At 35.6% G+C, this 119,813-nt stretch overlaps 10 protein-coding genes and 1 long non-coding RNA gene across 19 annotated transcripts; 6 read left to right on the top strand and 5 right to left on the bottom strand.

Annotated features, from left to right (window-relative positions):
• Nucleotides 1-4,848: 4,848 nt before the first annotated feature.
• On the bottom strand, nt 4,849-12,384 carry LOC130715388 (ubiquitin carboxyl-terminal hydrolase 23). Its single transcript, XM_057565483.1, has 11 exons — nt 11,975-12,384; nt 11,773-11,887; nt 11,472-11,582; nt 10,486-10,658; nt 9,284-9,610; nt 8,933-9,058; nt 7,604-8,116; nt 7,419-7,517; nt 6,773-7,340; nt 5,660-5,753; nt 4,849-5,286 (listed from the first exon to the last, which is right to left on the bottom strand). The coding sequence occupies exons 1-11, from the start codon at nt 12,236-12,238 to the stop codon at nt 5,127-5,129; spliced, it is 2,550 nt and encodes an 849-aa protein (XP_057421466.1). The 5' UTR covers nt 12,239-12,384; the 3' UTR covers nt 4,849-5,126.
• A 9,987-nt stretch (nt 12,385-22,371) lies between these two features.
• On the top strand, nt 22,372-24,551 carry LOC130710580 (BTB/POZ domain-containing protein At2g24240-like). Its single transcript, XM_057559900.1, has one exon. The coding sequence runs from the start codon at nt 22,982-22,984 to the stop codon at nt 24,308-24,310; it is 1,329 nt and encodes a 442-aa protein (XP_057415883.1). The 5' UTR covers nt 22,372-22,981; the 3' UTR covers nt 24,311-24,551.
• Nucleotides 24,552-25,521: 970 nt separating this feature from the next.
• On the bottom strand, nt 25,522-31,573 carry LOC130710581 (omega-6 fatty acid desaturase, chloroplastic). Its single transcript, XM_057559901.1, has 10 exons — nt 31,391-31,573; nt 31,237-31,291; nt 30,273-30,511; nt 29,950-30,093; nt 29,650-29,801; nt 29,077-29,199; nt 28,765-28,942; nt 27,461-27,579; nt 26,350-26,464; nt 25,522-26,058 (listed from the first exon to the last, which is right to left on the bottom strand). Exons 1-10 carry the CDS (start codon nt 31,427-31,429, stop codon nt 25,897-25,899), a joined length of 1,326 nt encoding a protein of 441 aa, XP_057415884.1. The 5' UTR covers nt 31,430-31,573; the 3' UTR covers nt 25,522-25,896.
• A 6,040-nt stretch (nt 31,574-37,613) lies between these two features.
• Nucleotides 37,614-47,941, top strand: LOC130710473 (formin-like protein 13). Of its 3 annotated transcripts, XM_057559754.1 has the most exons (18): nt 37,618-37,934; nt 38,136-38,833; nt 39,109-39,330; nt 39,417-40,882; nt 40,978-41,098; nt 41,655-41,726; nt 43,094-43,192; nt 43,295-43,336; nt 43,531-43,611; nt 43,701-43,751; nt 43,870-43,951; nt 45,182-45,276; nt 45,471-45,542; nt 45,629-45,745; nt 46,134-46,202; nt 46,283-46,349; nt 47,008-47,368; nt 47,469-47,941. In XM_057559754.1, exons 1-17 carry the CDS (start codon nt 37,862-37,864, stop codon nt 47,169-47,171), a joined length of 3,591 nt encoding a protein of 1,196 aa, XP_057415737.1. In that variant the 5' UTR covers nt 37,618-37,861; the 3' UTR covers nt 47,172-47,368; nt 47,469-47,941. The 3 variants fall into 3 exon arrangements, with proteins under 3 accessions (XP_057415739.1, XP_057415738.1, XP_057415737.1); XM_057559755.1 differs by lacking the exons at nt 47,008-47,368; nt 47,469-47,941 and having other exon boundaries at nt 37,615-37,934; nt 45,629-45,747; nt 46,283-46,347; XM_057559756.1 differs by lacking the exons at nt 46,134-46,202; nt 46,283-46,349; nt 47,008-47,368; nt 47,469-47,941 and having other exon boundaries at nt 37,614-37,934; nt 45,182-45,271; nt 45,629-45,705.
• A 1,076-nt stretch (nt 47,942-49,017) lies between these two features.
• LOC130714093 (RNA polymerase II C-terminal domain phosphatase-like 4) lies at nt 49,018-54,669 on the top strand. Of its 2 annotated transcripts, none has more exons than XM_057563969.1 (9): nt 49,018-49,260; nt 49,521-49,677; nt 50,405-50,484; nt 50,931-51,043; nt 51,553-51,733; nt 52,801-53,090; nt 53,854-54,039; nt 54,124-54,162; nt 54,247-54,669. In XM_057563969.1, exons 2-9 carry the CDS (start codon nt 49,529-49,531, stop codon nt 54,538-54,540), a joined length of 1,332 nt encoding a protein of 443 aa, XP_057419952.1. In that variant the 5' UTR covers nt 49,018-49,260; nt 49,521-49,528; the 3' UTR covers nt 54,541-54,669. The 2 variants fall into 2 exon arrangements, with proteins under 2 accessions (XP_057419952.1, XP_057419953.1); XM_057563970.1 differs by having other exon boundaries at nt 49,019-49,260; nt 50,408-50,484.
• Nucleotides 54,670-62,489: 7,820 nt separating this feature from the next.
• Nucleotides 62,490-64,144, top strand: LOC130710477 (CBL-interacting serine/threonine-protein kinase 6-like). Its single transcript, XM_057559759.1, has one exon. The coding sequence runs from the start codon at nt 62,710-62,712 to the stop codon at nt 64,000-64,002; it is 1,293 nt and encodes a 430-aa protein (XP_057415742.1). The 5' UTR covers nt 62,490-62,709; the 3' UTR covers nt 64,003-64,144.
• A 1,387-nt stretch (nt 64,145-65,531) lies between these two features.
• Nucleotides 65,532-74,931, bottom strand: LOC130711378 (uncharacterized). 4 transcript variants are annotated; one of them, XR_009010685.1, is made up of 4 exons: nt 74,010-74,931; nt 73,206-73,887; nt 71,751-71,828; nt 65,532-66,403 (listed from the first exon to the last, which is right to left on the bottom strand). It is a non-coding gene; the product is annotated as an uncharacterized LOC130711378 (long non-coding RNA). The 4 variants fall into 4 exon arrangements; XR_009010686.1 differs by having other exon boundaries at nt 73,206-73,308; nt 73,398-74,880; XR_009010684.1 differs by lacking the exon at nt 71,751-71,828 and adding an exon at nt 73,015-73,092 and having other exon boundaries at nt 73,206-74,849.
• A 5,328-nt stretch (nt 74,932-80,259) lies between these two features.
• LOC130715611 (cytochrome c oxidase subunit 6B-like protein new16) lies at nt 80,260-81,467 on the top strand. 3 transcript variants are annotated; one of them, XM_057565730.1, is made up of 4 exons: nt 80,271-80,389; nt 80,497-80,634; nt 80,737-80,812; nt 81,163-81,467. In XM_057565730.1, the coding sequence occupies exons 1-4, from the start codon at nt 80,306-80,308 to the stop codon at nt 81,168-81,170; spliced, it is 306 nt and encodes a 101-aa protein (XP_057421713.1). In that variant the 5' UTR covers nt 80,271-80,305; the 3' UTR covers nt 81,171-81,467. The 3 variants fall into 3 exon arrangements, with proteins under 3 accessions (XP_057421711.1, XP_057421713.1, XP_057421712.1); XM_057565729.1 differs by having other exon boundaries at nt 80,272-80,389; nt 80,737-80,894; XM_057565728.1 differs by having other exon boundaries at nt 80,260-80,389; nt 80,737-81,467.
• Nucleotides 81,468-96,729: 15,262 nt separating this feature from the next.
• On the bottom strand, nt 96,730-99,714 carry LOC130715028 (bHLH transcription factor RHL1-like). Its single transcript, XM_057565021.1, has 6 exons — nt 99,177-99,714; nt 98,964-99,083; nt 98,592-98,657; nt 98,125-98,190; nt 97,817-97,885; nt 96,730-97,383 (listed from the first exon to the last, which is right to left on the bottom strand). Exons 1-6 carry the CDS (start codon nt 99,591-99,593, stop codon nt 97,027-97,029), a joined length of 1,095 nt encoding a protein of 364 aa, XP_057421004.1. The 5' UTR covers nt 99,594-99,714; the 3' UTR covers nt 96,730-97,026.
• An 8,064-nt stretch (nt 99,715-107,778) lies between these two features.
• On the bottom strand, nt 107,779-112,167 carry LOC130711898 (NADP-dependent glyceraldehyde-3-phosphate dehydrogenase). Its single transcript, XM_057561671.1, has 9 exons — nt 111,883-112,167; nt 111,396-111,589; nt 111,168-111,296; nt 110,335-110,454; nt 109,969-110,105; nt 109,694-109,849; nt 108,776-109,154; nt 108,254-108,370; nt 107,779-108,122 (listed from the first exon to the last, which is right to left on the bottom strand). The coding sequence occupies exons 1-9, from the start codon at nt 112,025-112,027 to the stop codon at nt 108,009-108,011; spliced, it is 1,491 nt and encodes a 496-aa protein (XP_057417654.1). The 5' UTR covers nt 112,028-112,167; the 3' UTR covers nt 107,779-108,008.
• Nucleotides 112,168-117,342: 5,175 nt separating this feature from the next.
• On the top strand, nt 117,343-118,650 carry LOC130713172 (uncharacterized). Its single transcript, XM_057562962.1, has 2 exons — nt 117,343-117,876; nt 118,642-118,650. The coding sequence occupies exons 1-2, from the start codon at nt 117,343-117,345 to the stop codon at nt 118,648-118,650; spliced, it is 543 nt and encodes a 180-aa protein (XP_057418945.1).
• The last annotated feature ends 1,163 nt before the right edge of the window (nt 118,651-119,813 follow it).

The following is a 119,813-nucleotide window of genomic DNA, read 5'->3' as shown; positions in this document are numbered from 1 at the left end:
TAAAATTAAACATTTAGTATGAACAAATTAAATTATTCAAAGTTTGTATCCTTTGGCCCTCAAGATAAGGTAATCGTAAGCTAGTATCCAAATTCCTTAACACCGTGATTTGTGCTGGGACATTATCCAATGGCTATTCAGGGGAAAAGGACTTACCACAATTGTTTCTACATGTGTCTCATTGAGCCATTGTCCTCTCTCTCCATGAAAGTTTTCAGGGACTTGATCTTTATGTGCAATTAATGTTACTGGTACAAGGATAACTCCCGGTTGCTACCAACATCTTAACCATATTTCTGCTTCCAACCCACCTCTCTTGGTCCATAAAAAGAAAAGAAGAAAAAAGTTGCATGCATGATGATGATGATGATTTTAATGGATTAGCTAGGTTTCAAGTGGAATAGGGTGTATTATTTTGACTTGAAAACACAGCAAAAGGTTCCATTCTTCCCTATTCTCCAAAGTGAGTAATTTTTTCCACCTTAGTTAGATACTTTATAGGTTGCAAATACATAATGCGGGGCCATTCTCCATGTCATGCTCTAGGGACAATGGCATTGGCAGTAACCAATAATGTCCCATGTGGACCCTTTAGCAGGTAACCATTCTTGATTTGATTACCCTAAAGTATATAAACAAATAATCAATTTCACTAGGTGTTTTGAGCCCTACGGCCACTTTGTCTTATCACGTGAAGCAATCCAATAAATATTGTCCATAACATGGTGTATATAGCATATTTGTTTTCATGTTCAAATTTTTTTAAAGTATTTATTTCATAATAATCAATTTTTTCTTCTCAGCATCTTTGTACATTATTTTAATCTTGTTCTTTTTATAATGGTTTAATTAACTATGTAACAATTAATAGGGTTGTCACACTTGACTGTTAGAACCTGAATTTAAGTCTCACTCTCAAAGATTTGGCGCTCCAACATGTCATTGGAGTGAGCTCCACAAAGGTGAAAGACGGAAATCTCATATTAATATACACAAATTAAATGCGTTTCATAATATCATCTCGTTTTGACTAGAGTTGATTTTGTGGCTCAACTCTTTACCAATTTTTGTGGTCCACTGTCCTTTTTTCTCTCTAGGACTCCACTAAATTATTTGAATCTTCTCTGGAGAAATGCTAGCACATGAGACTTTAGAAGGCAGAGCTGACTTCATACCCTTTATTTTACAAAGACAAATTAATCTTGAAATACAAGGAATAATACATTACACACAGCAAAGTATTTGGTGTTTGCACATGGCAAGTTGGCCTCTCAATGAAACATGCTCCAAGTTGAGCCAGCACTCAATAAATATTGAAAAATGCTAGCTAGAGTTAGTTTATTTTTTCCAGTATTCTCTCATTAATTGGTTAAAATTTAAATGATATTAACTAAAAATATGAGATACCACACCCTTAGAAGTCGAACCCATATGAACTTCAATTAATTATTAAGAAGGTATCGAAAAGAAAGTGTGAAAGTAATTAAGTGTTAGGTGTGTGTGAGAGAACGTGAGTGAAAGAGATAGTGAAGATTGCATTAAGAAGCCGCGGAAAATGAGTGCAGAGGATGAAATGAAGCTGGACGTCAGTGGCTAATGATTTGCATTGATTAAGGATGATGTTTAATAAGTATCATGAAATACAAAAGCGACAAAATAACTATGATTAATCATAACATGGCCACTAGTATTTTTAAGAGGACATTTATAAAATATTTGTTTAATTTATTTCTTAATCATGGCACCACACTTATACTTCAAACTATGTCACATATGAATAATGTTCATGTACGACACAGGGACCACATCATGGACTCACGAGATCCATATATCAAAAACATCATTAATATGTATATGTAGATAACTAGATATATCGAAGTAGCACTATAGACCCAAGGCACAAAGAGTGCTATAAGCAATCCCAGGTAGGGGTGCACATGAGTTGGGTTGGATGAATTTTGATCAAAATAAAATCTGAACCGATCAAAATTGTATGGGTTGGGTTGGGTTGGATTTCACGAATTTCTTCTTGGGACCCGATCCGAACCAACCCGACGAAGTTTGGATTGGGTTGGATGGATTTATTGGGTCCATATATTAAAATAATAATATATCTGAAGTATTAAAAAATTATTATAAATTCAGAAAAAGTTATAAAAAATACTAAATATGTTATTATACTAAATAGCATGAAAAAGACACAAAATGTTATAGAAATAATACCACATAAATGACATATAGCCAAATATCATGAAAACATAAAACTTAATTACTAAATGACATGAAACAATCTAATACTATAAATAGTATCTAAAAAGTAAAAAACAACACTAAATGTCATGCCATGACACTTAGAACTTATATGTCTATAAACATGTAACAAATAACTACGAACAAATACTCTAAGTTCAAATATGACAAATAACTACAAATACTTAAGTCTCAAAGTTTCAAAAAGTCATCACTCCGACACTAGCACTCTAAGTATGAGTAAAATTATAAAAATTATTATTATACGTATGGATTCTGGGTTGGGTTGGATGGATTTGAACTGAATCCGAAATCCGATCCGAACTTGGTTGGGTTGTAGTAAAATTCATCCGACTAACCCGATTGCCCGATCCAACCCGCATTTTTTCTATTGGATCAGATTGGGTTGGGCGGGTTCATTGGATTTACCCGGCCCATGTTCACCCCTAATCCCAGGAGAGAGAGAGAGAGGGGAGGGGGGAGGGAGAGAGAGAGAGAGAGTAAGCATGATTTCATCAATGGTGTCTATGAGTATGTTGCATTGTATGATTTCATTCGGCAGAGCGTGTATATGTGATTTCATTTTGCAGGTCATGAAAATTGTAGGAATCTTATATGTGAATACTCATGAATAAGAAAGTAATTCTACCATGCCCTTGATGATAGCGAACCCTTTTAATTACTCATAAGCAGCAGTTTACCCTATCCTCAAACATCACTCATGCCAACACATCAAGATTTTCTATATCTAGTGGTGATTAGTACCCTAAATACGTCACTAGGTGTTTAGTATTATTAGTACCCTAGTTACTTTTTATTATTATTACTTCAATAGAAGTTTTTTTCTTTTGATTTTCTCATATTTAATATTATTTTCTAATGAGTTAGCTTGACCTTAAACAAGGTGGACTCAAAGAAGAATTGTTTTGAAATGACTAACGATGAAGACCAGTTGCCACCTCAACTTGATGATGGAGATGATGCAATTAATGGACTTAGAAGCAAGTTTGAATATTGTTTTGTAACACAGTTTTTAAATTTTTAAAAAACGAGACACTACTACAAGCAATTTGTTGCTTACCGAGCCGTTTAGAGACAGTTTTTTCACCAACTTTTCTCTTCTTATTTTATCTCTTCATAATTTCTCCAATACAGTCAAACATACCATTAGTGATAGTACATGTATATAAGAGGCTTGTTTATGGGGTCCATGATTTTATTTCTATGGAAGATTGATTAATTAAATTTGTTATATGTTTTCTTCATAAGTATGATTGTCTTAATATAAGGTCTTATAATTAGGAATTTTTTTTTATAGGCAATAGAATAAATATGTTGAATAGAAGTACAAGGGGTACTTCAACCCAATACAAGAGGAAGAAAATATAATATGATTACAAGATAATAGCAGCACAAAAATTGCATAGACAAAAATATATGCAAACCCACCCCCAACCCCTCCAAGGAAGAGAGATCAAAGGAAGAGGCCTCATTAAAACCTTACTAGGAAAAACCCTCTTGGGAAAACCTAGTGAAGGAAAAAGAGTACCTCTTACTAAGATCAGAACGACACTTCCAAGGAGTAAAAACCAACATAAGCAGAATACATCAACAACACAGCTGCCCCTAAGACTTTCCAAGACTGCTAAAAAGAAGAGACCATCACAGGCCTTCAAACCAATCTCCACAAAGTAGCAGAGTATGCCTGGCACATTGCACCTTAATCACCAACCTCAAATACCCCCAAAGCCTTGGAAAAACAAAGACCAAGCACTAAGCACTTCCAGGAACGAGTGAGTATATTATGTAGCAAAATTGAAGATGTTGTCTTTAAAAGCTGGTGGAACACCAAATGAGGGTTAAGTTAATGCTTCACATTGAATGAGTTTGTCTGATCATGGCAACAAAAATTGTATTAAGAATAAACAAGGATGCAGGCTGCACTACCCCATTTTAAAGTCAACGTTCTTTAAGATGGACATGTGACATTTGACCCAGTTGTACTCTTCATCTTCAGGCAGGTTTTAAATTCTTGACAACAGTGTACTAATAACTAATAACCCTCCATGAATGAATGTTCTTGGAGTATAACGATAGTTAGATTAACGCAAAAGTATAATAATAAATAGTTTAAATTATGTACGGAACCTTTTTTTAACTCACAAATTACATCATGTAATGATAGTAGCTTAAAATTTAAACCATAAAAATCATTTATTAGGCGAGAATGTTATAGATTCTTAAACAAAATTAGTCATACCATCAAATGGAGAGGATATTCTACAAAGACATAAATATATATAAACTAAACAAAACTAAAAAAGCTAAAATTTAAGCGTTACAATTAATTCGCTAATTTATTAATTAGAATAAACCTCCACTCCTAGACTTTGTAGATTTAGCGCATACAGTTCAGGTTATACAATAACTAAGTGTCTTATAAACACTTACAAAAATTAAGATATTAAAACTTGAACAAAAACATATTAAAACTAAAAAATCTAGGAATTCATTAATTATTATATTTTCTAAACTAATCACACTCAAACCAAATGTTCTAATACAACTCAAGTCCTCACACGCAAGATACAGATAAACTTAACAAAAAAGAATTCATAAACAAAATTTCTTAGCCACAGAAACGTAGCTGCTACTACAACAGCAATACAATGGGTTTCATTTCATTTCTAGAACATGTAGCTAATACTAATACTTGTCTAGGGAGAGAAATGTCCCACGGGTTGCCCCAGAGATCATCACAAAATTTTGCACTGAAGAAAAAGAATAATGTAGGTGCTCTCTTCACAATATTTTCAGCATTTGACAAATCAATAATTGATACAAGAAGCTCACAGGCGGCGATAGAAGTTTTGGAATCATATCCTAAATGGAGGGTTCGCTGAGCTAGAGTGGTCTAACTTGGCCCTTTTCGACTTGAATTTCTCAGTAGCAATTTCTTGGAAAATATTTGGTCCATCAAAGCTGTGTTTGAAGGTCCTTAACTTCTTCCTCTTCCCCTTATCTAATTCTTCATCCCTGTAAATTTGAATGTAGCAAAATTCAAATTTATACATGAACGTTCATATTTTGATTCATTTGCAGCCACTTAAGCAATCATTGCCTAAAGGACTAGTCAAATAAAGGAATCTAACAAGTACAACGCAACAAACAATGCAGACAATCACATCATAGTTTGACACAGAAGAAGCCTAAAGAACATTTTAAGCTTTGATTATCTAACAAAAGCAATTCAATATGTAGAAGAAAAGATTTAATATGTCTGGAAAAAAAAACACATTGTCTCTCTTGAAGGGGAAAAACTATACTCCAAGCATGGCAGAAAAATGAGTGTGCAAGGGTAGACAATAAATAATAGAAGGTGAAGAAAAAAACATATGGCTGAACTTACCATTCATCCCCAACATATCCAATGTCCTTAATTTTGTCATTCCTTGAGTCCATGACCCGAGATGAAGCTATTTCTACATCATCCCAACGTGCAACTGTAACCAATAAAGAAGACACGTATTATATATAGAGCCTGAAGGTGTCAATATTGGCAAAGTACATTCGAGTACTTAACCATAAGAGAGCAAACTGAACTAAATTAATTAAAGCAGTTCCATATGAATCAAGGGAAAATAATAGCATTTAGTATGCAAATGAAAGATTCACATTCCAAATATAAAGTTCCATCTGAACTAAAATGTTCGTACAAGTACTGAAATTGTTTGTTTGGTTTACTTGAACCATTCCCAAATTCAATGATATCATTTGATTAAGTGTGTATATCTCCAAAATTACTGAGCGATTTCTGAAAACCCACATATATAATTAATTATAAGCCAAAATTAGAATTTAGATAAAGCCAAAACTACAAAACCCCAGTACCAACACCACCACCAGGTTCAACATTGCTCCTGCTGATGCTAATGCTGCTACTGTTGCCTCTGTCCCTATTGGCTGCTACCATCTTAGATATTGACCCATCTTGAAAGTGATTGGGGTTTAAAATATGTGAGCAATTTTTCCTTGTCATTGCCAGGAGAATTCAAAATGACGAGGATTCAGAATAGGAAAAAAATAAAAATACCAACCCCAATATGTCAGTATCAGGAAAATAAATACCTAGGCTCCTCTCTTGACTCCCCAATCATAGATAGGTATTAAACATTTTCGATAAGTTAATTTAGGTATTTTGCAAGCAACAAAAGTTTGCATCCACAGTGGCACCTTATGGGTTAGGCTACAAAGCTTAGGTTAAATTGTCAAGCCATTATGAGAATATCAACAGTAGGGCTATTTACACCAAATTCAATATTAGACGATCTTAGAGAAACCAAAATAAAATGTTCAAAAAACTAGGATACTAATATTTTCAGGACTACTTTAGTGGAATACTCACTCACTAATATTAAGACAGCTCATCAACAAATATGTCAGCCAATAGTAAGAATAAAACATGGATATGGAACACAAACGTGCAAATAAAATCTAGAGGGAAAAACAAGAGTAAACTTACCAACTGTCTCCTCCAATCCTCGAGTAAGCATACTCATTAAACTATTATGCATTTGATCTCTTTTACCATCTTGAAGACTATAAGCTTGTGTAGCTGCAAACTGATTTACAACTGTACTACACCCAGATGACTGAGGGGTTGCAAGTAAAGCACAGTTCTCATCAACTCTCTTTCTGAATGTGTCAATTTCCATCGGAGATTGATCATTAAACTTTCTATAACCAGCCTTGGTTGCTTTACTTTCAAGACAACTTGATACACGGACATGTTTAACCAACTTTTCTTTATATGTATTCTTCATACTCAACTTGCGGCATTTACATCTTTTATGATTTTTCTTCTTCCATTGACCTGTATATGTCATGTAAAGGAAGATGGGCCGAAGATGCATGCTCGATGCCTGATACTTCAGAAATTTCTTTTTAGATTTTTTCACATACTTTTGTTTAAGTCTCTCCATATCCAACGATCTACTTACTGGCTTGTTAAGAACCAGTGCTTGAGAAGCAACCACATTTTCAACTATACCAGCTTTTGTAGGCATTGAGCCAGTTGCAGAAGCTCCAGCCTAGAAATAAAAAAGTATGGTCAAACATGAACATAATAAGGCTCAAAGCAATGGGCAAATAGGGGATAGTGTAACAACCTGACGGTTAACTTCTGGTTGAATTAATGAAGTTATAGGGCTGGTGCTTATTGACAAATTTGTACTTGAATCTTGAGCATCTTTTGTGACAAAAGTTTTCTAAGTCGAGAGATGATTCACATATCAGTAATCAAGAAAAATGAAATAGTACTAATTAAGCACTGGAAGTATATGGAAAAAATTACCTCAGGATACTGACTAATGAAGTCTGGCACTATTGAATCTTTAGTGTCGTCTTTCAAAATTTCATTCTTATTGCACATATTAGTTTTGTCAACAACAGGTGCAGCCAGACATTTCAGATCAGTAGAGACATGATTGTCTTTTTTGGATTGATCTACTGATGACATGCCTTGTGGTGAGTCCTTCTTTATCTGTGCGCAGGAAGAAAGTTCAGATGCAGGTTTCTTATCTTGCTTCCTGCTTTCTGCTAATATCACACTAGATTTTTGCTCCTTCAAAACAGATACCTCTAACAAATCAGCATTTGACATATTCTTCATAGTTTCAGCAGACAGGGAAGGTTCTACAAGACCATTTGGATATTCTTTCGATACATGATTTGAAGTTGAAGAATCTCTAATTCCATTCTTCACGATGTCAAGGGACTTCCTTGAAACAATACTTTTACGATCACGAACATAAAACAGCATATAAGCTTGTTGATTCAAAACTTCCCGCTCACTAACATGACTAACCTGTTGCAACAGTGCCAGGTGAGTTAAGAAATGGTAAGTGAAATCAATCTGAAGGTAACAACAAAGCACCTATGTCTCTGGTTTAATGATAGTACTAATCCAAAGAACAATCACCAATATGATAATTCTATGCACCCCCAATTTCATAACAAGTAATTAACCAAAGTGTAGTCGAAAAACAGCAGTATTTATTCAGTTCTGAGAGAAAGCAAGTCAGATTTGGCAAGAATTAGGATGTATATGTAGTTTCTAGTTCAGACAAACCGATCACCTAAAGGCTTGCATTTAGTTTTTGTTTCTCAATTAAATAAACACCGATGCAACAATAACTTTCTGCATGGTAATAATTTCTTCTCTCAATAACATTTCTTTTTAGCTCTCCACATCTTTGAAATAAAACATGGTGCTGGATAAAAATTATATAAGCATATTATCAGCATCCAATCATCATTCAAGGTATGCCACATGTTATTAAAGATGCAAGCATAATAGGGGCCAAAACGAGTACTGAAACCAGAATGGCAAAAAACCACCACCTAAAGCTTGAAGTTCTTTTTTAAATGGAACTAGCATCAATGCAACATAACATCAAGAATAGAGATGCTATTCTACACGGAATATTTACTTTTAGTTTATCCTTCATCATGAAAATGTCTGATCCATATACCTGACCCTATGAGCATAAGGCTTTGGTTGTTTTAGTTTCCCATATTGGGAGGACTGGCTGCATTTTCTTAGTTTATTGAAATGTATGAAATTAATGCAAATAACTATAAAAGTCATAAAGCTAGATTAGAAAAAGTTATTCTTTAGTACCCGGTTGTCGTCCAAGGTATACCACATATTATTTGAAGTGCGAACATAGCAGAAATAGTGGCCAGAATGAGTGCTAGAACCAGAATGAACCAGAACCCCATATAAAGAGTACTTCAAATCTTCATCCTGTTGGACGAAAGAAATTTAAAAGTGAGAAGTATAACATAACAAAATTTCAGAGACAAATAGAAAGCAGTCAAACAAAATATTTGTTGAGCCTGTACAATTGAACATAATAAATCCCTTCAAAAAAAAAACAAATATTGAGTGCATATAATCTTGCACAAAAAAACACAGATATACATATAGAAATTATATGATTTATATCATTAGGAAGAAGAATTTGCTTACATATGAACCACTGACAAAAGGTTTTAAATCCAGTGCACAGCCAAACTGAACCTTCTTTTTAATCTTTTGCCCAGGATCATGAGCGTGAAACCGCTTTAGATGAATGGTTAGCACATAAGGTGCCTTGTGTATTGTTAATTGTTTGAGAGCTCTAACTTTCTTCTTGCATCGTTGACAATTGTATTCCCTCTCGCCTCCATCCAACCATTCTTTGGCTGTGAAATTGACAAGTGCTTTTTGCACTGAATCTGCCCTGGATATTTCAAGACTTAAATCTAAGAATGGATCAAACTTGTTGGAGCTAGAAGAACACTCTTGGCACTTCACCTGGAAAAAGCAACCACTAGGTATCAGAACTCAGGAAAGAAAGTATAGGAGTGCAACGTTCCAGTGTTTGGTACAAGTTATGGGAAAATATTTTTGAGTATAATGCATTTCCAGGAAAAGAGTTTACTTTATCCACATTTCACCTAGTTTCTATTCCCATGATTAAAGATCATAAGAGCATCTCCAATGGTAGTATCTAATGTTAAATACATACTCATATGAGTATGTGTTACCATTGGAGTACATATTCAATTCCAACATGGCAAAGATGAGTATGTGGGAATAGATACTCTACACTAGACTTGAAAAGTGAGCTTGTATTTATTACAAGCACTTACCATTAATATAAGTTGCAAATATAATTAATTAAAATGAAGATAAATAATAAAATATACAAATGTGATGTTGATAGTGGGATCCATTATAGAAACTTTTAAGAGTTGTTGGGTTGGAGTAAAAAGTTAGTAGAGTGGTATAGATGATGTGACATTATGGGGAATTGTAAAAAATGAAGTGTAGCTATTTTAGTGAGTATGATGGATGTAGATGCTCTAATCTTATATTTCCATGGGAATGAAGTTACTTTGAAGATAACTATCCACTTCTACCACATTCTATCATTTTTTTCCAATTTTTGGGTTATTTTAATTTTTGAATTAAATAATTTAAAAATATTCCTGGGAATATTCACTATATACCAAACAAATTTGTAAATTTTACCAGGGAATAATATTCCTAGTAATAATACTCCCAGTGATGTAACTATTGTTAATATAATTCATTACCTTGAGACAACATTGGGTGAACTGTTTTCAAACCTTAATTAGCAATGTCAATGCTCTTAAAAACTAAGCCACAAATCGAGAAATAAATACCTGACTCCGAAGACGCCCGCCAAAAATCTTATGAACCAAACTTTTATCATAAGCACTAGGTGATTCACTTGGTACTCCAGAAGGTAGGCAGCATTTATGCATGGACTCAAGTAAGTTCACCATATACTCATGTGCATCCTCCTGCCTTGCATTTCTAAAATTACGTGATATGCCTGATCTCATGTCAGGAAGTACAAAATTCAACCTAAAGAAAGGGGACAGTGCATTTCAACCCAAAAATGTATGCAGGGAACAGGACAAACACATTAAAATTCACTCTAATGTCAACCCAAACATTATTATGTTTTGGCTAACATATGAAGCACATGAAATAGTGACAAGGATAAATAAATAATGACAATACGTTATATGTTTGATCTCATGTCAGGATGTGCAAAATTCAAGCTAAAGAAAGGGGACAGTGCATTTCAACCCAAAAATGGATGCAGGTAACAGTACTGATAGACAAACACATCAAACAATCACTCTAATGTCAACCCAAAATTATTATGTCTTGGCTAACATATGAAACACATGAAATAGTGACAAGGATAAATAAATCATGACAATTTACTAAGCCTCTTAGGCTCATAAGCAGTCAAAATAATAAACCCCATACAAGTGATTCATTCTTTTTCCTGCTCAGAAGTTGAAGAGGGCAATCGGTAAACCACAATGAGAAGCATGAAGGAAAACCTCATGGCTTGGTAAATAAAAGTCAAGAAGTTAGTTGCCATGTTTCTCGAATAGACTAATTAGATTATGGTAACTTCCAATCTTAAGATGTTGATATGAGAAAATGTGAAGTTTCATGCTAAGAAACTCCTAGGTTCAAACTTCAAAGGAATACATGCACCATAAAAACAAACTTACAAGTTCCAAGCCAACTATTCTCCTTGGCTAAATGGAATACATGCTCAAACAATATAAATCAAGAGAGGACACCATTTCCTAATTCATAAATCAAACACATAACATAAGGATACAACGTAGATTTCCAACCAGGGCTTGAGGAGACAATATCTTCCCAGATGCTTGCAGTGCACGACTAACATGATTCTGTATTGCACAGAGAGCGCAAAATCCAGCAACGCGGCCTACAATGATAGTAAAATGAACATGCACATGAATCATTGCCAAGTAACATGGAAAACCATGAATACTTGACTACTTCAACTAAAGTCATTTAACAATGACAAGCACACCAAAGCAAAAGTGAACCACAAATGCCAAAGCTCTCCACCAACATAATCTTAACAGAAAATGAAAATGTGGAGAGTTGCTCACATGAAGTCTTATGCTTGCCACTTTGCAGGTATGCAGCTAGAGGCTCTGTGTATGTCAAACATTGTAGTACTGAATTCAGAAAGCAAGTGTTTCCCAGATTTTGCAACCCAGCTCCCTGAAAATTATGAACAAATACTTTAATCTTCTTCACAAAATATACAAAATCAAAAACTAACAATTTTCAAAGAGATGCGAAACTCACTATTCTTCTAAAGGTCATCATCCCGAAGCTGAGCTCTGGATCTAAGCCAAAATCTGAGTATTCCGAGTCATGCTTTTTGAGAGCGGAAGCGGAAGAAGGTTTACGAGCTGCTCCAGAGGTTGAAGGATTAAGCGTTTCAAGGTGAAAATCATTGGAAAACCCATTGAAGGGTTTTCTGATAGGCACGAATTCAATTTTTCTGCTAAAAAGAGAAGAAGATTGTGCTGGATCCGGCGGCGGAGTTTCCGTTTGAATCTCCGCCATTCGTCACACAATTCGGAATCGGTGAGAAACGCGAATTGATCCAGAAAACAGTTCGAACAGGAGAAAGACAAGGTTCAGAATCGTAAGCGCAGGTTTGAAATCTGTAGAGAGAAAATGAAGAAGATGCTAGCTACTATTAAACCCTACAAAACAAAATAGAGGCAAAACAAAACCCTCTCCCCAAATTCTAACGGGTATGGGCCTGGGCTAATAAATCCTCTACCCAATGGGTTTTGTGACTTCTGTCTGAAACGCAAACTCATGTTGCTGACCCACATACCACTCAATGAGACAGTTCATGGAAATTGATTTTATATTTCTTCAATTTTTTGGAGTTTTTTTTTTAAATCAAACCGAAATATTATTAAGGGCCAACCGGCCTAGAAGTAATTACATCCAAATTAACCAAACCAACAGCGGCATCAGGAACTTCTTCCACTCATACTGAATTCGCATAAGTGGAAGCGTTCTTAGTCAGAAAGTCTGCGAATTACCAAAGTGTCTAACAAAAGACAAATAATACATATCAAAGTACGAAACATAAGAACGACAATCTCTAATAATATTATCCAAATAAGATCTTCCTACCACTTCCTTCTGCCACCATTGCTGGAGTAAGTGGATCTCTTCTCAATTTTAAATATAACATTAAATAAAAAGCTGATATTTTCAAATCTTTGTAATTTTCAAATGTAAAAAAAATTCTTTGAGATTGAATTGGGTTGATTGTGAAAAAATATTTTATAGTAGCAGTGCATAAATAATCTCAAATAAGATATTCATATAAATAATATATTAATATACTCTTAAAAAAAGTATTCAATGACACATCAAAAGTTTAGTCACTCGGAATCAAATTTATTAGGGTAAAAGACAAATGCTGATAGTGTAATTTTTTTATATTGTCAAATTGTGTCCATCAATCAAGTTTTAAGAATGAAATTACATAATTAAATTAAGTAAAAATTGATATTATCACATACTTAAGTGCTAAATTTCGATTCCCCTTAAATCACGGTCTTTAATTTGAATATTTTGGATGGAAAAAAAAAACTTGTTAAGAGAATACAATTCATTATGATGTGGATAATCCCGGCTCGAGTATGATTGTTTTTAAAGGAAGATAAAAATATATGCATAAAAATTAATCTTAATTTATTACATACTAGTGTTTTTTTACCCGCGCGTTGCACGGGGAATATATCTATTGTATTTGATACATCGATTCATATTTTAAATTATAAATATTTAAGATGCTAAGAATGTAAGAATAATCATAATAAAGATGTAGATATTTAAAGAGCACAAATTTTGAAAAACACAGAAGTTAATAAACCAAAAGCTTTAATTTTTGCATATGTGAGGTATAACTGAATTTTGTTTGTGAAGATGTATACTCGTGTTGCATAAAGGGTAATGCTTTTGTGTTTTAGATATATAACAATACATAAATATATAATTATTTTTTAAATTATTAAAAATACACTTAAGTTATAGAAAATGATTTTTTTTTAACTCGTACAAATTTTCATTTTCATGTAAAATGTTTCTCCCCGTGAGATCTCGTAACTCTAATTTGTTAGCACTAATAAATTCATGTCATAATTTTATAGTACATATGTATTAATATTTTGTATTCCTCTTACTTTTCTTATTATCAAATTATTATAGTTATATACTTATATAAATATACACTCTTAAAATTTTGAAAATAATACTAAAGTTAATTATATTAAATTTATTCTATTAAAATAATATCAATTAATTAGTTTAGAATATAATGATTGTATAAAAAAAGTATAATGATACTTTTTATATAAAACAAAATCTCACGTAGATAGCATTATAGTACTTTAAAATTAAAACATACAATTGAAAATTATACGCAAATACAAACAACAACCACTTTTAGGTTTCAGAGTAGACTTAAATGCAAATCATCTTACTCAATGGATTCTCATTTATCAGAGAAACAAAATCTTATAAATTTCATAAATCAATATAGAAGGGGAAATTCTAGTGTTTTCTTACCCGCGCGTTGCACGGGGAATATGTCTATCGTATTTGATACATCAATCAATTATTTGATTATTTAAAATATATTAAACAACATATGAAATAGAAGGGTCTCAAATGCTAAGCAAAGTGGACCAAAAGACTTGTCATCTAAGCCTGATTGAGATCAAGATGAAATCGTTTCACATTCTTCATGAACATGAAAACAATGACACAAATAATAGATATAAAGAATCACCAATAAAGCAAACGATAAACACATATTATGGAAAAAAAAAAAAAGGATGTGATAGTAACACTAATCAGGATTGTAAAAGATAAATCATAAAGTATGACATCATTTTGTGCTTATACCAAGTCATCCAAGTTTGAGTCAATATTGCAAGGTACCTACAAAATTTATGAAATATATCGGAATTTTTTTTTGGTTTGTTTGCTCTGTCCTGTTTTCTTTCCGGCACTTTCTAGGTTTTCCTATCTTTCTGTCTTTGGGTTTCTTCTGTTTGGTTTTTGTCTGGCTCGATCTTTGGGTGTACTTTCGGGTTTTTTCCGCCGGTGTTGGTTGGTTTGTATTTCCTGCTTAAGAGTTTGCTCTCAAGCCTTTTGATATTATATATATATATATATATTTATCTTTCAAAAAAAAAGTTTGACTTTTTTATTAGTAGTTTGTCAACACTACTTTAGTTGCATATAATAATAAAATGTGTAAGAAATATATATATTGATTCGTCTACTTGAAATTTGTCTTCTAAAGGAGAAGAGCCGAAATATATAGGGAGTTTATGATCTTTTATAGTATATCAAGTAACAATTTTGTGTCTAAGGGTGACGACTGTCCTATTACCACAACGTGATTCCACCCTTAGTACATTCATTAAAAAAATATTCTTTTTTTGAAAATGGAAGAAATTGCACGTGTTTATTTTTCAAAAAATTCAACGTGTCAATACATTAAATAACAACTGTGATTTTGTTACATATTTACTTTTTAAAAAAAAGTGATTATTAAACAATAGATGAAATAGAAGAGTCTGAAATGCTAAGGAAAATGGACAAAAAAGAATCACCAATAAAGTAGATGATAAATACATATTAATCATGGAAAAAAAAAGAACGTGATAGTAGCACAAATCTGAATTGTGAAAGATAAATCATAAAGTATGACCTCATTTTTTTTATTTCAAGTCATCCATGTTTGAGCCAATATTGCAGGGTGCCTACAAAATTTAAGATATATATCAGACTTTGTACATACTTGTTTTAATCAATAAATAATTATTTCATTGTAAGGGAAAATAGAACGAACCTTAAACCGACAATAATATTTTTGCATCAGATGTTCATCAACTTATAAGATGTCATAGACATCATGTTAACAATGAAATAAAGTTAGGTCACTTAGAAGTCAGTTTGTATTAAAAAAACTATTAAGATAAAAAATTAAACTAACCACTCATATGTTCTCAAAAACTTCTTGGTAGACAACATTGCGCTTGGAGTTTGAAACTACCCCTTGCTTATCCCCTGGTGTTTTTTACCCGTGCGTTGCACGACAAATTGATTGTTGGAGTTGACATTAATAAAAAATATAACAAAATGTGATGAGTATAGAGAAATACGTGTGGTATAGAGTAAATTATATAAGTTGTTTGTATGAGAGCTGTGATAGTAGAGAAAGAATGACGTAGATTCTCTCCCATCGTTGGGTTAAATAGAGAATAAGAGAGGGAATTAGTTTGCCATGAATCGACATTTAAATAAAAATAAAAATATCAAAACAATGATAGGCTTAATAAATTAATAAGATTACTCCCTCCCAATAACCAAAAAAATTAATAAGATTACAATTGGAAAGCTAAAAAAATTGATCAAACTTTGTTCTATGTCTACTCAAAATGAGAAGATTGAAAAAATACATTGGACCCACAAAATCTGCCCCTTTATCTCTCATCCCTTGCCAATCAAACACACTAACTCTTATCTCTCTCTCCTCTATTTCTCTATTCTCTTTCACTACCATATCAAACAAAGCATTAGAGAACCTAGTTGAATAGTTTAGCAAGGCTATAACAAAATGGCATAGGAGTTCTTGGAAAATAATTTTAAAATTTCTTTAAATTATTTTTCAAATCTTATCCAATATAGCTTTTGTTTGAAAGTAACATATCCACTTTATTAGCATTCTTTGTGTGCAATCACCCTCCTCTCTCTCTCTCTGTCTCTCTATTCTCCTGCCTACAACTCATTTCCTTCTTCTAGCTTCTCATACCTTATTTCAAGTAGTGCCTTGATTTCTTTAAGGCATTTGATTCAAATTAGCCTAATTGAACCAACCAAAACACATAAAGAATAAAATTAAAAACAGACACATAAGTAGCTTCAAACCAATACATTAATCTTATGAATCAAATGCTAGACATAAAGAACTTTTAACTAAAAGGATTCATTCTCCTACCTCAGAAATTAAAAGCATTAAGCCACATGCTTTTCCTTCCCAAACTCTATCTCGAGCCTTTAATGTACTTCAACAATTCTTCTCTATTTTTTTTTTGAAATCTCCTGCATTCTTCATTCCTTAGCATAGTCTGAGAAAACAAATCATAATATGTCATAGATCAAGAAAATCATTTCAACCTACAATATTATATCAAGAAACTGATTTTGGAGCAACACGCGTAGGTAGATTGGCGGAACCATCACCTATAACCCGAGTCAAAATAAGATTAGACATAAACAAAACTATGCAAAGAAGGAATTTGAAGAGGAAAAGGGAGAATGCTCACCACTTTTTCCGGCCAGCTCTCCAATTGAATCATGGAACGTGACAAAGAGGGGAGTCGAAGCCATCATTATAAATTTAGTAAGGAGTAGTAGTAAATCTTCTTTCAAAATATAATTTATTTAAATCTTAGATAATTAGGGAAAATATTTTAAAATTCAGGTTTCAAGATAAAATAGTACAACATAAGAGAGGCTATCTAACAAATTGACAATAAAAACAAAACAAAATCTTTAAAAAATATTTAATAAAAATACGATAAAAATTCGGATTTTTTTAGAGTATTAATTAATTTAAGATAAAAATAAACAACCTAAATCCTAATTGATTTATACTTTAAAAATAACTCTAAAATAGAATAAAATATTTCCTGTAGAATCACATACAAAGGAGAATCAAAAAACATAAAAAACAAATCAAAATATTGCAAAATTCCATATAGAATATAAAATGGACTCACCATCCATGGCTTCCAAAGAATCTCTTTTGGTGGAATATCTATAAAAAAAAACCTGAAGAAAAGAATTTGAAATTAGCATGGCAAGTGATGAACGAAATTGACCTTGAAGTCAAACATGAGTGAATGATAGTTAAAGGTAAAGGAAAATAAAATTGAAAAAAACCATAACATATTATGCAAGCAAATGAAGAAAATAATTTGAAACCTCCATCTGCAACCTTCCCAATCAGTCCAAGGGCAGCAAATCGGAGGGATGCGATTGCAAGTCGATGGCAAAGTGGTTCCGTTGAGAGATGAGACGATTTTGTGGGGGTGGTTCCGTTCAGTTGAGAGATGAGATGAAAATTGCATGGAGGGGATGAATTCCATGGAGGAGATAGTGGAGGTAGGCAGGGTTTTAAGAGGGTTTTTGCTGATGGGATGTATTATTGATTTAAATCACTTATTACAGATTTTATATTAAGATAAAATCATGAAATAAACAACATAAATCCTAATCAAATCTAAAATTAAAAAATGTACCAAATAAATATAGGTAAAAACTATCAAAATCTAGCAAATCACAATAAAAACTCATAAAATCATGAATTAATTAAAAATCCGAAAATTCAATAAAAATACCATAAAAAAATAAATAATAATATAAATTAAGATAAAATACAGAAATAAACAACATAAATCTTAATCAAATCTAAAATTTAAAAATGTACTAAATAAAAATAGATAAAAACTATCAAAATCTAGCAAATCACAATAAAAACTCATAAAATCCGGAATTAATTAAAAATCCGAAAATTCAATAAAAATACCATAAAAATTAATTAATACTCTAAAAATAAATCAAAAATAAATTAAGATAAAATCAAGAAATAAAAAACATAAATCCTAATCAAATCTAAAATTTAAAAATGTATTTTTTTTTATTAAGGAGAAATAAGGTAAGGAAAAATCAGGGCACATGTGGCAAGTGGGGCCAAGGAGAAATAGCTTACATGTAAAATATTAGGTGAGAATTACATGTTAGAAGTTGTTCTTTTCTAATATATATAAAATTTAAAAATGTTCTAAATAAATATAGATAAAAACTATCAAAATCTAGCAAATCACAATAAAAACTCATAAAATCCGAAATTAATTAAAAATCCGAAAATTCAATAAAAATACCATAAAAAATAATTAATACTCTAAAAATAAATAATAATATAAATTAAGATAAAATACAAAAATAAACAACATAAACCCTAATCAAATCTAAAATTTAAAAATGTACTAAATAAAAATAGATAAAAACTATCAAAATCTAGCAAATCACAATAAAAACTCATAAAATCCGGAATTAATTAAAAATCCGAAAATTCAATAAAAATACCATAAAAATTAATTAATACTCTAAAAATAAATCAAAAATAAATTAAGATAAAATCAAGAAATAAAAAACCTAAATCCTAATCAAATCTAAAATTTAAAAATATTTTTTTTATTAAGGAGAAATAAGGTAAGTAAAAATCAGGGCACATGTGGCAAGTGGGGCCAAGGAGAAAGAGATTACATGTAAAATATTATGTGAGAATTAATCTTGGAGCGACACGTCACTAACTTGGCCTGTGAGAGCGACGCGTCATGCTAGAAGTTGTTCTTTTCTAATATATATAGATATAGATTTCCCTTAGGGTATTATTTTTCAATTTTTGTAGGGTTTTATATTTCTCCTCTTTTTAGATTTTTCCCGATGGGGTCTTTGGTGGGTCAGTTACAAACTGACTCACAGTGCTTCACTTATAACTTTAGACTGTGATGACAGTAATACCCTTAATTATTATTTTTAAGACAATAATATCCTTATCTTTTCTTCTCTTACTTTTTACATTCCGGTGAACCCACCACCACTAAAGCCTCCACCATTCCGGCGAACGCACCACTTTCGGCGAACCCACCACCACCAGAGCCTCCACCTCGTCCTTTCTCTTCAGATCTGTCACCACCAACAGTGACATGCACAAAAAAAAGCTCAATCTTTTTTATTATTAAAGCTTTATTTTGAACAAAAGTAAGCTTGAATCTTGTTCATTGAAGCTGTTTTGAACAAGAAAGCTTGATTTTTTTTCATTTTTGGTGGAAGGTTTGGAAAAAGGTTCAATCTTTTTCATGATTGATGCTTTATTTTGAAAAAAATAACTTCAATCTTGTACACTAGCTGTTTGTGGAAGGTTGGGCTTAGGAGCCTTCAGACCCAGAACCAGAACCAGAGCCTTCAACAACACCCTCTACCACCGCCATTTCAAAGCCGTTAACCTCCACCGGCGAAATCGAAGCCGCTCTCAACCACCTCTGCGCCGCCGATCCTCTCTTAGCCAACTACATCAACTCCCTCCCCCTCCTCACTTCTCAAACGACGTCGTAGTCACCCCCTTCTTCTCCCTCACGATCGAAGAGCATCATTTTGCAGCAACTTTCCAACAAAACAGTCTCCGCCATCGAATCCCAAGCGTTCGACTGCGACACCATTGTTGCAGCATCAGGCATGGGTATTCTAGTCAGATCTGGTGGGGAAGTGGTTGGGGCATTTGGGTATTCTAGTCATTTCAGTAAATTTGTTTTTTAGATCATATCCGTTCAATTTTTAATTATTATATCCAATGGTATTCATTCAACTGCACCACCATGTGACAGTTTTTAACTGTACCACTAAAGCCAACACCATTTTTCCCTCTTTTTTTATTCATTCTCTCTTTGTGCCATGTTTGATGAATCTTTTGTCATGTGGTGCATAATATTGTGAACAATCATCTATTCATCTATCAAATGACTCACTTTTCCACGACAACCACTGGAAGCTCTGTAGTTGTGGACTTGGTGCGAAACTAATTAATTGAATAGCTTTTATAATTCAAGTGTGTCTCAACTTTAAGTTTCACGTTTTTACAAGATTAAAACTTAATAGTATAGTTGTAACAAAAAAAACTTAATAGTATAGTAAAAGTAGACAATGGTTTGATGAAGTGCACCGTTAGCACTTAGTACTTGATATGAAATGTTTGGTCATATCCACCCAAAGTTAAGATAAGACGAAGATAAAATATGATCTCCACGGTGCCTTTGAGTTGAAGAAAAATTCCAATCATGTAATGTCTATTTTAAGTATTGTAACTCTAGAGACAATCCAAAGTTTGCAATCACAAAACCTTTTTATGAAGCATTCGCTCTCATCCTCATTCCTCTCTGCCCCTATCTAAAAAGTTAATTTGGAAAAGAAGATAGTGACTTTCAGATAGCCACCAAACTTTGTTAGAAGATCAAACTATGTGTAGTAGTGATATATGGTTCGAAATCTTCTTGTCATGCTATCATAGGCAAGGTCCACCATGCCATGTTCACCCTCATTCCACAACGTCCATGAAAATGAAAGGAAAGATGTGCAATACCTACCAAACCCTCTTCCATCTTTTTCTTGCAAAGGATAAGCTCATTTAACACTCTTATGCATGCATTTACACTAATTACATTTCTTTTTTAATCTTTGATTGTTACTTTTTGACTGTTTCAAAAGCTCTAAAGAAGTGTCCAATACTCAAGTAGTGTGAAAGTTTTGCCGTCTACGGCCCGCTACTACTAGTTGAAGAGGTGGGACAAAGGATAGGAAAAAGCTTAGGAATTCAAGGCAATAAAAAAACTAAAAAGGAGTATATGATAACACACTATGATTTTTGTACAGTTTATAAACTCTTCAAGTGTTTCGAGGACAGTGATTAACAAAATTTAGTTGTCTTAAAATAAAGTTTGAATAACTTTTTATATTTAAATTCTCCTGTTACTCCAATGGGAGACTTAGACTTATGTTATCATTAAAGGACAAAATTGAAAAGTCAATATTCATTTGATAAACACTGACGTAGAAACTTATCTTGTTTATTCCTAGTGGATGAAAGATTATCATCGAGTTAAGAGAAAAATTCTCATGGTGTGTACTTTTTAATCTAATATATTAGTGAAAATTGGCAACTCAAATGACATACAAACGATGGTGCAATTTCCTTGCTTCCATTAGTTGCAAGATAAAGAGCGCCTTCCAAATAGGTTTAGAAAAAGTTCTGTATGGACATGATTCATTAATAGTAAATTGACCTGATTAGTCTCAAATTCAAAGAATAAGACAGATAGATTACCTTGCCCATCTAACCTGCTTAAATAAGATGGTATACAAAATTGATCTAGAATCACGAGTCCTGGATTTTTGTTTTAAGTGACAAGAGGATTGCTATGAGTCCAAGATATAGAGTTATACTAACAAGTGTATGATTCAAGTGACACATATTTGATTCGTCTTTCGTAAAAATTTAGGTTTGAGTACGACATTTGGAAAAGATACTTGCTAGGAGAACTAGTAAGAATGTGGATATTCATGCTTGAATAAGAATGTCTCTAATGTATTTGTTTTAGGTTAAAAAAAAGTATACAACTATGTTAAAATCTCAAGTCTCTGAGTCTATCCTAAGGTGAGTTTGAATTTCCTACGTGAAGTCGATATGAACTCACATTTAACTTGCATGACAAAATTCAACTTCTCCCATCAACGTTAAACTCAATGTGACAAGTTTTAATTTCTTTCTCCTCAGGCCTCAAACTAAACATTATGAATTCTAAAATATACTAATCAATTTTAAAAGTCCATAGACGCGTTTTTCTTTATGCCCAAAACCGCGCAGGAAAACTGGACTTCGTGATAAGAACTCAGAGAAGCCAGCTACCATAGTCAGCAAAGCAAGAGTGTCATTATCCCCTGCATCCATGCTCACCCTATTTCCCACCAACATCATCTCACAATAGCCGTTCGATGAGATATTTAATAGGACCCACTACACCCACACACAATGGAAGATCAAATCAAATAGCCAAACAAAACAGACGTGGAAATTGGAAAAATCCAAATAAATCCAAAATTTTCCCTAAAGAAAAGGAAACAGAGAGAGAGAAGAAAAACAGAGTGATTTATCATTTATTTAGAGGGAGAGAGATCAAATCAAAGTGAGTCAATTTCCGTTTTGAATTCCAACCGCTCCAACCCAATTTGATTCCTCTTTCACCAATTTTCAAAACCCTCTTTTATAAAAGCCATCATCTATCTTCTCTTCTCCCTTCAATGCTCATCCATTTCTGGTTTTCCCTTATCCCCATAATCATCATCATCATCATTCATGCTTTGCTTAACCACCCCTATCCTCTGATCTTCTCACATACCCATTTCCCTTCTCTTCAATTTCAATCCTTCATTCATAATCATTCACTTCCCTTCACGGCTTCACCTAAACACCGTTCCTCTTTACCTTCTCACAATCCCCTGTTTTCTCCTCTGTTTTTCCCCTGTTTATAGTAAGAAACCTGAAAGTTGAAATTGAAATTCCCGTGATTGTCCAATTCAACGGATTGAATTGAACCCAATCCCCATCTGGGTTTTCCAAAAAGTTTCCAATTTTGGAGGAAACACATCATGGGGGTTCAAAACGACAGGGTGAAATTCAACGTGGGAGGCAGAGTTTTGGAAACAACAGCAACAACGCTCGCCAATGCAGGGCGCAATTCCATGTTGGGCGCAATGTTGGACGAGAATTGGGATCTCTTGCCGGATAACGGGAGCGTGAAATTCATCGATCGCAACCCGGATTGCTTCGCTGTTCTCCTGGATCTGCTCCGAACCGGCGAGCTTTACATCCCGCCGAACCTCCCGGAGAAGCTTCTCTACAGGGAGGCCTTGTACTACGGCGTTCTCGACCACGTTCGTACTGCGAAGTGGGGCCAATTCGACGGCAACAGGTTGAGGTTGTCTCGGTCAGTGCAGGGACAAGCACCTGGCGATGGAACCGCCATTCGAGCTGGGCCTGATGGTGGTTGTTGTGTAGCACATGGTTCCATGGTTCATGTTTATAATTGGATGTTAGATGAACACCCTCCTCTTAATCTTGATTACCAGAGAGTTAATGATGTTGGTTGGGTTGACCCGGATAATATAGTCATCGGAGTCAGCGAAAGGCTTGGTCGTGGTGATGGTGGGATGGGTCTGTTTACCTCACATACAGGGGAGCTAAGGTACAAGTTTCAGGTTAGTCATGAGAATCAGGTGAAGAGTTACACTGCTGGTGCTTTGAGTTTCAGTTCTGATTACAAGATATTTTCTAGCTGTAAAGGGAGGAGCAATGAATATGGAGTTGGTGTTTGGGACCAGGTTACAGGGAAGCAAATTGATTTTTTCTATGAGCCTGTAGGTTGGTCTCTTGGTGATGCTGATAGGCTTCAATGGATGGAAGGTAGCAACTGTTTGTTAGTTGCTACAATGTTTCCTAGGAAGGACAACTGTTACATTAGTCTTTTGGATTTCAGACAGAAGAGGATGGTGTGGTGTTGGTCCGACGTGGGAGCTCCGTTGGCCGTGGATGAGAAGCGGGTGAGGGACGCCATCGCGATGGAGGACAATAACTCCATTTGTGTGGTGAATGAGTTTGAGGACTTGGGGTTCATGGATTTGAGAAGCTCGGCCGCCGCGAGCGTTAGGTGGAGCTCCAGGAGTAGGTTGATGAAGGGGAAGATGCCTGAGGAACCATGTTACCCTAAATTGGCTTTGCATGGAGGACAACTTTTCTCCTCCATGAATGATTGCATTTCTGTGTTCTGTGGCCCTGAGTGGGTTTTGACGTCCAGGCTCCGGCGGAGCTATGGTGGTTCGATATGTGACTTTTCCATTGGAGGGGATAGGCTTTTCGCGCTTCATAGTGAGGAGAATGTGTTTGATATATGGGAGACTCCAACACCTCCAATCATATGATTTAGTTTATACAACAGCTTGTTTAGTTTTTATGGTTAGTTTTCCCATAACCAGATTGCTTCTGCAATTTACTATATAGTGCTGAGTCTAGACCTTGTATATACACGAGATTGAGTAGTATTTAACCTGGCATACATTGTATAATTGTATTGTAGCTTTACCACTACTATAGCTTAAAGGTGTAATGGGGTTTGTGCATATCAACAGAGAAGATTATATAAGGATTGCTTATTTTCCTTCACTACAGAATCAGATTTCATATATACATCACTTCAGATCTTAAATTGATTCTAAATGTTGGCCTCAGCCCTCATTTATTTTGTCTCTTTCAATAATTCTGTGAAGAACCCTATGTCATGTAAGTATCTCCCAAGTGACAGAATCGATTTTAAAAAACAGAAGCTGATCCAAACATGCTATGTGTAGCTTATGGAGTGACTGTATTTTGAATTGTATGTCACCACAACCGTACATGCATGCATTTCCTTTTCCTATCACATTACCCATTATATCTCTCATTTCTTCTTTTTCTCTCTTGAGTGTGGTGTGAAGATAAACTTGCCATTTAGATGGTCATATCCTCTTTACCTTCTTTTGACCTTTTCCTTTTACAATATCATGGTGGACCAGTAAATGTGGTGAGTACCTTTACTAGCCTTAGAAGGATGAAGGGAATAATTAAAATTCCCTTTGCATGTGAGCAGTTGTAAGTTGTAAACGCCCTAACTTAAAGATTTACTTTGAATAGAATTTCTTCAGCTAAAGGTGTCCCTGGTGGGCGAGGTGGGTTGCAGCTTTTAGGTAACTTTACCTTCCCTATTAATATCACATAAAAATATACATGGAACTCTTTCAGCTGCACCAAATTCATCAAAACCATCCTTTAAATCCAAGTTCTCGAGTTATTATTAGATATGATAACGGGTGGTGTAACCAACCAGACCACTTTCTTCCATATCTAAGTTCTAAATATTAATTTAATCAAACTTGGAGATTATGTAGCAGAAAACAACAAGATCGATGGGGCTCTCAAACTCAAGGCCTTTCCACAATTAAATACTTGTTTATGTTTTGAAGATCGTTCCACTTTGAAGTTTGCAAACAGTTATGGTTGCAGAAAGACTTTTTCTTTAGACCAGAAAGCAAATAAATACTACACTGTCAGCCATGTAGAAATAAAAGATACCCCATCAATAAGAAAACAGTGTCAGTACTCAGAACAAGGCATTCAGCTCAAAACATCACATTCCACGTGTTATATTATCCGTTAGACAACTGTATATGCATAATATAATGTTGCTTCAACGTGACAATCTAACAAGAATCACGCTGTTCAGATTAAAGTAAATCTATAACATCTACTTTAACCTTAATGAATGCTTCTCAGGGGCTTGGCTTTGGACAATCCGCAACTTCATAATATGATTACCCTAGAACTTGAACTTTAAGAGAGACCCTAGCAATCTTCCCTTGTTATAAGTAATTAAAAAATAGAACCATGATAGAACGCGTAAAAGGAAAATGAATGGCATACCTACCTACTTTGACACAGATATTGGTACAAGAATAAGCCAGCTCAGATCAACTTAAGCATAATCAGGCATGACATTCTTCAAAAATTTAATTGGTTGAGAATCTTCAGGGGCAAGTTCATCAAAGGCAACATAATTTTGCTCCTTATCATACACATGGCACACCGTCATGATTGTCTTCATCAATCGCCAATTCCAACTAGCCTCATTCAGATACTGTTAATCCAACACAACAAATTAAGATAAAAATCATTAGCAACAATGCTACTACTCTTTTAACCATATGGAACTGGGGGTTTAGTTGGACTTCATAATGTTTAGAACTGATTAACTGTTTAAACAAGAACAGAATTGTATTACTGGAATAAACAACACTTACAAATCTTTTTCTTTGGACTATATCTTAAGAAGTTTCAGTGGCAAAGCAAATATGCTTTAATATTTTCATTACTACAAAAGACTAGAAATGAACAAGCAGAAAAAAGATATTGACATTATTGATCTTACCTTTCCCCAATTTTCTTGGAGAGACTTATGGGCTGCTCGTAAATTATAGCTTGGTATTCTTGGGGATATGTGATGTGGAATATGGACATTGATATCATGGCATAGAATCTCAATCCTGTTCAAAAAAGAATTGAGAATATTCAAGTTAGTCAATCCTATGGCTATCAAGTTAATTTTGCAGACCTGCATTTTGAAGATAACACAGGAAGAACAGGGGAAAACAAAAAAAAAAACTGTTTATAGCTTCATAAATGTGAGGCAATGCACATGGGGTGTAACATACGGAGAATCAGATGATTTTAAATTAAAAATATTCACCAACAGGAGAGATTTATATTGATATCAGGAAATTGTAAGCATTAAACATTTCAATTGTGATTTATAAATGAATTGATAATAGCAACCTGGGATGGCATTCATAAATGATAGATTTGCACGTATAATATAATATGCAAGCACTTTGTAAAGATATTCACACCAAATAAGATCTACAATTGCAATACACAAATTACTGATTGTACTTTCAGATAAAATCATCCTATGAAGTCATTGTTGAAATATAAAGATCCTTTTTTTCTATTTTATTATTTTTTCTTGGCCTTTTCCCATAGAAGAATGCTACTAAGTACAAGAAGAGTGGTGCGAATGAGTGCGAGAAGAAACAGAAAAATATAAAACAAGTAGGGGGGAAAGGGTGGAAGGATGAGGAAAAGGTGAAAGAAAGATAAAAAGGTGATTTTTTTTTTTGTGTAACTAACCATTTGAACAGAAGTTAAGAATCACTATTCGCATCAGCAAACATTTTCCTTATCCATAACACTGGTGCGCACACAAGGATTAGGTAGGGAAAGACAGATAAGTTATGCAAAAATATTCATAGAATTGAAGATCAGTCGTCTTCAGAAAAGTAACAAAAGAAAAGGGAAATGCTGCCAACACTCACTCCAATACACTTTTTCCGACACTCTTTTCTGTTTGGTGAAATTCATGTCCACTAAATTATATAGGTCTCACTCTAAATTGGTTGGAACCACATGAATTTTAGACAAAAAAAGAAAAAGTATTGGAAAGAACAGGCAAAAATGAAAGGAGCAGAAAAAATATATTTTACCATTGAGGGTAATCACAATGAACAGTTCCATTTAGCTGTGCTTGAGCAGCATTCCACTTTTCTGAGTCTTTGAATGGTATGTGTGGTGCAGTATGATGTACCATGGTGAAAGTACTCATCTATGAATGTCAAAAAGCACCTCTTAGATACATGACCAGAGTATTAATAGCATCAAGAAAATTCAGATCCGGCCACGGCCCTCAGCATTTTGGGGGGAATATAATTAAATTAATAGAGATTAATAAGTCAGCACGATTGCTACATATGGTAACAAATGAAAGACCTGTTGAAAGATTATACAAAAAACCATGATGGTGTAACTAGTGGTTGAAATAGGCTAGGCTTAGGCTACGCCGAGCATGTTACCCATCATAGGCTATATTTTAGGCACGTCTCTGAAAACTTAAAATACTGACCTAACCCGAGAACCTATTTAGAGGCTTATAATACATGAAAGCCTACAAATAGGCCAATAAACTTCTCTTAAACTAATAAAATGTGCAAGTATATATTATTAAAGTTAAAACCAATAGGGCTACAAATATAAAAGTCAAGATACTTCAATGACAAACTTTGAACACAACGCTCTCATACAATAAATTTCATCTATGATTAAGTCATTGTAAACATTTTCAATGAACAAAGGGAAGTTGGTTTTATGTTCTGGGTATTAATTCTAGACTCATTCATTTGCCTTGAGTTGCTTGATACATTAAGATACAGCATACTCATCCAAGTTTACACTGAAAATAATCTTCTTCACTCCTGTCAATATGTTACCAACTTCGTTAAATTTTTTTCTTATTACTTATTTATATCTCTTACATTTAGACTGAAAACTCATTTCCAAATTGATAGAACAATCCAATTTAATACAAATTTAGTGACTACACTGGCTATTTTTCATTAAAATTATACTGGGTATAAAATACTAGTTAAGTGTAAAACCATGGTTTGGAGGGGCCAGTGCCCCAGCTGGGCCTCCTCCATCCAGCCCTGGCCTATAACGTTTACACTGCCCTCAATTTTCTGGCTGCATGGTTATACTTTGGTATTGTTTCATTCCCTAAAATTGATAGATAGTTTTATATATCCATTCAAGCCAAGCACTAACTTCTAAAGAATACTAAATGAAAAACATAAATCAGAAGTTTGATCCAATGGCTGATTATTGACTACATCTCCCCCCTGACTAAATATACAGTCACCACTAATCATCCAAAAATATATATATAGAAACAAAATCAACATAACCAACGGTGTGATGAACAAAATATCAATATCTGTGGAAGAAGTAAAATTACCCAGAAGTGGTAGCCCAACCATGGCATCAACCAGAATTTTATCCATCCCATGATTCCAGTCTTGTAAATAATTAATGGCCATCCAATTCCTATAAAAGCAAAAACGCAAGCTAAACTTATCTTCACCCTCTTTACTTCATTTGGTCTGAACTTCTTCAAATCAAAGTGCAACAGCAACCTGTTAGGATGCACATTGATATCAAGATTCAGCATAAACTAGAGGCCATAACATATGAAATCCTGGCTACTCAAGCTAATGAAGTGCTACTTGAGGAACTGTATAAAGATATTTCAAGGAATAGTTGAATATACCAGTGAGCTACAGACATCCAACATCTAATTGGACCATATCCATATATTATTGCTTTCCTCAAAAGTGGATCTGAGTCAAACTCATCCTTCGAAACAGGGTTCCAAGCAGTATCTTCATTCAACCTGTGACAATAGAGATGCCTTACAGTTGAAAGTAATGAAACAACAAAGCTACTGCTTCAGTCTATAACATGGATGTTATCATTACATATCTCATACAGTTTATGTATACTGTATATATAGCCTGTATTGTACGCTTTCAGCATTAGTACCACCTGACTTCGGGTACTGTGGGACAGTGTGCATGTATATTGGAAAAAGAAATATCACATCATGCAACAAAATGATCCAACACACCACAATCAACTTTAGTCTACTGAAAATCTTCTAAACTTCTTTCATTGTCTAATCCATTTCAAATATAAATTTGTAAGGGTTGATTTGAGAACAAAAACTATGTTTTGCACCACATTGAATTGAAATATTAGCCAGACCCTCTACATCGGATTTTGATGCTACAGATAGTGTACAAGATGCACCTAGAAAAACAAACTAGAAGGAAACACTGCTTACATATTTGTTTTTGCATGGTGCTTGTCATGCTTAAACCGCCACGGCTCGTATGGATAAATAAGTGGCAAAAAGGCCAGAGTTCCAACAATGTCTTCTACCAATTTGTTCGTTGAAAATGATTTGTGAGCGCAATCATGTCCAATGACAAAGAACTGTATGCAAAAAAAGGAAAGAGGATCTCAAAACTTGAACAAAAAAATAAGGCTTTAAGGGGGGAAAAGTTGTTGAGAGACAGGAATGAGAAGGATTTGTGAAACCGGTAAGGAATAACCATAAGGAAAATATGCATATCAAACTAACCCCAGTTACTGCAGTTCCCGTCCATGCCCAAGCCAGAGGAAGTAGATACCAGGGTGCTTTGGAAATCATAAAAAGCCCCAAAGCATAGGAAGTGGCAGATATCAAAACAGTTTTCCATGCCTTAACATCATCAATCTCAAAGACCTTAAAAAATATCAAGAAAAAAAAATATGCATCATGATCATCGATTATATATGAAGTGGCATAAAGATATAAGAATCATACATGGACCTTGACAGATTCTCTTTCTCACAATGTGCAGAAGATATTATTGGCATAAAGATAGAAGAATCATACATGACATATATTTTAAGAAAAATCACCTTCTTAGGAAGGGAACTGATGACATCCTTTAAAGTGACATTGTCTGGAAGATCCTCTCCAATTTTCCTAAAACCATAGCTTTCGGCTAGTTGTTTTCTGTACTCCGCACTTTCAGCTGGAGCTGGTTCTACCGGAATTGCCACAGCTCGTATGACAGCAACTTTATTCCTAGGAATTAAATGTCTTTGATGCCTGAACCCTTTATGGATAAGCCCATCAACCTTTATATTAAATATGCCTGTGGAGTGTGGAGGATGACAGTTAGTTATTAAAAAGGCTTCCATATCATTCATGCCCATTAAAAGTTAAGCTAAAGCTCCAAATTTGTTACACAGTACTATTTGCTGAGGGCAAGACCCATGTATTAAAACATTCTTAAACTCTTCCACAAAAAAAGGTACATATAAGCAACTTGGTGCAGGAAATCCCTATTCAAAGGACTTAGTAATACTAATCAGTGATACCACATTACCACCAGGTAACTGCACAGCTAGCTTTTGTGGTTGGGAAAACAAAATGTGAATTTAATCACTCTATGAAAATTGGCTCCAGAAGTAATATAATTTAATAATTTATAAATGTTGTTAAGGACAAGCTAACATTGTAGCAGAAGACACCGTTTGGCATATCTGGAACCTTCTAGGTCATTTTCATGATTTCATCACATTCATAAACACAACAGGAAGAAGCCTTTGTAGCTTACACAAAGTCATTAACCTATAGCTAGAATAGAATTCAAATTCCAATTTAAGTTGCTTGCATTGAACCCAGGAAGTGTTAGATGCTTCTTAATTTCTCAGTTCTCACCATCCAAGCACTCTCCTTCCAGGTTCCAACCCCTTGAACTCAATTGCCACAATGACCAACAAAACAAATGCAATTTGCAATGAATACAATAGTGAACTTAAACAAATGGGTTTGTTAAATGAGAGTATAAGCCAACAACATGCACGCAAAACTTACTGGGTGAACACTGGGCAGCAATGCTCCTCCTCAGAGCTGGCTTCTGCTGAGAGCCCTAAAAAACCAAACAATGGTAAGACAAGACAATAACAGCACTTCAAACTTCAAAATTCACATAGAAAAAAACACAAGAGAAAAAAGGGAAAATGAGAACCTTGAATAGTAGCAATGAATCTGCGAGCGTGCAAGCCATTGTAAGCAGAAATTAAGGTTTGGGCTCAGTGGGATGGAATGGAATAAGCCACAGGGAAAGATAACTCTGTTTTGTTTATCTTTTCCCTTTCGGATTTGCAGAAAAGGGTCGTGGCTTGAATTGGACCAATGTGGTTTACATCATTACATGTGATAGAAGAAGAGAGCTGAGCAAGTGTTTGTTCGTGGGCCCGCCGAAATGTGGACTCAGTTTCAAAGACCATTGCAGCCGCATTAATATTTAATTAATTTCCTCAACACTAGTGTTCTTTACCGTGTGTTACACAGCGATTAATCTTATTGTAAAGTAGTAATAAGTTTTAACTTAGACTTTTTTCAGTAAGTATAATAGATATGGAACCGAACATATATTACAAACATGTAGATGAATAGACCACAGTAAATATATTAATTTGATGAAGTTGTAGATACCTCACAATATCAACACTTAAATAGTAATAAAAACCAAGTTTTTAAGTAATGCGTTACATTGAAATTGAAATAAGATAAACGTAACAATGACAGCAACATGAACCCTTATTAGAAGTTGTAGTACATGATTAATGATAAAAACTTCATAACCGATCTTGTTGTCAATCAAGTATATTTGAACTATAGAACCTACAAAGGGAAAAAAAAGTGTAAGTGTAATAATCAGTAACCAATACAAATATAAATTGTATATAATTTGAAAATGTTAAACTAACCTTATAGAAACGTTAATAAACCGTCAAATTAGATGATCAATAAACTGCTTGATATCTTTTTATGTTGTCAACAATAAAGAGAATAATCATATCAGTTTTCCTATTACTAAAAACTAATGGAGTTTTGTCAATAATGTTGGATCCTACAACAAAAATTATAAAATTAAATGATTCATACTGAAATTTAAACCAAAGATATCGATTATAACCACTCTAAAAAACAAAACAAAAACCCATATACATTACCAATGATTGGAGAATTTTCATCGTTTGAATGGGATTGACATGCTTTAGCCCTTGGTTTTTTTGCACTGCTATTGATAACTTGTTGGGAGTGGCGTTTTGAAGAGCTCTTTGTAGGAGTTGAGAATAATTTTCTTGAAATTGAAGCAGGTGTATGTAGAGCTTGAGTATTGATACAATTAAGAGCATTTATAATTTCACACATAATACTAATACTATCCCACTGATATCGGTGGCACATCATGTTATGAAAATATGTTTTTAACGTGATATGCAGGTAGCAATTTTTTTTTTTAGCTTGACACATTGATTTTCCTGAGTGAAGCTCTATTTTTAAGAATTTTTCCATTTTTTTTTAATTTGAAACAAATCAAGCAGAGACCAGATTTTGAAAAAAAAATGCTTTAATTCAATTTTGTATAAAATATTAAAAAAAAACGAAAATTTATGTCAAATCAATTTATTAAAACAAAAAAAGTTCTTTAGTCTAATCTGTTAGAGTCCATGACCTTGCATAATGAGTAATTATAGGAAATGAGTAAGTATTTTCAAATTTTTTTGAAAAATTATAATCAATGATATATGTATTCAAATTTTATGTTAACAATTAATGAGGGGCTCAAAAACAATAAAAATAAAATCAGCCTTCAAAAGGATTTCAATAATGAGTCTCTATAAAAAACTGAAATCAAAATGGGCTTCTACTATTTTGGTCCAAATCAATAAGAAGGTGACACTTGTGAGGCAAAGAGGGGGGTTGAGTGAGAGTTATTCTTGGAGTACCAAATCATGTAGGTGGGGCTCACAACCTTCATCTTTTCTAAAGTATATAGATAGATGAAGGTTTGGGGATTCTATATACACCATCCCACACCTATGCACACTATCCCAGCTTTTTATCAAAAGTCTAACATAGCCCTAGCCCTAGCTTTTAATTTTCCTTACCATTAAGAGCATCTCCAATGGGAGTATATAATGTCAAATACAAACTCTCACTAATATCTATTACCATTATAGCATATTTTTAATTCCAACATGGCTAGTGAAGGTATGCGAGAGGGGTGTTCACGGTTTGGATTGGATCGGTTTTGAGGAGAAAACTCATCCGATCCGATCTCACCGGTTTTATGATTTTATCATCCAATGGATTTTTTACTAAATTCAAATCCGAACCAATCCGATCCAATCTATAGCGGTTTGGATTGGATTGAATTGTTCGGTTTTTGTTTCACTTTTTTATACCTTGAAATTGTGTTGTATAAATTTTAAAAATATATAATATATGATAAATACAACGATACATAATTTATAACATTAATATAACATTCATAAATTATAACATAGTCAACATATTTTTAAATTATGATTAAAATTGTTTACTTTGATGCATGTATATAGTTCAAATAATTACTTGAACTTTTTTTATTAAAACGTAATTTTATAAATAAGCATATGTGATATAATCAATATATATACAATAAATATGTACTATGTAAGTGTAAATGGAATGATATATGTATAACTAAAAGTATACATATTTGTGAATGTTCGGTTTGGATTGGATTGATTCGGTTTTGAAAATTAAATACGAAATCCGATCCGATCCAATAAATAATTTCGGTTTTTTCAATTTTCAGTCCGTTCGGTTTGATTGGATTTCCGTTTTTTTGGATCGGTTTGTCGGTTTTGTTTGGATTGGTTCGGTTATGAACACCCTTATGTGAGAGTAGATACTCAATTTAGTCATGAAAAGTGTGTTTGCATTTATTATTGCTTAATGTAAAAGGTTTAAATAAAACTTGCAATTAATAAAACAATTTTTTTATATAAACTTTTAAGAGTTGTTGGGTTGGAGTAAAAATTAATAAAATGATGTAGATGATATGACATTATTGGGAGTTGTAAAAAGTAAAATGTTAATACTTTAATGAATATCATTGTTAAATGTATATGAGTTTGTTTGGTGCGGTTTAGGGGGAAATCAATTGGTTTGGTTTGATATAGTTTTCATAAATTTTTTCACCAAATTCGAGCCCAACCAAATTGATAAATAATGGATTGGCTCGGACTTCAGATCATCTCATGATCAGTTTAACTAATATTCACACAAAAACAAAAGTTCAGAAATCGAAGATAAAATCAAACCAATGAACACCCATTCTCCTTCCCCAATCCCCATTCTAGGTTACAGTAGGTTGATCTCCATTGTTAACCATCAACTCTAATACTATTTGTTATGATCTGAGTTATTCTTTCCTCCTCTGGCATGGGAGGGAGTGCAATTTTTTTTAGTAACAACATTTGACTAGTAGACCATAATAGTGAAAGGCATCACATATTTCTCTATGAATGATAATTAGCCAACATTAAACATATACTCTCTAGCTTGAGGGTTTATCAAAGAATGCAATAGATAGTAGGCTTATATAAGGAAGCTAACCCATTATCTTCTGTATACATCAGAAAATAAGACGAAGTTAAAACAAACTAAAGAACGCTCATATAATCTATCAACAGAAGAGTTTTCAGCTCAACATGGGAATTCTCTAAAATTCTAACACACCAAGTGAAAAGCCGAGTCCTTGATCTAGCAAGTCAGTTTGCAGTCGTGTTGCACTTTCTCAGGATCCAAATGGATAGGCGCCTCCCAATCACGCCTCAGCAAAGCTAATGTATCTAATGCAGTACTCAAAAGTAATAGAACTGTCATCCTCCATAGAAATTACAGGTTTCACATAATCAGATTCACACTCTACATGCCTCCAGCCATTGTCCCAGGCGTGTTCGAGCCCATGCTTCAGCGCCATGGTTTCCGCGATACAGGAACTGGCCCCAAGCTCATGTCCTCCATTCCCACGATCCATCTACTAGTATCATCACACATCAAGAAACCAAAGCCCACACACGACTCTCCTCAATTTAGCTGCCATCTCCATTCAACTTGACTGCTTCTTGTTTGAGGATGGTCCAAACCGAGGATAATTGATTCAAACCGTCCTCAAGCTAGCTCATCATTGAATTAATTATTTTCTTTATTTAATTTTTCCCTACTGAACCCGCTATATATTTTGTCATTTTTGTAATTCCCTTACGGTTTATAACTTTTAGTAGTCTATAGAATTGCACACAACCAATTTTGTTGTGGATATACAGCCTTTATATGTAATCAAAAAGAGAGAACCAAGGGCCTGTTTGATAGCAGTTTTAGTTTTCAGTTTTAAAAACAGTTTTCAGAAACAATTCTTAAAAACAGTTTTCAGAAACAATTCTTAAAAACAGGTTTTCAGAAGAAGAAAACAGTTTAAATGACATGTTTTCGAACATTTAGAAAACTGATATCTGAAAACTAAAAACTGAAACTGAAAACATCTTTTACCTGTTTTGGTTTTTTTGTTTTAAAAACTGAAAATGAGAACTGTTTTCAAAAACTGTTTTTGAAAACAGGTCTTACCAAACAAGTTTTCAGTTTTTAAAAACTGAATCAGTTTTGGAAACAGTTATCAAACAGGCCCCAAATGTTCATACAAAAAATTTATGTTGTCTCCTCTGATTTACCTCTTATTTTTCTTTCTCTCAATCTTTTTCCCACCAGAATGCATAGTATTAAATGTTCGTAAGAACTAGTTTTAATTATACGAGTACATATTTTATTTCAATCAATAGGAAGTGGACTAGCTATGGTTTGTTAAACAATTGAGTAAAATACACTCACCCCCCTCAAGATTTGCAAGAATGACACTCCACCCCATTCTTTTTAAAAATCTACACTCCACCCCATTTTTTATAAAGGCAAATTTTAGTGACGAAAACAAATTCCTCACTACTAAAAACTAATTACTAATTAGTAAAAATTTAAATAAATTTAATGCATATACACTATCATACATTAATTTATGAAAATAATTTTACTGAATTAAATTTAAAAAAATCATTCACTCTGTCTGTTAAGTCCACGTCACATCTATCTCCAAATCATATTTCTCACCACAAACGGCCACCACCAAGCCTTTACTCCCTTTAACACGGCTCCACTGTCCCACAATGTGAAACCCCATGGCACCTCCATGCCTCAAAGTTTTGTTGCAACCTGAACCCCAGAACGTGAATCGCACATCCCTAAAGCCACTTGTTCAACTACTTCTTGTGAATTTCACCCCTTGAAGTTGTGAGCGAACGCTCTGTTGGTCTTAGATATTGTTGGATTTTGTTAAAAACGATGCTCCACCGCCTCGTTGGGCTCTAATAACCTCAGATCCACTTCATATTTTCATAATTTTGTTTCTCTATTTTCTTCACCCATTTGTGTTGCTTTTTTGGCCTACAACCCAATTTTGAAAATTGGAGGTATAAAGAGATTATTTTGATTAAAATTGAATTATTACAAATATGAAAACACAAGCATGTTTCACTATGTTCGAGATATGGTTTGTAAATCGGGCAGGTGTGCTATTGCATAATTTGCATTATGAATTTACGGAGGAAAAACGCGATTGAGAGAATGAGGAGGATTGTGATGTTTTCATTTTTAAATTTATTGGATTATATTGATTTTTTTTTTGAAATTATTGATTAACAATTTAAATAATAACTAATTATTAATGAAAAATATTTTTCGTCACTAAATTTGCCTCTATATAAAATGGGGTGGGATGTAGATTTTAGATAAGAATGGGGTGGAGTGTAATTCTAACAAACCTTAAGGGGGGTGAGTGTACTTTACTCTAAACAATTAGTTCATTGCATTAGTTGAATTAAATTGTCGGTTGATAGTTTCCTCTCCTTGAATCTGGGGGAATGGGAGCTGAAACTTTTTGTTTCCACGCATCTAGTTTACTTTTTTAAAGAAGAGTAGGTTTCTTACTTTCATTTCAATAAGGGTAGAAAAATAAATGTAGCACATTTTAGAAGTCATGTTTAAGAAAAGATAAGGTATTTTAAAAGTCATGTTTAATGCATTAAAAGTATACTATTATTTAGGACCGTGTTCCCTTGGTTTGAGGTAGACAGACCAAAAACACTAATCCTGCAAGAATCGATACACGTGTCTCTATTACACCATGAGGAAAATGCCAGAAATGGAAAACAAAAGTAACAGTAAATTACCCGTCAAGGATATTGATAATACACGTGTCGCCTGGACCCATCTCCACGTCACAAATTCACTGTGAGTCGGTTGGTTAACCATAACTACAGTCTCCACATAATTCAGCTACGAAACAAAACTAACGGACCCATCTTCATCCCCTTCATTTCCTTTTCACTGAGAAAGAAAGAAAAAAACAAAATCAAACACAAAATCACTTTTCTTTTCTCGCATTTTCCCTCAATAACCGCTTCTTCCCGATTTCCTTCCTTAACACCTACGGAAAATCGCATTTTCCTTCCGCCGCATGGAATTTTCCTCCCCCGCAATTTCCACATCCATCATCATCATCGCCGCGTGAGATAGGGTTCTCCTCGCCGTAACGTTCCGGTAGATAGACATGGCTATGCTCCGCAAGCTCTTCTTCCGCAAGCCCCCTGATGGCCTCCTCGAGATCTGTGAAAGAGTTTACGGTACTTTCTTCCCTCTTTCTCATCCTCAAATTCCTTCAATTGCACGCATCTGAAAAAAAACCCGCGAAAATTGATCTCGTTATGCTCCCGCGTAAATCATGATTCAACGAACATTAGGTTTCTGTTTGATTTTCATTTTGAATGATTTACGTTATTGTTGTGATATTGATTATTGAAATTTGAAATTGACTGTGAATGTAGTTTTTGATTGCTGCTTCACAACGGAAGCATGGAATGAAGAGAATTACAAAGTGTACATAGATGGGATAGTTGGTCAGCTTAGGGAGAATTCGCCTGACGCTTCGATTTTGGTTTTCAATTTCCGAGAGGAAGAGACCAAGAGTCAGATGGCGAATATATTGTCTGAGTATGACATTACTATCATGGACTATCCGCGGCACTACGAGGGTTGTCCGGTACTCAAAATGGAGCTGATTCATCACTTTTTGAGGTCGGGCGAGAGCTGGCTCTCGCTTGGGCATCATAATATATTGTTGATGCACTGCGAGAGCGGCGGTTGGCCTGTTTTGGCTTTTATGTTGGCTGCATTGTTGATTTATAGAAAGGTTTATACTGGGGAGCAGAGGACTTTGGATATGGTTTATAGGCAGGCTCCCCACGAGCTTCTGCGTTTGTTGACGCCGTTGTATCCCATTCCTTCTCAGCTGAGGTATTTGCAGTATGTTTCTAGGAGGAATGTGGCATTAGATTGGCCTCCGCTCGACAGGGCGCTCATGTTGGATTGCATCATTCTCAGAATCTTCCCAAGCTTTGACGGCGAAGGTGGTTGTCATCCCATGTTCAGAATTTACGGACAGGATCCTTTTAGCACAGATAAAAGTCCTAAGATGTTGTACTCAATGCCAAAGAAAAGCAAAAATGTCCGGGCTTACAAGCAGGTGAATTTACGTCATGTTTTCACATGAATTTCTTTGGGTGTTCCTGAGTCATCTTTAGGTCAAATTTCAACATCTTAATGCACAGTTCTCTTGATGAACCAGTTGAGCTCAGGATAGACCCATTCTCATTAAACTTTTATGCATATTGATATGATGAAATGCTTATTGTTCTGGTAAATATTGTATATCACCTTATTATATCCTGTGAGTGAGATGCACCTGGAACTAATATGAGTTGTGTAACTATTATGAAATTCCTTGCTACTGTGTTGCAGGGAGAGTGTGAACTAATTAAAATTGATATCAATTGCCATATTCAAGGTGATGTCGTGATTGAGACCATTAACTTGAATGGTGACATGGACCGTGAAATGATGATGTTTCGAGTAATGTTCAACACAGCTTTTGTTAGATCTAATATTCTGATGCTTAATCGGGATGAAATTGACATTTTATGGGATGCTAAAGATCACTTTCCAAAAGATTTCAGGGCTGAGGTACAACTTGTTTTCATCTATAATCATGTTTTTAGGTCATATATTTAAAATATTAAATTTGTTTTTTGGTTTTTGTTTGTATTAAGATCCTTTTCTCAGAGATGGATGCTGCTGCAGCAGTTATTGCGAATCGCACCTCATGCTTTGAGGAGAAAGAGGGGCTGCCTATTGAAGCATTTGCCAAGGTTCAAGAGATCTTTAACCATGTGGACTGGATGGACCCCAAGGCCGATGCTGCACTAAATGTGCTCCAACAGATAAGTGCTTCGGCTATAATAAATGACAAGGTGGATACAATTTCTGAACAACATGTGGAAACTGGCACTTCATCACATGAAAAAGGTCCTAAAATGCCTCAAGGGAAGTCAAATGAAGCAATGAAGTCTCTATCCTCGAATAAGCAATCTCCAAATAATGATACAAGTAGAAAAGAGGAAAAGACAAATAATGATGGTCCTACTTCACAGCGGTCTAGTACATCTGACAACAACTGTCAAGAGACACCCAGCACACCTGGAAGAACCTTAGCATCCAGTAATTGTCTGACAGGTCCTACAAATCGTGACATGAAACAGCAGGCGTCTGATCTTGCCTCATCTGGTTCTGTGGATACTTCTCTTTCCCCTCGTACGCCTCCTTTGCGGCCTCCCTCGACTAGTCGAGTTAAAGAAGTTTATGATTCCCCTCCCCACATGGATTCGCCTCCTAATCATATCTATCCTTCTCAATCAAGACACCAATCACAAGATAAAAGCCATTCACCTATTTCCAGACCTGCACCTGTTACTAAATTGTCACATGCTTTTCATAGTGAGTCACCTGTTGACCCTGTGTTGCATCCTCCAGTTTCATCAGCTACATCAATTCATCCATCCTCTCCACTTTCTTCCAAAACACCTACAAGTGAGATTCCACCTGTTAAAACAAGACTTGAGTCTTCCCCTCCACAACCTCCAACTCCACCTCCTCCTCCTACCCCTCCACTAAGAGATAAAAAACTAGTTAGAGCTGGACCTCCACCTCCACCACCTCCTCCACAGAAGGAACTACATGTTCGAGTTGAACCCATTCCTCCTCCTCCTCCTCCATCTTCTATTAATGAGAAGCCACATGTTAGCGATGGACCCCCTCCTCCCCCTCTGCCTCCTCTAATAGAGGAGCAATCTGTTAACTTTAAAACCCCACCTCCTCCGCCTCCTCCTCGTCTTTCTGGCGAACCTGCAGGTCCTACTGTGGCACCATCACCACTAGCTCCTCCCCCGCCACCACCACCAGCACCTTCTACCACCGCACCAGCTGCACCGCCACCTCCAATGCCCTTTGGTAAAGGAGGTGTAAAACCAAGTAATGCTTTTCCAGGGTCTCTTAATGTGTCAGACACAGTGGGACCTCAATCTAGTTCACCCACTGGTTCAAAGGGGAGAGTTTTATCACGTACAATCAGCTCAAGGAATAATACCAAAAAGTTGAAGCCATTACATTGGTTGAAACTATCTAAAGCAGTGCAAGGAAGTTTGTGGGATGAGACACAGAAATCTGGTGAAGCTTCCAAGTAATGTTGTTGGCTGTGGCATTCCATTTTCTGTGACAGATTATGTTTCTATCATATGTGTCTCACCTCACGCTGCATATATTATCTTAATGTAGAGCCCCGGAGATTGATATGTCTGAGCTTGAGAGTCTCTTCTCAGCAGCAGTCCCAAGTTCAGGTGCCAAGAAGTCAAACACTCAAAGCTCTGCCAAGCCTAAATCTGATAAAGTGCAATTGGTAACTTGACTTCAGTTTATAGTAGCTAAGAAAGTTCTTACGGATACTTACATAACTTACTTGTTTGTATCTGAATGTGATGGGAAATGCTGGACAAGTAATTACGAGGAGCTATATCTATTAACTGGTATAGCTCCTAGTAAATATAAATAGTGCTTATCATTTTATGCTGGTGCCACATAGCCATAGAATTGTAAGATGGGTCATCTGTCAGCTTGTTGTTGATGGAAACTTCTAGAGATGACAAATTGAATTATCAAAATTGTTGCGCATGAAGTTAATTTGGGAAGCTCTAGGATGACATTGCTATTGCTATATAACCTACCCATCTTGAAACTGGTGGTGTGTGCTATTTTCTTCCCCTATACATGTTGTGGAACTATGAGAACTTACTTCTATGGTTGATAGCATAAATGATGAATATTTATCTGTATGGTGTTCTTAAAATAGACTTTTTAATCATTTTCTCCCTGATGTATATTTGGCCAAGGCACAAAGGCAGTAATATCATCTTTTCTATTTTGATCTATTAGATTGATATTATCACTCCTTGCAGATTGAGCACAGGCGAGCATATAATTGTGAAATCATGCTTTCAAAAGTGAAGGTGCCGTTGCATGATTTAATGGTAAGATCGGTACATTAACTGTCTCTGACAAAGTAGTTAACCAACTAAATAATATGGAGTGCTATTTAATAAGGAGGTTATGCATTAGTTTCCAATTGGAAGACAGCTTCATTCAGAGTCTATATATATTTTACTACTGATTTGGATATAATGGAGTCTAACAACGTTGGCATCATTCCCGTAGTACAGCCATAAAGAAGAGGGTCCTCGATCTTCTCTATCTCATCTTGATTTTCAATGTTTTTATTTGCTTTTTTTTTATAACTAAATAGAAAATAGTATGTCTTCAGTTTATTGGAAAATGAAACTCGACCTTACCCTTTTCAGTTATGTTTGACACAAATGACGATCTGAATATTTCAATGTAACTTCTTTCTTACAGGCTGAGAACCTGCTGTAGCAGATTTAGGGTTTTGTACTTTTGTTAAAGAAAAGTGTTTATTTTCGAATTAAAAGATAGTTTAATAAACTAAAACAATTATGTTTTATGAAAACAGGAATAAACCTGAAAAATGCTGTACAAAGTTTTTTTCAAAAGCTTAAAATAGTAAACTATAAGAAAATATGTAAAAAAGAAGTAATATAGAATTACTTTTTGAGCTTAAACAAACGGACTTTGAAATTGCTGATAAACTGGAATTGTTACTTGTTGGAAAAATGTATGGAACAATTTGCTGGTACTTTGACTTCAGATATTTAGAAACGTGGTTTCTGAGTGAGAGATAATAGCCAAAGAGAAGTCATGTTCATTGCATCATTTGAAATAATTGTAGAACTTTATCATTTTTCTCAAACCATTTTGTTGTTTTCTAAGTTCAGGTTGTACATACACTGATATCATTGTCTTCATCAATAACAAAATCCACTTCAGAAAAAGTTTATTTTATGATCACAGAGAGTGCTATCTATATATGCCCAGATAATGGTTGTACAAATAACTATATCATTAATTTTTTTTGTTAGAACAAAGATTGAGTTGGGAAGACTTGATCTTTCAGCTATGTTGCTGTGTACATTGTTTACGGCCTTGCTTTAAAAAGATTATTAATTTTTTTTTTTGCTTATCACATAAATGCTAATTTAGATATTTTGTTTAACCCTATTATGAAGTGAAATATGCCAGTTGTTATTGTTTCTAATCAAGAGGGAAAATTATATAATCTACAATTGCGATTGTGCCTTACCATACTTTTGTTTCTGGTGTGCCTAGTCCAGAAGAATAATACAGGACTTGTGCTACCCTCTATTCTCATTTCTGTTCTTTTCATTTTATAGTCTTGTTCATTAAATGGAATTGTCTAGTTGACGTGATAACTGCTGATGCGAGTTTTTATTGATTAACAATGGTTTGTTTGAAATGTTCACAGAACTCAGTGCTAGAACTGGAAGAGTCAGCGCTAGACAGTGATCAGGTTGAGAACCTTATAAAGTTTTGTCCTACGAAAGAGGAGATGGAAATAATCAAGGTTGGTGGATCATGATTCATGATGGTCAGCAATTACACTGAGCTCTAGTACCTTAACACGATGAGCCTCCTCTTTCTTACATTTTTTTTTACTTTGGCGTAGAGTTATGATGGGGAAAAGGAGAAGTTGGGGAGATGTGAACAGGTATATCAGGTTTCTTAATTTTTGGCTGAGCATTATATTTTGGATCTCTTCTGTTAGGCCACAGGATGTGTGAATACTTACATTTTAGCATTTTGTAAGCAAGTGTGACTGCTATCTTCATTGTTGGAGACTGCATTTCTACTTTCTCTGGCATGAATCTGAATTATTATATCTTCACAAATTTTCCATTATAGTTCTTCATGGCGTTGATGAAAGTACCCAGGGTAGAATCCAAGCTCAGAGTTTTTTCATTCAAGATTCAGTTCCACTCTCAGGTTGAAATATTTCCATTTACGTTCATCCTTGCAAGAAAGTATGGATTTAAATTAGTTTCCACTTTGACGCTGTTGATATTTTTATGTAGGTTTCGGACCTTAGAAATAGCTTGAATGTTGTGAATTCTGCTTCAGAAGAGGCATGATATCTTCCTTTCTACTGAAACATCTTTTTGGCAGTTTGATTTCCTTTATTGTTTTTCTAAACGAAAGATGTCATTTTGAATCCTGTGATGATTTTGTCTTTTTATTTTCCAGATCAGGAATTCCGTCAAATTCAAGAGAATAATGCAAACAATACTTTCTCTAGGGAATGCTCTGAACCAAGGAACTACAAGGGGTATGTTAAAATAAGTGTACATAGAAGTAGATAGATGCAACCTGAATATGCAGGTTTAGATAGCAAAGGAAAGCACTGTGAGTTTTAAAACATGTCTGATTTACAGCCTAGATGCTTGGTACACCTCCATTAGACTCCTTTCTTACTTTTTTTATATTGTTATCTTGTATGTGAAAATATAACCCATGCACCTTATTTTTGTTTTCTTGCCCTTTCTCCTCCTGGATAGCATTTGGTATACAAATTATAACAGGATAGAATATGACACGAGTTCTGTATAATATTTGGTCCATATTGAAAATAGAACAAAACAAGATATATGTTAGTGGAACCAAAGAGAAAGGAACAGCACAAGTTGTCCAATTCGATGTGTCCTTGTACCAAATGCTATCTTGTTTTCTTTCCTAACCATGATGGGATAGTAAACCGTTGTCTACCTGGAGTTTCCTTTTTCTCTTGGAGGGGCAAGGCTAATGACCCATTTGTTTACTAGTTCATTTCCAAAAAAATATTTTAGTGCTCCGAACCCTTTCATTTTTCCTTGATAAATTTTATTTTCTGACGTCCAATATAAATAATTATTTTCCTAATCATCTGTATCAGCCGTAGCAATGTTGAGAACATCATGTCATAAACGTTGCTGCTACCTTAATTAATAAATTCACCTGCAGTTTCTAACCAATGAAGGCCAGTTTAGAGAAAACTGAACCAAATTAGATGGGTACAGTTTTTATTGGTCAGGCTTAATCAATATAATAATGCTAAAACTTGGTTTTGGTACTCTTAAGGTTTACCCTGAAATGTAGGAATTTACAGTTTCTGAAATATTTTTCTATTTTTACTCTAATAAAAATGAAATATTAAGGGAATTGAATAGTGGGCTGCAGTTATTTAAACAAAAATTAAATGCTAATTTTATAATTTTAATATAAAATTCAAATACCAAAAAAGCAAGTTGTATGATGAAAGAGTTCATTTTAATTATGGACTTCTCTCTAAGTCTGGATATGCTGAGAGCTGAATATTGTACATTTTGCATCATATTTTCATATTCTTTTTAGCTTTCAACTGGTGTCATTGTTCATTTCCTTTTTATCAACTTCATGTGTTTTCTGTAACCCATTCTGTGACTGCTTATCGTAGAACATTACAGTTGTTACTATTGGTCTTCAGAGTTTAATCTGATAGTTGAGAATTGAGATATGTTTGCACTCTCCAATCTCCATTTAGGTTCTGCTATTGGATTCCGATTAGATAGCCTTCTCAAACTCACTGAGACACGTGCACGGAACAACAAGATGACTCTCATGCATTATCTATGTAAGGTACACGTTGCTATTTATTACTTCTTAATTTTTCTTTTTTCCTTTCTTTTTTCTTTTAATGATTGGGAGTTTCTTCTGTTCTATGATTCAAGTGAGATATTGAGTTGGGTAATATTTTGGAGAACTTCACACGTACTTGATTGGGAGAAGTTTCCATCTTCAATGCATTTATCTGATACTATACTTATGAATAGGTGCTGGCTGACAAATTGCCCGAAGTTTTAGACTTCTCCAAAGATCTTACTCACCTAGACCCAGCAGCAAAGGTTCTGGACTTCTCCAAGGCTCTTTAGTTAATTATGTTGATAGGCATCCCGTATTTATCGATACTGTCTTGAAAAATTTGATCCAGATCCAATTGAAGTTTCTGGCAGAGGAGATGCAAGCTATAAATAAAGGATTAGAGAAAGTTGTACAGGAATTGTCAACCTCTGAAAATGATGGTCCTATATCAGAAACTTTCCGCAAGGTGTAGGCATCATGCTGTTACTTCTCACTACTTCTATATGTCTATCATAAGTTGCATATTCACCAACTCTTGTCTTTTCTTTTTGTTCTTCTTTTATATTAAAAAATAAAATCGCCCTTGGTCATTTACACTTCTTCAAGTTTCTGATTTCCACAAATAAAAAAGGTCCTACAGTTATTTGAGTCATGTATGTATATAATCTAAATGAAGTCAACTGAGTTTGCACTCATGTTTGTGAAAGTCCCCAATTGTGTAGGCAGATAATGAGGCTTGTCTGTGATTGGTCTAATATGAGAGTTTGTATGTTCTGGTGTTAGGAGAATGTTCCCAATTTCATATACATAATTGTCTACATTGTCAGTCTTTAATTTTTTTCTTTTCTCCCCAGAAATTGAAAGGGTTCCTGTGTTCTGCTGAAGCTGAAGTCCGTTCATTGGCTTCTCTATATTCTGGCGTGGTATGCTCTGTAAGACATATTTGGAGCTTTTAAGACTATATAAAGGCTGTGCTTTATACTTAAAGGGTCTGTGTTTACAGGGAAGGAACGTGGATGCACTGATTCTTTATTTTGGTGAAGATCCAACTCGCTGCCCATTTGAGCAAGGTGTGTGACTGTTTAAACTTAAAATATGAATTCTTTTTTCGTAGTTGATGAAGTAAGAACTCTCTGCTTGGATTGTGAATGGTAATGTTTACTTCTTAGCTTTGTACTTTACAAAAATTAACCCCAGCGAGTGGGAAAAGGCTTAGGCTTCTTTTGTTGTTGTTATTGTACTAGACGAGGAGTTTAATTTTCAAATAGTAAGTTGGTGCATAAAATCTTCACTTGATGCCTGGCTGCATATATGTGAATTTTCAAGATTTGATTCTATTACTACTCCCAGTTTCAATGCAATGTTTTTTTTTATGAACTACTGTGATGGTAACATCCCAACAACAAAATTGAGTACTGACATTGCTTTTTGAAATGAAAATTTATTAGTTTTATGTTGGTGCTGATTCTTCAAGTCTAACTTTGTGTTGAAATTTTATTAGAACTAATCTTCCTTGCCGATGTCGATTTTTAGTAAGGTTTCTTTTGCCAATTCCACTGAAGCCGGGAAACTGACACTATTGACCGTTATGGAAGAAATCATTAGCGCTGTTTGCCCCCCTCTTTCATTTGCTTGACTTTGCGTTGACTGAATTATACAGGGGCAAATAGTTTCTCCTCCTTTACTCCTATATAACTAATTTTTGTAATTATTTTGAATTTCCTGCAGTTGTCACAACTTTGCTCAACTTTACTAGAATGTTCAACAAAGCCCATGAAGAAAACTGCAAGCAACTAGAGCTTGAAATGAAGAAAACAGCAGATAGTGAGAAAAAAAAGTGTGAATCGGAAAGGATATTACCTACAGCAATCCGGACTGGCAATGTCAAATAAGTGATAGTTTGACATAACTAGCTGAGAATTAGTATATTATATAGTCTAGCATGACTAGGAATTTGAGTGGACAAAAACGGTTTTGGTGTTTGGTGATTTTGAGGAACATGTATAGTGGCACTGGCACAGTGTAGTAGTAGGCTAGTCGCTGACACGGATAAACAAAACGGAGAACTGCAATACACAGCAAAAGAGAGGTAACTCTTGAACCCATAGCTTGCTCACTTTGGTTGTACACTTTTTCCTGATTGACATCTTCTTTCCGCCAGACTAATTTTTCTATTAATTTTTTTTTAGGTGTTAGACAGATATCCTCCGTAGGAGACAATTCAGTTTGAGTCCAGAACATCCATAACTTGATGAGGCTAGTTTTCCCGGCGGAGGTTTCTTCTATTTGATAATTGTGAATTATAACAGAGACGATCTAGTTTGCATGAGCTCTGTTATTTGCCAGTCAACTGTATATATCTTCCCTCTCCGCTCAAAAGCTGGTCGAGTGTAAGTATTTCAGGAATCGCGACATTTGTTATTATTTTTCCTCTGCCCCTTTGGCTGGCTTGGTTCTCTCCGGTAGCGGCACTGATTTCATATCGGTAGTGCAGACCTTGAATATCTCCTTGTATAGCTTATATAAATTTTCTGCTTCTCTTTCTCTCGTCAGGATTTGAATAGAAAGTGTATGACGTGATTTTTTTAGGAAGAGAGAATGAATGTTAAATTTAATATACAGGGTGTGAATAATACTAATTATTAGTGCTTGTTGTGTTTTTTTTTGAACCTTTTCTTTAAACCAATGTTTAAAGGAGTTTTATTTTCTAATGTTAGAAAGTTTCATCATGTTATTTTTTCACTTAATAAAAATGTTTCTATATTGTCAAACGTGTAGATAAACTAACACGTGGTTATTGTGGTTTAGGCATAAGTCTTGGGTTCAGGTTTGAGTCTATGTGAATGCAGTTGCGTTAAATGTTTTGTAGGGAATACTTTGTTGTCTATATCTGACGGTAAAATTACTTGTGCGTTATATAAATCAAAAGAAAACTTAAACATTGGCTAATATATGTATGAGATAGTCATGGCTATTGCGTAGCTACCGTAATGTCAAAAGATTCGGGTGGTTTCTATGTGGTTTTGGCTTCCGCAGAAGCGGAGGCTTTGAAACAAGTTGTTGGCTTGGTGAAAGATCTTGGGTTTTAACGTAGAGGGTGATTGTCTCATTCTTGTGCAACAATGGAATGTTTCTATTGGATTGACTTCCTACTCAGATGGTGTAATCCATGATGATGATCGTGTTAATGAATCTGCGTACTTTAAAATTTAAATCATTTTAGTTAACTTTTGTCCTTGAGCTTAGTAATTCAGTAGTTGATTGTTTGGCAAAACTTACTTTTTACTGGCATAGGAGAATTTGGTTTTAGGTTTGTTGAATCCAAATCAAATCTAATCATATTTATTTACTGGCACAGTAAAATTTAAATCCAAAAAGCAAGTTTCGGAGATTAGATCTGAATTTCTGATGTAATCCTTCTCTTGAATAATAAGTTTATATGATTTGGATTTCCTATATATATATATAACATGAATTTAATAATAATACACCGTTATAGTGTAAACATTTCTTACACATATAACTAATAATGGATAGCCAAATAAGAAAATAAGCTTTAAATTTAATTTAAAATAAAAACGAACATAATAGCTTTTAAACACGCGACATTTAATTATTGAACGTCCGATAGTGTACGACCATTAAACTCATATAACATTTGGTTATATTTGTTTTTCAATCAAAGCAGTTAAAAAAAATAAAAAAAAATAAATAGGGCCATCGAAGAGTCCCCTATTTTTAACACTGACCAAACAGAAAACAAATTTAAGGGGACGAAGTAGCGGTGAACTCCTCCTCAAACGCAGAGAGCGTCGTCGCCGGTGGAAGCTACTTCACGGCGGAAACCCTCTTCTTCCCGCGGCACCACCGCGATCTCCGTTTCATCCACTTCATCACCTTCACTGGTCTGCAATCTTCAAACGACGATAACCTCCGCGCTCTCACTCCTCTCCGACTCCAACCCTTGCTTTGCTTTTCAAGGTCGATTTTCTTTTTCCCTTAATCCTGCGTCTTGTTTATTCTATTAACTAGTAGCAAAACACATTCATTTTCCTCTTCCACATTCTCAATACTCTGTTTCTTCGTTTCAAATTCAATCCCCATTCATCAGATGCCTCAGTTTTTTCTTTCTTGCTTTAGGTTTTCACCTGTCTTTTTTCTAATTGATTGTGCTGTGGTTTTTATAATCTCTTTGTTACTTGGTTTTTCTTCCTAATTTGGTTTTGTTGGATGGATTACAGTGATACAGATGAGTATTGTTACAGATTCTCCAGTACATTCTTCATCAAGCAGTGATGACTTCATTGCATATCTTGATGATGCACTAGATGCGGGTTCACCCAACTCATCCTCCTCTGACGAAGAAGCTGAAAACGGAGACGAGTTTGAGAGTGTTAGGTACTTCTCATTACCTGTTTCATAATAGTTGTAATAAGAGTTGTATCACACATTCACACATATCAGGGTCATTGTCTAGATACACAGGTCTACTGAAAATTTTGTTTCTTATATAGTGCAATGGTTTATACATGTACTTACTTTATCCCATCTACTTGAACAAGTTTTGTTGTTGCCGGATACTGTGGTTGTTAAGACTCTAGAGTTTATACATTACTAAGTTGCTCACTAGCTACTTTCGAGGGGTTTTAAATTGATTTTCTTTTATCAAGAGTTGACAGTTTTTTATGTATTGGGGTTGATAACTGAGTTTCTGAAAAATCATAAATAATAAACTCAAGGTTTTTATTACATTTAGGGCATTGGTTTTACTATGGCTAGAGCCTAGAGGTATGAAATGATGATCCGAACAAGTGATCATTACGATATCCTTCTTTCCCCATAAACTATGTTATATAAGAAATGTTGCTAATAGTAACGCCTTTTCTTCATAGCTACTCATATTATAGGCCTTACCTGTGTTTTATTTTCAGTATCTTTAGTGTTGTTTGAAAACCTATTTTTCTGGTTTGTGGAACTTTGAACCAATTAGCATTGACCTGACTGAAAGACTGTCTGTGTCTTTGGTCTCTTAAGAGAGATGATATTGTAATGGTTTGATTTTTTTCTGTTTCATATTTTTTGTCTAATTTGTCTACGTTACAACTTACACGCATATGAATTAAAGCAGAGTCAAAAGACAAAAAGTTGAAATCACTGAGGAAATTGAGGGGTCTACATCAGAAGGAACCATGGGACTGAATTTAGGTAATTTTGATTGTTTTAATTTTTTTTCATTATCTTTACTGGGAACTAGAATCCTTTATATCACATGTGTAGCAGGGTGTAATTTTCAAGAACTTATTCATACACGGCTTCATGTTTAGAGCTAAAAACCTGTTTTCAAGTTTCAACCAGTCCAGCCTAGACTTGCATTGCTATATGTAATTTGCTTTACTAAACCATTTTTTTCCACTTCATCGAGAAACAGTATTGATTGTTTATCTACTGATGGTGGCATTTCTTATAAGTACATGGATAAAAAGATTTCTTTTATGGGTAACTGGATAGCTACTAGACCTATCTGAAATTTATTTGTAATGGCGCAGACTCTGCATACCAATTTCCCATGTTTGTGCATTTATGATTAATTTGTTTCAGGTTTTATCATTTTTCGTGAAAGTGTTGTAACTTTCTCTTTCGTCTTGTTGTAGAGGCCTCTGTGGAGGGTGAATGTACACATCCTGGATCATTTGGAGATATGTGTATACGTTGTGGGCAAAAGTTGGATGGGGAATCTGGTACTACATTTGGATACATACATAAGGTATGCATTTTTTTCAGAAATGCATATTGTAGAATTTCAAACTTAGCTTGGGATAGCTGTCCCTGCTGCGCCTCAGTGTTTTCACATATTTTTAAAACCAACTTGAACTGAATGGTTAAAGTGTTATTGATCATGTTCAAGACCAAAAAGTGTAGTGGTGAGCCTGTATAGCACAACTCATTCAGGATATGTTTCTTTCTATTGGAAGTAATTGTTACTGTAAGGAGTAAAATATGTTGTTTTTGGGCATTCACAGATGAATGGTTTAGCTGCTTTGCACACTTTGCACAGTTTGATGATGCTATTTTGGTTTTGTATATGTTACAACATATCCTCTAGTATTTGTTATAGAAATCATATATTCATTTTATGACTTGGTTAGCATGATGGTTGGGTGGGTTCACATGACCTCTTTATGTATTATAGCCAAACAATAATTGATAGTTTATTAAATGTGGTGGTTTTTTTTTTGATAGGCATTAAATGTGGTGGATAATATTTTATTGCAGGGACTGAGACTTCATGATGAGGAAATTTCTAGATTACGCAATACAGACGTGAAGAATCTGTTGTGTCGAAAAAAGCTTTACTTGGTTCTTGACCTAGATCACACATTGCTTAACTCCACTCACCTTGCTCATTTGAGCTCTGAAGAGGTGCATTTACTTACCCAGGCAGATTCTCTAGGAGGTACATCTCAACCATTGTTCTTTTGCTTTTGGTAATTAGCATCTGTATTTTAAATGAGCAGTTTTGCTCAGTTAGTTTTTTTTTCCATCTTTGTTTTTCCTCATATATCAATTAATCTATTATTTCAGAGCAACTTTATCCTACTATTATACAATGAAAGGCCCTGGAATTAGCATAAATCCTAGATGTATGCTTTAGTGCTACAGTGTTGTGATGATTATCTGTTGGCAAAACATTGGCATTATATTACTCTCTTGGTTTACTAATTTCTAAAGTCAATGTAGCAAAAGTGTGGTGGAGGAATGAGAGTGAGTCTATTCTGCTAACCATGCACTTGTATTCATTGAATGCATTCTGAAAGTTTCTAATAGGTACCCAAAGTTAATTGGTAGTTGAGTTAGTTGATAATAATTCTGTTAGTTTTAGGGTGTCAGTTAGAGCGTGAGAGAGAATGTTATAAATAAGAGTTAGCAAGAAATATTATCTTTGCGGAATTGTTTACATTAAGAATAGGGAGACCTCCTCGTCTCTCAAAACACAAGGAGACTTGAGTGTAATTATGCGTTTATTCCTGATTCCAGGTATTACTCCATCTTGGACAGGGTTTGGGAGTTAGGGATTCATCAATAAAATTCTATTTTTCTTCATTTTTGACCTGGTTCTTATCAGTTTCCAACAGGTCTTGTGGTGTGTGATTTGTTTTGAAAAATTGTTCAATAAGGATTTTTGTTATTCTGTGGATGCTAAAAGACAAAAATATCCTGGTGTTATTTTACATTTGCTAGGACCATGTTGCAACTTGCAAGTCATTGTCGCATCACTGCATCATCATATAGAACAACATTTCATATATATATGAGATAGAGTCATGCTGTCCTATGAGTGAGGACTCTTCATTAATGAGAGTTCATTGAATGAATTTGTATGCTAAACTTAAATTCTTGCATTTTGTTAGATTTAGGGCTTTTCAGACTTGCTACAACCTTTTCTTGATTTTTGATGTTCCGGGTTTTAATTGGCTTATTACATATGCTGCCTTTCTGAACTTCGATACAATGAAACTATAGATGTCTCTAATGGTAGTCTCTTCAAATTGGAGCATATGCATATGATGACCAAGTTGAGGCCTTCTGTTCGGACATTTCTAAAAGAAGCAAATGAAATGTTTGAGATGTACATATACACCATGGGTGATCGGCCCTACGCTCTAGAGATGGCTAAGCTGCTTGATCCTCGAGGAGAATACTTCAATGCGAAGGTGATTTCTCGAGATGATGGGACTCAAAAGCATCAGAAGGGTCTTGATGTTTTGCTGGGGCAAGAAAGTGCGGTTCTTATTCTCGATGACACGGAACATGTGAGTGCATTGCTAATTTCTGACTTGTTACGTTAAATCACGTAATTGGAATGTTGTTTGATGGTAGTTATTTAATATGAAAGTTAGTCCTACAATATTTTTACATATATATGAACATAATTAGCTTATATGTCTTAAGGTCAATTCCTTTTTATACATAATTAATTTATTTCTAGGGGAAGAAATATAGTCTTTCACTGGTTAGTGACATCGAAAGCCATTCAGTCTTTCATCATCAATTAAAGCAGTCTGATAGGACTTACAGCTTCGGATTACTTCTAACTGAAAATGTTTCAATTTGAGTGAAAAAATGAAATACAGTTTTGTATATTTGAATTAAAGTAACTACTCTATAATTTTTTATGCTGGAGACATGCATAAGAAGTATTAAATTATGTTTCTTTGCATTTGCATTAGGATTTCTCAGGAATTAAGCGTGCTAAAACTGTTATCTGCCCTAGTTTTTTATTAAAAAGAGGAGTGTGGCCATACCACCTTTCTGGCTCTAAGGGTCTTTTGGAAACCATTTAACGACGTTGTCTACATCAATATGTTAGTCCATGATAAACTTTTTCTTTGTTTGTATTTTTCTAAAACAATAGTTTCTTATGAGTTGTATCCAGTTACTGGTGTCTACAATGATATTGAATCTAATCATTGTAGAAAGTTCATTCTGTATAGCGAGCTCGGTATTTGGGAGTTTATTGACTAAAATCACTCCTTTTAATGGTTATGTATGAAAATTTGCTTCCAAATGTTGTAGGTATGGATGGAGCATAAAGATAATCTGATACTGATGGAAAGATACCATTTTTTTGGTTCAAGTTGTCGGCAGTTTAATTTAAATTGCAAATCCCTTTCTGAATCGAAGAGTGATGAAGATGAAACTGATGGAGCACTTGCAAGAGTTCTCAATGTGCTCAAACAAGTCCACTGCACATTCTTTGACGTATGCCACTTTCTCATTATCTCATCCTAAGTTGGTTATTTCTGACATAACACTAAATTTGTGGTGGTGGGGTTCTTTTTGTAGAAACTTGAAGAAGATCTTGTTGATCGAGATGTAAGGAAGGTAGTTATGATTAACTCAAGCTTTTATAATCTTGATGTGAGATTCTATTAATGTAGCTCTTACAATCAAGTCTATTTTTTCCAGGTTTTGTCATCAGTTCGAAGTGAAGTCTTAAGCGGATGTGTGATCGTTTTCAGCCGAATTTTGCATTCAGCATTACCTGCTCTCAAGAAGATGGCAGAGCGGATGGGAGCTACTTGTTTGACAGAGCTTGACCCCTCTGTGACACATGTAGTTGCTACCGATGCTGGAACTGAGAAGTCCCGGTGGGCAGTGAAAGAAAAGAAGTTTTTGGTTCATCCTAGATGGATAGAAGCTGCAAATTATTTTTGGCAAAAGCAGCCTGAAGAGAACTTCGTTGTTAAAAAAATGCAGTAGTCACTTATCAAACATTGCTCTGCTTATAGTTTTTGTTTACAGTTTACATGTTTTAGTGGTCATCTGATTGTGAACAGTCATCAGCAATTCAGTAGAAAATACTAACAGAAACGTTAGCTTTTGGACTAATTCCTTCTAGGCATGCTTTGTTTGAATTATATTCTACATCCCTCCTGCAATTTTTTTTTAAATGGATCATCTTAAAATGAGATTAAAAATGAAATAGATTCTAACTTCACAGCTTGTCGACAATTAGAATTCAACTCCGCCATTTGAGAAATTTTGTTTTTCATGTAAGAGTGAAATGTGTAAATCATTATCATTTAATAGCACTTTTAATCTCTCTAATATAATTGGTGTGTGATTTTAGGCCCCTAATTTTTAATGTATAATTAAATCCCTCAATCGGAGTTTGAAGAAGGGGAAGGAGTCCTCGATGGAGGAGGATTTAATCAATCACATAGTTTGGGCTCCTAGAATATGGTACCCATGGGGCTTTCTATTTGATTGTATTGAATGACCCAATGAATTGGGATTTTCCTATTGAGTCAGGTCATTTCGGGGCAAGCAAATCATATCGAATCTTTTATGATGAAGAGGATGAGAAGAGAATGATTCGGAGTTCTTACAGGGTGGAACCATGCAGTACCAGACACAAAATATATCTTCCAAAGAACAAGACTTTTTTCGAATAAGCCAATTCATTTGGGACTCCACGTATTCACTTTTTTTCCTATTAAAATCACCCTTTTGTCTCTATGGTTTTACATTGAGAATTCTTTGCAGATAGATGAAGAGATGTCAAGGGAATTTCTTACTTTTCAAAACCCTTTTTAATTAGCCCAAACAAAGGAAAACAATGTAATTCCATTTCATTCTCATCCATACCATCACCATACATCAATCCAAACATTGCCTGCGCTACTAAAATTTAATACTAACATGTCACATTAAGAAAATACTTTTCTAATATGCACAATCACATAAAATAGTATCATTAAGAAAATATCTTGAGACATGGCTAGCAGTTGAAACAAAGCTCAAAACATACCGGTTAGTGCCTTTCTAGGCAATTCTAATCAGAGAGATTTTTCCTTTGTAAGCTATAAAACATGCAAGGAAGAGATAAGCCCAAGCATAAAATAAACGTATCCCTAAACATGTGCCGACAATGATAGAGAAGTTGAAGCTAAACATGCACATGGCAGATTCTCAAGCTTTCAGCCTTGAGCTTTCTTTATGGAGAAAATGGAAGCTAAACTTTGCATTATCACTTAAATGTATCATTTTATAAAGGAAGGACATTGATAGAGAAAGATGTCCAATTCGTCAATCTCAAATCTCAATAAGCGAAGGATCAAACGACAAGAGTTTCACTACTGAGCTCAGATTCTTGTGCAATGAACAGATGTGGATATTTGAAAATATAAATAATAATGGGAATCATACAGAAATTGTAAAAGGAAAATATGCAAAAAGATTAAATGGAAAAACATGGGGTACTAATACAGTATATGGCTATTATATACTCCCTCCGTTCCTTTTTAAGTGTTGTTTTAGCATAAAGCTAACCAAGATAGTGAATTATTAGAGTTGTTTTTCTCATTCTACCCTCTTACATCCCAATCATAAAGTCATAAAGCTCTCCAACCAAGATAGTGGATTATTAGTTTTTTTTCCACTCTCTCATATCATTAAACCATCTACCACTCTCAACCAATCATAAAGTCATAAAAGTCTTCATAGTTATTAAGAAAGACGAATTTTATGGGAAATGTGAAGTGGAGTTATTGAAAAAGTAAGGGTATAATTGACAAAATGAAACCTAAAACATCAAAACAACAGTTAAATAAGAACAAAAAATTTGTTCTAGAACGACACTTAAAAAGGAACGGAGAGAGTATTATACTATATGTCCTGAAGGGTGAGATGGAGGGTTGAAGGGTTCGAACCCTGAGGAGAAATAATAATTTACTAACATTACTAACAACTAACATTTGCCTATAAAAAAATTACATTATACTATATCTTATCATAATTTAACTTATCATTTACATAATTCAAAATATGACTTTTTAGCTGTCCATAACACAACAAAATAAACTTACAAACAAAATTAGGTTACCAACCTCGGTGACTTGCAGTAGTTCAAAAAAAAAAAAACCTCGGTGACGTGCAGAGAAAAAATATTGTATAAATTAAAAGAAAAGTATTATTGTTGACAAAAAAATTCGATTTTTTCAAAAATTACATAAAAATGTTTTTTCATATAAAATTGAAGAATATATCATGAAGTTCTTCCGCATGTAACAAAAAAAGAATATATCATGAAGGAGAAAATTATTTAAGATTATGAAAAAGACATTGATATGTGCCGATTTTCGTAGAAGAAAATACTAATAAATTAAATCAATATCAAAATAGTATACTCTCGTTCAAAAAAAAAAATAGTATACTCTAATTTCAAAAATAAATAAACAAGGAGTTAAAACTTGATTAATTTATATGAAAACACGACATGGATGTCGAAAGGGGTGACGTTACGATGTATCATATTTCTTGGTTTCCATGTACAGTATTTGATAATTTGAATTTGAATAGACTCAATTTGTGGCTCTCAATCACCTTTGTTTTATTGTATTTTAACATTGCCCACCACTACTTCATCGGGTTTGGATCCTCTCATGTGTAAAAAAACTTGAGAGTGTCAAGTTTCATCATCTCACCATTTATTTTATTTTATTTTATTTTTCATTTATTATCTACACAAAAGTTAATGGTGAGATGGTAAAACTTGACACTCTCAAGTTTTTTTACCCTTGAGAGGATCCCGGCTCCTACTTCATCATAGTTGGGCAATGGGACAATCAAATAAGTTCAACATAAATGATTATTTACAGCACTTGTGATTATTTAGATACATCCCAATTTTATTAGAATAAATTCAACATAATTGATACAGGGTTTACTTAAGATGAGACTAAAAGAGAATGCATAATTATTACGGGCGACTTTTTTTAGTTAATCATTTGTGTCAAAAACTGCATCAATTCATGTACAGCATCATATATCATATCCCCAAATATTGTGCATAAATTACTGAGAATAATATTTTCCTTTTTTGGTTGGGTCCACTAATTATCTTTGTAAATTATATCAGGTACCTTCAAACTAAATACAATGAGTGACTGATGAGTCCAGTATTTGAAATGCTAGTTATAGGTTTGAGCTTTCAATTGTCTCTATGTAAATTTTTTTGTAACTGTTCGTTTAGGTCGATAGTTTTCTCTGCATTGGACTGGAGCACTGTTCACTCTCTCTAATTTTTTGTAACAAGAATTCTTAGTTGGTAGTATATTAATTATGACCAGAAACAAAAGATCACTGCTCCAGAGGGTGACTGAACGAGGCAATGCATGTGAGGATATCAAAAGCCTGGACAGGACATCCTAAGCTAGCAAATGGTTACAAACATAACACCACCAAATTATCATTAACATTACCTTTATTCATTTGGATAGAAGATGCATGGCTATGAGGACAAGCAAACAGGTCACTGAATGTATCTTTTCATCACATGGTGGCATCTCAATCGAGCTGTGCCTATCCCAGGCCAGCATGCAACTTCAGACCCCATCGATCATGGCCCCGTTTGAAAAAACAGCTTAATTAAGCGCTTATGGTCATAAGCGCTTATGACATAAGCGCTTATTCATAAGTTATTTTTAAAAATTTATTGAAATAAATTAAAAATAAGCTGTATATAAGCATAAGCTGTTTTTCATAAGCTGTCCTGAGTAGCTTATGAAAATAAGTTGAAAATAGCTTATGGCAGGCCATAAGCTGTTTGCATAAGCTCTCCCAAACACTTGACATAAGAGCTTATGCTGTCAGATAAGCTCAAATAAGCTCTTCCAAACTGGGCCCATATATATGCGCCAAAAGAGTTATTCAAGAAATCTTTAGTACTCTAACAACTCAATAAGAATACTAGTTTTTAATTTTCATATGATATAATTTGAATATACCACACCAATTCGTTATATATGGATGATGAGATTCCATTGATACAAAGCCAAATTCAGCTAGCTAGCAAATCTCCACACAGGTCTACTACAAGATAAATATCTGTTTTATATTAGAGATAATGGAAAGAATAATAATGATACTCAAACGTATAAACAGTAGAAATGCTCAAGTACCCTGAGTAATTAATTTTCTTTTTATATATATCTCCTTTTTCTTATTACTTTTTCACCATATATAACATTCATTGTTTTTATTCTCTTATTTCTCATTCTAAGTGGGTGTCTGCACTAAACAATTTGTCTCTAAAAATAGAATAATAAAGAGACTTTATATACCATAAACTAAGAAGAATTTGGTGCATAAATTAAAATAGTTTTCTCGCAAAATTATTTTACCATACTTCTATTTGGTGTATAAATTAAACAACTTTCTATTTGTGTATTGTATAATTAGCTTCAACAAAGCTAAAAGAAAGTCGTATGTGAAATAAATTTTAAAAACAAAATTCGATAATTTAATATAAATACTAGTAATTTATTTATTATCATTTTTATTATTTAATTTTCTTAACTTAAAAAACAAAAAATAAGACTCCCTAATTCATTTCCAGACTATTCCTTAATCCTTTAATTGAGTTGAGGGCTGCCTAACATGGTAGCAGGTCACGCCGTATGAGACACAGTAGAGGAAACAACGACGCATATGCATGGTCGTTGTTACTTTGTCGCACACACATGTCTCTTTATTTTTTAATTACTTAAATTAATGATCTACCAGTACCAATCAGGAGCATTGGCTCCACTCATTTGCTAAAAATGATAAAAGAAATATCTAAGCAAAAAAAATTAATTAAGTAGATCATTTGCATGGATTAAGTCAATGAACTTTATTTAAATATGAAACATTAAATATCTCAAATAGTTCTCTGTTTGCTAGCTACTAATGAATATACGAAAAAGAATATAAAGAATTTAAAAGAGAAAGCGTGCATGAGATGATGATGTTCTTAGTTTTTAGTGATGAAGCCAAGTTGCAGCTGAAATTGAGTTTGAGATTGACAGTTACGCCTACAACCAACCATAAGAGACACTAGAGTTGCTGGTAAAAGCAAAAATGTGTGTGGAGTCTGTGGTCTCTGTGAAGCAAATAATTTACATGTGATTGAAGTTGATTCTAACTTTGGTCCTAATAAAAAGGACATGTGTTGTTAGCCTTTACAAAATAGTTATATATACCATACTAATATATGTATGTTAGTCGTTAGAGTCAGGCTTTAAATTTGAGAAATGGAACAAATTGAGACCTTAATAACCTTAATAATTAAACAGCCTAAGCTTTGCTAACAGAAGCATTTTGTGCAGATTTTTTAGCCTAAGTTAAGATCCTAAATCATTGAATAAATATATTGTGTGATCATCTGATGCCATCAATGACCTAATTTAATTACTTTGTATCATACAAAAATTGTTTCCAGACAGTGGGGTGGGGTCATATACTTGTGGTTTTGGTTGCAGAGAGCTCTTCCGTGACTGTCACAAATTAAAAAACTGACCATCCATGGAATTAGTTCTTGTTCTGGCCATAAATGGAGGGCTCCACTGCAAGCCCACCACTCTTGTTTTCTTCTGCAAATAACATCATTCACTCCACATTATACGCATTCCAGAAATCAAACACACATCATTTCAGTTCATTATTCACAATTCGCAGCTTCTCATCTCATCTTATCTCATCCCATCCATTAGTTACGAACAGCACACTATGCAAGAAATTTTTTGTCTCCTCTGTTTTCATTTGTAACAGATTTATTTTTGCATTTTTCTTACCAATTAAGGCACTAAACTAATTAATTACCTCAGTTTTATCTTGTTTCTTTTGGATAAAAGATCTGTGTGCACGATCACATGTCAATCTAAAGTTTGCTTACATAATCATCTAAATGAATCATGTCAGATCTAAAAATGTTGTTCTTAATTAAAGTTTTTTTTTTGGAAAGTGTTCTTAATTAAAGTTTAAATTGCAACTAATTGTTTTTCTATATAACATAATGTAATTGATTATTAGTGTAAAACTGTTTTACATTTTATCCATTTAACTCTTTCTTTTTTAAGACACTTTAGAAGCAATAATATTGTTTTTTTAATCATTCCTTTAATAAAGCATTAAAAAAATAATGCGCTTATACTTTTGTGACAGTCAAAATCATCACCTACATTCTGCACATATGCCTCCATCGGGCATCCACTCTTGTGGTTGTCGGTTATATGCTTCTACATATCTATTGACTCTAATTAGTTTGCACCATAGCTAGAGGGAATTAATTGTTTTGGCACACAAACGTCCACCGAGCATCTCTCTAGTGGTTGTCAGTTACAATTGTATATATCTCTTGGCCCCAATAACCATTTGTGTGCCAGAGCTAGAGGGAGATGTGAACAACACTCATTCTTGGTCGCTTCTCTCACACTTTCGATCGTTGATAATCATTCTGCATTATACTCAGGTATTGTCACCAACATAAGCGACCTCACTCAAACCCATAATCAAAAATGTTTATGTCACTTTTTTTTTGTGATAAAGTAGAGGGCTTAAGTCCGAGAACTAACAGGAGCTAGAAACTCTAGCATCATTTCTAAGCATAGGGAATAACCATGGAGGGACATTCTCTCCATTGAAAACTAAGTTTTGGGCTTGATGTCCCATGTTGGGTAATTTGTCTGCACTCATATTTGCCTTCCTGTTTATGTTGTGGAAAGTGACCTTCACCAGTCTTGAAGCTAGATTGTGAATTCGCTCAACTATCATGTAGCAATGGTGGTCCCTCGGGCAGTTGATAGTAATTAGTTCCACATCTACCTTTGAATCAACTTCAATTTCCAAGTCTTTGGGCTGGAGATCCTGGACAACTTCAAGGTTTTTCAGTACCCCAACCAGTTCAGTTTTGAGCGGGTTCCCTTCAGCAATTTCGCAACAGAAGCCTCTGATCAAGCTACCATTCCAATCACGAATCAGACCCCCACATGCAGAAGTGGAGTTTTGGTGCCTGAAAGAGCCATCCGTGTTCAATTTCCACACGCCAAAAGCCGGTTTGGACCAGGTTTCTGGGTTGTCATTGAGAGGAGAACTTAGGATGTTATCCATAAGGGATAAGTTTTTAGTTACCTCTGTTGCATAGTTGGAGATTATAATTGAGAGATTGCCCGACATAGTGATGTGGTTGTTGAAGATAAGGTCACACCGGTCTTTCTAGATTTGTCAAGCAGGCCAAAGAGAATGTTCCATTTACTACCTTGCTTGTGGACATTACTCATTTTGAGATTGGATTCAAGCCAGTTGGAGAGTCCTTGGCTATAGAATCTGCTCCAATCTCTAGCTGGTAGGAAACAACTCCATGTTTATGTCACTTCATCGTGTCTTGACAAACGTCTTTTTTCTCCATGCCCTCAAGTATAGATGCATATCTCGAGGCCAATGTGTACTAGCTAGTCCTAACCTTCCGAATGAGACGATCATCAGAAGACTCAATTGTTGGCAAGCCACATCGTAAACAACACGCATTACGTCCTCGATACGTCTGAAACCCACCCCCATAAATTAAAGACAAGTCCGAAAGATCTCAAGGTACGCCTATGTTTAAGCTTCTCACCTCAAAACAAGCTTCTAACTTAGGAATCAAACTGCATTTGCAGGGACCCTTCTATGCGATTTTAACAACAAAAGTCCAGCAACATTCTACCTTCCTCAACCCTATTGTGCCAGAAAGTTCATCCATCCTTCCTCAATCAATTATAAAACTTTGTAATAAAAAATTAAAAAATAAACAAAACAAAATTGGTGTCGGCAACTAGGAAAATACAAAACCATGAGGCAGCCGTACACGTGTCAATCATGACCCACTCAAGGGACTATAAAATGGCAGAAACACCAAACATTGAACTGCAATGTTGGACTGTTGAATTAGGGAATGCAGAGCGATTATGAGAACCCACTGTCTTTCTCCCACTGAAGTAAACGGTGGCAGAATCACCGGCAGAAATTGCCACCGCAAACACGTCGAAGACGGTTGATCACAAACTCTCAATCCACACAAAAACCACCACACAACACAGTAGTGTATAGTAGTATCTATATATAGTGTTTATGGCTGACAAGTGTTGCAGCAACGAAGCTCACTCTGCTGTGCTTCAAGGCAAGTACGAGCTGGGTCGGGTTCTCGGCCACGGAACATTTGCCAAGGTGTACAACGCGCGGAACCTGAAAACAGGGAAGAACGTGGCCATGAAGGTTATAGGGAAGGAGAAGGTGATCAAAGTAGGGATGATGGAGCAGATAAAGAGAGAAATCTCCGTGATGAAGATGGTGAAGCACCCCAACATCGTCGACCTCCATGAAGTCATGGCCAGCAAGTCCAGGATCTACATCGCCATGGAGCTCGTCCGCGGCGGCGAGCTTTTCAACAAGGTCGCCAAAGGCCGCTTGAAGGAGGATCTCGCTAGAGTTTACTTCCAGCAGCTCATCTCCGCCGTGGACTTCTGTCACAGCCGCGGCGTCTACCACCGCGACCTCAAGCCGGAGAATCTCCTCCTCGATGAAGACGGTAACCTCAAGGTCTCTGACTTCGGCCTCTGCACCTTCTCCGATTTCGGACTGTTACACACCACGTGCGGCACGCCGGCGTATGTCTCGCCGGAGGTGATTGCGAAGAAGGGCTACGACGGCGCCAAGGCGGATATATGGTCTTGTGGGGTCATCCTCTACGTGCTCCTCGCAGGGTTTTTGCCGTTTCAGGATGACAATTTGCTCGCCATGTACAAGAAGATTTACAGAGGAGACTTCAAATGTCCACCATGGTTTTCTTCTGACGCGAGAAGGCTCATCACGAAGCTTCTAGATCCGAACCCGAACAGTAGAATCACGATCTCCAAGATCATGGAATCATCCTGGTTCAAGAAGCCAGTTCCCAAGAGCGTGCAAGCGAGGAAGGAGGAAGAACGGGAAGAGGGGTGGGAGTGTGAGAAGAAGATGAAGGAACCAGCGACGATGAACGCGTTTCATATAATTTCTCTGTCGGAGGGGTTTGATTTGTCGCCGCTGTTTGAGGAGAAGAAGAGGGAGGAGAGGGAGGAGATGAGGTTCGCGACGGCGGGGACGCCGAGCAGGGTGATTTCGAGGCTGGAGGAGGTGGCGAAGGCGGTGAACTTTGATGTTAAAAGTAGTGAAAGCCAAGTGAGGCTTCAGGGGCAGGAGCGTGGGAGGAAGGGGAAGCTGGCGATTGCGGCGGATATTTACGCCGTGACGCCGTCGTTTCTGGTGGTTGAAGTGAAGAAGGATAATGGTGACACCTTGGAGTATAACCAGTTCTGTAGTAAACAGCTTCGGCCTGCGCTCAAAGACATCTTCTGGACTACCCCTGAGAATTCAACACCTGCTTAGATTCAATGATTGAAAAATAGTGTTGTATGATTCTAGATTAATTAGACCATTTATCTAGCTATGGTTCATTGTTTTTGTTGATGTTCTTGTTGTTTAATTTAGAAGCTTCAAGTTTTAAGAGATTGTTTAATTTTCTTGTTAATTCTCAATAGCATGTAGGTTCATCACTTTCATTTCATTGTGTGTGTAAATTAGATTAGACTTGTTGAGCTGGCTGGCTTTTGTTGAATTTGCTTTGACAACATTGACTAGTGCCTGCTTCATTATTGTTATGTCCTTGACTCATTGGGGCTAATCGAATACAAGTTGCATTCGTCTTCTTGTGGCATTTATTGAGAGCCCTACGTCTGTGATAAGGAATTGGTTTACTTCACCATCCATAATTCAATATCACTTTATTAGGTGTAGGCAGGGTAGAGTGGATTATATGCTTAAGGCCAAACTTACATTGAACGGCTAAAGTCCTAAACACGCTTCTAGTCCCTCAAAAATAACGAATATTAATTTTAGTCACAAAAAATAATTACTAATTTTTAATTTGGAAGTATATATTGTTATTTTTTCAGTTGATAAAAAGGATGATGCACCCGGTGTAAAGTTTTTTTACACCGTCAACCAATCAGATTTTAAGGATGTGCCACGTCAATTAATGAAATTAAATGAAAAGAGAGATTTTTTCACATCCTTGAAATCTGATTGGTTGACGGTGTAAAATTTTGGTTGACGGTGTAAAAAAATTTTACACCGTCGGTGCATAGAAATTAAACTCTTTTCAGTTTATGCCGCTAAGTTTTGCTTATGCATAATAGTGACTCAAGAATCCTAATTAGACATTATGAACTCACCCATTGACACAATTTAGTGCCACAATGGTTGTGAGGAATATTAAACAACTAATTACTCTAAAAGTTTATCTTGTAGGGTTAGAGCTATATGAATGGTTTATATTATTTTCTCATATACACCCAAACTCGTTTGAGGTTGCCCGTAGCCTGAGAATGCACAAGCCAACACACTATGTGATCTAATTCAACTTTCTATTAGAAGAATTGAGAATGACAAATATCAAACCCTAGACCGCTTAGTTATAAAAGTTTTAATAACATGTCAAAAATAAATAATCCTAAAAGCTTAAGGTGTAGTGTAAAGATCACATGAATGATTTTATATCATTATTTCTAACGAGGAACACATCAATCTCAATAGTACTTCAAATAAGATTGTGTGACTCGTAATTGACTACATATCATATGTCATATGTAAATGCCAAATAAGATTTAAAAAGTCCTACAAAATGAATGAATCACCATTTTGTGTGTGCCATATGAACAAAAGTTAATGGCGACTAGAAAAAGATAACATTGCAAATTTCCACACATTTTTCATTATGCTGGCTAGGACCACAATGGGTAAGATAGCTCTGATGTAAAATAATTGACCGTCTTTACTCCGTGGGCACAATCCTATATGGCTAACTTTATCATTTAATTGATGTGCATGACACTGTCTGATATCAATGGAAGACTTGATGACATTAAAATCTAGACCTGGTTCAGGTTTCAACTCAGGTTGCACCTTTTCAACCAAGTTACTTACTACTCCTTCATTCACCACAAGGGAATCATGTGGATGCTTCAATCACTTAACTTCTTACAATTTTAGAAAAAAGGTGAGTAAAACATGTAGTGGCTTGTCTTCTAGGGACAACACTCCACTATTCAAATTAACGTCTGTACCCAAGAGCATCCTTATCTGATGCATCATATACAAAAAGTTAAGATCATTACTTCTAACATCTTTGCAACGAGTCATGACTCATTACAAGCTTGTGTAGATAAGACGTATGCACCATCCATATTGAACATAATCTCTCCTTTTATATTAATCATTTTGGAAATCTTGCTAGCAGTCACCGAACTTGATAGCTGCACACTGTACTATTAGCATCTGCAAGGTCTTAAAACCTGGGAACTTCACAAGAGGTTCATTGCCATGTTAGCAATTTGGACTTTTGTCTGGATTCTGGATAAGGAATAGGGAAAACGCCCCACAACCACACTTCATTATACGGAAAAGAACCCGAGGCTATCATGTCATGCAAGCTAAGAAATTGCATGTAGCAGTACTCTAACTGTCCTAACATCCTAAGGGCAAGCGGAGAGAGCGACTAAGTCCAATCCATAACATGGAATTTCTCACTCCACCGCTATCATCTCTATATAAGGAAACCACCTCCATTGCCTTGACTGACTCGTAATAAAGACGGCTATACTCGCTCGTGGCTCTATAGCAAGCCTTGTTCATAGCTCCTACTAACATGCATTTGAATATTCATCTTCTGTGCTCGTATATTCTCCCAACTTGCAGCATGATTAAAAGTTTTGCACTTTTCCATCAGATTCTGCAGCAAAAACTTCAAAGTCAACTTTAATTTTGATGGCACATGTTTGCGTGTGTGAATGTCAAAAACTTAAAGACAAAGGCCAGGGAAAATTCGCTTTCACAATGTTTTTCTTATGTCAAATGAAATTGAATAAAACAGGAAACTTAAGACCTGATAAAATTGCTTATAATACTCTCCTAACTCCTAAGTAACCACAAAGGGGTATACATTATCAGATTCAAGCACATATCAAGTTAACAACCAAACATGTTATGATTTTCAATGGGATAACAATTGCTCAAATTTGTTGCATATAGTGAACAAAATCAGACAAAAGCTTATATTCTTGCTCCATTCCAATTCAAATCCAGCTGATAGGTCAAGAATTGTTTCCATCAGGAAGTAAGTTGTTTTAGTCTACATCACTTTGATAAATATGCACTATGTACTTTTCTTGGGTCAAATGTGCACTATGTACTTTAGTAACAACTAATACACACAAGGAATTGTCGGCTTATTTCAACAAGTTCAGCAAGGTAGCTTGTTAGATGAATGTCTAAGGGTGTGTTTGGATTTCAGTTCATTTGCTTCTAACCCACTTAGCACACATTCCAAAGCACAAAAAGTAAAAGCTAGTATTTGTTTCATTGGGTTGAACTTGAAAGTACTTTCAACTTGAAATAACACAAATACAAACACACTAAGAGCATGTTGGGAAACCAATTTTCTCCAATGTGAAAGCACATTCAATGAGTTTCAAGAGAAAAAGTAAAAGGGACTTGGTTATTCTGTTACCTTGAAAATCTTTTTAGAGCAATATAACTTGCATCCAAACACACAAAGTCTTCACCTGATATGTGAAGCTTTGATAGAACTGCTAGCTTTCAAGAGGCTAGCACTCTCCACAACTAATTCAGTATATGGCCTTCCCTTCTAACTTCCCTTTCCTCTTATAGGAATGGTAACTAACGGGTTGTAACAACCAAGCATCTTAACTAACTAACAGCTAACAACAAACTAACTGTTACAATGATCTGTTAAGGCCCAATAATCACTTATGTTTGGCCACCTGTTTAACAGGTCCAGGCCCACTAGTTTCTAATTTCGTATTTCTCCTATGATACAATTTATTGATAGGTGGCTTAATATTGATTCTATCAAGCTTTTAGATGAATTGCTCCCTAAATTATAATGAGATTAGCTCTTTCCACCCTATTCCTTTGCTAAATTAAATTTCAAAACAAGACAGTGTAAGTTAGAAATGTGTTGTATGCTCAAATTAGGTTAACATAATAGCTTAAATTCTAGGAGGCCCTTAGGTGCAGAACCATGTTTGGTATAGTGTGTATTTTAGCTGAAGATAAAGGAACACTTATACCAAGGGCTTTGTATGCCATGTATCTCCATTCAGTAAGGATAAGGGGGAGAGAAAGTGTCATTGAAGGTTAAAAACAACCAAGAAACTTTACTTGATATTTGATAAACTCATGATTCTGACGATTTAGTTGCAATATACAGATTATAACAACCCTGGTTGTTCAACTAGACTGAAGCCAGTACCAGTTGTAAAACTCTTTTTAAGAACAAAATGCAATTGCTAGAGGGTAAGGTTTCTTCAATCCAAAATTCGTGCAAGAGGAACTTCATCCCCCCCCCCCCCAAAAGAACTAAATCAAGCTTTGGTGATGGAAAAAGCTACATAAATAATCTGCCAGAATAAGCTGGGATGCTAGCTGATGACTATTGTTGATCTAGCAACTATGTCTGATAAGTTTCAAGTAGTCCCTACCACTATGTTTGATCTAACAAGTTACCTTTGAATCACGCTAAATTGAGAGTAATTTTTTAAGTTATTTAGAACACTCTTTCATAATTATATATGCTGACCCTGAAATTCAGAGATATCCTCAAATCATAATCCCAGTAATCAGCACCTAAAATTATCAAAGTAACTATCAAGAATACAAGATGTCCCTCAGCACTGCTTTTAATATACTAACCTAAGGTCATAAATGTCTATAACCTAAGAGTATCAAAGTGACCATCAACAATACAAGATGTCCCTCAGACACTCCTTTTATCTAATATACTAACCTAAGAAGGTCATAAATGTCTATAACCTCTTGTCATGTAACATTACAAACAGGCCTCTTCCTGACTTAGTAAGACACAAAGATTCAGCTAAGTCTTTTTTATTATTATGTTCTTAGTCAGCACTTCATTTCTAGGATGAAGATTATGAACTCAGTGATAAGTTCTTTCCTCACAAGCAATGTCTTAAGTGATGTTGTAGTGCAAACAGGCATACAACACCCACAATAGACCTCTAAGACTGATAAAAGACAGTTGATACGAACAAAAATCAAAGTCCCTTTCAAAATCAGGATAACAAGGATCAGCCAGCTTGTTTGTTGGGGAGAAAATGACACTATTACAACACTTAAATAGTGATTGGACGGGTCACAGAGGATGGTACTGCTCTAATACCAAAACTGTTAGAACAACAACACTAATACAGATCAAGAGTAGAGAGAAACGCACAAAAGTTTTGTTCACGCAGTTCGGCCAAATTGCCTACGTCTGCGACTATAGAGCAGCTATAGTTCCGTTTATTGATTCGTTCTGAATACAATGTTAGGGTTTCAGTGCTACACGGACCCCAACCCATTGCCCCTATGACACTGCCTATGAGCCATACTCAACAAAAACAAAATTATAGGATTTAGTTTTTTAAGGTATACAAAAGGAAAAAAAGAAGTACAAAGAATAAATTGTATTGACTATTGAACATATGTCATATATTGGATGTGATATTATAAAAGGCGAAGCACCTAACCTCATTTATTGGTAGCCTCTTGATTCTAGTTAAATGGAGAAACAAATCAAGACTCGTAATCCTAATTAGACAATGAAGCGAACCAGTATAAATAAGAAAGTAAAGAAACCAACTAATCCCGAAGAATATTCTAAATAACCTTAAATTACTCTAAAAGATATCTTCTAATATTCAGACATGTATGAAAGCTTAAATTTGGAGGTAGTTGCTTTGCATTACTATTTCAATGGGAAAAAGTGGAAGAATTAGAAATTTGGAATTCATCAAAGAAACATGTGCCTTCAAATGCATAAAGAATTGTTGCATGTTACGAAAACGAAATGTAAGAATAAGTTCAGACACAATTATGGCAACATTTCTATTGTGTTTAAGGTTAATAAATTTTAGAATATAAAAAAGTGATATGCATCTAACGGTCAATGAGTTATTCGTAAAAATAAGCTCCGTAACATTTATCATTTCTCATGCATAAATATTTTCCTTCCCACTCTAATGGCAAAGTAAGATCAATAGTTAGTACCTTCAAAAAAAAAAAGATCAATAGTTAGTTTCCAAGCAATGCTAGATATGCTTGAGAGATAGACAAAGAGAGAGGGTGAGACTAACTTTAATCATCTACTAGAAGAACTTATACCTAAGTTAACCTAGGGCCATAAAATGTCAAAAACTTCAGAGTAAAAAGCTTTTGATATAAATATAATACCTTTTATAAGTAAAAAAATAATCTTTATGGATTTAGCTCCTTCAAAGTGAAAAAGACCAAAAGTTATGGATGCACTTTAGATAATAAAGAGTACAATCTTTATGGATTTAGCTCCTTTAAAGTGCAAAAGACCAAAAGTTATGGATGCAAATTAGATAATAAAGAGTACAATTATAACCATTGATGGGAAAAGCAGTGGTTGAAATTTTAGTAACCTCATAGTTTGTTTTGCATGAACATGTATTTCAAAGTTTATACTTTATAGGCTTAGAAACAATGATATGTATTAAACTATTAATATGTTCAAATGCACATCAAACAAGCTCTCACCAATACTTAATTATAATAAATAATAATATTTCAATGTTTGAATCTTTGAGCTAGTCAAATGGCATAGAATTTGACTTCAAGATACTGGCTAAGCGTACACAGAAAGGTACTATAGAAAGGGGTTGGAGCAAATTCCATAAACAAAAATGGAAAGTAGAAAATACTGCATTTGAAGCAAATTAGTAGGATAAACAACTAGACAAACTCCATGATTACAACACAATGCAAAATAGTTTGCACCGTGTGGCTATACTAGTATACTACATCAACTGCTCAGTGCTCACTACCATTAGCATAAACTTATAACTGATACTGTTCTTTACTACTCAATTACTTCAAGGCAGCCTATACAAGAATAACTCAACCGCTGTCAATCATCTTCAAATTCTTAGTGATGTCACGATCATTAGATATAACTGAACCTGACCAACATTTTCTAACCAGCACTTTCTTATAACCTCTCAACTCCAACAGCCCATATATACTCAATAGTTACTTATTGTTACATTTTTTTTCTGAAGTTAACCTAAAGAAAAGAGGTTAATTACAAGAATTTCAAAATCAAACTTTTTAAGAATTTAATCATATTTAATAGTTTTAACCTTTATTTTTTCACCTTCCTTCAAAAGGGTGAAGCATCCATATCAACACTTCCATTATAAGTTTGATTACTGATGTATACAAAGAACAAAATTCCTCCATGTTACCATTTCCTTAGTGGGCTAAGATCTTGGATAAACAATAAATGCCAAACTAGAATTTCAAAATGAAGTTTGGAACTTGAGAAAATACTTCATTCATTAAATCCTAAGCAAACTTGAGTTATAATCTGCCTAGCTTAGCCTTCTCCATTAAATCATCATATTCACTTCAAACTTGAAGTCTCCATTTGAGAGACTGTTCAAAGTCACTACTTAATTACCAAGTACTTCAAGCAAAAAAGGTAACTAAGATATTTTGTCTTAACCAAATTATGCCAACTAGTTGTGCCCGTGAGAGTAATCTCTCGCTCCACGGTTAACCCACTAAGTGGTAGGGGGTTGGCCAATGAATTTTTCTATTCACAAAATTTAGGAATCGAAACACCAACCACTTGCTTAATTAAGGACAAGTGCTGAAGTACTACGCCGACCCACTTGGTTATGTAACCAAGATATAATCCAATTTCAAGTTTGCATGATTTTATGACATCATCCTGGCCAGTTTCCCTCTTAGTTTTACATTTTTTTCAGTGTTAATACATGGTTTAATTGCAGCAACAATTCTAGGCACACACAACAATTTCAGAAGCTTTTTTCTTCATACAATGAATGGTGAATTGGTGGTTTTTCTAGATATATTTAGCTGTAGTAGATGCTACACTTTTCTAGGATAAACATTGTAGTATCCATGAGGGGATTTCTCAACCATGTTCATGCCACTCAATCACCTTCATTCCTCCTAATTTCCTTTCTCTATCCATGAAACTAAAACCCAAACCACAAAAAAATGGTTACCTGAGTGATTACAGTGCTTCAAGTTCTTCTAACCTTCCGAGACAGATTTTCAAGAGCTTTCCTTGACAATCGCTACTCCTATAAATTAGAGTAAAATACACTCACCCCCCTCAAGATTTGCAAGAATGACACTCCACCCCATTCTTTTTAAAAATCTACACTCCACCCCATTTTTTATAAAGACAAAATTTAGTGACGAAAACAAATTCGTCACTACTAAAAACTAATTACTAATTAGTAAAAATTTAAATAAATTTAATGCATATACACTACCATACATTAATTTATGAAAATAATTTTACTGAATTAAATTAAAAAAAAAACATTCACTCTGTCTGTTAAGTCCACGTCTCATCTATCTTTAAATCATATTTCTCACCACAAACGGTCACCACCAAGCCTTTACTCTCTTTAACACGGCTCCACTGTCCCACAATGTGAAACCCCATGGCACCACCATGCCTCAAAATTTTGTTGCGACCTGAACCCCAGAACGTGAATCGCACATTCCTAAAGCCACTTGTTCAACTACTTCTTGTGAATTTCACCTATTTAAGTTGTGAGCGAACGCTATGTTGGTCTAAGATATTGTTGAATTTTGTTAAAAACGATGCTCCACCGCCTCGTTGGGCTCTAATAACCTCAGATCCAGTTCATATTTTCATAATTTTGTTTCTCTATTTTCTTCACCCATTTGTGTTGTTTTTTTGGCCTACAACCCAATTTTGAAAATTGGAGGTATAAAGAGATTATTTTGATTAAAATTGAATTATTACCAAATATGAAAACACAAGCATGTTTCACTATGTTCGAGATATGGTTTGTAAATCGGGCAGGTGTGCTATTGCATAATATGCATTGTGAATTTACGGAGGAAAAACGCGATTGAGAGAATGAGGAGGATTGTGATGTTTTCATTTTTGAATTTATTGGATTATATTGATTTTTTTTTTGAAATTATTGATTAACAATTTAAATAATAACTAATTATTAATGAAGAATATTTTTCGTCACTAAATTTTCCTCTATATTAAATGGGGTGGGATGTAGATTTTAAATAAGAATGGGGTGGAGTGTAATTCTAACAAACCTTAAGAGGGGTGAGTGTACTTTACACATTGTTTTTTTTGAAATTATTGATAAACATTGTAGTATCCATGAGGGGATTTCTCAACCATGTTCATGCCACTCAATCACCTTCATTCCTCCTAATTTCCTTTCTCTATCCATGAAACTAAAACCCAAACCACAAAAAAATGGTTACCTGAGTGATTACAGTGCTTCAAGTTCTTCTAACCTTCCGAGACAGATTTTCAAGAGCTTTCCTTGACAATCGCTACTCCTATAAATTATGCACCCAAATAACAAGGATGAAAAAATGAGTTTATCAACAAAAAATTAAAGTGAATCAAGCAAAAAATCCCTGAGAATCTGCAGATTTGAGAAACATCTAACCTGTTTAAGCAAGGCCGCTGCTTGAATTCCTTTTACTCATGGTAGCAAACAAATGCATATCTACCCATAAGATATAGTTGAGTTGCATCATTTGATTCTGGCCCTTCAAATTCAAGACAAAAAATAATATTAATTATTATTATTATAAAGCCATAAACTTTACTTTGCTCCTTGCTTCTCTGAAGAGCCAACCTAAAAAGATCAGCAAATAAGAACAAAAAGGGTGAGGATTGAGATAACACAAATTCTGGACCAGATGGGGAGAAAACCAGCATGGTCTCCAAGAACCAGTACAAGAATGATACTCCCTCCGTCCCTAATTATAAGCTAAAGTTGTAAAAATCACACTTATTAAGAAAGCCTTAATTGATGCATTGGTTTTCAAAAAAAATGTACAACTTTCTATGTTTACCCCTATTTATGATAACACTTTTTCATCATTGTACTACTAATGGTGGTGCTCCACTACCAATAAATGCAAGGGTGAATATGGAAAGAAATATTAACTTATGTTAGCTTATAATTAGGGACGGAGGAAGTAGGTCATAGGAGAGAAAGACAAGAAGAACTTCACTTTTCCGTTAAGGGATGAACAGTGTCTCAAAATCCGTCGTAAGGCGTACCTTGATGAACTCCATTTGGGAAGGGAAGGACCATTAAAAGTCACGCTCTGAACCTCCATCTATAGCACAGATATATATATATAATAATATTATTTGATAAGATAAATAATAGTTAATATATGGAGTTGAACTTATAAAATAAAATAAATTAAACCATAAACAAATAAGGATGAGACCAGACCATGGCAGATGAAACACCAAAGAAAATATGGCAGATGAATGGATCAAGACCATAGAATGGTCTGTGCACAGTTGAAACAACAACACATAGCACACAACTCAAAGACACGCTTCACACATAAAAATGAAGGATGATCATCATCCATTAACTGCAGTGACTCAGAGACAATTCGGAGAATGAATGAGACAAGTATATATGCACTATAAACGAAGCTTACAAGTGTGCCAAAATATCTTAGAAAATTAAAAACAAGGAATAGAAAAACATAAAAACATGAGATGATCAAAGAGAGGAAACAGTGAGAGAGAAAAATGAGAAGCTGACAGAAAGAGAAGTGAGCACGTACCCGCAACTGTATGCCCTCATACAATAACTACGAGCGTGTGCTCACTCTCTTCTGTCAACTACTCTCTCTACTATATCCCTCTTTTCTAATTACTCAAAATATAGTAATTTTGATTCAAAACATGGTCATATCCATGTTAATTGACTGTTTATTCTGCAGTACTCTAACTTGAAAGTTGAAACTAGGATGAATATATCAGAGTTTTCAGAATTCTGGTGAGGGAGTCAGATCAGATCTGTAACCTCATGTCCTCCTACATTTGGCAAAATGCACATATCTATAGATGCAGCACCCTTAACTCTAACCACTCACTCAACCAGCAACTAAATACTACCTATCTTATCTATTGGAAATGAATTAGGGTTGTTTTAATTTCTTTTCTTGCTTGCTTTGTGTCTCTGTCCCTCATTTCCTTTTCTCTACTGCAACAACCAACATTGCTCCACCTTAATATCAAAAGTTCGAAACCCTTTTGGATTTTTCTTTTTCCCTTTTTTTTTTTTGAAAAGTGACCTTTTTGACTTCTTGTGTGTAACTCTGCAGCGTCTACTCTCCATCTAGAAGGGATTAACTGGGAAAGGATAGGGGTGATGCATGACAGTGAATGTGAAGTGATGATAATGAAGTCCTTTTTTTCTCACCAATTATCCCCACAATCACTAATTATAAGATTAATCTCATTGAGGCTCTCACATCATCTATATATATATGTAAATGAGACTTGAACTTTTTTGCATTGATTACCTTACATTTGTATTAAATACATTAGATAATAAAATACAAAACTAAAAAAATAACTACATCCACTTTATTATTCATTATATTAATTAATAATTGTTAAACTTTTCAATTTCCAAATTAAAAAAAGAAATTCAATTTCCCATATTTTAAAATAATTTTTAATATTTTTAAATTTAAACTTTTTTTTTGACAACCTTAAATTTAAACTATTAATTATAACTTGAAAACAAATTTTGAATAAATAATAATTTAAATTGACTACCTTTACATTAATAAAAAATATATAGTAAAATAAATTTTACATTTATTACTAATTGTAAAAAATTTCAAATTCTTATATGTTAAAATCAAAACTATTATTTTAATTTTAATTACTAATCATACGTTGGTGGATTTTAAAAATTAACCAATAAAACTTATTACTACATTTTACGTATAAATAAAAAATTAAGTATAAAAGTTAGATATCATCTTAATAAATGATATATTTATATATATAAAAGAATATTGGACTTGAGTTCTACATTACTGGAAAGATTAATTAAATTTTTATTTTCATTTCAATTAATTATCAACATAAGGTTGAAAAAATGAAAAGATAAAAAAATAGCACAAAATAATATTTTAAATAAAATAAACATGTTAAATATTGAAATTAGTTAATGGTTGAATGCTTTTTGTAAATATATACTTTGTAAATTACTTTTAAAATCTGAAATTATTATGCATGTTGTTTAAATTAACTATGTAGTTTTGTATTATTTTAAAAAATAATTTTAAATTTACTTGTGATTTTTTTAATAATGATAGTAATAACCTATTGATGAATAGTTTATGTTATTAATTTTATTTTTAACTATTAATTGTTAATTTTCATTTTCTTACACAAAAGAATAATTTATTACGTAGCACTTAAAAATAGGTAGAATATTAACTATCAATCATAAATTTATAGAAAAAATTAATAAATATATTTATATGTAGACAACATTAATAATTTAAATTAAATAATGGGAAAGATAAAATTTATTAATGAACAATCTAGAAAAATAGTTTCAAAATTAAATAAATGTCTCTATAAGATATTTACTATTAACTATACTGCATGTGTGTATTATTTGAAAAATAATTTCAAATATATTTTTTGATCTATTATACAGTAGTAAAAAAAAATTCTCAAGTTTTCTTATGTTATTAATAATATTTTCCTTTTCAATTTTTTTTATTAAGTTTCAGTAATATCCTTTATTTACATAAAGAGAACTCTAATACAAGTAATTAAATGCATCAAAGAAACTCTAATACTATATATTTAGATGTCTAAACACAATAATTTTTTCTATTATATTTTTATTGAAGAAATGTTTTAATATTTATTATTTATATAAGTACACTATAGTAATTTTCATATAATATTAAAAAATATCGTAAATAAACCCGTGCAACGCACGGGTATATAATATCTAGTATTAAGTGAGTAGGCCTCTCCCAACAAATTTTTCTCCATACACGTCACTCAGGAATCCAAATCTCGACTAAATGCTCGAAAAACTCAACTATCTATATCAACTTTGCTATATTGTTGGTGATGAGGTTTTTTCATTTGGTGTACTTTAGCTGATTTTCTAATACTTTGTATGGTTCCTGTTCTAAAAGAGGCTGAAACAACAAGCAGGACAAGATAATTAATTGGTTCCTGTTATGAAGGGGAGGTTCCTTTCCATTTAGATTTTTTTAAGCTCAAAGTATCTACATCCAATAGTAACTAATTTCCACATAGTAGATGCTTGCGTTATAAGATATAAATAACAAGTCATTAAATATACATGGGCGAGGATTGCATTATAAGCTGTAATTGTCGTTGTTTGACATCTTTTTTCTTACTTTTCTTCATTTCAATATATTCATAATTGCCTATAAAAAAAATCAAACTCATGTTTAAGTCACAATGTGAACAACCACCACATTCGTAGTTAATGCAGTTCAAGATCACTTGTGAATTGGGATGCTACATTTTTATGTGTATTTCATTGGTTAAATCATAAGACTAGTTTTTTGGCTTTGCACCTCACACTTGATAGGAGAGAATACTAAGGCGCTTGAGCAATGACCTAGTTTCCTAGTAGTGTTGTCTCTACACTATACACACATGGTGTAGCTAGGAACATATTTCACATACAAATTTAATATAATCAAGTATTGTGAAACTTCAACACAAAAACATTTGCCTAATACATATTGTAACTAATTTGTATAGGACATGGTTTGGATATTGACATTGCTTAATATAGACTTCTAAATTCTTGTGGAGTGTGGACCATATGTATCATATGAACCATATGAACCACTCATATAATTAAGCATGTTGAAGGATTAATTAAGATATATTTTCAAATTAAATCTAAACAGTTGCTAAATCAATAAAAATATTAATATGAAGTGAATATGATGTTACATTTTTATTAAGTGAAGTGGTTAGAAGGTAGATGAGTATATTGGTCAACTAAATCATGCTTTGTGGACATACAAGCTAACACGCGGTTAATGTAACAGTTTTTTAGCGCCACAAAATACAAAAAGTTAACAAGAAACACAAAATATAATTATGGTCATCTGAAACAGTCACTATTGCATCTTACGTTTTTTTAAAAGCTTTCAAATTTTATGGTGATCACTAGCTTTCATAAACTTACGTGTTAAATTGGTTTCAAGTTTCCACAAACCCAAGGGTTCAACCAGTATGACCCATGGGATCAAGATTCTCCCATATCACATGATAATATCAAGCAAAACATTATGTCTATTTCTTTCTTTATAAATGTCTAAAGCATCACATCTCACTACAACTTTTTTGTTTTTTTTTAACACTGGTTTAAGCAACAAGTAAAAAATACTGTCTAAAATGCATCAGGGTTAGTTCGTGAGTGTTTTTTTTTTGGAAAGAAAAATTTATATTAGATGAATAGTTGATAATACAAACAATACTCATGCACCCACAAGTAAAACTTTTGAAACACAGCACCTAATAAACACCTGCACAAATTGCAAGATAAACCCCAAGCAACATCGACACTAAATGACCAAAACGAGGAGGAGCAACTGTCGGGGATTGCCATACATTTTAGGCAATGTGTTTTTTTACAACACTAAATAAGTGTTTTGCATCTTATAATATGGAACAATTTTTACGTGATAAATGTTGCATTTCCTCACAATATTTACATTTTCTCACACTGTTATTATAGTGTACGAGAAACTATTACTAAATGAATCAGAATTGGTAACGCCAAAACATAAGATCAAAGAAAACTATTGCGTAATGTTTAATAAACATTTTTCGTATTTTTAGCTAGAACTATTGCGGAAAGTAAAAAAAAATGTTGTTGGATATGTTTGATACATATAACAAGAAATATCAAAGTATAAATTTAGCATAAACTATCACTCATTCATGATTCATACACCCTCTCTTCATTTTCATTCCACCGAATATCTATTTCTGTATTCTCTTCCAATTAAATCATGACTCGTATTCTTTTTCTTTTTTATTTGTCTTTTCTCCCCTCTTCATGCGAATGAAACTTTCGTCTTTTAACATAAAAAAAAAGTAACATGATGCTAGAATTTATACATGGAATAATATTACCTACACACCTTTTTTTAAGGTGAAAGAGGAGGAATGAGGAGAGAGATAGAAAGAAAGAAAAAAATAAGAGAGAGAAAGTATGAGATGTGATAGATGGTAAGAGGAGAGAGATAAAAACAAAAGGAGGTGAAAATGAAGTGTTTTAAAAATGAGGTGGGTATATATATTACTGTTTATACATGAGATGAGAGACCATGATCAATGTGAGTGATAAAGTTGATGCATCATGCATGGTTCGACAACAAGAAATTGGAAAAATGACATTGGCCGTAGGATTGTTATTATGGAGGGACCCTCCAGTTTGTCGTTTGTGTGCATAGGATGGTACTCCGTCAGAAATCACAGTCATAGATGCACGGCCACTCTATGCCCATTTCCTCTTTTGAAATATCTAGCTTCTTGAAATTACACTTATCTTATCTTTAATTTTTTATCAAGAAAATCGAGAGAGAGGAGACTGTAAAATAATTATTGTTAGATTTTTGAAGTACTGCTATGATTTGGTCTGCTGTTATTGTTTTTTTGATTAATCATCAGCCATTATAGATGTACTTTTTTTTGGGTCAAAAGCCAATGATATATGTACTTCATGCATGCATTTAGCTTTTGCAGCCGTGGGTCAAAATTATTGGACACCGGAAGCCGCGGAAGGACTCTATGAGTGTGTGTTTAGAAACATTTTTTCAACCTACATTAGTACCAGGCCGGTCCCGACATTTTGGAGGCCCTGTGTTAATAATAAAAATGGAACCCTAAATTATTTTTTGGAGAAAGTTTAATAGGTGCACAAAACTTAAAAAACGCTTTTTACAGCGCTTCGGACCTCTAGCCGCTGTAAAATAGTATACAGCGGTTCGAAGCGCTGTAAAAGATGGACTATTTACAGCGCTTTCTTAAAGAAAAACGCTGTAAAAAATATTCAAAATTTTTTTTTGAGGCCCCCTCATTTTGGAGGCCCTGGGCTGTGGGCCTGCTTGCACAGGCCTAGGGCCGGCCCTGATTAGTACACATACACATACACATACACATACACTGATACACATACACATACACATTTCAATACTAAAAAAGTAATTGTTTCAACTTTCCACAGAATAAAAGAATTGGATTTGTTGAAAAAAACTTTCATATCCAACTCAACTCCTACCTGTAGTGCGAGCAATGTAAAAATAATTTACACGTATATTCAATTATATTTCTTTTTTCCCTCCTTTGGAAAACTAACAAAAAAAGAAAAACAGACTACGGAATCGACAAAGAGTCATTCATCATGGTCGCTTTCAGCTCCACATCAGGTCTATCAACCACCCTAATGGCCGTCGGTTGATAGCTGGTCCTTTTTTTTTGCCCATTAAGTTTTTAACTTATATTATGCTCTTCAACTAATCTTTGGTCTTTGACAAAACAAAAACTAATTTTTGGTCAAATGTTCTTGGACTAATGTTCTTCACATGAGAAACCTTGGTCTTTTTAAAAGCCCAACCCAGCCCAGCCCAGGATAGTGTGTGTATATTGCAAGTCCTTCTCCACAGTCCCTATTTTTGGTGTCACTGTTGTGTTCCCATGGCGCTGGAAGCTTACGCTGCAGGAAACCACGACAAAATCAACGCTGATGTCCTCTCCAAAGCTAGGGAAGCTTGCTACAAGGTAGAAATCTATCTTCTCCTTTTCTCCTTCCACGTAAATGGGTTTCTGTGATTTCTTCTTCTTCTTCTTCTTCTTCATTTACATGTGTATTAATGGTTTTGAACAAGGCTCGTGATGCTTTCTACGCGTGTCTGGATAAGGAATCTGACAAGAAACCCACAGAGATTGCATCAGTGGGCTTGATTTACCCTGCAGAATGCAAACGATCGAGGGATGAGTTCGTTAAACAATGCCGATCTTCATGGGTAACAATAACATATAACCCTTTTTGGCTTGTTTGTGAGTTTTGATATTCTGTTACTAAAACTTGATGCTTTTCTTCATTGGGTATGTTGATCTTGTGCCAGGTGAAGCATTTCGATAGGCAATACTGCCAGAACAAGAGGGTTCAGAGGCTTTTGGATGACAAAGGTTCAAGGAGAGGTCCGTTGTCGCTCCCACAGTCTACTTTCAAACCCACTGCTTAATTTCAATGAGTCATTCCAATTTCCAGCAGTAGTAGTAGGTTGTTCTGATTTCCCTGATAGCTTAGTTATACATGGTTGGTTCTTTGGATGTACATTCATGTTGCTGAAAGTGAGAAGTATATGTTTAGTACTAATTACTTATTTGCTAGTCTTCCTAGTCGCTACGGTGAGCTCTTACAATTGATGTTGGGATTAATGATATTTCAAGAAAAAACAATCAAACAGGAAAAGAAACATCTGTCTCTAGGAGTTACAACTCGTAGTGCAGAATACTCTTATTTAGGTTGAATTTATTCATGTTGGCAGGGGTATAGAATATACAGATCGTCTTGGCCCCTGTCGAAGATGGGATATCACTTCATGGTCTTTGTATGGGTGGATGTGGAATGCTGATCTGAATTAGTAGCAAACAGAAGTTCTTTGCAGTATTTTTGAATCTTGAGCATTGCTTTAATTTGTGGGTCTAGCATTATAGTGATTTGTTTGGTCCTGATAACGTGTATTTGTTGCCTCGAGACTTTTGACTATTTGTAACGTGTAATGTAATAAACCTTAGGTATCTTTGCATTAGTTAAGAAAAATATCTGAGATAACACACATCAGGTTTAATATTTTAAGCTTCATGGTTCAAGTCTCTTTTTGCATTTGAGAAAGGTGAATAGTGTTCCTAAAGATCCTGGTTTGAGGCTTTAATGATTTGGTGGTTCATGTGAATGCATTAACTATGTATAAATTTTTTATTTTCATGAAAGCATGCCTATCTAATTCATCTATGAATGCAATGAACACTCTCTTTGTCATGCAAACACTTGGATCAATGACTAGTTGGTAACGCAGAAGAAATGTAGCTAAAATAGATGAAATATTGTATCGACTATTGATTCTATTAATACATAAAAGTATGCGGACTTATATTTTACTTGCATTACCAACTAGCTTCATAGAGTGTTTAGACATATTTCCATGGTTTAATGAAGTTAGACATCCAAGAATGATATTTTGAGGTTTGCCATGCTGATGAGGAATTTTGGTATAGAGAATTAGAAGATGGTGTTAAGGTATGGAGAGACTAGAAGCAGCTGTCTAGCTTCACTTAACTTCGAAGATACAATAACTTTTTCTCTTTTAGCTTCATAACTACGCATTTATGTGGGTAAGATCTAAGACCTTACTAGCCCCATGGACACTTAGGGTTAGGGAAATGCTTAGGGCAGCATGCACATTGATGGGTAACCTTAGTAAAGTTATTATTAGTGTATGTTAGTGTTATATATCTGTTAGTATATTTTAGTAGCTGTCGGTAAGGGAGTTAGTTAGTTAGTTAGTTAGGAAGTTAGTTTAGGAGCTTTGATGATTAGAGAACTTATGCATGTTGCCTATTAATAGGTAGAGGGGGTCGATAGGGAGAGTTATCTAAACAATTAAGAGAGTATTGGGACCTTTAGGCTTTAGAAGGCTTGCAGGTCTTGAAGTTCTGCAGTATCTACCTGTTTAAGATGGGTAATCTCTATTTCCGTTAACAAGATACTCAGTTTTTGTCAACCCTCAATCAGAGAAGAGTTTTGTTTTGTTATTTCTTCTGGGAAATATAACTTGGAGACTGATGCTAATTTTGGAGCTCTAGATGTTAACAGAATTCTTTCAAGTGATAGTGGACAGGTGGTTCTGTATTTAGTCTTATTTGATATAGTTTTAGTTTTACAGATATTTGATTTTTAGTGGTAGCAACTTTGTTGTATGCATCTGTGAGAAATAGAGGGAGTTTTAGTTTTGGTCTCATTGAAAAGACATTGCATTTTGGTCCTTACGATTAAAGAAAATATTGAATTTGTTTCTCACTTGAGACAAAGTTTAGATGCAGCTCAAGTGGATAGCTCAAGTGGTAGGAGCTGGGGTTATATGGGTTAGGTAGGGGGAGGTTCAGGAATCGATTCCTGGTTGGTGCAATTTATCTTTTCGATGTACAAAAAAAAAGTTTAGATGCAGTGCTTGTGTGTTTGGGAGATGCCTACGTGACACATGACATGATGTGTGACGCATTAGTTGAGAAACTACAACCAAATTTTGTCAATTTCAGAGGGACAAAAACTTACTTAAACCTACAAAATTAAATTTCTCCTCCACCCAAAACCTATTGCCCTCCCCTTCTTTCTTTCTCATCATCACCAATAACACTCAAACTCACACCAAGAACCCAAAACCTATAACCCATAACTCCCTAATTTGACCAATAACCCTTTCCCCTTCAGAATATACTAGAAACCTCTTCCCTCAACATAGCAGTCCCCACACACATATGGAGAGAGAGAGGTGGTGAGTGAGATGATGGAGGGAGAGGGTGAGAAAGGATGCCATAGGGGCGGGTGGGAGTTATGAGTTCTACATTTGAGTGTTCTTTGTGATGGTGGGAGATAAAGTAGAAGAGTAGGAGGGTACGGTTTGAGTGGAGAAGAAAATTTCATTTAATTGGTTAAATAATTTGTTGGTCCCTCTAAAATTGACAAATGTTCAAGTTTAGTCCTCAACTGACACGGTACCCATCACGCCACGTGTCATGTCACCTTCCACAAACGTGACAGATGATATGGGTGTGCAAAGTAAGTGCATGTCAGACCCGCTAGTGCTTCGAGTGAGCTTAGCTTCTGGTAATGACCAAACCCAATATTTCCTCAAATAGTAGGGACAAAAATGCAAAGTATTTTCAGTGAAGGACCAAAACCCATACTCGCTCTATTTACGGGGAAAAGTATATAATTAAACATAAAATATATCCAAATACTTTAATTAAAAAATAATTTATTTCATCAAATAATTAATTGGTTAGCTGGTTTTCTAGGTTTTTCCTTTGGTTCTAGCCCCCTGCTTGTTAAGCTTTTGGCCATCAAACATGGTTTTCTTCTAGCTTTTGGCCATTAAACTTTATCTTCTCTCATCATAATTGTTTTGAATAAGATTATTTCTATTACTTACTCACTCTTGGAATATTTCTTTCAAGCACATTCTGAGGGCTGTTGACATGCACTTTTCCTGACTAGTTAGCTTCATTTGGTTTGCATACGTAATAATGTGTTCTTAAAAATTGGTCTCTTCTGCCAGAGGATTTAGTTACTTTTCTAGTCTCAGATATGTGGTGTTGTGCTACTTATGAGGAACTTTTGGTTTTTTATTTTATTTTCCTTCTTACTCAAAATAAAAATACCGGGGTGCAACGTATACTGAACTGGTTCTAACTATAAACAAACAAGTTTTTATATTTATTTTTATTCGGATTAGGATAAATTATTTTTATTCTTGTCTCCTTCCTCTTGTTCCAAAGACCACTCGCTAACGTGGGATCCTCAACTTTAAACATGGACTTACATCAGCTTATTTTATGTTCAAACGTGGGAACTTCAATATCTACAATGTCCCCTACTTCTGCGGACGCCACTCATTTGTTGCTGCCCATTATCTAGTTTGTTGATTTGTTCCCATTATTATCAACTAATGAGTTATCTATTGGCTATTGGTGTTTAGTAATTGGAACTAATTATAATATTAATAAAATATGTTTCTTTCATTTGACTATTTGAGCATATCTGTTGAAATAAACAACATGTATACAATTATTATTAGAAAGATGATCATATTAAAGTTAAACTTTGATACATTATCACCATAAATTCATTCAAAATATTCTTTCAACCATAGAAAAGAAAAAGCATAGGAAAATAAAGTCAGCGTCGTGCAAAATAATTAAACGAGGACTGATTTAGACCGCCATTTCTAGCATTACCTACCTTCACTTCCGTAGGCTGATTAATCCTCGATTACCAAAGTGACTAGCATTTATTTTTGAAGTCACTAAAGTTACCAACTTAATTAAGTTCGGCAGATGATGATTAAAATAAAGCACTGAGTTATAAACACCATTACGCAACTAAACATGCTCATAAAATATCATGATAATACCAAATTGCCCAACAACACAAATTGAGTATTTCATGTAGTTACCAATCACCCACCAAATCGACGGTGTGAATGAAACATGTAACCTTTTGAGATGAAGTAGTTAGTTATTACCAACTAGGTCAACGCATGCTGATTAATTAAGTGTGTATCGAAATATTGTTTTGGCTTAAGAGTAATTTAATTTCAAGCAATTTAGTAAATTTATAAATAATGAATAAATGATAAAATTGTTCCCCGCACACTAGCTCTTCAATTTCGATATGAACCCATGACCCTTTGCCTTCAATTTCGATGGTGGTGGCGTTCACATTCAAATTGGATGGACATCATGGCAAAGACGGAACCCCTTGCCTTCAATTTTGATGGTAGTGACGTTCGCATTCCAATTCGATGAGCATCAGGGAAACGACGAAACCCCCTTCAATTTCGATGGTAGTCACGTGCACATTTCAATGCGATGGATACCATGGCAACACCGAAAATTTCCCTACGCATTCAAGGCAAGTCTTTCGCCTTCGCCTGAACCCAGGACCCCATACCTTCAATTTCAATGGTCACCATGACAATATGAGAGCGAGGGTTCAAACTATTTGTGTCAAAGCATGTCCCTATTATCTTATCATTACTTTATAAATTTATTACTAGATCGCCAATTTATAGAAGTATTAAGTAGTGATAGGTAAATATAAAGAGCAACCGTCAAACCCTTAACTTTTCTTTATTCAGAAAAAAAATATTTAGTTGAAAATACGTAATTAATTTGTTAAAATTCTTTATAAATTATTATTTTATTATTGGAATTCTGAAATATTTAATATCTACATTTTTTAGATTTAAGGGTCATAAAGTGGATATAAGAGTGTAATAAACAAAATAATAAATAATTAACCTAGACTTAGTTGTCATCGAAAAAAAATATGAATAATGCGAAAAAAAATAATTACGAAAAAGGGGTGAAAAAAATGGAATTTACCGGAATGATGTGTTTTTGGTCAGCGTGGCAAGGAGGTGGGATCCGCTCCACCTGACGCGAATCCCAAACGTGCCATTCGCCCCACATGACACGAATGCAATCCATTTCTTTCCGTCAGAGATTCCCTTCATTCCTAAGGAGGAATCTGAATCTGTTGGCATTTATTGCATACGCCCCAAAGCAGGCGCAGTCATGTCAGGTGAAACATGATGGCTGACCGGAGACATGCAGCAGCCATGTCATTGGTTACGTGCCAGACGAGGCGGTGGCACGTGCATTGGATTCGCGTGGTCTGACGCGTATTTAGTGTCCAACGCTTTAAATTGAGCGAATGCTCTGAGTGGGGGACAGAAATGACATGACCGGCACGGGGGAACAGGAATGATGCATGGCATGCGCGTGATATGGGGCGAATTATTAAAAAATGAAATCGCCTCAAATCAACCGAATTGTTTAATAAAAAATACTATATTACACACTGCGAAGTCATTATGCTCACACTCAAAAAAACAAAGTTACAATCGGAAAAAATATTGTTGAGCTCATTTTGAATTTCAAAAGATGAACCAAGTAATTGCTTGTGCGTAATACTCCCTCTGGTCCTATTTATAAGCATGAAAGAGAAGAAAAATCTTGGTCCTTTTTATAAGAACCAAATGAAAGTTTGAGCTATATTAATTATTTTTTTCCAATGATGCCCTTATTAATTCTAACTTGTAAAATGTGTCTCATTAATTATTCTCTCTCTTTCTCACTTTCCAACATTAATAACAAAGGGTAATTTTGGAAGTTTATTTTGATTCAAGACATATTTAATGCATTTTACCTAGTTTAACTACATTTCTTAAACTATGTGAATTTTTTTTTGTTGCTTATAAATAGGACCGGAGGGAGTACAATGGTAGATATTATGAGGGCAGTGAAGGTATGACATTTGAAGGCTCGAAGAAGATGATGCGTTTGAAACACAACATCACATTCAACAACTTGAAAAAGTTAATTCATGAGAAGTTGAAGCTTGGAAGTAACTAAGTTATTTCCTCTGTGGGCTTTAGGTATTTGTCCTCATCTGATCCAGTTCAGTATACAGGTCTCGTGATAGTGAATACTGATGATGTGGGGATCATGATGGATATATTTACTCAGCAGTGTGGCCACCAGTCAGTGGTGACCATGTCGGAGCTTTATGTTCAAATTGATGAGGCAGGAAGTTCATCAATACCTGTTTCAACAAATCCTACAACCACTCATCCGACATTAACAGACGAGGGCGTCACACAAGTGGAGATCCATGAAGCTGAACCAGAGAGTGTTCATTTGGGTCCCACAGTTAATTTGGATGATGATGATGATCTCCACCATCACCTAATTGACAATCCTGACATCATATATTCAGAACTAGAGGGAAGCGAAGATGAAAGAAGGCTTCAAGATTCCGATGGAGACTCATCGGACTCAGACCAAGAGGGTGGACAGCATACGACACATGATCTCCCTGTTAATTCTCAAGTGCAAGGTATGTTCAACCAACTTATCCTATAAATTACTGAATAATTTAATTGTGCATGTACTAATTTTTTTTTATGTCCAGCTATCCCAAACACCACACCATTTTGGGATTCTGCTCCACACTACTCATATATCAATTGGGATCATCCAGATCAGGAGACGGATTTTTTTCCTGGTACCGATGAGGGTGGATCGTGGGAGTTAGGTGATGATTTGTATGTTGGTTTACGTTTTGAGAGCAAGGAAGATGCCAAGATGGGCCTTAAGTATTATTGTTTCAAACACCATCAAACCTATAAGATGCTCGAATCCAAACCAACTTATTTTACTGTCAATTGTCGCAATCATTTGGATGGATGCCTTTGGAGGATGAGAGCACGCATGGACAAAAATATCGATAAGTGGGTTATATCTAGGTGGGTCGCAGGACCACACCAAGATGACTTCCGATGTCATATGCTCTTACATACTGGGTATGATTGTTGTCATGTATATGATTTCCTTGCTCTTAAAAGGAATATTAACTTATAATATCGTTAATATGTTACAGGCATGGTAGGTGGTCGGCCATCTGTCCCCATTGCAGCCATACAGGAGAGAATCAGCGGGGAACTTAACTACCAAGTGTTATACATGAAAGCATGGTTAGCGAAGCAAAGGGCACTTGCGAAGGTGTTTGGCAATTGGGAAGAATCTTACGCAGAGCTCCCAAGATGGCTTGGTTATATGAGTTCATTTTCCCCAGGATCCTACTACTACATTTACACAGATGCTTATATCGGTGCGGATGGTTTTGTTGATGGTAGTGTGCGCAAATTCCGTCGAGTGTTCTGGACTTTCAAACAGTGTTGCGAAGCTTTCAACTATTGTAAGCCGATGATCCAGATAGATGGCACTTTTATGTATGGAAAGTATAAAGGAACGTTGTTGATTGCCACTACTCAGGACAGAAACTCTAACATTTTACCGATAGCTTTTGCAATAGTGGAGAGGGAAAGTACGAGTTCATGGGGTTGGTTTTTGCGTCTGATAAGGCAACATGTTACTCAGAAACAAGGTATATGTTTGATATCAGACAGACATGCAGGCATCAAGGCCGCGGTAAGGGATGCGAGAAATGGGTGGCAGCCTCCAAATGCGCATCATGTGTATTGCATCCGCCACATTGCTAGCAACTTCAACCATAGGTTTAAGAATGCAAAGCTTAACCAAGAGCTGGTTATGATGGGTATTTGTTTGAACCCAATTATAGGATTTTTTTTTTATAAACAGAAATTTGTCACTTGTGCAGGTTACGAGCCATGTTTGTACCTTTTTGAACGGAGGTTGGCCAAGTTTCGACAGACTAGCCCAGCTATCCAGGCATGGATTGATGGAATCAGTAGGGAGAAATGGAGCCTCGCCTGTGACATCGATGGTGGTAGATTCGGCCACATGACAACCAACCTTGCAGAATCTGTTAATAAAGTGTTCAAGGGCGCTAGGAACATGCCGATCACTGCACTTGTCAAATGCACATATGCCCGTCTTGTAGATTACTTTGTTCAAAGAGGCATTGCTGCAAGTGATCAACTGCAGGCCCGCCAGGTATACTGCCACAAGGTCATGGTCGCATTAGCCAAAAATCATGAAAAGGCAAGTGCTCATATGGTGCGCACGTATAACGTGGAGCGAATAAGGTTTGAGGTCGAGGAAGGATTCAACCAGCGTACGCATCGTAATGGTTATAGGTGGAGTGTTCGGCTAGACGAGCGGACATGCGAGTGTGGACGTTTCCAAGCCTTCAAGTATCCATGTGATCACGTGATCGCGGCATGCGCTCGACAGTCCATTAACTATTATGACTTTGTTGACCCTGTGTATAAGTTGGAGACTGTAAGGGATGCGTATAAAGCTCAGTGGTGGGCCCTTGGAAATGAATTGAACATTCCTCCAGCAGGTGATGGCCCTCGACTTGTTCCAGACCCCACCATGGTGCGTGCTAGAGGTCGTCCGAGGTCAACTCGCATCAGAAATGAGATGGACCTGACAGAGTCACAACCAAGCCGACGAAATAATTCACTCCAGAGATGAACTATTTTACACTGTTGTTGTTGATTTCTTATCTTTGACTGTACGACCCATGATGTATAATAAAGTTGTCTAAGAATGAAACATCATTATGAGTTATTGATTTAAAGGGGAACCCATTTTTTTAATTGGAAACAACATAACTAAACGATGATGCCATACAACCTTCAAACAACAAACATTTTACAAACATGACAAAAAAACATTAAGCTTAAATGGAAATAAAAATAAAACACACATCAACTGTGATCTGGGTTCATGGAAGGATCATAACCACTCGCATGGTAGCATGTGAGGGATGCCTGGTTCAGATCGAAGTCAAAGGCTGCCTGTGTAGCACGAATCTCAGAATCTGGTGGATGGGCATGCTGCATCTCCGGTGAAGCACCTAGCAAATCATGTAAGGCCCCCTATCCACGCTGGGGGCTAGGTGGGGTCCCCCATGAGGAGGGTATAGACTGGCCATCTGGGGTGAACCACGTGTCAAGCTGGGATCCATCTTGTTGAACCTGCGGCGCTGAACCGTGGTAAGGCTGTGACTCTGGAACTGGCGTAGGTTGGTAATACTGTTCAAACTCACGGGACCCACTACCACTGTAATGTTGCTCATGTTGGTAAGGTTGCTGAAATGCGAATGATGCCTCCTGTTGCTGAAATCCTGAAGCATTACCATGTCCCTGGTACGAAGACCCATCACCACTATAGTGGTACGATGTGTAGGAATCACCAGTATGGGTGGGAGCCAACCAAAGTTGCCCGGAAGGCAGCTGTTGGGGTACATCAATTACAACTGGTTTAGCTTTTTCTTTATGTTTTTCCCGCCGGGAGAAATCTTGTCCTTCTTTCCTTCCGAGCTTTGGGTGAAAATTTTGTGCTACCTCAGGGATCTGAACAGACTCCATTGGCGGCGCTTCTAGCGGGGGAATAGTGATCCGCCCCATCTCCTCGCATAACGCGAGGCAGTGCATGGCCCGCTTCTAAAGGTTATCAATTGTGTACATCCCTTGTCCGATCAGCGGCAGCCCATACCAGATGTGATGGATATTCGCAGCCTACAATTAGAACAAAATAAAATGTTGGGTAAGCATTAAGCATAAATTATATTAAAAAAATTATAGATTAACATAAATTCAATAGATTACCAATTGACCCAATGTTGCTCCTTTACGTGTAAGCCAGCGACGAGAGTGTTGTGAATACCACCTCATGTATTGATCACTGCCTTCTGCAAGCCTTATTAATCTAGGGCCTTCAACCAATTGTTGTTGTTTGTTTTCCCAAGCTACAATAAAAGGTGTCAACTTATCAACCCAATCCCAATCATGTTTCCCCGACAGTGACATGTCATGCACCTTATTATCTTGGAGAGGTTTGTTAGGAACATGTTGCTGAAATCCAAATTGTTGCATCACCCGATCAGGCTGATGCCATTCAACAATAAAAAATGATATCATGGGAGCTATACATCTCCACAATTGCATATTGTCCCGACATATTGGAGGTAGTTGCTGCAAAACACTATGTGGATAAGGCATCCACACAAACTACATCCACAAGAAGAAAGAGTTTAGACTTGGACAAATATAATATCGCAGTCATATATCTTTAATGACAGGTACTCACTTGTTCAGTTTTAAGTGTGTCAAGGTAATGCCTCCAATACGGCAACTGATACTTTATCCATTCCGCATCTTCTTTCCACCTATATAATAAAAATAAGTTCGGTTGATATATGTTAGAGAAGCTTGGAATCTGTAGGATGATCAACTATTCAAATTTGAAGTAACAATTAGTTGCATACCTGGCTCCAAGAGGGCAACCTTCTTTGATAACGTGGAGTTCTTTGAGGGGGCCAACATCAGAAAATCTCGTCCAGACCCAGAACTGGATGAGTTGTACACAACCGCCACCGATCTCCACACGTGAGATTTTGCTTGCATTACACATTTCCTTATATAGATGGGCAAGTACCGCAGAACCCCAACTATATTTTCCAGCTTCATGAAAATTCCTCAAAAGAGGAAGATATCTCAGAGGAACATGCGACCCGCTATGGTCAGGTAAGAGAAAACCTCCAAGCATGCGCATGATGTATGCACGTGCATAACATGCCAAATCCTGAGGATTGTCAATGAAGTCTACCACATTGTTAAAATTCTCATTTATCCACTTCATTTTCAACGCACCTCCTCTAATAGCATCTGCTAGGGGGTCTCTTTCCTAAACATTCTTCAACGATGACAGGCCAATTGCAAGAGGTGGGACCTGTGACAACGTCACCATCAATCTTCAAGCCCAACTGAATTGCAATATCTTGAAGAGTTATGGTGCATTCTCCGAACGGGAGGTGGAAAGTGTGCGTCTCGGGACGCCACCTTTCAATGAACGCTGAAATCAAGGGAGGGTATGGATAAACATCTGAGACTAGCGCACAGTGGTAAAAACCCGCAGCTTCAAGGTGACCTCTGATTGTGTAAGGCCCGAGTTTTTAAGTTCATGCTAAGTGAATAAACTTCTTATTCACGATTAGGGTTGATGTAATGTGAAGGGAAACCTGAACGAAAGTTTATTAAATGAAATATATGTATGAAGGAGAAAGTTCAGGAAAAGTTCAAGGATTTCATTATGATCGATAAAAGTTATAGCACGATCGTTACACGCTTAAACCTAGGTCAGAAACCCTAGTATATAGCTAATTTTCACTTTTAGGCACGATGGCAGTTAATTCCAAAAATCTTCAGAGAAATGTTAGAACTTCTCTTCTTCCATATATAACAATCGTTTCGAGGCGAAACTCTAGGATCTACGAACGTCCGATTCCAATCATCGGAAGTTTGCCGAAACCGAAACCCTGGTATTTCAAAACCCTAGAATCACCCGACTATGGGGACTTTATCTATTCAGAGCTTCAAATGGATATTCTACACGCGTACACCCATTTCTCTTGATGATTTCAATCTTTCTTCCGAAGGAAGTTTTCTATTCCGACATTCGATGCAAAAAGCAACTTATCGGGTAAAATAGTTTTACACCGACTTTGCACCGACTTTGCATTAGTTGCCAAAAATACAAGGAGACATCTTCTTAGTTTAGGAATTCCTTTGCCAAAACATATCTAATAATTCACGGAGAATGACGCCGGAAAAATCAGATTCGCGAAACTTTCATTTTCCCGCGAATTTCCAACCTTTATATATAGCAAAGAAAGGAAGAAAAACTCAAATTCTCCTCCATTTCTCTCTTCAAACCCGCGAGCTTCAACAAGGAAGAAGGAAGAAGAGTTTTCTTCATTACTTGCTTGATCGTTGATCCGTTAGTCGCTGCTTCAAGGTTTCGAGGTATAGTTGCTAATCCTTACCTCTGATCGCTTTTTCCATAGCTTTTCTGTAGTGTTTTCTGAGTGGATAGTTTATGGGTTTTTGCAAAACTATCCTGAATCTTTCATTTCTGATTCTAAACCTCTTCTATATGTGCCCAAGATCACTTCTGCCGGATTAGATTTTCCGTTATGTCGCCGGAATTCCGCCGGAATCAATTCTAGCCTAAAATACCCATTTATGTAGTTTTTGAGTAAAGTTCCAACCTCTAGGCTGAAAACTATCGCCTTAGCTTAGTGCTAGTAGGATTAGTTGTCATAAACGTCGTTGGTGACGTCCCTGCAAAATTTTATTTTTGGGGTTTCAGTTTTGAAAATCCTAAGTTAAAAATCATGACCAAAATACCCCTGCGACAGTTTTTGATCCGATAATTTTTCCGAGTTCAGAATACCCTTAGTTACGGCTTATGAAAGCATAGGAACCAAGTTTGTTCGAAGAAAAATCGAGCCTCTTAATTGTGTAAAGTGGCCGAGCCTATTAAGGGGGGAGGAAGAAATTTCCTTTTTCCGAAAACTTGTCTTTTCGCGCTAGATTATCGTACCTTAGAGTATAGATTACTTCGAGTAACCTTAGTAAGTATCGATAGCTTAGTTTTCGATAGATTCTGATAGTATTCTGTGATTTTATTATAAAGGTGCTTTTGAGGATTTCCCCGAGGACCAACACTTTGAGTGCGAGGAAGCACTAGTTGATCATTCTGGAGAACTTTCAGGTGAGGGCTTCTCACTGAATCTCTAGTTAATGCTTAGGGTCGATGTTTCGACATTGTTTACTGTTTATGCACTGAGATTGTGTGTGATTGAAAATGTTTTCTGAGGCTTCGGCTGACAATGTAGATGATTCATCTACTGAATGTTTTTGAAGATTGACTTACATGCTATGTGCTATGTGGGTAATCTAGGATGTGTGGTGCATGCTTTATATGCTAAGTGCTAAGTGTTTATGATGCGATTTATTGATATATGACATGTTGTTGATTGTGATGATTTAAATATGCTCTGTACTGGAAATCTGAGATTCTGAACGGTGAGAATAGCGGGCAGGTCATGCCGATTTTATTTTGAGAGTTTTGAGAAAGTTTGATAGGACGAACGAGGTTCGGGCCTTGTATAGGGTTTATGGATCGAGACATTCTCTGGAGTCATTTGGGGATTCGAAGATCCCGAGAACTTATAGGAATTGCGATAAGACTAAAAATGATATTATTTTGAAAAGAAAATTCATAAGACATTAAACAACCTCTAAATCTTTAAGTAAGGGTAATAATCTCGAAAGGAGGCTTTGGATGAAAATCATAGTTTTGGAAAACGAGAAGTGTCGTCGGATCCAAGTGTTGAGTCTGTTGTTGATGTGCTGTTGGAGCAGCGTTTGTTATTGTGCTGTTGGAGCAGCGTTGGTTGTTGTGCTGTTGGAGCAGCTATGTTGTGGGGCTATCCTGGGGATAAGTCCGGGGAACCGTTAGTTCCCGAGTATGTGATACTCTTGTGCTGTTGGAGCAGCGATGTGTGTTTGTGAAGTGTGTCTTTTGTCGCAGAATCGACTTTACCTTAGGGTAAGCTTTTAGAAACTTTAATTTACCTAGAACACGTGGCGACGTGTCGAGTGAGATCGGAGACGTTGGTTGACTAATCATCCTGCATTCATGCAACATTAATGGGGTATTAACACAGGACGTACTCTGGACCTCGTCGGATTCCAAAATGGTCATAAGACCCGGATTTCCGTGATAGAGCGTCTGTAGACGTCTCTTGTAGCAGACCAAAATGGCAGACCTACGGGTTACGGCTGATCTGACTACCGTTGTTGTTGGTGTAAGAGGCACGCGGGCCGAAATGGCACCACCGTGGCTGGTGAAGGGCTGATCCGTTGATGTCCATCCGTTCCGGATTGCATATTGGTTGACTGGGTTAACCTGCATACATATCACGCAACATGCATACTGACTTAGTTGATGAGTGTGGTTGCTATTTGATAAACTTACCTGGAACATGCTAATTGGTATTATTGTCGTTATGATTTTGTGGAACATGCAACCCTAGGAATGATATCTCTAGTTATAAGCTTAAGTGGCTATCTATTATTTGTACCTATTGGGTTTATTATCTACATAGTTCTTTAGAGTTGACCCTCGCGTCTTCTGTGTGTGTTTTGGCGGACAACGCCTTTTGTCAGATGAATATTGCGGACTGGTACACCATGGTCCACCCTTCGGGGGGGATTATGTATGAGATGATCGATCAGGACGACCCCGGGTCGTGGGTGGTTGACCCCGCGAGCCACCGAGCGACGTATTCGGGGCGTATCATGGAGGATCACGTGGACAGTGGAGGACTTCTGAGGTCAGGAGTGTTGAGGCGATGCTCTATCAGCTTCAACTTGCCACCGGGCGTTCATTGTGGACCAGGACTTGGAGGACCACCACCACCACCATTGTCTTCAGACGAGGAGGATCCCTCAGAGGAGATTCCAGTGGGAGTGCCTTCGGCAGGGTCTAGTGCACCCACCGTTGCGATCATCGATGATCAGGGTTCGGGCCCTAAGCCCGTGAGTCCAGCATCGGAGCGCACTGCGGTTGCGAGGGGAGGACGGATAGGGTTAGTAGACTTGGTCGTTCTGGATTCTGATTCAGACGACGATCATGCTAGCACATAGTTTTGAGTGTTGGTATGAGCTCCTCGAGTTAGGATTAGTGTAGGAGTAGAGTTTTAGCTCTGACAGTCTTGCTTCATTTGTTACTTAGGGGACAGGGTAGATCCGCCTATAGCTTTTTGTGTGGTTTCCTTACGGGAATCACAGAGAGTTGGTTGGACTTAGGAGGTCTTATTTTCAGGCCATTGGGTCAGCTGATTCTCAGTTTTGAGGGATGGTGTTGCGGGCACTTCACCCTTTTCATTTGGTTTGTATATGTTGCCTTCGGGCGTTACACTTTTCTTTCCGTCACTGGAGGTTTACTCGTGACGAGGTTACTACTACAGCGGGGGCTGTTTATATATTGTATATTAGTTCTATTGCTTTTCGCTTTTGGGTTTTATTTAATTCATTCTTGTCTTAGTTATTATCGAAAAAAAAATATTTCACGTTTTTCTGCATTAAGTTTACTTTTGGTTACTAAAGTGACGCCATCGAAATCGGGGTGTTACAGATTGCGTTGGGAACGCTGCGTATGAGTCTTTCTTGCACAACTCGTGAATCACGTAATCGTCGAACTTTGAGAATTTTATTTGTTTGTCCATTCCAGACTTTATCTGAAATGTGTGATCCTTTCTCAGTAAGATACAACAAACTAGTATTTGTGGGCCCAGGATTGATCGCCAATTCTTCTGCCATTGAAATTTTACAGAAACTAAGTCAAGTAAATTTATGAAGGTTTGGAGAAGAAATGAAGTGAAATAAGGTAGGTTTGGAGAAGAAGGAGAGTGAAATGAAAGGGTTGGGGCGAATTTACTTCTGGCGGTCCTTTTATAAGGGTTTAAACCGCCAGAAATGTTATGAGGCATGCGCCTCAGTCAACGCGTATCATGCATATGCTTGGGTCCACGCGATTCCATGTCTTCTTGTCTCCCTGTCCCCCTGTCACGTGGCAGCCATGATTGATGTGCCTTGACTTCGCTTCTTCGCAAACGCATCAAGCAACCGCCTAGGCTGGCGCGCATGTCATGATTCAGACATGATTCAGATTCCTCCTTGGGAATGAATGGAATCTCTGACGGAAAGAAATGGCTTGCATTCGTGTCATGTGGGGCGAATGACACATTTGAGATTCGCGTTAGGTGGAGCGGATCCCACCTCCTTGCCACGCCCAAAAACACACCATTCCTGTAAATTCCATTTTTTTCACCCCTTTTTCGTAATTTTTTTTTTCGCATTATTCATATTTTTTTTTCGTTGTCATCGAGATACTATATTGATTAGAAATTGTGAAGCGAAAAATAGGAAAATAAAAGTAACATAAGTGTAAGAGGATACTAATAAAAAACACCATTGCCAAAAATATGGAGGAAAAAACAAATACTATAGAAAAAGATCGGATCAAGGAATAGAAAGTTGACAGAGTTGCGATTAATTAATTAACTCAAAGTTGAAACTAGAAATAGCATCTATCAAAGTCAAGGCAAATACGACGTCGTCATTGTAGGTCCACCCGATGATAGTGACGTTTCATTTTCCTAGACTTTAGAAATTCCACCACCACGTCATTTTCTGCGTTTCTTCAGCACGCACTTCTTCACGTCCAACAAACAAAGCAAAAGACATTTCAAAAAAAAAAAAACAAAAAAAACAAAGCAAAAGTCAACCAACGGACGCTGCATCTTTGACAATGCTGTTCGCGGACATGCCGGGAGAAGAGGGCCCATTATCACCGTTGGATCCAATTACCGGGCTAGGGTTGTTGTTGATGTTGTGGCCCGCGTTCATCAAAGGGTTCCTGGCGTGACACGTGGCGGCGGAGACTGCGGTGGCGAGGGAAATAGGCATGAGGCAGAGACCTTTTCCCTGGAGGTACTGCATGGCGGAGCCCATGTCTTCGTCCATGAGCTTGGCCACCTGCTGCTCCGTCACGGTGAGGCTGTCGTTGGAGGATGAAGCTGTCATCTTCTGGGAGTTCCGGGGGTGGGACCTAGTGCCGTTACAGTCGCCTCCTCCTGCCTGCAAACACAACAAACACGTCAGTGAGTGAGAGAGAGAAAAAGAGGAATCTGAGAAAAAGTGACCACGCGTGCTGCTTTTGGATTGTCGTTTTGTGGTGATTGAGAATTTCGGAAACTGATTGATTGATTGATTGGAGTAGTGTACTACTACAAGCCAAAGCCATCAACAGATAAACAAGAAAACAAACTAGGTGTGAGATGACTCATCACTTCCTCCTCCGACAGCATTTCATGGATCATCGATGCTGCTTTGAGACTGCTAGCTAGGTTATATTCCTTTTTTTAACATTGATATTAGTCTTTCTTATTATGGAAATCCTCATGGTTCTGTTTTTTTTTCCAATATCATCATCAATTTCTATTTTCCTATAAAACTTTGGGAGATTTATATGTATGGAAAGAAATTGATAAAATGTAGGGTTATTTAGTACCTCGGAGGACATATCAGCGACAAGTGGAGCGACGGCCGATGCTCCGCCCAATCTGCTCATGCTCAATACCTATCACCATTTAAATGTCGATTATTTCAGATTAGAATTTGAAGCACTACTACTATGTAGATAAAGAATTCAGGATTGAAATAAATAACTTAATACTTAAGAAATATGAAATCAAATTAAGAAAAATCATATCAAAATTATTTATGTCACACACATTTTTACATATTCACATTTTAATGGAGAATATTTGTATATTTTAGTTTCCCAAAGAATGTTGATGAAACGGAGGGGAATCTGACCTTGACTTGGACTTGTAGGAACTTCACATAATCGATGATCTCATCCAACATGGAGGCCTTGTCTGTCTGTCACTCCATAGACCAAACAAATATTTCAATTTCAACAAGGATTGACCCATAACATTATGCAGCAGTATAATTACTATAATAGTATATGACCAAATTGTCCCTCAAATTTCACATACAAAAACTATGCAAATCCCAGCTACATACTTCAACTCCCTAAGTATGTTTATGCAATGGTTAATGAAAATCTAAACGCACGGAATGAATTCAACTACTCAATTGGAAGTGCTGTGCTCTTGTAAGTTATGATTATGAACAATGGATTAATTTCAATATCAGTTTTGAAACTTATAGTAATTAATAAGTATCACTAAGTTAAGCATGACTCCTATTAATTAATCAACAAAAGAGAACTTAACTGGGGATCGATTTTAATTTAATTAATGTTAAACAGGGTTTACCTTGTTGGCATTGGGAACCAGTTCCTGCAAAGCCTTCATCCTCTCTGCGATCCTTTCCCTCCGTAACTGCCATACACAATAGTACAATAACATCAAAGCAAAATAAAGAAAACAAACCATTTATTCTGTCCTATTAGGGATATTTTTCCTTTTTAAATGCAGAATCCTCAGTCCAAATTAAATGCGGTTGTTATTCTGTCAGGCACTGACGATCCCATTTTCTCTGAAAAACATAACGTTTTAATGTTGTTTTTGGAAGTATTCTCACAAGGAAAAAACGACCACTGAAATTCCCGGACTCAATTTTCTCGGCAACCAAACATGTTGAAAGAATTAAATGAAGCTAAGAAAGTGAGAGATAAACTGACATACCCTCTCTGCGATGCTGTGCGGGTCGGTAGCTTGACCTCTCCTAGCCCTCACCCTCTGCTTCGGCGGACCCGGGTTCCCAGCCGCCGGAGCCTGGTTCGGCGTAGCTCCAAAACTCTGCCCCTGCAGTTCAAAATTCAGAAACCAAAATGAACACACATCATGAAGATCGATCACAATAACGTACACTTCAATTTATGAAATAGAAAATGGAACCTGAGGATGTTGAAAATGGTGAGTCTGGTTGGACTGTTCCTGAATCGATCCAGTGAAGCCGTTGAAGCCGTCGTTCGGGGTGGACTCAAATCCTCCTGCGCCGCCCAGCGACGGCGGCATGTGGAGGAGTCCAGAATCAGCAGCGGTTGACATGAGGAGCATGAGGGCTTTGTCACTGATCTGGTGGTTACGGAACTTGGAGGCGAGGTTAGCGTGTTCAGCGTCGTAGGGGAAAGCAGCCGCCACATTACCGTCGGCGGCGTCGAGGGACCAGGGATTGGTGGTGGAGAGCATTTGCTTGAGGAAATCGTCGTGAGGAGTGGGTTGAAAGTTGTTGAGATCATGATGATTGATTTGGATCTGAGGAGAGTCGAAGAGGGAGTTAAGGTCTTGCTGCATTTCTGGTGGCGGCTGCATGAGATTGAGATGAGAAAGTGCGGGGTGAGGAAGTTAGAGAAGAGAGGGATAGATAGTGGGGGTTTAATTTAATGTAATTCAATTTGAATCTTAGTTAGAGAGCTAGAGGATAGAGATGTTGAATACTTTGGTTTGGATATATATAAAGGTGAGGAAGGTTTTACTATTTTAAGTTTTTTTTTTTCCTTTTCTATTTTGCATTCTTGCGCTTATCGTGTCTCTTCACAAGAGGCCAAATATGATCTTCTCTGGGAGGTTGTCACAGCTGGATTGCTAGTGCCAAGTGTAGGGCTTCTGTTAGATTAACATGTTTTTACATGTTGAGGCTGTGTTTACTTTGCTTAATGATGGGTAGACCTATGGATGTCTAAGACAAGCAAATACTAATGGGGGAAAAGGAATATAAGAGAGGTAATGAAAAATGTTGAATTCACACTTGAATTACATCCACCTCTAGGGATATATAGGAAATGATGAGAGATAAATGAGGGAGATTGTGAGTGATGTATAATAGAAAAAGAAGAAAGAGATAAAATAAAATTGGTGAAAATGAAATTAAAGAGAAAGTAAGATATTAAAGATGAGAGTTAAGTGATAGACATGATGTGAGAAAAAGAATTATAGAAGAGAAGAACAAGTGTATATGATGATTATTGGTGGTACATGTAATTCGATAGATCGATATGATGTAAGAGGAAGAGGAATAAGAGGGAAAATGCGGAAGGACTAAATTAGATGGTAGAGAATTTTGAAGGATTAAAACTAATGTAAAAATTATACATGAACACCTATATTTGTCGAGAATTGCCAGCTGAACAAGAGTCTAGGTCAAACATATTTCAAAAATGTTTTATAAATCATAAAAACTATTTTCAATCAAACAAAATCTTACGGAGACTAAAAACTATATATGAACAATTTATTGAGACCGTTTTGGAATATAATGTAGAAGCTAGAGACTAAAACATATTTAACATTTGGTACTAAAATGTTAAAGGACCAAGTTGATAAATAATGAATCCATTTAGTACTAAAATTAGGTTTTACTCTAAAATCAATAATCTTCTATATATATATATATATGTAAAGCTCACTTGAGCTTTTGCATTAAACTCATTAGCAAAGAGTATTAAATGCATTAAACCATATAATTCTCAAATTAAAAACTAAAAAAAATTATTGTCAATATTAAAAATTAATTTTGTTCGGGAGACTTTACTCCTTTTTGGTTTCCCTCCTCGCATCACAGATCTCATCATGTGTGGTGTTAGCTCCTCCTCGCTCTCGATCCTTTGGAATGGCTCTCGTCTTGAGAGTTTTAAGCCAGGGAGGGGGCTTCGGCAAGGTGACCCTTTATCACCGTATTTATTTGTTCTTTGCATGGAACGCCTATCTATCCATATCCAATCCTTGGTAGACAGGGGTAGCTGGAAACCACTCAGTGTTAGTGTAGGAGGCCCTTCAATTTCACACCTCCTTTTTGCGGATGATTCCTCCTTTTTTGTCGAGCGTCGGGCTCTCAAGCAAGGTTGGTGGCGGATGCGCTGAAGCTATTCTGTGAAACCTCAGGTTTGAAGATCAATATTCCCAAGTCCAAAGCCATCACGTCAAGGGGTGTGCGACCAGAAGTGCGAGATGAGGTTCGTGATATTGCACCGATTCCGTTTGTTCATAACCTTGGTAAGTACTTGGGTTTCCCTCTTTCAGGAGACAGGAGAAATAGGCAAACCTTCAACTACTTGTTGGATAACATCCAACGCAAGATGATAAATAATGTAGAAGCTAGAGACTAAAACATATTTAACATTTGGTACTAAAATGTTAAAGGACCAAGTTGATAAATAATGAATCCATTTAGTACTAAAATTAGGTTTTACTCTAAAATCAATAATGATAGAAGTAAGAGAAAACACGGGTCCGGATCCTCTCCAGTGAAATTCTCTCAATTTTTCTCCAGTGGACATTTGTGGTGGTTTTAAACCGCCACAAAATTTTTCCAGCTGCCACAAAATGCTGCTGAAAAAAATTGACAGACTTTGTGGCAGCTGGCAACATTTTGTGGCGGTCTAAAACTTGAGAGAATTTCACCGGAGAGGATCCCAACCCTACACACACACCTTTAAATTATTGGACAAAGCGCTAATGACATGTTGAGGAGACCAGCAGAGACCTACTCCTGGATAGAAGCACTAGATGATCTCCTTGAAAAAGATTGTCTACTAATTAACTTATATTTTACGGGACACAAGAGGATTTAAACCCTTCAACTATGAAAAGATAAAGGCTTAAATACTCTTTTGGTCCCTGAAATTGTAAAGGGAATCAAACCTGAGCCTTATAAAATTTTCACATCAAATTGGGTCCCTAAAATTGTTTTTTTAATCTAATTGGGTCCAAAGTGTGTTTCAGCATGATGTGGCACGAATTTTACCCAATCAGTATTTCCACATGGATTTCTTTTTTATTTTCAATGCAGATGTGTAAATGATTTTAATAAATTAAAATTAAATCCAAATTGAAAACGTAATTTCTCATCTCTATTCATCCCACACACACAAACTCCTTCTCATCTTCCCTTTCAGGTGCAGTACCCACACCACCATGCAACTCATTCCTCTCCTCAACGTGAATCCGAACCAGTAACATGAACCCAAACTCAGATCTGAAACGACAAATTAAACCCAAACCAGAAACATAATGAAGAAACAACGACCCTCATCTGAAACCATCGTAATGACCGGCACAAGATCCATAACAAACACGATGGTGGAGTGTTCGTGGTGGTGCGAGTTTGTGGGTGGTGCCATCAATTTCTCTGAAACCACCCCTCACCCACCAGGCGTTGCGGGGAGTTCACGGCGGAGGGAACAGAAGGTACTGTCGATGCTCTCAAATTTGCCTCCGGCAACGACAACCGTAACTTCCAATCTCCCACCACAGAGAGAACGAGTTCTCCACCGCCAGAAATCCTCCGCCGCTGTGGTATTGGTGTGAGAAGAAAGTTAGCCAATCCAAGCAAATTGGGTCAATTGGTATTTGTAATGAAATTGAGTGAAATGAATTGAAGTGATACCTGCACATAGCTACCCTAAGGTTGTGTTTGGATGGGGGAATATTTGAGGGAAATGTAATTTTAGAGGGTATTTCAAATCCCTTCAATTAAAATACCCTGTTTGGATATTTAATGTGAGGAATTCTCAAATTACTAGTAATTAAATGAGGTATTTTACTCAATAGAATTTAGGGTAATTGAAATCACCTCAAAATAGGAGGAATTTCAAATTCTTCATCTCTCCCTTAACCCTATCTAAGTTTAGTCAAAAAAATTAATCTCGGCCAAAAACTCAAAAATCGGTCCAAACCCCTAAAAATTGGCCCGATGCTTAAAAATTCGGCCGAAAAACTGAAAGTTGGTCCAAAACCCTAAAAATCGGTCAGACTCTCAAAAATCGGCCGAAAACTCGAAAGTCAGCACAAAACCCTAAAAAATTGCTGATAACCCTAAGAATCGGCCGAAAACTCAAAAATCAACACAAAATCCTAAAATTCGGCCCGACACTCAAAAATAGACCGAAAACCCAAAATCGGCCCATAACCCTAAAAATTGGCCGATAACCCTAAGAATCGGCCGTAAACGTGAAAGTTGGCCTGGAACTCAAAAATCGACCCAAAACTCAAAAATCGACCCAAAACTCAAAAATCGGCCGAAAACTCAAAAATCGGCTCAAAACCCTAAAATCGGCCCGACTCTCAAAAATCGGCCGAAAACTCGAAAGTCAGCACAAAACCCTAAAAATAGGCTGAAAACCCGAAAGGTCGGGTTTTAGGTTTTTCGGTCAATTTTTGACGGTCGGGTCAAAACCCTAAAATCAGCTGAAACTAAAAAATGGGCCGAAAACTCAAAAATCGGCCGGTAATCCCAAAAATCGGGCGAAAACGTGAAAGTCGGCCCGAAACTCAAAAATCGACCCAAAGCCCTAAAATCGGGTGAAAACCTGAAAGTCGGCCCAAAACCCTAAAAATGGGCCTTGCTCTCAAAAATCGGCCGAAAACTCGAAAGTCGGCCCAAAACCCTAAAAATCGGCCGAAAATGTGAAAGCCGACCCCAAACTCAAAAATCGACTCAAAACCCTAAAATCAGCCGAAAACTCGAAATTCGGCTGAAAACTCAAAATCGGCCCAAAACCCTAAAAATCAGCCCAAAACCCGAAAGGTCGAGTTTTAGGTTTTTCGGTCAATTTTTGAGTGTCGTGCCGATTTTTAGGGTTTTGTGCCGACTTTTGAGTTTTCGGTCGATTTTTTAGAGTCGGGCCAATTTTTTGGGTTTTCGGCCGACTTTTGAGAGTCGGGTCGCTTTTTAGGGTTATGGGCCGATTTTGGGTTTTCGGTCAATTTTTTTGTGTCGGGCAGATTTTTAGGGTTTTCAGCCGATATTTGAGAGTCGGGTCGATTTTTTGGGTTATGGGCCGATTTTTGTTTCGAGCCGACTTTCACGTTTTCGGCCTATTTTTAGGGTTTTCTTGCCATTTTAGGGTTTTGGGTCACTTTTTAGGGTTTTGTGTCGAATTTTGAGTTTTCGTCCGATTTTTTAGAGTTGGGCTGATTTTTGGGTTTTGGGCCGATTTTTGGGTTTTCGACCGACTTTCGGTTTTTCTACCACTTTTTAGGGTTTTGTGTCGACTTTTATGGTTTCGGTCGATTTTTGAGAGTTGAGCTGATTTTTAGGGTTTTCGGCCGACTTTCGGGTTTTCGGCCGATTATATTAAGATAAAAAAATTTAAATGAAGGAAATTCAATTATATTACCCAAACAAAGAATTTTACAATTGAGGGGAATTTCACCATTTTATCCAAACAATAAAATTTGAAATTCAAGAGAATTCAATTGAATCAATTGAATTCCATAGCATTCAAAATCTCTTAAATTTCTACAATCCCTCATCCAAACACAACCTAAGAGTCCACTTGAACTGGTATTGATTATATTTGAATCCATTAGAAGCCTTGAAGAACCAGATTAAGAAAACGATGGAGGTAGAAGTGGGTGGGTGCTCTACGGCAATGGCGCAGCGTGATTAAAACTCATTTTATGTTCCCGTTAGATTAATCTCACGGATGGTATTTATTCTTATAATATATCCATAGTAAGTTTTACACATCTAAAATAAAAAAGCCACATGGAAAAGCTGACTGGGATTAAAAACAGGCCACATCAAACTCAGACACACTTTGGACCCAATTAGATTAAAAAAACCATTTTAAGAACTCAATTTGATGCGAAAATTTTACAAGGATTAGGTTTGATTCTCTTTACAATTTCCAGGACCAATAGAGTATTTAAGCCGAAGATAAAAGTTAAATTCCAAACATGTGAGGAATTGTGTGAACCCATATTAACAAAACTATAATGGTTGAACTTGATCAACACTTTATAATCTACAAGTAATCTGGGACTCTGTGTCCAACAAAACATACACTAGAATAAGAATCCCTTGATTGAAATACTAATTTTTAACTCAAAGCATATTTATCCTCCTCTTCTTTTTTTTTCGAATTGTCATTTGAAAGTACCTATTATCATAAGGTTCTGTCAATAAAATTCAAACCCCTTAACAATATCAGCTCTCAAGCTAGAGTAGCAAATTATAAAAATAAATTGTTTCATTAAGAAAATGTATTACAAGAAGCCTTGCGTTTGGCCCAACTGTTTGTTTAGAGGTGTGACTGGGATGTGGGGGTGAAGTCCTCCGCGGTATGGTACATGGATATTGTTGTAATATGAATCATTAGTATTTCTATATATGTTTGTAACATTGTAATCTTAGGGCATTCTGAATCCTAATCAATAAACGAAATTATATAGCTGCTCTGCTCTATAGTTGCAAACATATAGCCAATTTGAACGAATTGTGTGACCAAAGCTTGTGTGTTTCTCGCTCTACTCTTTGTTTACTCGATGTTGTTCTAACACTACCTAATAATTTTTTAGCACACCAGGTTAATAGTTTGATTTCTTAATTAAGTATCTATTCCAGAGTTTGATCATGCCAGCTATAGGAATATCTTGGGGCGCTTTTGTTTTAAGGGAGACTCACAAACTAAATCAATACATTAATTTATATGCACTAACAGTGTAAAAAGTTTTACACAGTCATTCAATCACACTCTTCATTTCCTATTTTAAATATTATTAAATTCAACATTAATCATTGACTAACAAAATGAAGTGATATGATTTAATGACTGTGTAAAACTTATTTACACTGTTAGTACATAAAAGTTAATCTCTTAAATCAAATTCTATATATCATTCGACCTTTATATACCACATCAAGGCAACAATACATTGAGAAAGTTAAAGAACTATTTCAGCTCGTTCATTTATCAGACAGATTAGAAGAAATATGCTGGCTATATGTCGTTAAACGTTGGGACAGTGATTGAACCCATGATCAATTTATGGAATGAATTATAAAATGAATATTGGTGTAGACAATTGAAATATTCTCAAGTGATGAGCCAAGAAAAAGCTTCAAAACATAGAGAGCTTTGATAGCTATAAATGATACCCGGTGAGGAAATTTTGCAAAGACTAGACATGAAAAATATAGCTCTATTGTTGAAGCTTGGCATTGGCAAAGGATGTAGGTATCCATCATTGTCTTGTAGCAATCACTTTCCACCTCAACTCCCACTTACTTACCCAAAATTATTATGCTATGGAATTTCCTAAATTCTGTGGGAAACTTTTCATATTTTTTGCGTTTTGTTATCAATCGTTAAAAGTGTTCCTCTTTTATACAGTTCTTTTAATTGAGATGACATTCGTTTATTGAAATTATTTTGACTATTCTTATACTTGATGTGCTTATTATTCTTTTAACAACTCATCCTTTGTATTAAAATTATTTTTTAAGAAAAAATTGGGTGAGTTCAATTTCAATCACCAATATGGGTGAGACATGCCTTCAAAACCGTAGATGCTTTATGTTTGGTTTTTGGTTACGCTCAACCAAACATAAACAATTTATTTTTCTTTCACAAACAATTTATTTTTCTTTCACGTTGGTTGCATAGGAACTTGGGAACACGTATTATGAAGCTTGCAAACATCCTTTTGGTGGAAAGGCAAACAGGCACTATATGAGTATTTATACATCGCTTATCAACACACAACCTTATGAGAGGGAATTGACCGTTCTTACCAATTGAACCAACATGAGTTAACATCCTTTGTTTTAGAATGAATCAATAATAATAATATTCAAAATTTCAATTCGGTTGATTTTTATTTTTTAAAATACCTCTTCATTTGTTGTAATTATTATGAGGAAACTAGGTGAAATTTTGCTTGTTTAGATGACAACATTTACAATGATAAAGAGGACATGCAGTTCCCAGGCCCAACTGTTCATCTACAAAAGTTACTCTTTTTGTCTTAGCCTCTTAGGAGCAGTGTTGTTAATGGCGGATAGCGTCGCGTAGCGGTGAGCCCAAAATCCGCAATAGCGCTATAGCGTGTAGCGCTATGGCCGCTACGCTGAAGGAGGAGGAGGAAGAAGGAGGAGGAGGAGGAAGGAGGAAGGAGGAAGGAGGAAGAAGGCAGCAACAGATCTCTGTTTTCATCGTGAAAAACAGAGGGAGAATGCAGAAGCAAGGTTGAAGAAGAGTAAAACGCAGCGTTCCATTTAAAGAAACTGTGAAAGCCCCAGAATGCCCTTAAAAAGTTCAAAATTATGTTTAAATCTGAGGGCATTTTGGGGTTTTCCCCCTAAACAGTAGGATTTTTATCCTCACTTGAAACACTGCGTTTCACTAAAGAAACGAAAACCCCAAATTGCCCTTAAAAAGTTTAACCTAATTTTTAAATATGGGGGCAACTTGGGGTTTTCACCCTGAAGATTAGGGTTTTTCCTCCTTCTTTCTTCCTTGCGCCGCAATAGCGCCGCTCCAGACCCGATTTTGGCCGCGATTGCGGCCGCTACCGCCTCGACGCGATTTCCGCGCCGCAACGACCTCCAGCGTCGCGGTCAACCACCGCTCCGCCACGCAGCGCCGCTATTGCGCCGCGATCGCGCGCTATTGACAACACTGCTTAGGAGTACTTCAAACCAGTTACATCTTGCATGGTGTGCTTATCAGAGATGAGAGAGAAAGGCGAGGAGAGTCGAAAAATGCTTGAGGACTGAATAGAAACACAGGATAAATTTTAGATTCATAAGATGCTTAGATATTAGTACAATAAGTTGACACATGAAGTAGCTATGTGACTGATTTATCACACTCAGTTATTTATCACAGATTCCCAGCCCAAAAGAGAATTGCAATGCTAAACTCATGCGGTTTGTAAGCTCCTCATAACTCATGGAGTTTACTGTAAATTGATTCTTCCCCACACACATAACCTATAGTATTACTAACCCATGGAATAAGAAGGGCTAGGTAAGTTGATCACAGTAGTTTTGACCTTCGTCATCATGTTTATGCTGTTTGTAATCCCTTGGGATCCAATCCCACTGTCCTTTATACCCTGTAAGCAATAAAAAACATTTGTTAATATTGGACACAAGTTATTGCCTTCTGATATAGAAATGCTTTTGGTTCTTTTTCAAGTTTGGGAAATGAAATAACAGAACTAGATTGGTTTTATGGTGGATTCACCTGAAAGGGAAAATGATCTGGCCCGCGAGCCGGGGCAGAATTTATCTGAACTGTTCCTGTTTCCATTGCATCACTGATCATCATTGCTTTGTTGATATCCTTTGTGAACACACATCCCTGCACGAGTTCAATGTGTTGATACAAATTACTAGCATGCTCACCAATGACCAATCTATTATAAGAAGGCATTATAGTACTCTCTCAAGGGTAATTGGCTAAGTGAGTGTTTGATTTCACGTTTGGGAGCCTTACAATTAATTCTCAGTGACCACAATCACTTCTACGTGATTTTATAGATGTTTGGAAATCGACTTAGAGAATTGATTTTAGCCTCAAAATCAATTTTGTGGAGAAGCTAGAGAGAGTAGCTTCTCCAGTGGACATAATCAATTATGAGATTTCATAACTGGATTTCTCAACAGTATCCTATTGAAGTCACTTTACATTCAACTCACTTTTACCATAGTTAGTTTTACCAAAATCAATTCCGCCAACGTTGATCCAAACAAACTAAACTTTTACCTGAAGTCCAAAGTTGCTAGCATTACAATGGTGGATCCCTTCTTCAACAGAGTTGATCCTAATCACTGGCAAAACAGGTCCAAATGGCTCTTCCCATGCAATTCTCATGTCTGGCCTAACATTATCCAGCAGCAAAGGCCAAATAAGATTTCCTTCTCTTTTGTATTCCTGGCAGAATGTTGCTCCTTTCTCTTTTGCATCATTGACCAGGCCTTCGATGAAGTTGGCTGATGATTCAGTCACAACTGGGGTGATATCACAGTTATTCTCTGGGGGTCCAACAGTTAGTTTTGCCACCTTGGCCTTCACTTTCTCAACCAAAGCATCAGCAACAGATTCCATTACCAGGACAACCTTAACAGCAGTGCATCTCTGACCACTATTATTGAAAAAACAAACAGCAATTCAAGTAAGTTGCCATTACGCAAAGAAATGTTTCAACTTATATATTGGAAAATTCTCTGATGTTAGCAGCAATATCTTACAAACTCTTCTTATTTCACAGTAAGGTTGTGTTCTCTCCAAACTCTGGTGGTCAAACTCAGTGACCAGCACACAGCCTAGCCCTCGGGATAAGCATTAGAGTGAAGATGATCAAATCTTTGTTATCTTAAGCTTTTAATATGTTCAAGATTGCCACTTTATCTGTCAGCTGTTTCATGAATGGCATAATGATTGGCTTAATGAATGTGGGGTTTCGATCGGACAAGTACTTAATTTGGGGGTTGTGAGCCCCTTGGGTTCGTGCATGAGTCATGTGCACCCTTTTAGACCGGGCTTCATGTTTATAAGTTTATTGGAGACCACCATATGAATCTTTCCTTAGGCCGGGCTACCATGAGAGGTAGTTCGGTAGACATAGATTGTAAACAATGACGCATACTAAATATATCAAGAAGTTTCAGATATGCCGCTCACCTGTATGAAAAACCACCCTTTATAATGTTAGCAGCAACCAAATCCAGGTCAGCATCCTCAAGAACAATGCATGCATCTTTTCCTCCCAACTCCATTTGCAGGGGGATCATGCCTGCCTTTTTTGAAATTGCGACGCCGGTATCTCCACCGGTGAAGCTGACAAACAGCAGTTATAAGTCAGTAGAGGAAAGATAAAAATTGGTTACACATGGAAAATTGAGGACATGAGGTGCTTTACTATCATGGAGTCATAGAAAAACAGAATAAATGGTCACCTTATACAGTTCACTCCAGGATGCATAGTAAGAAAGTCACCAATTTCTGAGCCTTTACCAGTAACACAGCTGATTAGGCCTTTGGGAAAACCAGCCAAGTGAAAGCAATGAACCATATGCAGAGCAGAAACAGCTCCCTGAAATTCATCATTAGAGCAGAAACAGCTAACATTTAGAAAGAGCAATGAAGAAAAGAAGGGGACTAATTAAAAGACTTAAAAGATTCTGAAATTAACTAATTGTTGTGGTTTCTTCAAATCACTAGACACTAGCTAGCACTTTTTGCGAGAAGAGAGTAGCGACCTGTGAAAGTGTGCATATGACATATAATGCCTCTGAAAATTTTCAATTGAAGGATAAAATTACCTGAGTTGGAGGCTTGAGAACAATGGAATTTCCAGCAATCAGCGCAGGACCGATTTTAGAGACAGCGAGATTGACAGGATAGTTAAAAGGTGGAATGGCTAAAACTACACCCAATGGAATCTGAAAATCAATTAGAACTTTCTTAGACCACATCATCAATCAGTTTCCTAGTTATTGAACAGATCACAGCACATGGTACAGCGACAAAACTTCGATCATAGAGATTCTAAATTATGAATTTAAGGAACATAAAGAAAAAGTTCATACCAATATGAATTTGCAAGAGTAAAGCTACACACAGCCAGAAAATTTTGGCAGAACTCAGATTTGTCAATTAAAGGGGTGTTTGTTAGATAAATCAAGGTAATATGAACCAATCATCCTTCCAAGTTTTAATCAGAATGCCAACTTACTTAACAAAAAAAGGAGCTCAGGATCTTCAGTTTTTCTTTAATATGTAGATGTGTGGTTGTTAACAAATAAAAAATTGCAGTTTTTTCTTCAAGTTCACATTCCCTTCATTATTTACTTAGAATTAACACTCAAATTGCCGACAACAAGGGACGGAGGGGAAGATTTGTGGCGATGTGCAGTCAGGGAAATCCTGCATTCAAGCCGTCCGATCCGATCAAAGATCTGATAATTCAGATTTTGAGTTGTAATAAGTAATTTGTAATAGTAACTCAAAATGCGAACCCTTTGAACTAAGATCAGGTGACTCAAACTGCTTGAATGGTGAATGTCAGATTCCCTGACAGCACGGAATCCAAATCCGCCAGTATCATATGAACTGTAACTTCTGAAGTGGCAGTAAAGAAGTGCTGAAAATAGACCTTGGATGTGAGACAATATTTCGTCCTTTCATTTCCAGGAAAGCTATCCGACACCAAGAACTTTCCCTCTCCCAGAATCCTTACCCCTTCTTCAGCAGTGTAAGAAATCAAATCTCCAGATCTTACAACCTACATGCAAAAAGTAAAAATAAAAACCAATTATTTCATGAATTAACATTATAGTCCTGAACAACACCTTGGTTTATTTTACAACAACACAATATGCACCTCTGTAACTGCATCTTTGGCTGGCTTTGCTATTTCTTTCACCAAGCACTCTGCAATTGGATCTTTGTGCTCTTTGAGGATTGCAGCAGCCTTGTGAAGAAGCTCAGCCCGCTTCCAGAGCGGGGTCTTGGCCCATGACTTCTGTGCAGATTTTGCTGAATCCATGACCTTATTAACCTCCTCTTGTGAACATGCTGCATGTACATCATTTTTATAGCAAATTAGACACAATAATTTCCTACTAACTGTAAAAAAAGGAGAACTTTCAGGTCTGTTATTCTAATTTGGCTGCATGAAACTAGATATCACATGTTATATGCAATTCTAAGCCTCTTTAGTTAGCTAACTGGGATTTCATCAAATATTGAAGACAAGAAAAGTCTAGCAAATGTTAGATTTATCAATCTTCCACTAACATGCAAAATTATAGAATTAACTGAGATAAATGACTTCAAATTCAATGGAAGGGAAATTAATGATGTGATACCTTGAACTTTGTATTGAGTCTTTCTGGTAGTGGGGTTGATGATGGAAACACTTTTTCCAGAAGTGGATTTCTTCCATTCTCCATCAGCATAGTACTTGAACACTTCTCCATCTAAAATCTCTGCAAACAATCCATTCCCAGCCATGTTAGAAAAGACTCAGCAAACAAATCCAAGATGAAATGCACTCTTATAATGCAGAGAGAAATTGCTGTTTGAAGGGTAGGAGGAGTGTCTGGTGTAGTATGGTTAGTTTGATTTTGTGGGTGATGGTTTGGTGAGTAACAACATGCACCATATATGTAAAGAGAAGGTGAACCACGCATTGTTTTGTCCATAGAGTTGGGACAAGAGAGAGTTAGTTTGGTGGTTCTGAGATTGCCAGGTGCACTTATCGCACTGTCCTATCTTGAAACTTAGTGTGGTTATTTTGATATCACCGTGCGGTGCCATTTAGTCATAAAAGAGTAAAAATCAAATTTAGTTATCTTCCTTCTCTCATGGAGCAAATGAGAGAATTCAAACGACAAACATGCAGTAATTTTTCATGCATGAAATCTTTAAGTGAGAGCTAATCCAATATCAATATCTGACACATAAATTTGTGTGTTAAGCATTACCTCTTAGGACTGAATCACCTAGGGAAAATAAGGCAGTCACTCTTAGTAGAATTTTTTTTGGTAGAATAGTGTTCAATGTTGTATTTCTCCAGGGTTAGGCCTCTGCACCAAAAACTAGTTTAGAGGTGAGAGTTGTTTTTCTCTTTATAATCACTTATTTGGTCATATCTACTTCCAAACACTACGCTCAGGAACATTTGGAGCGTGAACTTTTGAAAAGCTAGTTTAGATGTGGGAGTTGTTATACCGTTTATAAATACTTATTTAACCATATCTCTAGTCAATATGAGATCTCTCAACAATCTCCTTTAAAAAAATTGCAAATCATGATTGATTTTAGTGAATATGTGTCAAACTTTCATCCCTCTTACCCATTTTTTCTAGTTCTGTCCCTGTTATGCCTCCACATTTTCTAATTCCACATGTGAGAAGCATGGTCAATAATTGGATATATTTGTCAAGTAGCAAAGATTGTGGTACTGAAAAGTTCAAGTGTGGTTGAAATATTAGAGCTTATTTTTTGTGGTGATAATTAAGTGGTCAGTTTATATGAGCCACTGGTTGCATAAGAATGGCCTTGTAGGGAAAGATAATTATCAATTATTGTACAGATATGGGGAAGGTGGGACTCTCCGGGGAGGGAAGTTGAGGATATGTCTGCTGAAAGATATAAATACATAAAGGATGAATTAAGAAATTGTTAACAGCTACTCAGAATACTATCCAGTGGACTTCAATTTGCATTTAAATTTTTTAAGTGATTAACAGTGGTCCTATCTCTAGATATGGGGTAAGGGGGGAAGGAAAGGAAGAAGAATGTACCATTGATTGGATTCAAATTGTCTGTCCCATTTTCATAGGAATGAATCGTCTCAGTGTGAAGTTTCACATAATCTGAATATTCACAAATTTGTTAGAGAATCACCTATTTAATATCTAAAAAAATATAGACACACACAAAATTGGATCTAATCTTTGACTAAATCAGCCATTTTGTTACTAAACTCACACACAAACATCACTCATATATCAATTCTTATGCATGTTATACTTCATGAGGGAAATCACACATATAACTTTCAATAGAATTGGTAAATAATTGTACTTAAATAAATGATCTTCAATTCTAAAAGTATAAGTGTTCTAAACACTACTTTCATAATACAAAGCAAAATACACCTTCTGTTGCAGTTTCAGGCTGCAATGAGCAGCGCAAGCAGTTCACATGCTGTGACGGAGGAAAAGGTAACTGCTGGACAAGTTTATCTCTCTTCTTTGTTGGCACCTTATTCAGAACTAAACTAGTCCTGCTTGTGAGGCTCACACAAGGTGAGCACAAAGATCTCATGTTAAACTTAATTAGAAATCAGTGCTTGAATGAGGTTAATTAAGTTACTGTATCAATACTGTTACAGTGCAGAGTTCAATATACAATATAGAGTGAGCTAAAATCTAGGAGGTATACTAGGACATTAATAATAGGGCATTGACTGATCTATGAGAAAGGGAAATTTCTTAAAACCTTTTACACATGGATGGATGAATAATCGGTATCTATATACTTTAGAAAAGAGGAAGGTTGTGAGCCTCACCTTCATGATTTGGCACTCCAAGAATGACTCTCACTCACCCCCCTTCTTTGCATGACAAGTGTCACCTTCTGATTATTTTGGACCAAAATAGTATAAGCCCATTTTAATTTCAATTTTTTTATGGAGGCCCATTATTCAAATGATGATTTTGTTTTTATTGTTTTATAACTCCTAATTAATTGTTAACATAAAAGTTGTATACATATACCATTATACCATTGATTATCATTTTTCAAAAAAAATCGAATTTTTGGTAGGCATGAAAAATGTAATTTAGTAAGGTGAAAACATTCTCAAATTCAACGTTTAGTCTGCGGAAACTTTTTTGTTTTTGAATCTGAATCTTCAAACTATTTTTAAAACGGATATTCACAGCCTTGAATTTGAGATTCAGCACCTACACTGAATGAAGAATTAATGGTGTTAATTCTATTAAGGAAAAGAAGTCAAGAATTAAAATGGTGTTAATTCCGCTGAGCAAGTCACAGGTTAATTTCTTTCAAGCATTCACACCATGTTAATGCTGCTTTACCAATCAAACCTTAAAAACTTAATTTTGAGAACCATATTAATGACCCGTTCTTGAAAGAAATACGCACTGTTTGTTTTTTGTGCGAAAATAAAGAAATTAATTCTTGAAATAAATTATATGATTTGCCATAAAAGTCATTATAAATCATTTTTAAAATAAATAAAAAAAATACAAAATTATGGTAAAATTGGTTGCTTTAAATTGATTATTACAAAATAGTTGTATAGTCTGTTTAGTAAATTGGGCTGTTTTTTTACTGTACTATTTTTCAGTACAACCAAACAAAAATTAAGAAAACCATATTAATTTGATGATTAATGTGCAGCCAAATTTAAGGAGTCAATTATTAAGGAGTCAATTTATTTTCACTTTATTATCATAAAATCATTCCATTTATTGTAATGTCAATATTAAGTGTTTGTCAAATGTAAATTCCTATTTTAAGAATGGAAACAAAGAGTATTGAAATTTTTGCATTCTTAGAAATATGTGTGGTTTGTTTTATAGCGCATAAAAAAACTTAATTTAAAAATAAAAGGAACCCGTCAACTAAGGAGTGAATATTTAAGTTCAAAACGGTAATTTTTTAAAAAAACAAGTTCATTATTAGCAGGCACCTAAAATGCAGCTACCCTATAAGATGATTTTATGATTAATATCATTTGAATTTTTTAACTCCTGAAATTAAATGCAGGTACCTTACTCCATGTGAAGCCGCATGAAGAACATTCAAATATGATATTCATGATAGATGACCTCCAGTGTTGAGATTATGATTTCATCTTACAAACCAACAAAGTGTTTTATTCAAAGAGAATGATTTGGAAGTTGTGAAGGAAAAATCAACTAAAAAGGGCACTCAATTCTTGGCATGGATGGATGCCAACAAGAAGTACCACGAGGGGAGAAATCTCACATATGCAGAATTTTCTTCCAAGTTTGTGTACAACAAAAAATCAACAATATGACTTCCTAGGAAAAGAGGCATTTCTCTTGGTCGATTGCAATTTATAGCTCCTGGAATGGGAGAAAATTACTACATGCGTGTTTTATTAACTAGGCAAAAAGGTTGTGACAGTTTTAAAAGCATAAGAACTGTAAAGGGTGTTGTTTATCCCACATTCTGCGATGCATGCGAAGCGATGAGATTAATGGAGGATGACCGAGAGTATGTTGATGGAATATCAATTGCAAGTGAACTTGGTTCCGGATCTCAGCTAAGGAAATTATTTACCAGAATGCTGATAACAAACTTGATTTGCAGGCCACAATAAATTTGGAGAAAGTCTTGGACTCTTTTAAGTGATGGTATTTCATCAATTTTAATTTTTTGACCACAATTAGTAAGATTTTCTTTTTTATCCCTTAAGAATTAGTATGCGTTTATTTTTTCACATATATAATTGTCCATGGCTATTATTATTTCTTTCCATATGTTAATTGAACCAAACAGTATTTACCGTATTTTAAAAATTATGCAACAACCTAAGCGATGTACTATCATAATTTTTTGGACAGCTACTATATCATAATTACATACCATATCTATTTTCTAATTTTTTATGGAGATATTTTTTTCTAATACTCAAATTAACCTATAATTAGTTTTCCCAATAAAAAAAACAAAGATTCACCTACCAAACTCACTATTATTTGTTGCATGTTAAAAAAATATCAAAAAAAATCTATATCAGAGCTTTTATTGTCTAAATAAATGTGTCAAGTTTTTTTAAAAAATACTTTTATACATGAGTATCACGTTAAAACTACTACCATTTTTTTAAAATATTCCTAATTTGACATTATCAAAATACGGTGAGTCTGATTAGAAGGAAAAATTTAAGTTGTGTAAATGCATTTTCTTTCTCACCATGAAAAAATAAAAATTCAATATTTCTCATTTAATTTAATTTTCTTATTTAATTTATTTGCCTTATTTCATTTAATTTCCTTCATATCTTCGTATAGAGGATGAAGAATTACATAACTTATGTATGATTGAGATTGAAAAAATATTGCAAGGCAATGGAAGGTCACTAAAGGAATTTCCATGTTTACCATACCCTAAATTTTCAGAAATTCATAATTTTGAAAATAGATTCGTTGTAGATGAGTTGAATTATAATAGGGATGAAATGATAAATATCCATGATGAATTGGTCAGTTCTCTTACTTCAGAGCAAGAGATTGTTTATAAGAATGTTTTGGATGTTGTTTTGTCTGATAATGGTGGATTCTTTTTTCTATATGGTTTTGGAGGAACTAGAAAAACATTTGTTTGGAATACATTATCTGCTGTTTTGCGTTCAAGGGGCCTTATCGTCTTAAATGTCGCATTTAGCGGAATTGCATCGCTATTGTTACCTGGAGGTAGAACTCCTCATTCAAGATTTTCTATTCGTATTTCAATAAATGAGATATCAACCAGCAATCTTCGTCACGGTTCCCCAAAAGCTGAATTATTGAAAAAAAGCAAGCCTAATTATTTGGGATGAGACACCTATGTTAAACAAACATTGCTTTGAAGCTTTAGACAGATCTCTTAATGACATTATAAAGACTCAGTCTACCCATGGTTATGACATTCCATTCGGAGGTAAAGTTGTGGTACTAGGAGGCGACTTTAGATAAATACTTCCAGTTATTTCCAAAGGAAGTCGTTCTGAAATTGTCGGTTCAGCTATCAATTCTTCATATTTGTGGAAGCATTGCAAGGTAATGAAGTTGACTGTTAATATGATATTGCAAAATGCTACATCGACTTCTTCACCAGCAGAAATAAAAGAATTTGCAGATTGGTTGCTTCAAGTGGGAGATGGTACAGTTAAAACGATTGATGAGGAAGAAACACTTATTGAGATTCATCCAAATCTTCTTATTGAACAGTGTAAGGAACCGTTGCTTGAATTAGTTAATTTTGCATATCCGAAACTTGCGCATAATTTGCAAAATAATTCATTCTTTCAAGAAAGAGCGATTCTTGCACCAACACTTGAAAGTGTAGAGGAAATCAACAACTTTATGTTAGCAATGATTCCTGGTGATGAAACAGAATATTTGAGTTATGATACTCTGTGCAAGTCAGACGAAGATTCGGGTGTCAATGCAGAATGGTTTACATCTGAATTCTTAAATGATTTCAAATGCTCTGAAATTCCAAACCATGCAATTAAACTGAAAGTTGGTGTCCCTATCATGCTCATTCGAAACATAGACCAAGCTGCAGGGCTGTGTAATGACACTCGAATGATAGTCAATGCTTTGACTAAATATATAACTGTTGCTACTATTTTAAATGGAAACAAGATGGGCGAAACAACATTTATTCCAAGGATGAGCTTAACTCCATCTAATTCTGACATTCCATTCAAATTCCAGCGCAGACAATTCCTTGTTACTTTATGTTTTGCAATGACTATAAATAAAAGTCAGGGGCAATCTTTATCTCATGTTGGACTGTATTTGCCAAGACCTGTCTTTACTCACGGGCAGCTATATGTAGCACTTTCTAAAGTTAAATCTAGAAAAGGGTTGAAGATGCTCATCATAGATGACGAAGGAGTTGTATCTAACACTACACGCAACGTAATGTATCAAGAAGTCTTCGATAATATTTGACATGTAAGTGTTTATTTATCTTACAAGTAATTTAAATTTCAATTTTAAAAATAGGAAAATTAATATGGTTATTCTCTTTATTATTGACAACATAAAAAAATATCAAGCATTTTATTGATCATCTTTTTTTTTGATACGCAAATGTTAGTGGTTAGAAATGTTAGTAAATTAGTCCCTCCTCCGGGTTCAAACCCGGGACCCTTCGCCCTTCACCCCTCCCAACCCTTATGTCCCTAACTCTTACCACTTGAGCTATCATTCGGGGACATTTTATTGATCATCTAATTTGAAGGTGTATTGACGTTTCTATAAGGTTAGTTTAACACTTTCAAATTATACACAGTTTATATTTGTATTGGTTACTGATTATTACACTGATAAATTTTTTTCCCTTTCTAGGTTATATAACTCAAATGTGCTTGATTGACAACAAGCTCGATTATGAAGTCTTTATCATTAATCATGGACTACAATTTCGAATAAGTGTTCATGTTGCTGTCATTGTTATGTTTATCTTATTTCAATTTCAATGTAATGTATTACTTAAAAACTTGGTTTTTATTACTATTCAAGTGTTGACACTGTATGATATCTACAACCTCATCAAATTAATATATTTATTGTGGTTCATTCATCTACATGTTTGTAACATATGTTCGGTTCCATATTTTTTATACTTACTGAAAAGAGCCTAAACTAAGTTAAAACACATTACTACTGATTCATCTTTACAATAAATTTAATCGCCGTGCAACGCACGGGTAAAGAACACTAGTATATATGTAATTGAGAAAAAGTTTGATGCACCGACGGTGTAAAGTTCTTTTACACCGTCAACCAATCAGATTTCAAGGATATGAGAAAATCTCTCTTTTCATTTAATTTCTTTAATTGACATGTCACATCCTTGAAATCTGATTGGTTGACGATGTAAAAAAACTTTACACCGTCGGTGCATCAAAATTAAACTCTATGTAATTCCTATGTCCTAACGTTTCACATGTATGAAATATGAAACATATAGTAGTAATTAAGCAACGAGTGTAATTTATGGTCTTTTTAGTAAAAAGCATGACATATTTAAACTATTTTTAGTACTATTTATACATGTTGAATGTTTCATTTCAAAACGATTGTAAGAATATGAGTGTTTTGGCACGGATTTAAGGATTCTCATATCTAGGGTTCGAGTAGTCGATTTCAGTAAAAGAGAGAACTTGTCTTATTGAGTTTGGGATCTAGTCTTTTATAGTGAGACTAAATCATAATCTGAAACTTATTACATCATGAACCTTACAATTACCTTAGAGGCCTCACATCTGATTTGATCCAGACACAGACGTCTTGTCGTGACTTCTAAGGGGACTCACCTCGTATCGTACAAGTTCCCTAGGGGACTCCCTATTTCCCATAACTTCTAAGGCTAGGGCGCTATCTTTAGGGCATGACGCTCTGTCTAGTCCACATGCCCATAAGACGCCAAGTCCGAGGCACAAGGGCGAAATGCGTCTTTATCTGAGCTCGCCAAGCTTCCATCCCTCCTACGTAGGACCGTGTAGCGAAAGACTACC

Source organism: Lotus japonicus, chromosome 4 (genome assembly GCF_012489685.1).
Source record: "Lotus japonicus ecotype B-129 chromosome 4, LjGifu_v1.2".
Classification (NCBI taxonomy): domain Eukaryota; kingdom Viridiplantae; phylum Streptophyta; class Magnoliopsida; order Fabales; family Fabaceae; genus Lotus; species Lotus japonicus.
The sequence above is the reverse complement of the archived record's forward strand: the minus strand, read 5'-3'. Positions and strand labels throughout refer to the sequence as shown.

Bases quoted from the DNA above. Each gene is read 5' to 3' on its own strand.
- LOC130715388 (XM_057565483.1), bottom strand. From the start codon at position 12,238: ATGGCGGAGATTCAAACGGAAACTCCGCCGCCGGATCCAGCACAATCT. The intron at 8,117-8,932 runs GTACTAAAGAAT...CTGTTGCAACAG, and splicing joins ATACCTTGGACGACAACCGG to GTTAGTCATGTTAGTGAGCG. The intron at 7,341-7,418 runs GTTGTTACACTA...TTTTATTTCTAG, and splicing joins AACCAGAAGTTAACCGTCAG to GCTGGAGCTTCTGCAACTGG.
- LOC130710580 (XM_057559900.1), top strand. From the start codon at position 22,982: ATGGGGGTTCAAAACGACAGGGTGAAATTCAACGTGGGAGGCAGAGTT.
- LOC130710581 (XM_057559901.1), bottom strand. From the start codon at position 31,429: ATGGCTTGCACGCTCGCAGATTCATTGCTACTATTCAAG. The intron at 29,802-29,949 runs GTTAGTTTGATA...TTTTGCATACAG, and splicing joins CGGGAACTGCAGTAACTGGG to TTCTTTGTCATTGGACATGA. The intron at 26,465-27,460 runs GTAAAATATATT...TTTTTTGAACAG, and splicing joins CATTGTGATTACCCTCAATG to GATTGAGATTCTATGCCATG.
- LOC130710473 (XM_057559754.1), top strand. From the start codon at position 37,862: ATGGCTATGCTCCGCAAGCTCTTCTTCCGCAAGCCCCCTGATGGCCTC. The intron at 39,331-39,416 runs GTACAACTTGTT...GTTTGTATTAAG, and splicing joins CAAAAGATTTCAGGGCTGAG to ATCCTTTTCTCAGAGATGGA. The intron at 40,883-40,977 runs GTAATGTTGTTG...ATCTTAATGTAG, and splicing joins AAATCTGGTGAAGCTTCCAA to AGCCCCGGAGATTGATATGT.
- LOC130714093 (XM_057563969.1), top strand. From the start codon at position 49,529: ATGAGTATTGTTACAGATTCTCCAGTACATTCTTCATCAAGCAGTGAT. The intron at 51,734-52,800 runs GTACATCTCAAC...ATGAAACTATAG, and splicing joins CCAGGCAGATTCTCTAGGAG to ATGTCTCTAATGGTAGTCTC. The intron at 54,163-54,246 runs GTAGTTATGATT...TATTTTTTCCAG, and splicing joins TTGATCGAGATGTAAGGAAG to GTTTTGTCATCAGTTCGAAG.
- LOC130710477 (XM_057559759.1), top strand. From the start codon at position 62,710: ATGGCTGACAAGTGTTGCAGCAACGAAGCTCACTCTGCTGTGCTTCAA.
- LOC130715611 (XM_057565728.1), top strand. From the start codon at position 80,306: ATGGCGCTGGAAGCTTACGCTGCAGGAAACCACGACAAAATCAACGCT. The intron at 80,390-80,496 runs GTAGAAATCTAT...GTTTTGAACAAG, and splicing joins CTAGGGAAGCTTGCTACAAG to GCTCGTGATGCTTTCTACGC. The intron at 80,635-80,736 runs GTAACAATAACA...ATCTTGTGCCAG, and splicing joins AACAATGCCGATCTTCATGG to GTGAAGCATTTCGATAGGCA.
- LOC130715028 (XM_057565021.1), bottom strand. From the start codon at position 99,593: ATGCAGCCGCCACCAGAAATGCAGCAAGACCTTAACTCCCTCTTCGAC. The intron at 97,886-98,124 runs GTCAGATTCCCC...AAATGGTGATAG, and splicing joins TCCTACAAGTCCAAGTCAAG to GTATTGAGCATGAGCAGATT. The intron at 97,384-97,816 runs GTACTAAATAAC...TTGTGTTTGCAG, and splicing joins TCGCTGATATGTCCTCCGAG to GCAGGAGGAGGCGACTGTAA.
- LOC130711898 (XM_057561671.1), bottom strand. From the start codon at position 112,027: ATGGCTGGGAATGGATTGTTTGCAGAGATTTTAGATGGAGAAGTGTTC. The intron at 111,297-111,395 runs GTGCATATTGTG...TTTTGCATGTAG, and splicing joins CCAAAGATGCAGTTACAGAG to GTTGTAAGATCTGGAGATTT. The intron at 109,850-109,968 runs GTGACCATTTAT...GCTGTTTGTCAG, and splicing joins CCTGGAGTGAACTGTATAAG to CTTCACCGGTGGAGATACCG.
- LOC130713172 (XM_057562962.1), top strand. From the start codon at position 117,343: ATGAAGTTGACTGTTAATATGATATTGCAAAATGCTACATCGACTTCT.